The 137,143-nt window shown below is 38.7% G+C and overlaps 17 protein-coding genes across 23 annotated transcripts in view; 13 read left to right on the plus strand and 4 right to left on the minus strand.

The window, feature by feature from the left end:
• The window catches only part of slc47a1 (solute carrier family 47 member 1), a 15,410-nt gene extending 13,432 nt beyond the window's left edge, over window positions 1-1,978 (minus strand). The window contains exons 1-2 of the mRNA XM_008427151.2: window positions 1,718-1,978; window positions 1,309-1,410 (exon numbers count right to left, since the gene is read on the minus strand). Of these exons, the coding sequence (XP_008425373.1) occupies window positions 1,309-1,410; window positions 1,718-1,930 (315 nt within the window). The 5' untranslated portion in view covers window positions 1,931-1,978. The remainder of the gene's footprint in view (window positions 1-1,308; window positions 1,411-1,717) is intronic.
• Window positions 1,979-5,434: 3,456 nt separating this feature from the next.
• On the plus strand, window positions 5,435-10,522 carry tmigd1 (transmembrane and immunoglobulin domain containing 1). The gene is made up of 6 exons (XM_008427148.2): window positions 5,435-6,156; window positions 6,657-6,743; window positions 6,861-7,139; window positions 8,615-8,902; window positions 9,018-9,121; window positions 9,206-10,522. Exons 2-6 carry the CDS (start codon window positions 6,680-6,682, stop codon window positions 9,224-9,226), a joined length of 756 nt encoding a protein of 251 aa, XP_008425370.1. The 5' UTR covers window positions 5,435-6,156; window positions 6,657-6,679; the 3' UTR covers window positions 9,227-10,522.
• Window positions 10,523-12,878: 2,356 nt separating this feature from the next.
• pimreg (PICALM interacting mitotic regulator) lies at window positions 12,879-17,197 on the plus strand. Its single transcript, XM_008427146.2, has 5 exons — window positions 12,879-13,040; window positions 13,999-14,301; window positions 14,377-14,675; window positions 14,798-14,893; window positions 16,279-17,197. Exons 1-5 carry the CDS (start codon window positions 12,930-12,932, stop codon window positions 16,436-16,438), a joined length of 969 nt encoding a protein of 322 aa, XP_008425368.1. The 5' UTR covers window positions 12,879-12,929; the 3' UTR covers window positions 16,439-17,197.
• A 958-nt stretch (window positions 17,198-18,155) lies between these two features.
• cct8 (chaperonin containing TCP1, subunit 8 (theta)) lies at window positions 18,156-25,703 on the plus strand. Of its 3 annotated transcripts, none has more exons than XM_008427143.2 (16): window positions 18,156-18,313; window positions 19,536-19,626; window positions 19,727-19,806; window positions 19,903-20,052; window positions 21,743-21,923; window positions 22,019-22,080; window positions 22,170-22,307; window positions 22,955-23,133; window positions 23,544-23,610; window positions 23,687-23,774; window positions 23,868-23,983; window positions 24,066-24,137; window positions 24,219-24,383; window positions 24,472-24,591; window positions 24,802-24,942; window positions 25,432-25,703. In XM_008427143.2, the coding sequence occupies exons 1-15, from the start codon at window positions 18,254-18,256 to the stop codon at window positions 24,907-24,909; spliced, it is 1,677 nt and encodes a 558-aa protein (XP_008425365.1). In that variant the 5' UTR covers window positions 18,156-18,253; the 3' UTR covers window positions 24,910-24,942; window positions 25,432-25,703. The 3 variants fall into 3 exon arrangements, with proteins under 3 accessions (XP_008425365.1, XP_017164196.1, XP_008425366.1); XM_017308707.1 differs by having other exon boundaries at window positions 24,802-24,938; XM_008427144.2 differs by lacking the exon at window positions 24,802-24,942 and having other exon boundaries at window positions 18,157-18,313.
• Window positions 25,704-25,813: 110 nt separating this feature from the next.
• Window positions 25,814-34,676, plus strand: rskrb (ribosomal protein S6 kinase related b). Its single transcript, XM_008427145.2, has 13 exons — window positions 25,814-26,625; window positions 28,289-28,579; window positions 28,692-28,775; window positions 29,594-29,662; window positions 29,969-30,038; window positions 30,673-30,780; window positions 31,138-31,178; window positions 32,208-32,235; window positions 32,487-32,576; window positions 32,703-32,791; window positions 32,961-33,071; window positions 33,149-33,262; window positions 33,344-34,676. The coding sequence occupies exons 1-13, from the start codon at window positions 26,596-26,598 to the stop codon at window positions 33,617-33,619; spliced, it is 1,401 nt and encodes a 466-aa protein (XP_008425367.1). The 5' UTR covers window positions 25,814-26,595; the 3' UTR covers window positions 33,620-34,676.
• Window positions 34,677-38,550: 3,874 nt separating this feature from the next.
• Window positions 38,551-46,814, plus strand: aldocb (aldolase C, fructose-bisphosphate, b). The gene is made up of 9 exons (XM_008427141.2): window positions 38,551-38,666; window positions 43,737-43,853; window positions 43,948-44,159; window positions 44,435-44,489; window positions 44,580-44,740; window positions 44,859-44,942; window positions 45,030-45,204; window positions 45,368-45,567; window positions 45,664-46,814. The coding sequence occupies exons 2-9, from the start codon at window positions 43,742-43,744 to the stop codon at window positions 45,754-45,756; spliced, it is 1,092 nt and encodes a 363-aa protein (XP_008425363.1). The 5' UTR covers window positions 38,551-38,666; window positions 43,737-43,741; the 3' UTR covers window positions 45,757-46,814.
• Window positions 46,815-47,450: 636 nt separating this feature from the next.
• pigs (phosphatidylinositol glycan anchor biosynthesis, class S) lies at window positions 47,451-55,070 on the plus strand. Its single transcript, XM_008427140.2, has 12 exons — window positions 47,451-47,578; window positions 49,907-50,046; window positions 50,124-50,235; window positions 50,337-50,426; window positions 50,530-50,621; window positions 51,310-51,550; window positions 51,649-51,791; window positions 52,135-52,249; window positions 52,346-52,491; window positions 53,506-53,606; window positions 53,868-54,078; window positions 54,522-55,070. Exons 1-12 carry the CDS (start codon window positions 47,560-47,562, stop codon window positions 54,798-54,800), a joined length of 1,689 nt encoding a protein of 562 aa, XP_008425362.1. The 5' UTR covers window positions 47,451-47,559; the 3' UTR covers window positions 54,801-55,070.
• A 756-nt stretch (window positions 55,071-55,826) lies between these two features.
• srsf1b (serine and arginine rich splicing factor 1b) lies at window positions 55,827-59,793 on the plus strand. Of its 2 annotated transcripts, XR_535334.2 has the most exons (5): window positions 55,827-56,245; window positions 57,450-57,643; window positions 57,730-57,902; window positions 58,292-58,932; window positions 59,250-59,793. XR_535334.2 is itself a non-coding variant. In XM_008427139.2 (4 exons), exons 1-4 carry the CDS (start codon window positions 56,055-56,057, stop codon window positions 58,478-58,480), a joined length of 747 nt encoding a protein of 248 aa, XP_008425361.1. In that variant the 5' UTR covers window positions 55,827-56,054; the 3' UTR covers window positions 58,481-59,793. The 2 variants fall into 2 exon arrangements, 1 of the variants encoding a protein (XP_008425361.1); XM_008427139.2 differs by having other exon boundaries at window positions 58,292-59,793.
• A 1,498-nt stretch (window positions 59,794-61,291) lies between these two features.
• Window positions 61,292-62,720, plus strand: dynll2b (dynein, light chain, LC8-type 2b). The gene is made up of 3 exons (XM_008427138.2): window positions 61,292-61,383; window positions 61,798-61,935; window positions 62,031-62,720. The coding sequence occupies exons 2-3, from the start codon at window positions 61,804-61,806 to the stop codon at window positions 62,166-62,168; spliced, it is 270 nt and encodes an 89-aa protein (XP_008425360.1). The 5' UTR covers window positions 61,292-61,383; window positions 61,798-61,803; the 3' UTR covers window positions 62,169-62,720.
• A 775-nt stretch (window positions 62,721-63,495) lies between these two features.
• On the plus strand, window positions 63,496-72,047 carry heatr6 (HEAT repeat containing 6). The gene is given in 20 exon segments (XM_008427137.2): window positions 63,496-63,882; window positions 63,974-64,081; window positions 64,427-64,567; window positions 64,895-65,010; window positions 65,216-65,330; window positions 65,425-65,526; window positions 65,610-65,774; window positions 65,865-66,109; window positions 66,375-66,549; window positions 66,643-66,849; window positions 67,375-67,474; window positions 67,549-67,946; window positions 68,022-68,144; window positions 68,236-68,322; window positions 68,992-69,126; window positions 69,211-69,333; window positions 69,419-69,543; window positions 70,093-70,189; window positions 70,308-70,512; window positions 71,341-72,047. Coding segments are annotated over 20 exon segments (3,735 nt in total). The 3' UTR covers window positions 71,922-72,047.
• A 1,945-nt stretch (window positions 72,048-73,992) lies between these two features.
• ddx52 (DEAD (Asp-Glu-Ala-Asp) box polypeptide 52) lies at window positions 73,993-80,952 on the plus strand. The gene is made up of 15 exons (XM_008427136.2): window positions 73,993-74,139; window positions 74,324-74,537; window positions 74,934-75,073; window positions 75,199-75,384; window positions 75,494-75,637; window positions 78,022-78,133; window positions 78,218-78,290; window positions 78,365-78,568; window positions 78,639-78,729; window positions 78,804-78,926; window positions 79,585-79,735; window positions 79,911-79,986; window positions 80,127-80,198; window positions 80,327-80,605; window positions 80,807-80,952. Exons 1-15 carry the CDS (start codon window positions 74,053-74,055, stop codon window positions 80,817-80,819), a joined length of 1,965 nt encoding a protein of 654 aa, XP_008425358.1. The 5' UTR covers window positions 73,993-74,052; the 3' UTR covers window positions 80,820-80,952.
• Window positions 80,953-82,145: 1,193 nt separating this feature from the next.
• On the plus strand, window positions 82,146-84,107 carry rpl23a (ribosomal protein L23a). The gene is made up of 5 exons (XM_008427135.1): window positions 82,146-82,246; window positions 83,036-83,216; window positions 83,422-83,598; window positions 83,771-83,840; window positions 84,049-84,107. The coding sequence occupies exons 1-5, from the start codon at window positions 82,222-82,224 to the stop codon at window positions 84,061-84,063; spliced, it is 468 nt and encodes a 155-aa protein (XP_008425357.1). The 5' UTR covers window positions 82,146-82,221; the 3' UTR covers window positions 84,064-84,107.
• A 603-nt stretch (window positions 84,108-84,710) lies between these two features.
• Window positions 84,711-92,663, minus strand: birc2 (baculoviral IAP repeat containing 2). Of its 2 annotated transcripts, none has more exons than XM_008427132.2 (13): window positions 92,569-92,663; window positions 90,265-91,062; window positions 89,878-90,158; window positions 89,466-89,768; window positions 88,631-88,919; window positions 88,065-88,164; window positions 87,893-87,971; window positions 87,757-87,805; window positions 87,434-87,676; window positions 87,255-87,353; window positions 86,888-87,082; window positions 86,115-86,156; window positions 84,711-85,197 (listed from the first exon to the last, which is right to left on the minus strand). In XM_008427132.2, exons 2-13 carry the CDS (start codon window positions 90,356-90,358, stop codon window positions 85,004-85,006), a joined length of 1,968 nt encoding a protein of 655 aa, XP_008425354.1. In that variant the 5' UTR covers window positions 90,359-91,062; window positions 92,569-92,663; the 3' UTR covers window positions 84,711-85,003. The 2 variants fall into 2 exon arrangements, with proteins under 2 accessions (XP_008425354.1, XP_008425355.1); XM_008427133.1 differs by having other exon boundaries at window positions 86,927-87,082; window positions 92,569-92,645.
• A 2,279-nt stretch (window positions 92,664-94,942) lies between these two features.
• Window positions 94,943-108,950, minus strand: LOC103475479 (transcriptional coactivator YAP1-like). Of its 3 annotated transcripts, XM_008427130.2 has the most exons (9): window positions 108,620-108,950; window positions 108,061-108,293; window positions 104,244-104,428; window positions 103,541-103,695; window positions 100,358-100,459; window positions 100,030-100,127; window positions 99,798-99,922; window positions 98,710-98,810; window positions 94,943-97,924 (listed from the first exon to the last, which is right to left on the minus strand). In XM_008427130.2, exons 2-9 carry the CDS (start codon window positions 108,262-108,264, stop codon window positions 97,749-97,751), a joined length of 1,146 nt encoding a protein of 381 aa, XP_008425352.1. In that variant the 5' UTR covers window positions 108,265-108,293; window positions 108,620-108,950; the 3' UTR covers window positions 94,943-97,748. The 3 variants fall into 3 exon arrangements, with proteins under 3 accessions (XP_008425352.1, XP_008425353.1, XP_017164245.1); XM_008427131.2 differs by lacking the exon at window positions 100,358-100,459 and having other exon boundaries at window positions 108,620-108,906; XM_017308756.1 differs by lacking the exon at window positions 108,620-108,950 and having other exon boundaries at window positions 108,061-108,609.
• Window positions 108,951-112,506: 3,556 nt separating this feature from the next.
• angptl5 (angiopoietin-like 5) lies at window positions 112,507-116,448 on the plus strand. The gene is made up of 8 exons (XM_008427128.2): window positions 112,507-112,673; window positions 113,782-113,953; window positions 114,042-114,145; window positions 114,236-114,329; window positions 114,609-114,712; window positions 114,784-114,904; window positions 115,057-115,242; window positions 115,314-116,448. Exons 1-8 carry the CDS (start codon window positions 112,617-112,619, stop codon window positions 115,631-115,633), a joined length of 1,158 nt encoding a protein of 385 aa, XP_008425350.1. The 5' UTR covers window positions 112,507-112,616; the 3' UTR covers window positions 115,634-116,448.
• Window positions 116,449-119,053: 2,605 nt separating this feature from the next.
• Window positions 119,054-131,625, plus strand: LOC103475477 (short transient receptor potential channel 6-like). Its single transcript, XM_008427127.2, has 14 exons — window positions 119,054-119,586; window positions 120,545-120,876; window positions 121,804-121,936; window positions 122,227-122,527; window positions 123,449-123,634; window positions 125,121-125,285; window positions 125,357-125,600; window positions 125,686-125,907; window positions 127,071-127,335; window positions 128,140-128,335; window positions 129,588-129,788; window positions 130,390-130,446; window positions 130,553-130,628; window positions 130,890-131,625. Exons 1-14 carry the CDS (start codon window positions 119,447-119,449, stop codon window positions 131,018-131,020), a joined length of 2,649 nt encoding a protein of 882 aa, XP_008425349.1. The 5' UTR covers window positions 119,054-119,446; the 3' UTR covers window positions 131,021-131,625.
• An 89-nt stretch (window positions 131,626-131,714) lies between these two features.
• The window catches only part of LOC103475473 (rho GTPase-activating protein 42-like), an 18,498-nt gene continuing 13,069 nt past the window's right edge, over window positions 131,715-137,143 (minus strand). Inside the window, exons 17-24 of the mRNA XM_008427117.2 lie at window positions 136,913-137,018; window positions 136,551-136,710; window positions 136,323-136,473; window positions 133,704-134,357; window positions 133,443-133,599; window positions 133,175-133,246; window positions 132,984-133,063; window positions 131,715-132,243 (exon numbers count right to left, since the gene is read on the minus strand). Of these exons, the coding sequence (XP_008425339.1) occupies window positions 132,155-132,243; window positions 132,984-133,063; window positions 133,175-133,246; window positions 133,443-133,599; window positions 133,704-134,357; window positions 136,323-136,473; window positions 136,551-136,710; window positions 136,913-137,018 (1,469 nt within the window). The 3' untranslated portion in view covers window positions 131,715-132,154. The remainder of the gene's footprint in view (window positions 132,244-132,983; window positions 133,064-133,174; window positions 133,247-133,442; window positions 133,600-133,703; window positions 134,358-136,322; window positions 136,474-136,550; window positions 136,711-136,912; window positions 137,019-137,143) is intronic.

Below are 137,143 nucleotides of genomic sequence, written 5' to 3' on the forward strand. Positions count from 1 at the left end.
TAAGAAGAGTTTGATTGCTGTAATGCCAAAAAAAAAAAAAGTTCCACCGATTATTACTGTCTTGTTATCTATGGAGCAACGCCCTTCTCATCTCCAATGAGAAACAAACTTATTAGAGGACTTAAAACATTAAACCTGACCAGCATAGTCTACCTGCCACAAACCACCTGGAGCTTTGCAGTCAAAAACTCATTGGAGAAAATATTTCAGAAAGAATAGTTTAAAAAGAAGTTCAAATTCATTTTTTCAATTGAAGCAAAGTATAAGCTGGTGTCTTTTCGTCAGACTATTTTTATATATTAGAAAGTTTTATGTAATTCCACATGTTAAGAACACATTTGCTTGTTTGTTTTTAAACTACATGTCCTGTTTTAAATACACCAGTCAGGCAAAACATCATGACCACTTTTTGCTGCCAAAGTGGCCTTAACATCTCCAAGAGGTGGACTTCACCAGACCTCTGAAGGTGCACTGTGGTATCTGGCGCTAAGATGTTAACAGTTGATCCTTTAAGTCCTGCAAGTTGCAAAGAGGGGCCTCCACTGATCAGCCTTGTGATCTGTGGAGCCCCTTGATCCATTAGACGGAGTTCTGGTGAATTTGGCGGCCTAAGTCCATACATTAAAGTCTTTGTGCTTCTCAAGCTATTCTTAAACCATTGTTGTTTTGCAGCATTGCTGCTTTGTGTGCGGAAAGAGAACCTTCAGGGAAAATGTTTGGCTTCCAGCATTGATTAGGAATGTCATAAATGCTGAAGTAACACTGATTTAGCGGGTTTGCTTTTTTTCCCATAATGCATTCTGGTGCCCCGTGTTGCCCAGCTGGGTGTTTTTGGACTATAAAACACATTTTTATCGCAAACCTTTGAATGATCACTCTGTGGTGAGGTGGAATATTGATTAAACCTTATTTTTGCAAATAAATTACATAAACTGACTCTTTCTTTGGAGGAACTCGAACAGGAGAGCATTCGCACAAGAACTTTCACAAGTCTGAAAAACATCATTGCTTGCGTTAGAAGCCCTTTTATGTCCTACAATAAAACTGAAATCTTATTTCACAACAAGTCTTGATTAAAACAAAGAAAAAAAGAGAACAAAATGGAACTAAAAAATAAACATAATTTTCTAAGCTTTATTTGATGACATCTAAAAATCCACAGATTGAATCCTGTCAATAAAAAGACGCATTCTGTCAAGAACTGCTAACAATTCAAACACCTGTCATATTTTCTAATCATCTAACACACACACGCATGCACACGCAAACTTTATGGCATTGTTAATCTGCAAAAGAACAATTTCATACCGCTGAGGCAAGGGCATATCCAGCCAACTCTGCATTTCCAATGTGACCGCAAAAAATGGTGATAACAAACGGCAGGAGAAAGTTCAGAATCCGGGACAGCAGCTGCAGAAACACAGTTTGGACTGATTTTAGCTACTGGCACTAACTGCATCCAGGCAACTACAAAATAAAGAAGTTAGACAGCAGTGGTGTGAAATCAGCAGCCATGAGCTAATTATGCCCCTATTCGATAAGCAGAAGGGTTTTTTTTTTGTTTTTTTTTACTTTTAGCATAAAATATTCACAAATGATTACACTATTAAACTTGGTTATGAACAGCACATCACACAGTAAATCAAATCAAGTAAAGTCACTCCGATGGCAGCTTTTTGCAGATTAAAGAGCAACACTTCAGTTTCCGTCTACTCACCAGGGGGCCTGTGAGTCGTAAGACGTGATAAAGTTCCTCTCTGTAGGCCAGAGGCAGCCAACGCTTCACACACGCACACCAAAACAGCTTGGAGCTGGCAAATGTTGCCCCCTCATCCGCAGGAGGCGCTTCCATCTTGGCACCATGAACCCCTGCAACGGGTTCTGTACCCTGCAAGGGGGGTGCAGGTTCCAGAGAGCCCGGCCTCTCCATTCAAGCACAGGGAGAGAAGACAGGACAGGAAAGAAAAGCTGCAGAGCAACGGAGGGAGGGAGGGAGAGAGGGAGAGGGGGAGGGAAAGAGGGCAATGGTAGGGAGAGAGAGGGGGGCAAGAGAGTTGGCCTATGTGTTCAGCACAGGCGCTGTTTGTAAGTTATTGATTGCATCACACTGTTTGAAGGAGGAACAAAAGAGAATGAGTGACAGAAAGAAAGAAAGCAGAGAAATAAAAACAAAAAAAACAGGTGAGTTGATGGGATATTCAGGAGGATTGATTACATATGTCTTGTTTATTTTCCTGACAGGCAAACAAAAAATGGCAACAACAACAAAACAAAGAGTCTGTAAAGTCATGTGAACTCTGTGCCTGCCCTTCAGGTTTACGCCGCTGACGAAGGGGTCACATCAGGGCTGTGGGAGGCGGGTTATTGTTGGGGGGCAATGAGCAGTGGATAAATGTTTGAGTTGGATACACACAGTGAGAAAGCGCCATGCTTTCAAAGCGCCTGTGTGGGTTTGTATGAGTGGTCTCAGCCCTCCACAGTAATCTGATGAGGAATGCTTTTTTGTTGCTCATATGCAAGGAGCTACATTGACCGACTGCAAGCTAAATCATATTTGTGCTTTTACGCTTATCTTTTGCTCTTTTTTCAGCTTTATTTATTTTTTTGGACATGCATTAGACGCTGATCTTATCTCACGCCAAGTGTACTTTGGTCACTACCTGGATGCCTGCGTTCTCCCTCCTCCTGTAATTTCAACTCTAAGAAAACGAGTCACATGAACACGCAAACTTGCTCTTATCCATGTTTGCTGACTCAGCTCTGGAATTTCATAGATACGTGTAAATGTAACTTTACGTGAATCTGATGAACAAGTTCATTCAACCATGGAGCATATAGATTTAGGGGACAGTGGGTGTGGAAACACGCTGCAGCAGGCAGGTTGCAAATCATAACAACAAAAAGTGTGTCCATGTGTATGGTGGAAAAATTACTTTTGACATCTATCTCTCTGAATGAACTGTGCGTAGCAGGTGGAGCGGTACCCGATGAAGTCCTGCGTGTCAGCAGGAGATTATCTGTGTGACCAACTTTCTTCTAACCCTGTTGTCATCATGTGGTTCTGGAACTGCTTACCGTGTTTAGAATTGTTTTCCTGATTTGCATATCCAGTCGGTTCTGATCTAGGAACAAGTTGAACACATGCATGTAGATGTCTCTACATGCATGTGAGATATTCTTCCGGTACATAACCGTATAAAAGAAAGTGTGTAATTTGTGTTTTCTGGAGCTGCATCCTCTCTGTGTGTAAACTGTTCTTTGCTGCAAAGAATAAATTCACAGTTTTCTTTGGTTTCAGAACTCATATAACAAATTTTACAATGTATGAGTAAAGGATTTGTTTATACACTATGTGCACAGGTTGCAAGCATACCAGTTGTGCAATGTAACATGAAGAGAGCATTCCTATCAAGCCATGGATGTGTCAAAATTGCAGCTGATCTTTGACCTCTGATGAAAATAGGTAGAGAGATTTCCTGAAAAGAGAAATGTAGAGCTTGTAATGGCATAAGGAAACACAAAGGTAAGAGACAAAGACATTTAAAATGTAGGAAACTAATAAATTGGGCACACATGCTCAGCTACATCACAATAAGGGGTTTTGGATTTTTATTCAAAGTAATTTAAACTGATAGAAGTTTCATAACTTCTTGTTTTTGATTAGACAGAAAAAAAAAAACACAAAAAAGTTGCCTTTGTATCTATGAATATACTCTAATATATATTTCTCATTTTTTAGTCAAATATCTTTCTGGAAATAGAAGTACAGAAATAATCTCTTCCAGAGTTGGCCAATGCCTCACCCTAGTGGGTAAGCTAGAAAAAGCTCCTGGAAACATTTACAAACAGCACTCATAAAAAAACCATTTCATTTCTGTGGGAAGAGATAATGACAACAGTTTGTATTATTTTACAACTCCATTCAACTGAAAGACAATAAATTCAAGAAAATACTCGTTAGGTTTTTCAATTTGGAACATGTCATTATTTGCAGATTTTAAAAGTAATTTACGTAGAAAAACCTCTTGCTGTCAATGAAGTTGACCAACAACAAGTCAGGTAAGTGATTAAGAAAAAGCCCCTGGATGAGTTTTCAGAAGTTAATAGGGAAACAAGAAAATAGCTTGTACCAATTTGAAGCTTTATCTTGTGAATGTGATTCTTGAATTCACAAATCTCTCCGACTGGTTAATTTGGGATGAATCACAAATCCACAGTTTCTCACTTCCTGCACAGATTTCCCTGCAAATAATCATTACCCAGTCAGCACAGAGTGACGCTGCTGTGAATGTGTTGTTAGCTGCTGATCTTCTAAAGAAGTTTTAGTTTTCCACAATCCGATCAAACAACAGGAAAAGCAGGTATGTTGACTCAACTGTGCAGCTTTTACAGTTCAGATTCATTTCGGTTATGGTTTGCTGATGATGATTGTCTTGGTCTTTCATAATTAGATAAAGGAGAACAAAGAGAAAGCTCTCCTTCATGGACTTCTGTTAGAATGAAGACAAAGTTGAAGTTGAAACTAGAAAAATTGTCTAAGAAATTGAAAGCTACTCTCTTTATACTTGATACTTTCTATGCAAACTTTGGTCTAAGCATCACAGCCTCCCTGGATGTTGCTGCTGACCATTTCCACCCCTTTATGACCACAGTGTATCCATTTTCCTAAAGGAACATTCTGTAGCAAATGCACCATGTTAAAAAGGTCAAATGATCACAAACAGGGTTTCTTGAAATTATGAGTTTGTTCCACCTCAGTAGCTTTCATAGTCACCAGATATCAATACAACAGAGCACATTTAGGATGTGCATTACATTTCAGGTGTGCATCCGACAAATTGGTGTGATGCTACTGTCACGTCAACATGGACCAAAATCTGAGGAATTCTTCTGACATCTTGTTTCAGAATGGTTCTTTTAGATTTTTATGAAATGCAGCTCTTTTCGTGCTGTTTTTCTACATATGACTTTTTCCTCTGGTGAAGAATCCTGAAATGTAAAAGAGTAGGAAATTGTGGCTTTCAAGAGCCTCCACTTGACTTCTTTTGACACCGAGAGGTATTAGAGGATGTACCACATAATTAAATTGTCCAGATACTATCACATGCAGCGCTCTGCAGTGGTATGCAGAAGAAGTTAAGACTGCAGTTCACCAATAGCTGTGTAGGGGACTATTCATGTGTTAAAGTGACCTGGTAGAAAGACTTGAAACTAGCTGAGAATCAGTGAAAAAGTTATGTTTAGACTCACTCTCCATCCAAACTCATTAATTTTTCTTCTAATGTCAGAAAAGAATGGGCAGAAAATTCAGTTTCTATATGCAAAGTTGGTAGAGATATGAATCAAAAAGGGTTACTGAGATCTCCTTATCGCCTATGATCTGTAAGTCCAATGACACCTTGGATTTAGCAAGCTGAGGTTTGCCAGGTTAATGATCGGTTTCGCAACAAGCCCCACACGTGTCTCAAGACTCTCAGGGGTTGCGTAACGCCATGCCAGATCCCCTACACTGATTTATTTATGCTGGACAACTAAAGGAAAACCACGGATCTTTGCTTACACCAAATTATCAGAGTTTAACAAGAAAACACAAAATCAGTCAACAAATAATAATTCCCCAGATGTTACTCCACAAGTCCCTCCATCACAGTTTCTGTGGTTTTGTGTTATTTCCATCAAAGGTTATGAAAAAAGAAAAACATTTTGTTGTCTTTGTGTTTTTATTTTTTATCTTTTCAAAGCTAATCTCTACATGCAGTCATAAGGAAACATCAAAGCCCTAAAAACAGGAATAAAGAGTCTTGTAAAATGTGACGTTTCAGCCCTCCATCCACACCCAACAGGTTTTAGTGCAACTTTAATGGCCATTGCCAATAAAAAGATTCCTTGTGTTTGCACGTTATAACAGCATGACAATAAAACGAGGAATGAAATAAAATCGGGTGGAAGGACCGACAGGGTGTTGCCAGGAACAGGTAAATAAAACCTGAAGAGGAAAAAAAAAAAGTTATTTTGGGGCAGAGAAGTTGTAAAAGTGTCCTGTGGGGTGTTTAAGAGCGGCTGAGGATTCGGACCGCCTTTCATATGCTCACATTCACACACACTGATCACAGCAGGGAAGACTGACAAGATAAAATAATAAACAGAAAGTTAAAGGTGAGTGAATCCTTTTTTAATTTTTTTTACAAAATAGCTTCCACACATATCGGAAGATTTAAAAACTTACTTTATTTACTCTTTGCCACTTAATTTATCAATAAATTCTCATTGTGATGGCAAAACCTTATCTTGCGAGCCATAGTTATGCCAAGGATCAAACATGTTACACAGATATTTAAAAAAATTTGTTTAAAATACTTTACCTTTATTTATGATGACAAAAATTCTTGTTATATCATAGGTTGTCATGCTAACAGTAATTTCCCGTTGCATCTGGAAACACAAGCATTTATTTGTTTTGTAGATTATGTTTCAATTTAAATTGAGCTGGAGCTAAAGTTGATCCAAGCTGTCATAAGGGCATTTAGACTGGAGAAGGAATCATGGATAACAGTCAATAATAAAATAAAATAAAAAACATCAACAAATACAGAAAGAGATTTAAAACTTTAAACATATAGTTTGGATGTTTATATGAATATCGTTTCTTTATTTAGGTTTACCTGAGAAGACCATCGAAATGAAGTTAATGATCAGTATCGTGCTTTTATTTTTGCTGCCCTCCTATGCAAGCCAAACATCGGGTAAGCTTCGCCTCTTTACATACATAAAACATTTGTTCCCTCTGTCTTGGTTTTCAACTTATCATTCTTTCAGTATTTGATGCATCAAACCCGTCACTTGTATTTCTTCTTTCCAAGTCGTCTACATTATGTCCTCTCCCGAACCACTTAATGGTGTAATCCAGACTGAGACTGAAAAGACAGTGTCTCTGGTCTGTTTTCTTAATGGCACCCATGAGGATAAGGAGTTGGTGTGGCTGAGGAATGGCGCTATGATTAAACTGATCGATGGAAACAAGGAGAATAATAGCAGTATATGCATCAATCCTGTCATCCGAAAGGATGAGGGCGCCACGTTCACCTGTCAACTGAAGAGCAATTCCTCCCATTCGGCCTCCGTCACCCTCAGCGTCACATGTGAGTCCCATTAATGGATGTTTATGCTACAAGAATAGTACGAGTCAGGAGGTGAACTTAAAAAATAACAAGAGATTAAAAATTTGAGATTATTTTTTTAAATCTTGGTTCATTCTGGTATTATATGGTTCGGATTCAACTTCACCTTTTTGCTTTTGACATTTGAAGGTCTTTGTGTTAAACATGGTTTCAGTTTGAAAATGTTTTCAGCACCGTTTTTCTTATAAAACTATTAATTTTTGTAATTTTCCTGCTATTTTTATCCATGAAAAACCAGGAAGTCACTTTACATTCAGTGTAGATTTCCATGAAGTGTAACATCCTGCATTGAGTATAGTTATCTAAGAGCTACACTAAAACACATAAAAGAAAAAATGTGTTGCAGATTGAATGAGTGAGGAGGTGGTTTTAAACGATGAGAAAATGAAAGAAAATTACCCCGATATTATCCATCAAAACATCGATAATTGTATCCTGTTGTAGACTGAAAATGTTCTTAGTTTTGATGCATTTAATAAAGCTGAAAAAAAAGGATTTTCAGTATTTGACATGAGATGTTCAAGACAAAATTGCCCATTTTCAATCTCAGGCCAGTTAATTATTTTTAAAAAGCAATCTTATGACTCCTAAAACAAATCACATCTAAAAGGAACAATTTATGACTGATGCATCTACTATTAAACTAATGTTACTTATATTATTAATGCCCTTTTTTATTGACATTTCAAGATCTTTCACTTCTTAGTTTATGTTAATTGTTTCAGGTTGTAAAAATAAGAACCAACATTAAAAATTCAATTCCTTTAAAAAAAAATTACAATTCAATGTTGTTCTTTTAATTTTTGTTTCTGAAAAAGAAAATGATTTAATTTTAGCTTAAAACTAAGTATTAACCTGATTCCCCTTATTAAATAAAATATATAAACACAAATGGATTTTCTCGCTAAGGAAAAAATTGGGACACCCAATCTCCTAATAGCTGGTCTAACCTGCTTTGGTTGAAATTACTTCATCAATTTCCTGTCTTACACATCTTGCATTGACTGTAAAAGTGTGTAGTTTTACTTCAACAGTAGATTGTGTTGTAATCTGAAAAGTATTTTAGGATTTTTGGAGAGTTGTTCTATCATCTATTGGTCTGTGCAACATGTTAGATTTGAGCATTTTATGATGATTCATGAAGTAGGAAAGAACAAAATGGCACTGCGTGGAAGCCACTCCCAAACAGCCTGGACAGCATAAAAGAGTTTTTGTTGTCATTGTTTTTATTTGATATTGCCTTTATGTGTCCCTTTGATTCCAACTCAAAATAAAATCAGAAAAAGCTGTCCTAACCATACCACTGATTGCTGCCTTATAGGATGAACATCACAACCCTATTAAGTCTCAGCTAATTCCTTGCACCAAATGTACAGAAGCATGTTAAACCTGCTCATTTGTTTTAGTGTCAATCATTTTTCTTACATTTTGCTCAGATCACGCAGACCTCTCTGGTTCAGAGGAAGTTACAGTAGAAGAGGAGGAATCACTGGAAATGCAATGTGACATGAGGGCCAACCCTTTGGCAACGTCAGTGACGTGGGAACTAAACGGAACCATGGTGGATCTATCGACATGGGGCTTTATTATAACCAACAACGGCATTAACACCAAGCTATATGTCAAGAAAGTAGACAGAAGCCTGCATGAAGGCAACTACACGTGCACGGTAACCTCTCCCAGCTATGGACCGCTCAACAAGACTTTCCAAGTCACTGTCACAGGTGAGTTCCCCCACTAAGAGCTTTAAATGTTTACAGAAACCTGTACAATCTACATAAATAATACCACACTCAAAGGTGCCAGAGCTAATCTGATTTCATTTGTCTTTGTCCACAGATAAGACCATAAAGTTCCCGCTGATGCCAACGATTGCGGGAGTGGTGGTGGTGGCCCTCACAGCTCTTCTCGCCATAATTTCACGGAGGAGGGTGATTGCACGGGTAACTCACGCAAAACAAACTCAAACGTTACTCATTCGACTCTTGCAGCACAAATTTCTTAAGAATTTTATTCTCCTTCAACAGTGCTTCAAATCAAATAAGTGATCCAAAAGAACCTGGTCCTCTGCACTGTCATCAAGTGAGACCTTCGGCGAAGCCTTCTGCGTGGTGCAAGAGATTTTGATCACCCAGTTATATGGCTTCTTCTTATTTAATTTCTGACATTTTTGTACTTTACCCGGAGCTAGACTCTCTTCCCTACTTAATTAGTAAGCAAATAAATGAAATAGTTGAATTTCCTGGAAGAACTGAACATATAAGTCAGTAAGTTTTAAATGGTGTTAACTTATTTTAGTTTAATTCTAATAGATTCAAACAAGATTTGCTATTCTATTGTGTTTTCATTATTTTTTTTTTTTTAGTTCAGGCTACAATCATCATGTTGTTCCCTTGTTTCTGGGGTAGACAGAAGAGTTGGCTTTCCCACACTAACAGCTCAATAAGCATTTTTCCTGTGCTAAATATTCAAATGTATGTCAAAATGTACAAACTTGTGTATACTGTAAGGGATATAGTAAGCACACTGTAATGACGGATTTCAGAATCATGTAATGAGGCATTAAATGTAGTATAACCTGCTACCACAGAAGAAATAAACCTATTTATCTGTTCCACAAAGAAAAAAACCAAAATGATTCACAAATACAGTTTAAGTTGAACATTTTTAAAAGAAATACAATGTAAATTATAGAGTCAGCAGAGAAAGACAGGATTTAACTTAAGTTAAGATGACTGAGTTTGTGTTTGATGCTTGGTTAGGACAAAAAAACTAAACTAAACTCAAAATAAAGCTATGTTAAATTTTGGTTTGGAATTGAACTGGGTTTTTTCACGCTAGCTTAGGAGACATAAATATTGACATCTTTTGATGCTAGCAATGATTTAATACCAAATTCATATCCTGATCTGTTATTTAGAGTTGATAGTTAAATCAAGAAACCTATTTCCAAAAAATTACAAAACTTTGTATTTAAAAAAAAGTTTTTTAAAAAAACTATTAACTTTTTTATTTTTTAAATGCAGGAAAAGCATTTCTCTTTAAACACTAAGCACTTTTTTGAATTTTTAAATATTTAACATGTTTATCAATGCAAATGTGTATCTTAATGTTGCTTGTCAATTGTTGTCATATGTATGTATAATCGTATAATGTATAAGTAGAAGTAGAAGTACTCACATTTCTTTTTTTGTACAAAGTACAGACAGAAATCAGTGATTCTCAAGAAGCTATGCTATCAGCTAAAGGACAAAAAATCAGTAGCTCTCTGATTCTTCAGATAACTATTTTAAAGCCTCACCTCGTGTAATAGCATCCGAATTTAATTCAACCACCATAATATATTTTGGTGTCTTGTAAAGCGTTATTTTTGAATCTAGTTTCTCTGAGGTCCACATGTCCACTGAACTTTAGCTCCTGACTCAACAATAAAGCCCAGGCTTGTTAAAATCATGTTATACATTTACTCTTAATGTGACAAAAGGACAGGGATTATGAGGTTGTGTGGTTCAAGGTCTGGATCTTTGTTTTCCTGCCCATGAACAAACACTCTGGAGGCTTACATGAAAGAAGGCAACGCCAGCTGTTCTGATGTAAACCACATGTTGATTAAATAAACAAAACTAATATACACATTTGCTGTGTGATATGAAACTTTTTTGTGACAGATGAATATCATATTATTTTAGAAATTAATGAAACACAGAGTTGAAGAAGAAATCTCCTGCGGTGAAGCTTCAAGAGACGTTGCCATGTTTAAAAACAGCAGAAGAGAAATTCTTCATGACGTGTGTGAAGACCCTGAGAAACAGATTTTTGCCCTCTGCCACATGGCTGCCAAATCACTCCGACCCTTGAAAGCATTTCACACATAGGTTTAAAGTGGCGTCTGCCAATCACTTTACCTTCAAACCTGTCTGTGGAAATATGATTCACATTATAGTGTGAACGCGCAAGCACAAACAAATCTAAAAATATAATACAAGCACCATGTGACAAACAAGAAGGGCTACTGCCAACAGGGCCTTTTTGAAAAACATTACACTGCAATAGTAAAAGGTAAATTAGAGGTGTCAAAGTAAACATAGACTTCAAGGTCCCTTAAGGAACATCGACATCTGACTGTATTCTGTAGTTTCTGATGAAGTTACAGTTGAAAATGTCATTTGGTGATAATATCAATTATATCAACACTTGGGTTTCAAAAAACAAAATTCATATTTCCACATAAAACCTTCATTTATTTGTTATTGCTAGCTTATGTTTTTTTTTATTTAAGAAAAAAAGGAATGGCTTCTAAATAAATGGCATTATCTTCTATTATTGAGGCTTACGGGTTTAAATGTAATTTACATTTAAATGTAATTTAAATGTAAATGTAATTTACATTTAAAGCAACATATGAAGTATGTCTCTTTAATTCCAACGTGGCAAATCAACCTCAGACCAACTATGTTGTTATGATGTTCATTTTCTGAAATGTTATTTTTACAAGATGGAAATGCACGCTTTTCTTAAGGTTTTGTCTCGAATACTATTCTCTGATATTCTGAATATAGTCAAGATGTTTCTGGTAAATGTGAAACAGGCTTTAGGTTATTTCAATAATGATTATTTTATCTTGGATTTGTGTACAGAATATTTCTTATTTTTAAATTGTGAACATTGAACTTAACTGATGCAAGTCAGCGGTGTTTAGAGACCTGGTATAATCTTTTTTATATATATAATTACATTTTTTTTATTGATTTTCTGAACATAATGTCACATGAAACATAAACAATAACAAAAAAAAAATTGCTGACAAATTTTAAACTTTTCAAGAAAGAGATTTTTTTTTAACCAAGTAGTTTTCATCAATCAATTCATGATTTAACAAGAGGGTGTTGGTTACAATTTCACTGACGGCCAGATTATTTTTGAAAGCTGTTATCTCCTTAAACAATAAAATGAAAATTTGAAAACTGCTATTTGTATTTTCTTGGGTTCTCTAGTTGTTGTTTTTATTCATCAGTACATTGGAAACAAAAAAAATCAAAAACAAGAAAGAAAAATTTCCTTCACAACAGAATGTTATTCCTCTGTTCTATGTTTACATTTATATCCTCTTCAAATACATTTGCAACCTTTATGTCTTGTAAAGAACTTTATTTTTACCAATACGAAAAGTGAAGATGGCATACACTAATTATTGGACATTTTCAACATTATAATTAAAAAATATATTTTGTGGCAGTACATATTTTGTGATTTTGTATCTCTAGTAAGTATTTGAATTTAAAAAATATCAATCTTAGTACTCAAGAAATTTCCCGAGAATGTTTACAAAAAAATATTACTTCTGTTTTGAAAGTTACTTCCACCCATAACATTAGTTTTCAAACTAATGCTAAATTACTAAAACTGGGATAATTAAAGATAAAACCAAGAATGGTAGAACCGGTTCCCAGTAATATCTTGCACTCTCATTACATTAAAACTCTTCAAAATTACAAAGAAATATTAAAACTATGTTGATTTAAACATCCATAAAAAAAGATAACTGCAAGACAAGCAAAGCATAAAACAATAAAACTATAAAATAATTTTAAAAAAGATAGTAAAACACAATAAAATAGAAAGGGTGAGTCAGAATAAAAGTACTAAAATCTTACAAAACAAATTGGCGCATAAACATTCTCTTTACATCTCTTTAAAAAAACGTGCCCAACGCAACGTGCTACGTCATCGTTCAGCGTGAAGAGCGTGGTGATGTGGTTATACGCTGTGGTCCACCGCCAAATTCAAATTGTAAGGAAAAAAGGGGGAGAAAGGGAGCAGCTGCAGCAGAGGACCGACGATTGTCACAAGTATCTGTTTGGGGTGAGTAATTTACGTTGTGAAAATACTTTTCCCCTCTAACTTTCTTTCTAACTTTTAGAAGCTGCCTCTAGTCGTAGCATGTCGAGTTATTATTATTTTATAAAGGAAAACGGGATTCCTTTACAAAATGAAGATCACGAACAAACCCCTCAATGTTAATATATGTGTGTTATTTTTAAGCTTGACGCGCGGTTGCTAAGGAATGTGAAAAGTTTGTAACTTTTAACGTAAAGAAGAGCGTTGAATCTCAGTTATTCTTTGTTCTGGGGGTGTTTGGAAAGCAGTTACTGTCGACTGGAGTTAAAACAGGGCAGGGCAGTCTGCACGGCAACACACACACACACACACACACATTGTTTCAGAAACATTGTCTGAAACAACAAAAGAAAGTGAGGCTCCACTAACATGATTTTCGTTGCTTGATTGTGAAGGTTGTTACGGGTCATTTTTCACCTTCTGAATATTTTTCACACTTCTTGACAGTTTCTCTTTGAAAATTCCTTTATAAAATTAAACATTTGTCGATAAAATGGTCTAAAAAGAGTTCTGCCTTTTGTTTTTTACTTTTTGTTTACTTGTTAGTGCTGCATTCAAAGTAATGCAGCAATTCAAGTCGCCTGTTTTCCCTCTCCCACTAATTTGGGTTTCTGGAAAATGTTCTTGGTGTGAAAAACGTATCTGAATTGTTTAATCACTGCTACTACTTGTATTTTCTCTATCAATTTGTGTTGTATTATTTAACAGCAGTAAGAACTATTGATGTTTTTACATTTTCTTTGTGTAAATATTGTGAAATGTTTTTTATTTTGTTCAGTTTTATCATACCTGCTCATGACTCTGTATAGTTGTGTCTTGTTTATCCAAGCTATACTTAAGTTACTTTTTTTTTAAAAAAGATTTTAGATTTGGCTAATATATTTCACTGTTTTCATTTTATTTCCGTCTTGTCAATACAGAGTCACACATCATGGATGGGTTTGGAAGAGCTGTGGTTGGAGTCTGGCGGGCGCACACAGTCCTGGATGAATCTGATGGGGCAGAGAGCTCCCCAGAAGTTCCTGATCGTTTCCGTAAGATGCCCTCCTCATCCTCACTCGGCTCCCTGCGGATGTCTTTGCGGAAGCGGCTGCCGCTCCGGTCGGTTCAGGCAAACTCCCTCCAGGAACCGTCAACCACAGAAATCCAGAAGGAGCAGCCCAAACCCAGCACGGCCCGCAAGCTCTCCCGCAGCGCCAAGAACTCCATCAGTGAAATGTGTCAGGTGAGTGTTTGCATCACGACTTGCCTTCTGTGTATGTTATGCATGAAATTAAGTGGCTTTGTTTAATCGCCTCAGAGGTTTCAGAGGACCAGAGAGTTTTCACGTGAGGAGTGCTTGGTGGCCACCCCGGGTCGAGACCCAGAAATTGCAGGTGCATCATCTTGCACTCCGCGGCGCACTCCTCGTCGAGCTGCAACACCCAGACGCACCCCTAGATCTGCTGCCAAACCCGGCCGCATGCCGGGATCTAGAGAACAAAAGACCCCTGAAGCGTCTGTACGTGGGGTGAAAACGGGGAGAGGCAGGAGGCAGCTGGTCCGAATGGCTGCGCTGCGAAGTCCCTATTCTTCCCCAAACACAGAGAACCAGAGAATGTGAGTTACATAGTTGACTTTTTTTTTTTAATGCTTTATTACTTGGTCCTGATTTTTGAACGCCTTATTACTTAGTCCTGATTTAAACCCTTTTTTGGTGTACTTTTGTTGCTTTTATTTAGAAAATTTGACAAAGATTTGGAGTCTGTTTCCAGTGGAATCAGACGACTCAAACATCTGTCCAAGGCTTTTGATGACATAATTCGAAGAGAGGACAGGTAAATTTATGTTTCTCCTAAATGGGTGTTTTTATTTAGTTTTGTTTCTCTTGTTAAGTAGTTTTTTTTTTTTATGATATAGTAAATAATATTTGATAAAGAGAGCACCTTCCTGTATCTGAGGAGTGTCAAAGGACTGTTGAGGCAGGTCAGGATCCAGTGCAGATTGTGGGTCTCCAGGCTTCCTCCCCTTCACCCGCCCTCTCAACATTCTTCCCGCCTCAGTTTCTGGTATTTGAATAAGTGGGGGTGGTGGGCGTGGGAAATTGGAGCCAGATGAAATGACAAAAATGTGGGTGCCTTTTTTTTTTTCCTTTTTTTTTTTTTTGCATCACTTCCTGTGTTGACATTCAAAATCCAAAAGCAGCGCCAGAACCGTAAGCAATGAGACACTGTTAAAGGCGGAGACACATGAACAGTGAGCTTATGTGATATCTGTTCAGGATGCATGCCTCTATGGGTGATCCTCACTATAAAAAAAAATTTGCATATTTAGAAGTTTATTTCTCTACAGGGAGCTCAGACATCCCCTGATTGTGGAGTAGGACCCAAGGTAACTCAACTCCTAGAAAGATGTTTAACCAAACTTGAACACCGTTACTAATTTCAGCATGAAAATGCATGAAGAAGCCCCCCTCATGCCTATCTGGCTTCACAAACCAAGTCTTGAACATCTAACATTCTAACAGTTGGTCATTTAATGAATAACTCACTGTTCAAGCAAGAAATGTTTTTCTTTGGTCACGTTGCACAATTATTCTTACAGGTTTCAAGAGAGCTTGGAGGGACTTGATGATGTATTAAAACTCCTGATGGAAAGCTGTGATATCTGGCATGTCAAGGGTCACAGATATTGTTGCATGCCCAAATAATTTATGATTTCTTTTTTGTTTTTATAACCGTAACAATGTTAGTTTGAAACTGTTTTTTTTTTAATGGCAGGATATTGCTTTTGAAACTTATTTCTGACTGTCCAGTCCCACACGGTTTATATAAATTCATCAAAACCATTTTGGGTTCACCCTTTTCCAGGGTGGAATAATCATCTTCATTCAGTATAATATGTTTTTATAGTAGATTTTCTCCAATCCAAACAGGGTTAACATTTTTTATGCTTTCCTATGTTCATCTATGCCCCCTAATATTTTTCTGTCATTTAGCAAGTTTTGTCTTGACGAGATCTTTTTTTTTTTTTTTTTTACAACTTGAAATAAACTTCTGGCATATTTCAGACTTGATATTTGACCCCTCTTCTTGGCAGAACTGTAGAGCTCATGTAAATCAGTTAAATTCCAACATTCATATTTATAATGTTGTCTGTATTGATTAAACAGAGTATATATACACATTAAATACTGTACGTCCTGTTTTTGTGTTCCATACAGACCTGGTTCAAGCAACCGTCCTGGAGGGGCAATGATGAGAAAGTTGGACCCTAGTGGTAAACTCAGTCGGTCCAACCTCACACGCCGCGCATCAAACCTCTCCAACACACTGGGAGGATGGGCCAACACAGCTGTGAACACTATCCGGAAACCAAACTGAAGCACACAGAGTCTTCAGTAGCCATGTTTAAAGGTGTTATTGTGGTGTCACTGTTACATGTACTGAGAAACTTTCCTATAGCTGCTTGATTTTCGTCTTCTATGTATGTCTAGCATTATTTGAGTCTTGTGTTTACATGTCTCAGGTTAGCTCTGTAGAGTGAACATCCTCATAACTACCAAAGGGATTGTGATGTTGAAACAATATATTTTACATATCCTAACTAGTATAAAGAAATGCTGCACTATACTCAGATTGTAGCTGTAAAACTAACACTAAGTGTTCTGAGAGAGTACAGGTAGTTTGTCTTTACCATATGTATGTAGAAATCTTAATGTTTTTATACTCTTTTTATATTCCTTTTAATAAACCAAAATTTTATATTTTTCCTTTTTATGCATTTGTAACGGGACCTTTTTTATAAATAGCCTGGGTAATATTTAAATGGGCACTTTCTAGCAGAGGTTGTTGCTTGCAATGGTCTGTGAATGATTCATGCTCCAATACAGTACACATAAATCATCAGATAATGTGATGGGGGGGTGGAGTGGAAGAGTTAAAGGCTCATTACCAGATGACGGCAGTGATGATGATGTTATGAAGAAAAATCCAGTGAGTTATTAGCGTAGTGACAGCCTCAAATGAAGCAAAACACTTTTTTTTCCTTCGCTGTGCTTCCTTTTTCTGAATTAATGGGGAAGAAGGGAGAATCTGTGCCTAACCGTGAAAAGGAATTATACAATAAAAACTGCAAGTCAACATAAGTCTCCTTTTTTATAAATGTATATAAATGCATTTGTTTGAAACGACATGTTGGGTAACCTAGAACTGTTCTTGTAAATTATTTGTATGTTACTGGTATCATTAGAGCTAAATCTTGAGTTAATTTGTTTTACTGTTTTCCAAATTAATAGATTCAAACATTTTGGGTTAGAAAAAAGGGGCTTGTTTTGTTCGACAATGAAAGGCTTTCAATTTGGCAGTCATTTATTTTGTCACACCACTAATGCAAATGCTTTCTAGAAATCCTGAGTTGATGCCTTCCTAAAAGCACAGTTTGTCGTAATCACAGCAAGTTTTTCAAGAATGTATCAGCTCTGTACATCCTAAAACTGAAATTTTTCCCCATTCTTTTTAGAATAGTTTCACACCAGTCAGATGAGATGTAAAATGTCTTTTCAGTCAGATTAAGTCTGGAAGGAGATTTTCAGTTGCATGTAGGTTTGAACACATGTATATTTTTGATATAAGCCATTCTGTTTTTCTGAAAGATTAACAATGTCTAAAGCCCTGTTTCTGAGTTTCTTTCAATACAGTACTGTCAGATACTGAGCTATTAGCATGTCATGAGACTGTCTTCTGAGAACAGTCTTCAGTCAGAGGCCTCTTCAGATTTGTTGCTTGACTGACTGCTATCAGAGATCCTTCCTCTCCACAGTATCACTATTAACACCTATTTGAATATACTGGAAATGAGGTACAATTACATTTAATTTCCGTTTGGGATACATACAAATATTTGTTTTAATTGAATTGAATTAAAGATTGTAGAAAATATTACAGCACTACTTTGTAAAATGTATTTTATGAGAAAAGGCACCATCAGTGGTTAAAAATGAGCATTTTTCATAAGACAATACTTCCCCCATGTGGTGTATCCTGGTCATATCTGAAAGAAGAGTCGTTCGGTTTGTCCCTTGTTGGTTCCCGTTAGGTTCAGATTGCACCTCCTCCGTCTCTCCGGCTTTGTACCCAAAGCTGAACACACGCCGCGGATTGCTTCTCCAGGATACCGGGGCTGCATAACGTCGAAGAATGGCTCTCCACGTCCCCAAGCCCCCTGGCTTTGCCCAGATGTTAAAGGATGGCGCAAAGGTCAGAATACATCGGCATGTAGACTTCTTGGAGTACTTTAAAGAGGGCAACATGGAAGTTAGCATGCTAGCTACGGCTAGCCATGAGTTAGCATGCTCATTCACAGTCATGTGGGAGCTTTCTAGAAAGAGGCAGGCCGCTTGAAGCTGGTGGTCCCGCATCCGTAATAAAAGACAAAATTCAGTTTCTTAAACGCCTTTTACATTTCTTTACCAGCGTACAGACAATATCTACGTCTGTTGGTTAAATGATGCTGCAATGATAAATGATTAGGCACACCCAGTTAGCCTTCAGCTAGCTGTCACCACTGAGAGTGATGCTGTGAATGTCTAATACATCCTGTTATGGCTCGTTTCACAAAAGGAGCCATCAAACTCACCTAGATAGAGTTGTCTCTTTCTTTACAAGTTGTTCCACTTTCCACAAAGTAAATTGCTGCGCATCTCAAGAGACTTGTATATCAATTCATATTTATTTATTTATTTTACAAAAGTTACTATAACAGGTTTCCTGCTATTTTTAAAAGTAATGAAATTAGAATTTTTCATTTTCCAACTCTGGCAAAAAATATTTAAAGACCATTTTTAATCATTGTTCATTGTCCCTTTAATTAAAAAAAGAAAACAAATTTTAGCAGAAGTTTTTTTTCTATGTTACATTTATTTATTTGTGGATGCTGTCATTTATCTTACATTTTACGCTGTACAACATAACTTTTTGTGCCGCATATTGATTATTTTGACTTTTAAGTTACAGAATCACTAAAATAATTTGTTTTCTTCTTTTTTTTGACCATCTTAGATTGAGGTTGTAAATTGCACCTGGTTTAGATCCAAACAAAGTTATGTCACACACAGTTGTTAAATATTCAGAAACAAAACGGATATATCTCAGATATAAAATTGTAATTAAAAAAATCAGTATTTTTCACGTTGGATAATTGTTTTGGTGACAAGGTGCCAAAAAATAAGTAAAACAGCTCTTTATCAAATTGCTGGAGTTGGCTTAGAAAGTTTACTTTATTATTTTCTAAATGTACAGATACTAAAACATCAGTAGTCAGATGTTTCAAATATGTTGGAATTGTAATATTTGTTGAAATCCTAATGTAAATTTATAGTAAAAGTAATCACAAATTTTATATTGATATATAGCTGAAAATTTCCCTTTGTTTGTAAAAGGCTCACTGTAACTTAACAAAACGTTTCTTTTGTCAAAACAGCACTTTTCAGGACTTGAAGAGGCAGTCTTTCGTAACATCAGAGCTTGTAAGGAGCTTTCTCAGACCACACGCACTGCATATGGACCCAATGGTAAGCATTTTCCTCCGACAAAAGTATATTTAAAGAGATTAAAAATCTAGTACCAAAATCAGATAGGCAAATAATTAAAAAAAACTGTCAAATGTTCCAGGTATGAATAAAATGGTCATCAACCACCTGGAGAAACTGTTTGTCACCAACGACGCAGCAACGATCCTCAGAGAACTCGAGGTGAAGCCTCTTCTAGCCATCATGTTCTGTCTGCTCAAAATTAACTGAAAAATTTATGTTAATTATTTCTCTCTTTTTACTTTTATTTTTTTCAAGGTGCAACACCCAGCCGCCAAAATGATAGTGATGGCGTCCCACATGCAGGAGCAGGAAGTAGGTGACGGCACCAACTTTGTGCTGGTGTTCGCCGGAGCTCTGCTGGAGCTGGCTGAAGAGCTGCTGAGGATGGGCCTGTCTGTGTCAGAGGTGATCACATGCACCTGCTGAACATTGTTGTCGATAGAAATTTATTTTATACAATTGCAACAGAGACACTTTTTGCATCATGTCAGTCGTGATCAATAGCCTGATGTTACCATCCATCCATCATCCATCCATCCATTTTCTTCCGCTTATCCGGGGTCGGGTCGCGGGGGCAACAGCTTCAGAAGGGAGGCCCAGACTTCCCTCTCCCCAGCCACTTCTTCCCAGGCCAGCCGAGAGACGTAATCCCTCCAGCGTGTCCTGGGTCTTCCCCGAGGCCTCCTCCCGGTGGGACGTGCCCGGAACACCTCACCATGGAGGCGTCCAGGAGGCATCCTGACCAGATGCCCGAGCCACCTCAACTGGCTCCTCTCAACGTGGAGGAGCAGTGGCTCTACTCTGAGTCCCTCCCGGATGACCGAGCTTCTCACCCTATCTCTAAGGGAGAGCCCAGCCACCCTGCGGAGGAAGCCCATTTCGGCCGCTTGTACCCGTGATCTCGTTCTTTCGGTCATGACCCAAAGCTCATGACCATAGATGAGGATGGGAACGTAGATCGACCGGTAAATCGAGAGCTTCGCTTTTTGGCTCAGCTCTCTCTTCACCACGACGGACCGGTACAGCGCCCGCTTCACAGAAGACGCTGCCCCAATCCGCCTGTCGACCTCCCGCTCCCTTCTTCCCTCATTCGTGAACAAGATCCCCAGATACTTAAACTCCTCCACTTGAGGCAGGACGACCCCCCTGACCCGGAGAAGGCACTCTACCCTTTTCCGACTCAAGACCTTGGCCTCGGATTTGGAGGCACTGAGCCTCATCCCGGCCGCTTCACACTTGGCTGCGAACCGCTCCAGTGAGAGCTGCAGATCACGATCTGATGAAGCCAACAGGACCACATCATCCGCAAAAAGCAGAGATGCGATCCTAAGGCCACCAAAACTGATCCCCTCAACACCTCGGCTGCGCCTAGAAATTCTGTCCATAAAAGTAATGAACAGAATCGGTGACAAAGGGCAGCCTTGGCGGAGTCCAACTCTCACCGGAATGCGGACCAGACTCTGACACCAGTCATACAGGGACCTGACTGGTGTCAGAAGGGCCCGGCACCCCATACTCCCGGAGTACCCCCCACAGGGCCTCCCGAGGGACACGGTCGAACGCCTTCTCCAAGTCCATAAAACACATGTAGACTGGTTGGGCGAACTCCCATGCACCCTCCAGGACCCTGCTGAGGGTGTAGAGCTGGTCCAGTGTTCCACGACCAGGACGAAAACCACACTGCCTGATGTTACTGCTGGCAGAAAAGACAAAGAAGACAACAGGAAGAAGGATAATGATGTTTTTTAATGACTTTATTGCGTTTCTTATTTGATGGAAACACTGCTGTTGTGAAATTGTGTTTAGACATAAGTGGAATATCAACAAAGTTTGGTGCACATTTATAATAAAAACAGTAAAGTTGGAAACTAGTAATTAATGGAGCTATATTTGCTCCTGCATATAGATATATTACTGCCAAGTCATATTCCATTTTTAGAGACTACTTTAAAGCGTTTGGTCACATATACTTGGTTTTTTTTTTACGTTCTTGCCTATAATGCCAGTGAATGTAGCCATAGCTGTGTGTTTAACAGCAGAAAGCACATGCAGCTCTTCCCCACTCCATCACCATAATGTTTTCCTCTGACCTCAGGTCATTGATGGTTATGAGAAAGCGTGTAAAAAGACTCTGGAGATCCTTCCAGACTGCATATGCTCCTCTGCCAAAAACCTCCGTGACATCACCGAGGCCACGGCTCTCATCCGTACAGCGGTCATGAGTAAACAGTACGGTAACGAAGACTTCCTTGCCAACCTCATCGCACAGGCCTGTGGTGAGTTGGCAACTTAGACGACCTCAATCAGCTCATCTGTAAAAACGTGTTGACAGCAGTGTCTGACTCTGTTCTTTGTTTGGTTTGTTTTTCAGTATCCATTTACTCAGAGTCCGGCAGTTTCAATGTTGACAATGTCAGAGTTTGCAAAATTTTGGTGAGTGGCTGTTTTTGTTTAATATTTGGGGGGGTTTCTTAAGTTTGAGGCTGTTTTCTTATAAGTATTTGAATTCGTTTTGTGTTTAGGGTTGTGGAGTGACGGCATCCACCGTGCTGCATGGGATGGTTTTTAAGAAGGAGGCAGAGGGAGACGTCACATCTGTTAAAGACGCCAAGATTGCCGTGTTCTCCTGTCCCTTCGACTGCATGGTGACAGAGACCAAGGTAACAGACTTTAAAAAAAACAACTCTTTTTTTGTTGTTATAATTCTTTCATTCTGCTGTATTTGTGATCGTTGATGTTTCCTTGACTCGTTAAATTCGTCACGGCCCGTTCAGTTTTATTGCCAAACCAGATACAGACTCAAAAACGGTCATTTGCTAAAAGAAAAACATACTCAGAACATTAATTAAACCAAAATTGTGGAAAAAAACTTATATAAAGGCATCATATTTGTTTTCCAATTTTAAAAAGAAGTCAAATTATTTGTTTATTTGCATCTTTTAATGCATTTCTAATAGTGTATAGAAAAGCTTAAGTGGTTAACTAAAAAAGCTACAGGAGGTGTCAATTTTTATCTGAATAATCATCGATTACTAATATAATCATTGTTGCTGCTCTACTAATTAATGCTCATGGAAACTATATCCTCTTGCATTACTTGAATGACAAAATTAACAGTCCATGTGTCTTTGTGTTTGCTCATAGAGCTTTGAATAATTAAAACATTTTATAGCAAATCATTTTCATCTTTTATAAGTCCCATGTTTGAACTTCTGTTAAAGTAGACGGCAGCATTTAATGTGTCAAGGCTTAAATTCTGCTGAAGTTTCTTGGTTGGTTCCTAACAGCAGCGCTGCTTGCTCCACAGGGCACAGTGCTGATAAATAATGCGCAGGAGCTGATGAACTTCAGCAAAGGGGAGGAGGACATGATGGAGGCGCAGGTGAAGGCCATCAAGGAGGCTGGAGCCAACGTGGTGGTAACTGGAGGCAAAGTGGCTGACATGGCTCTGCATTATGCCAACAAGTACAAGCTCATGGTGGTGAGGTAGGAACACAGAGGCTCAGGTGATAAGATTTAAAATGAAAGCAAAAAAGGAGCAATTTTAAAACAATTGGACATCCTGAATTTTATACTGAGAAGGTTGGTTACAAGTGGAAAATATTTAAGACTGTTACTAACTTTCTCTGTTAAGTGTTAAAGTGCAGGACACTAAAATTAGGGGAAAAAACATTAGAGATAAAACCAATAAATTAGCAGAACTTTGGTTTGGAAAATTACTGAACCAGTTACCAAATTCATGGACAATGTCCTGTAGACAGACTGAAACAAAGTAGATATGTTTACCATAATGCATGGTGCCATCACACATCCTTGAATTAACCTTGAATTGAAAACATATTTTCCTTTTTATTATAGCTTTATTCTCAAGTTTTGGTTCTAAATCTTTCCTGCAGACTGAACTCCAAATGGGATCTCAGAAGGTTATGCAAGACCGTGGGAGCTGTAGCTCTGCCCAAAATGGTTAGTTTACTCATGTTTTACCGTCTTCAGATATGGGAACTGTAACCAAACTAACTTTAACGTCATCCACTCTTAGACGGCTCCGACTCCGGATGAGATGGGTCACTGCGACAACGTCTACCTCACAGAGGTGGGAGACACTCAGGTGGTGGTCTTCAAACATGGCAAGTCTCTTTTTGTTAAATTCACAAATTCAGACCAGATTTATCCTTTAGGACTTTTATGCATGACTTATTGTTTGCTGCATTCTTTAACAGAGAAAGAAGATGGCGCCATCTCGACGGTGGTCATCAGAGGCTCCACTGACAACCTGATGGACGACATTGAGAGGGCTGTGGATGACGGTGTTAATACCTTCAAGGTTCTGGTCAAGGTAAGTAACTTGTAGAATAAGACTGTCAGCTTAGCAGCCGTGAGACAGGGGCTACAGTTTCCCTCTTTTTCTCCCTCTGCAGGACAAACGACTGGTACCCGGAGCAGGAGCCACAGAGATCGAGCTGGCCAAGCAGATCACCTCATTTGGAGAGGTAACAGAGAGTTGAGTTCTGCTGTTTTATCATTTGATGTCCACGTCATCCCAACCTTGCATATATAACTTGTCTCTATAGTCCTGCCCTGGGCTGGAGCAGTACGCCATCAAAAAGTTTGCTGAAGCCTTCGAGGTGTTGCCGCGGGCGTTGGCCGAGAACTCGGGGGTGAAGGGGAACGAACTCATCTCTAAGCTGTATTCTGCTCATCACGAGGGAAACAAAAACATCGGTTTTGACATCGAGGTGAGGAGATGGAAATGAGCTATAATTTCAAGTCATTTTAATTAAAAACCTACTATTTGAAGCAACTGATGGTGTGGCTGCCCTGTAGGGAGAAGGTCCGGCTGTGAAGGACATGCTTGAGGCCGGCATTCTGGACCCCTACCTGGTGAAACACTGGGGCATCAGACTAGCCACCAACGCTGCCATAACAGTGCTGAGAGTGGATCAGGTCTGTATAAACACATGGAAAAATATAAAAGTTACTCCAGCTGATATTGAAAGGAGTTGCTTTCTATAGTCGCTTAATTAAAAAAGGTTGATTAGGTTTTTCCTTTCATAAGGATCTTCTTCCTGTCGACATGGTAATAACTTACCTTTCCGCAGCAGTCTAATGAGGAAAGTCCGGATAGATGATTTAGTATGTATGTATATGATCCAGATCATCATGGCTAAGGCTGCAGGGGGACCCAAGACTCCCAAGCAGAGAGGCCACTGGGACAAAGACGGTTGGGATGAGGAGCCTGATCATTTTGAAACCCACCATTAGAGGGCGTACTTGTACACATAAAGTGCTCTGTCAGTAGGTCTCCGAACAGAAAAGTTGCTCGCTCACAGAACACTGTAGTGTTTGGACTCTCACTACTAATGTTGAATTTCACCCCAAAACGTTTTTAAGAGATTTAACTTTTTCCAAGTGTGTCTCTAACAAGTGTGTCTCTAGGGTTGCAGCTGTGTGAAACTGCACAAAATAGTGAATGGTGTGACGGCATGCTGCATGTACGACTGAAAACAGCGCAGGATTATAATGAGAGTGGAGTGGAGAATTTTGACATGCTCAGTTGACTTAGAGATTTTTGATGTATAAATATTAGCACTTGGACTGGAATGAGAAATTGCTAAACCTGACCTTTTAGTAACATGTGGCCACATTATAACTTGTCTTGTGACATAATCCTACAAGGAAATTCACTTTCTTAAACTTTCCTTGTGGTATTCCAGCAGCTGCGTTTAACTCAATGCTCTAATTTACATTTACAAAATATATTAAATATTTTTTTTTCTTTTCCAGATTATCATGGCCAAACCAGCAGGTGGACCCAAACCTCCCCAAGGCAACAAGGACTTTGATGATGATGACTGAACCTAAAGCTTCCCATCTTAAGTTCCTGCTGCATTCACAAACCTTTTCTACTTGTTTATTTAAAGCTCAACTGTTTGGTTTATTTTGTAGACCACCTCTGGTTGCATGGATCAACATCATATGTGGAAGAAGAAAGTACAGATGGCTTTGTTTGCTTTTTATGTTCCTAGGTCCCAAATAAAAGGCACTTGTGCTGTCAACTACTGGCTTGGATTTTCCTCATTTTGTGGTTTAGATATTATGCCGAGTATGTTTTTAGAAAAAAACCATTTAACCTTTTTGATTTTTTTCATTCCAAAACCATGGAATAGAAAAAAAATGCATGTTTGTGTTGTGTATTTGCTGAATAAAATATACAACTTCTTTTTCATTAATGTTCTCTTAATAAATATCTTCAGATTTATTAGATGGGACTTGTTAAAGATATTTTAATTTGTTGTACTGCTTTAACACAAGGCAGTAATTTTATAGAGATTATTGAAAAAATAACTTTAATAAGGCTATATTCTGATTTTTACATACATTTAAGATGTACTGTTAGCTTAATTTTGTGTAAATTGTGAATTTTCTTTAATGCTACTCTGAAGGTTTGTCATTTGCAGGCTGAAACCATAGACAGTTCTGCAACCAGTGGCTTAATTTCAGTAATTAATCTCGCAATATTTCACTGAACGCTTTGTTTACAGTGATAATGGATTTCTTAAAATCACAACTGAATCTAAGCTATTTTGAGGAATTCAGATGTTTTAATTACACCGACCAGCAGATGGCGCTGAAGTCTCTGGACGGCCGAGATGTAGGCGGATTTGCTCTGACGTTGCCCACATTTGGGATTAACTTGTTTTTTTATATATATCGCCATATCCCTCGTATTTTTGCAAACGAAGCCAGATGAGCTGAGGATATTGAAAAATATAAATTTGCTTCAGTAGGCCCTTCGTTTCAGCCATCTCTCTGCGTTGGGTTTTGGAAATGGGACGGGGATGTCCTGCGGCGCATATTGAGAGGCTGACTGAGGAGCAGCAAACGTCGCACTGACTGAGCCTACTGCGCCGATGTCCCCTTACGCTGATAATAATAATTATAATAATAATGGGGGCAGACGGAAGTAAAAACAGGAAGGTGAGTTGAATGGAACTCCTGGTTGCTAAGGTGTGGCGCTCTCTGTTTCTATGGCGATGGTTTGGTGTCCAGGATGCAAAGTCGGTTTCTGTACAACTAGAACACACGGCTCCGTTTCACCTTGTTTTAAATCAGCATGCGAAACTAAAGTATTACATTTTTGTTAAGGATTTACCTCCATAATCAATAAAATATTTCCACAAGAATCCCGCTCTTATAGCATCAAGCTTTTACTTTGAATGTCTAAAAAAAAACAATCTTCCTATACATAATTTATTTCCAGATAAAAATATTGATACAAAAGGCCTACTGCATCCTGTGTCTGTGGAGGCAGTATTGGATTTATATGTGTTTTTTATCTTAGGTCATTAACTTTTCCTGTCTGAGAGATTGGTGCTGCTGTGTGTAATGAATTATGGTTTTGATAAAAACAGTAGTACTGCATGCAATTAAAACTTATACTGGTAGCTACTTTAAATTCATTACAATAGTGACTTTAAAACTGTAAACAAAAATACAGTAACAATACTGGCAATAGTGCATTAAATGAATTGTGGTTATTTTGTAACTTTACCATGCAGTGACACTATAAACCCTATTCCTGGCATCCAGATGTTGCAGTAGAAATAAACAACAAAATTGCAACTCATCATCTTGGCGTTTCTATGATTGTCACGACCTATTTTTTTTACTGTTTGAATCAGAAACATTTTTAGATGTTAAGTCAGTTATGCAACAAGGGGGAATATATCTTTCCTCAGATTCTATGCAAATCTGACCTGCCAAACAGAGATATAAGAAGCTTGTGAAAAAATATTGATTAAATTAAATTGGTAAAAAAAAGAAAAAAAAATTAAAATTGTCCTGGTTAGAACCAGAAGTTGAGGAAAAGCAATCTAAAAACAAAGATGGAGGATTACAGGATCTACTACCCCAATACAAACCTTTTACAAATCTTTTTTTAAACCAAAAACTACCCTGTGGAACATTTTCATGTAAGGAAATGACAAAGTGTTCCAAAAGAAGAAATTCCTGTGGAATTCCTGTGCATCAGGAATGAATCATCTTCTGCCTAAAATCATTCAGAAATTATTAAGAATGAACATTTATTTCTCATATGGTAATTTTTCTAACTCAGCTTTAGCACTCAACAATAGCATCTTATGTACTGTACTGTTCAAGTCTTTTTCCTCATTGTCTACTAACTTTTTCAAGGTGAAACCTTAAAGAAATAAATGTTTTTAGGTATTGAATGCCTTCCTGTATGAGGGCTGACTGTGAGTCGGGTAAAACGGAAAGAACTAACACTGTTTGTCTTTTTAAAAAATAGGTTTGACTAAAAAAAACATGCATCTCTAGTAGGTTCTCTAATATCCAGTATTGCTGTGTTCTCTTATTGTTCGCTTATATCAATCAAGTTTATTTGTATAGCACATTTCAGCAAAAAGGCAGTTCAAAGTGCTTGACATCATAAAAACACACTCAAAAAAATACAAAGTTAGAGCCATCGTTACACATCAAAATTTTGATTAATGTTTTATTTATAATGATTCAACAACAGCTCTAAACAGGTGAGTTTTTAGTCGAGATATTTGATGAAGTACCTTTTAAATGTTGTGTCTGTCTTCATTAAATTACTGGTCCTGTCCCGTTGCCCTACCAGAGGGCCTCAGGAGGGGCTGAAGACGAGCCCATCCCATCTGGATGGCGGGGTCTCCTCTCCAGCATGGGCCTGTCCATCCCAGAAGGTCTCTGCCGCCTGGCCCCACCCGCCCTCCGTCTGGGCCAGCGTCGGATGCTCCAAGGAAAAACCCCTGAGGTGCCAGAGCACGTCCTCAGGTTGGCGGGAGTCGGACCAGGCAGGCTGAGAGGAGAATGGAGCCTTCCAGGCTTCGTTACCATGTTTCTGCCTGAATTCCCCCACAGAGCTGTGCCAGGGCACGAACACTTTCAGGTAAAAAAAAACCACAAACTGCTTCATTAGACCCACTTCAGCTCTATTGTATTGTCTATCTTCTATGTTTTCAAGCTTTCTCATTTGATTTTTACCCTTTCTTTCTAACAAGGTGCTGGGATACATTGCCAAAGGTTCATTTGGACCCATTCTGAAAGTGAGGGACAAGTCCAAACAGAAAACATATGCTGTTAAAGTGAGTGTGCTACCTGATTATTATACGCCAATGTGTTTATTTAGCCTATTTAGTCCATGATGTGATAGTTTTCTATCTTAGTTTTTCTATCTTGTGGGTTATTCTTGATTGAATACTATTTGATGCTGCAAATGTAACGTAAATGTGCCATGTTAATTCACAAAAAATGTTCTACATTCTTGCTTGTTAGAATTTGTCTGCTGGTACAGATTTGCATGCATTCATAAATTCTGCTGGTACAGATTTGCATGCATTCATAAATTCTCTTCATATATTCTGTCTGAGCTGTTTTTTTTACACTTTAGTCTTTTTAGTGGGTTTCACCTGGCAAAATTATTCATAATTGAACATTTTTACCTTTTGATACATTTCAACCACAAATTTTGACACATTTTATTATTATTCTATGCATTTTACTTATATATATATTTTTTTGCGAACAATAATCCAGATGTGCATTTGTATTTTAACCCTTTTTAGTCTTATTTCCCAAAAGAAAATTTTGGTCAACCAGTGTTTTTTAAGGTGCTCTATTTCTAACTTGGACCCAGCTGTGTGTTATTTTATCACAGTGTAAATTAAGCTGTTCTGTGAAGGCCTCAATAGAACAAAAGTGAACAAACATCATTGTGAAGCTCAAAGGACACAACAGAGGTCAGGGACTAAGTTGTGGAGAAGTTCCAGTCAGTTAGGCTTAAAAACCCCAAAACAATCTTTGAGGATATCAATCCATCAAATGAAAATTAACTGCCAAAGAGATGGCCACCCACCTGAAATGTAAACAGTTTGTTCATTATTATTTTTGCTTCCACCAACAGGTTATACCTAAAGCAGAGATTTTAAGGCTGGCGGTTTTGGAGCAGTCAAAAGAGGAAGTTATAGTTCAGGTGAGCGCTGCCTTCGAAGGTCTTTAAAATGATTATTGATATTTTTGCTTTGTTGCAAATATGTTTCTATAGACGTATAATTATTCATTTCATGTCACAGTAGACTTCAAAATTCATACACTTGAAATTAAATTTATTACAAGTTCCGTGTTTGATTTTGAAAGTTTCAGTGTATCCAATACTTAGTACAGTTCTGAGACAGAAAAAAGCAATGCAGAAAAAAGCAAAGAGAAAAGAAATGAAGGAATAAAACCCATATAAATTAGCTTTTTAAGGAATTTAATTTTTGACCTTTGCCCCCTGCAGCGTCAGGTTTGCCACCCATTTGTCCTCGACCTCCAGGACTGCTGGCAGACTCAGCGCCACCTTTACATTAGTGAGTCAGGCAGTTAGCAGTATCCCACTCGTTCCCAAATCTGCAACCCAAGAATCCCTCACTTCCCCTTCTGTCCCCTCTGCTTCGGTAGAGTTATCTCCCCACAGTCCCAAACCTAACACCTAGAACATGATAAGAGAAATGCTTCGGTTCAAGTGTTTAAATTCTGGATTTCACCTAAGCCTCCAACCTCTCCAACTCCCACCATGCCAGTTCTTCAGCCGTGTTGCCCTTTTTCCCTTCCCTCCAGAGCATTTATCCCTTTTTCCAAAATTACTCACTGACTCAGAAAGTGTGACCCACTTAGTCTGCCTCCCAACCCCCTGTTAAAAGAACTCCACAGTTCAACAGAAACACATGCCACAGTTAAAAGGGCCTGCTGCATGCTTTTATCTAGAATCCTCTTGTAGCCATGCTGCTGGAGTTTCTTCTATATATTAGCAACAACAGACTGAAAACCAGAAGAGCCTTTCCCTGATTTCTTTAAAGATATGTAGGTGTTCCTCACTTTAGCACAAGTTTCCCTGGTTTAGGTTTTTCACCAGTGTTTTTTCTATCCTCTGCCGCCCATCACTGCTCCTCATATGTCCCACTGCGTCAGAGGCTCATGTTAAATCGTATTCTGCTCCAACAGTGTGCGACTACTGCAGCACAGGGGACCTCTACACCTACTGGCAGATGATTGGTCAGTTCTCAGAGGAAACCATGCGAATATTTGCAGCAGAGCTGGGATGTGCACTCGGTTTGTATGCTATATTTTAATATAAGTATGTTTTTTAATGTCAGGGAGGTGATAAGAATAAAGCTACAGAGTCAAGTTCTGCAGTGATTTGCAAGTCAATTTAACTTCATGTTGGCGAAAATGGATTACAGCAAAAAGCCTTTAAAATACATTATGTTTTAACTTTTTACTCTAGAAGTATTTAATCCTTTTAGAGTAAAAAAAACCCCCATAAAATTTCTATTTTAATAACAAACCTTTTTTTAGGGGGTCTTGTTTTGTTTTTTTCTTTTTACATACACATTTTTTTTAGCTTTCTCTTAAATGTTCTACATAGTCATTTCATAGGTTGATAATTACTCATTGTTCATTTTACAGGGTTTTTGCATGACTTTGGGATCATCCACAGGGATGTAAAGGTAAGACAAGCAAAGATGTCCCTTCTTACTTTTTTAACACATACAGCAGTACTGCAAAAACAATAGGCATATTACTTTTGAAATCTACATAAGTTATTTTATGTAGCATGACTAATTATAGGAAAACACAATATGTGAATTTAGAAAGAAAAGCAATTTTTTATACCTGTAGTTTGTCCTCAGGTGTAAAGGAGTTTTTTGGGGTTTTTTTAGAAATTGATGTCCCACTTTTAAGGTGTTAGGTGTGAACTAGTTCCATTTGCTTTGTTCCATTCATCATCCTAGTGTTTTGCAGTTCAGAGCTTACTGAGCAGTACTTTGTGTTGTTCTGACTGGACCATGCAGACCTAAATGTAGCACTATTAGCTTTATTGAATTAATGACCCAACATGTATTTCAGCCAAAATTAAATAAATAAATAAATGAGTAAAAATTATGTTCTTATCATCAAACAGCCCTAAAATAAAACATGAAAGCCATATCTTATACAATGCTCCTTAATAGGTAAATGTTAAATATGAGCAAAGTATACATTTATGAAATTATTAGTTTTTCATTAGAATATGAGTTTTAAATACCTTTAAATAATAATAGCACAGTTTTGTTTGTAATTTTTTTTGTTTGCCAATCAAAAGGAATTTCCTGAGAATTTTTTTAAAAAATAACACAATAAATTAAATCATTTATTTAATGAGTAAATTTTTAAATAAATGATTGTTTCGTTTATTTAAAACCAACACTAAATCACAGTACACAAAACTCAAACTTGACTTCTGAAATTTGTATTAATTTAATATAAAGACAGAACATTCATACATGGCTGGATGTATAAAAATTAAAACTTCTTTATTTTCTTTTTGGATATTATCTGTGTTATGTGTGAATTCCTTTTCATAATTTGTGGTTTATTCTTTTTGCTTAATTTAAGAAGAATAAATTGACTTTGGGGCTTATAATTTGGCCAGTCTTGTAAGTATTCCTTTATGAATACAAGTAGACTCATTCAGATTTTTCCTTCCTGACTTTCAGATGGAAAACATCTTATTGACAGACAACGGTGAGTGAAACAGTCACCAGAGGAGGGCAGCATACCTCTGAACAGGCAGCACAGAAGCTTCCAGAGAGCCTCTTTACTGTAAAGCTCTCAGCTTGTATTTTATACTATTAGCAACGAGGTCATGAGTTATTAGAAGAAGATGTTTGTATTTTTATGAGTTTAAGCTCATAAAAATGAGTTCCTAGCATGGTGGATGTGTGGAGAATTGTGATAAATTCTTGTAGTGATGCAAAGAAAATGATCCTTTGTAGGCCACCTCCGCTTGGCTGATTTTGGTTTGTCCCGCCGCCTGGAGAGAGGAGGCCGAGCCTTCACAATCTGTGGAACCATCCAATACATGGGTGATGAAAACCTGCCAAATCCAACAGTTTGAGGATTGTTTCTATATCTTTTCCTTTCCAAAGTAAAGAGCTGAATGTTAAAAATAAAACTTCTGATTTTTTTTTCTCTCTTTTACCCCTCTTCAGCTCCAGAGGTACTCAGTGGTGGACCTTACAACCACGCAGCTGATTGGTGGTCACTGGGAATCCTGCTATTCTCCTTGGCCATTGGGAAGGTGAGCTTTTGTTTCCAATGTGTCCAGCAGGCCTCATCTACAAGCAGACATAGCTGAGCCTAAACTGGGTTGGAAAAACAGAGCTGTACTCTTCTGGGCAGCATGTAAGATCTTTGTACTGATGAACAAAGTTATAATTTGAAATCTGCCTCTTTGTTTGCCTCTACAGTTCCCTGTTCCTCCAGAACCAGATCATTGCAGCATGCTGAGGAAAGTGAGGAGTTTTCCCTATGAAATGCCCCTGAGCCTGAGCTCACCGCTCTCCATGTTAATAACAGAGGTACTTTTTTTCAGTGCGTGTAAATATAGTTTTGTCATAGTTACGCTAATTTGTAGCATCGTGATACTTTTTTCCAGCTTTTGTGCAAAAATCCACTACGACGCCTGAGGACCTTGGAACGTTTCAAGCGCCAAACGTTCTTCTTTGGGACATCTTTTGACCTCCACCTCCTTCAGCGTCGACCTGTGCAGGTAGCCAACAAATGCCTGGTTGTAGAAAGCTCAGGGTTTTTTTCTATCTGATTATCTGAATGAACTTTTCTTCTCCATCAGGTGATCTTGGAGCTGAGAGAGAGACCAGACCGTGCTGCCAAAGCTCGACGGGGCCTCACTTTGTCCCTGCTGCCTCTGAAGGGCTTTGACTTTGATTCCCTGCTCAGCCCTGCCGCCACGCCGGACACACAGCTGGACGGAGACACACACACACGCACAGCTGTACCTCTGCCTGGCCCCTCACTGCAGGGGCCAGGCAGCGGGGGGCCTGCTGCAACCAGGCCCCTCAACTTTTCCACTCAGGAAAAAGTTGCACGCAGGGAAGTGTTTGTGTGAGTGATTATAAGTCTGGCTGCAGCGTGGAAGGGAAAGGCCTTCATCAAATGGTTTTGATTTTGTGCAAATTTTCCTCATTTTTTACCCTCCTTAAAATTTAGGAGAGTAAAAGTGAAGGATTTAAATACATAATCCCCCATATTTACATGGCCTTTCAAAAGTATCCATTATTGTGACATTGTAGCCACAAACCTCAATGTGTTTTTTAGGGAATTTATGAGATAGACCAACTTTTAAGTAATGCATAATTGTAACGTGGAAGCACAAATATGCATGGTACTTTAAAAACTGAAGCAGGAAATCCTTTTGGGGTATTTCTCTACTGGCTTTGTATGTTGAAACTTTACTGTGTGCACACTATTATTGCAGAACAGCTGAAGCTGAACCAGACTGGATGAAGCCACTGAACATTCAGATTATGTCGCTTAAATGTTCAACAAACATCTGAAGACAACGTTCAGCAAACATTGGCTGATCATACAGCCATACAACATCTACAGACAACACTGTCTGCTATGGGAAAAGTTTGGTCTGAATAAAAATATGCAATTACAAAGAAACAAATCACACCAAATAAAACACGTTTCCAGATATTGTTTTTATATGAAACCACTGACAATATTTTACTGTATCTTTGTCACCTTCAAATGTCTTAGCAGCTTCAACAGATACAAACTAATATCAGAACAATTGAATCCTCATTTTAACATAAATTGTATCCATGTGTATACCGGTGTATACTACAGAAAAAATGAATAATTGTCCTTCTACTTTGCAGTTAAGCTTTACTTTGCGTTGCTTTGTCTCAATTCTACTCATAAATTAATATTTGTGGTTATAACATGATGTAATGTGACTAATTCAAGTCTGAAGAGTATTTTTTGCAAGGCACGGAAATAACATTGTACTTTTTAATGTAATTTTATTTTATTTTACATGTTCACCTTTTAACGTTTACTGTCTCTTTAGTAGCAGTTGTTCAGTGGTTTTGTGCCATTACCCATTTAGTAAAACGTCCAGAGTCTCTTCATGGTTCGGCTGGCAAAACATTGTGTACCGAAGATACATTAATCCTAAATTGAAAAGTTAGGCTAATAGCCCTAACTATATTGTATTTATTTAACCATCTATCCATCCATCCATCCATCCATTTTCTGGATGGATGGATGGACCACTAAGGGGTCCAGGGTGACCCCTTAGTGGGGTTGGGAGGGTTGCTGGTGCCTATCTCCAGCTAACTTTCCAGCAGAGAGGCGGGGTCACCCTGGACAGGTCGCCAGTCTGTCACAGAGCATCGTAATTTGTTTAACCGTTTAACCACATTTGAAGTGGAACCCAACCAAAACCCTTAAGAAAGGAGAGAGGATGTTCAAACCTTTGCCTTCATGCATCATGTTGTGTCATCATGAAACCATTTTTTAACAGAAGTGGACAAAAGAAACTCTGTCATTCGTTCCCACTCCTTACCTTTGTTGTCCTGCCTGTAGAATTGGTTGCAGCAGGAACTTCTCCCCTGATTTCAGAGTGAAGCAAGCAACACAGCCTTAGAGTCTGATGAGCACGCTCGCAACTCTGCGTTTATTTCCTACAACCGGTGACTCAGGGGCGCACTTGCTGGTTTTACTACTTAGCTTCATTTTTCACATAAAGTCAGATTTTAAACAGTGATTTAAGTATGCTCTAAACTTCTCTTTGAACTTTATAATATTTTTATAAATATGAAGGCTATTTTCTATTGTTTTTTTCCTCACTAAACAGATATTTAGATATATTATGATTTTCTAAATGATGCATGATATTTACCCAGATTTGCTTCACACGCACAACTCTGAGCTTACCTTCTTGATCACAAAACGCTTGTGTACATATTTATAAATATATAAGCATATTCCTCTTTATAAAGTTTATATAAACATTTTTGAAGAGTATTTCCTCATGTGTCATGATGTCTTTTTGCAGTTACCTTGTAGCATGAACAGAATATTAAAAGAGTTCTGCTGATTTTTCTTTTGTCTTTTTGTTGTGATGAAATGATTTTGGGTGCACTGACCTCTGTTGCCTAACTCACCCCAACATTGTGTCAGATTATTGCAGAATATCCTTGCTCAGTTAAGAAATCACACTGTGCATTTACTTAGTTGGGTTACTCAACACACCTTACTCACAGATTGACATTTGAAACCCTAAAGTAAGCAGATGGCGATCTACACTTGGAGAAAAAGATTTCTTTAGATTAAATTTAATATTTCAAATTCACTCATTAAAGATAAAAAAATATTTTGCTGCTCCTATTACTGTCAATTAAATTTGATTCTGTATTTATTTAACATACTTTTAAAAAATATATATATATGTATTTAATGTTTCAATGCGTATAAAAGCCAAACCAGTGTTTTGGCTACATAACAGCTTGTCTTGAAACAAAACACTCCATAAATAGGAGATCCTTGCTGACAGCCAAAATAAAGACACAATACTGGTGTGTCACAGTTCAGCCAAACCAATAACATGTATATTATTGGGCTTTTGTGTGGAAACTGACACCATGTGGCATCATGATGTGGAAGAAAAAAGACCCCTGATTTTTAAATTGAAAAATACAATTCTGAAAAGTGAGGTGGGCTTTTGTCTTCAGCACCTTTGAGGATGCACATTTGGACTTTATTTTTTATCTCATTCTTTTCAAAGTACACTCTTTGGTAACCATCATTTTTAAAGTACTTTTACAGATTCTCAATTGGATGTAAGACAGGACTTTGATGTGGCAACTAATGTCTGATTAAACTTTTGATCTAGACCCCTCCATTGTTGTCTGGCTTCCACCAGGTCTACAAGAATCATGCAACCAGTTTTAAGTCTTGTGCAGCCAACTACAAGTTTTCCTCAATGATCACCTTGTATTTTGCAACTTTTTTCTTTCCATCATCCAGCTGTGCAAGCATCCCTGTCCCTGAAGAAAAGCATCCCCAAGGCAGGAAGCTGTCGCCTCTTTTCGCAGTAATTATGGTGAGTTCAAGGTGATGTGCGGTGTCAGTTTTCCACCTCACTCTTTTCTACACAGTTGATAATAAAATAATGAATTATTATCTGTTTGTTGATTACATAAAATCTCAATAAACACTGAAGTCTGTGACAGAATGTGATAATGTAATAATGTAAGGTCGATGTAGGTGGGCCTTCCTCTGTGGGAATTATGTTCCAATTAAAGAGGTTTCTTCAGTCATTCACAGTTCAGAAGAAGAACAAGATTCTTCATAATTAATTTCTCATCCCATTTCCAGTTGGTTTTCATTCACCTGTGCTTACAAAAAGTGAATGGTAAAGATTCATGAAAGGGAAGAGATGTCAAAAAGCTGCATACAGAAAGTGTCATTCATGATAAAGATGGACGATAGAGCTTCAACTTGCTACATTGCTGTAATGACCCTTGTAATGACAAGCCTTGTAATGGCTTGTGGAGCCATTGTTTACTGTCCTCTATATATGCAGGCCCACACCAAAAATAACTTTACCTATTGGCAATAACACCACCTAAGAGGCTTTAAAGACAAGATGCCAACAGCAGCAGCTTGAAGTTCACAGATTCCCTGCTGAAACTGGAGAACCCAATTGTGAGTTAAATAAGTCACCCAGTAGATGTAGAGTGTATGTCTGATCTGTAAATGGAGAAACTAGAGAGTGAATTGAGCCTAGGCCCCAGCTGCAAAAACAGGCATGTATCAACCGTGTGTGCCAGAATTTGTATGCAAGAGGCCTATAGGAACAAACTGAGAGCAGCGACAGTTTTCACTGAGTGCATCAACAAGAGGGGATACAACTCTCTTGTAAACAAGTGCTATTGCCAACCTGTATTTATTAAATTTGCTGTTGGTCTCAAATGAAAATAAAGGAAAAAAAAAACAAATTCAATTTGTTTTGTGTCCTCCTGGAATGTGAACTTCAGCCCCATTTCAAGGTTTTTGAAGTCAATATTTTGTTTCCCAGTATTGATGTCTAGTTTCCATGTCTCTGCTCTGGATAATCAGTGCCACCTTATGCCGCTACCACCACCATGTATCACTCTGTTCAGGCGTGCTGTCAGTTCTCCACACATAGTTTTTTGCATTTAGGATAAAAATGTTTTTATTACAGTCTGATCCACAGGTGTCAACAGTTCTCATGGGCCAGTGTCCTGTAAATTTTAGATTTGTTTCTGTTCCAGCAGACCTTAATTAAGATTATTTGAAAGACTCTGGAGAACCTCAACTGCATACTGAAGAGGCAATTCAGACATTTGATTCAGGTGCGTTGGACCAGGGACACATCACAGCACAAAACGGTCCATGACGACAAAAGTTTGACACCTCTTGGAGAACTTAATTAATATGTTCCTCTGTCCCCTGCATAAATGGCAGTTTTGGTAAACTGTACTCTGGACTTCATCATATTCTTTCAACAATGACTTTCTTCTGGCTACTTTCCTATAAAGCCCAGGTTTGTAGATTTCACAAGTATTATCTGCCTTCCTAACTAGGTGTTAAGTGAGCTCATAAAATCCCAACAAAACATGGAAATTCATGACTGTAAATGTGATAAAATATGAAACAGTTCGGGAAATATTTGCAAGACGTTGTAAATTACTTGAGATTGTCCCTTGGCTTCATTACTTTTTATAGCGCTGTTACTTAGAATTCAGCATTCTGTAGTAATCTGGGAATATTTGGACATATTTTCTGCTTATAATTAAACTACTTTCTTAAGGTGACGTGTGTTTTATTAGAAGTCCGTATGCTTGTTGGTTTCAGATGAAAATTAAGCAGCAAGTCTGGAAAAGATGCAGAATCATTCTGCGTTCGCGTTGCTCTCTTTTTAGATGGAGGATGTTCTACGGCGCATGCGCGATAGACGCAGTTTCACTCCATCATATGACGCAGGGGTGTTGGCTCCTCCCTCGGCTCGAGAGGCTTTGTAAAGGGTCACGTTGCGCTGCAGCAGTTAAACAGGAGACAGCTCCGCATCTCTCACCTACAGCTCACCTGCTCTATCAACTGAAGACATCAACAAACAGGTAATAATCAAATCTGAACTGCCATTTGTGACTGCTGTATATTGTAGCATTTTCATATCGGACCGCTTTAACTTTGACGGCCGAGTTGATGCTGATGGGAATGTGATGCTGCGCTACTCAACCTCAAGCTAACTTTGTCCTCCTAGCTTGTTAGCCACAAATTGTTCCTGTTGTTATTATGACGTATGTCTCTTATTTCGCGTGTTGGCTTCTAAAAACAGCGTAGAGCTTTTGAGCTTATTTGACCATATATGAAAGCTGCGCATTTTAAGGATCAACGAACCACACAACAGGAAGGGCGTACAAACTTTGACCTTCAAGGATGGAAGTGAAGGTGACGGATCTGGTTTTTCTGTTAGTTAAGTTAACGTACCATGGGTCTGCAGTTTGGAACGTGTTCAGGTCGATGACACATTTTGAATTAAAACGTGGTTAGCAGCAGTGGAGGGTGATGGGGGAGGGTGATGATGAAGTCGTTTCCTGTCGGAGTGTATCTGTTCAAGCGCACGTAGACCTCTGATGTGACGATGGCGGGGCGGGCATTGGAGACACGCCACAATAACCGCATATACATACATGTGGATGGGATGTTTTAATAGAAGGCAAACAAGAAAAATCAAGTATCTTTTAGTCGACTTTGAAGTCCTTTTTTAAAATAGTATATTTTATTTTTACACTTTTTTTTTTTTTTTACAATTTTACACTGCCCCTTTGGTTGCTAAGCAACACCCAGCTCTACTACTTGTTGGTTCTTTCCTACGTTAGTCCCAATCCCTGAAATAATCCGGTTCCTTGTTTCTAAAAATCATATAACATCATATGCAGTCAGTTTGCCATTTTGAACGAGAGAAGATATACAGCAGCCTTATGTCTCCTGTGTTTAACATGAAAATGATGCTTTTGTGTAACCTGTACATTTTCACCACTGTCAACCTCTCTTTGAACCGCACCATGCATCACAGCCGTCGCATCTGCTGTAGGCTCCTGTATCAGTGGGCAATGGGCAGTGCTCCAGCTAGTGCTGCTGGATCAAAGTCTGAAGATAGAAACAGCCCAAATACAGGAACGTGCATCAGCTCCAAGGCCAGCAGCCTGTCTGGTAAAAACGCAAGCAAGCAGGCAGTTAAAAAAAATGTTTGCAATCTGACTAGTGCTGCTGTGCAGGAGTCATTTTCAGCTCTATAGCTTGCAACCTGGAGACATCAACTAGCTGGGTAAATCTCCAGGGGGGCGGTAATGATGCAGACAGTGCAGCAAAACATAGATCCCGTTTCCCTTTAACTGTGCCATCCTCTCCCGGCTTGTTTATAATGACAATAATTCAAATGTTAATATGTGCAGTTCCAGCCTGATTCGGTTGATACCAGCCTGTTAAAACCCTGCTTACAGCCTTTATAAATGCTGGGCTTCATAGTTTGCAGGCCTGAAGTGTTTTGTAGTTAAAAGCTTGCAGTAATACTTCACAACAGACCAGCTGTGGCTTGTTTACTGTATCTATTGGCTATGATGTTTAAGTATTTGTGATTTTTGGCTACATTCTGCTCTGTGCTTAGCAGGGTGAAAATGGTTGCATCAGACACGTCATGACTCAGAGTCAGGAAGTAATAAATACTAGTGGGTCCTACTGTAGTTAAGTTTTAATCGTGCCCAATAGATTTATTTTGAACTTGTTAACTCTGAATAGTACGACAGAGATTCTGGGTCAATAATTTGAGTTATCTAAATCATGCGGGGATCTTTGTTATAATTCACACATTATATATAACTGCCATAGTATTCTGTGATCAAACTGGCATTTCCTGTTAATTTCTGAAGGGATTCCATGTGACGCAGCAGGGAGTTGGCCACGTATCTTGATGTCGCAATGCAGACATGGTGTTTGCCTGGTAGAGGAAAACCACTGTGCAACAGGCAGAAGTGAAAATCCGAGGCGTGACTGAGAGAAAGTCAAGCTCCTGACAAAATTATCTCAGCTTTTCTCTCTCAAAAGATACCATCTGCAAATTGTTTCAAAATCCCCCCCCCCCTTTTTTTGTGTTTTAATTAAGAAATCATTTTATTATAAAGCACATCTCAGAACAGTTAAACAACAACTTTGATGAATATTTCTCTTCCTTTGACACTTCCTCACTTCCTCAAACCGTACTTGCAGGAACCACGACCATGTTTGAAGCTTGCGTAATCAAAATGTCAAGTCAGGTTACAGGTTGCTGTCATGTAATATGCGCTTTGAAGACTACGTTTAAAAGATTTGATGTCTCCCAGGGACCTTGTTGCATCTTTGACTGCTGGCTTCACCAAAACCAGTTCCATTTTAGGAGATGTTTTGTTGCCTGAACACCATCGCTGGGCTCAGCAGCCAGCTCAGGTGATTGTGACACTTTAGTTCACCAAATCTGTAGTCTAAGTTTCACTGCACACAGCAAGTACCTGTGGAACAAAGATAATCTTTATATTTTCCTCTCATATTCCCCAAATGCATTGAGTGTTCCCTAGAGGCAATATAGGAGCAGAAAACATCAGTGTCTCCTGCAGCCTTACCTACATTGGTATTACAGCATTCAAACTAGTGGTGTTTTATTGAGTTGCACTTATTTTTGTCATCATTATCCAGAAATAAATGGGAACATATTTCTAACGAAAGGAGGAAACCATATAAAATATATTTTTAGATGCCTTGTGGCGACTTATAGCAGGATAAACCAGGAGAGGATTGATGTGATCCATAAATGGCTGTAAAATAATCACTGGAGTCCATCCAGATTTTCAATCTGTTAATCAATAGTAATAGCATCTACAACCAATAGGAGCTAAAAGAAACGGCTCTTTACTCTTAAGCATTATTATATGGCCAATTTAGTGTTAATTAGTAGCAAGGTTACCAAAAGAATTAGCCAAGATGGGGTCAAATCTGTTACATTTTTATGTTTTAATTTAATATTGACCCAAGATATGATCCCAAGGAGGAGCTTGAAGTCTGAACTATATTTGGAAAATCGTTGCATAAAAATTGTACCGTTTCCAGCTGATCTGCTCATGCTTCTCTGAGCATGGTCACTTATGGTCACTTGTGTCATCACTGACAGTTTTTTTCTGTGAGTGACTGAAATATTACTTTCTTTTCTGAATTATATCTACCAGAGGTGAGAAGTGTATTTTAAAGAGCGACTGGACAATGGATCTAGTGGAGGCCTTCTGTTTGCAGTCCACATATAGACATGTTTAGAAATCTGAAAAAGCAACCCGGATGAATAATAGAATAGGCATCAATAACATTTCCCATTAGTTCCCATTGCTGCACTTGGCTGATCATGTTTGGCCTCCAAGGTGTGCTGTTTCTGACACATGATCCCCTCCAGGTTTTCTTTTCCTCTCGAAATAAATGTCACCTGCAACCATATCGATGTGAACAAGCTTCACTCTCAACTTGCACAATAAATTTTTTTTTTTAACAAATACTCTTTTTCTTTTTTTGTTTTTTTACTATTGGCCTAAAAATGTAGATTGCACAGAGCACCCATCATTTTTGCAATGTTTGGTGACTGGAAACTTGAATACACTGGAGCTGGTAAAAATGCATTGTTGAAGCACGTAGGCATCTTCCTAAAGATAAGCCAGAGTCTGCCGGGCATGACTCCTTGTCTGGCTAAGAAAACACCTAAAATACACACACTGTGTCTTGTGATTTCAATGAATTATCAATTTCATTCAGTGCACTGGAGATTGTGCACTCACTTCAGACTGGTGAACTAACAGTTCCCTTACAGTGTCAAATTACAGCACTCTGTCCTGACCTGTTTGGGTTCACCTCCCTGCAGAATTTTTCAAACAGTAGTGAACTGTTCCTGCAGCAGAGCCACCCTGCAGAGAGGCCTGTCTGTGTTCTCCCAAGGCCCTTATCCCATAGCTTAAAGCTGAGGATTAACGGAGGATATGACCCTCGGTGTCCTACAGCAGCAACCCAGCCTTAGTTACACTGCAAAAATACAACATTTCACCAAGTATATTTGGTCTAGTTTCTAATGCAAATAACTTGGTTTTGTCTTGATTCAATTATACTAAATTAAAAGTAACTTTTTCGCTCTTTATGACAGAAATATTTCGGCCCTGCTCTTTCTAAGCAAACATCATTCCAGCAGCTCACTGCAGCTAAACTCCTGGTCCTCTATCAGGCCATTTAATCCATCCCTGATCCATTGTGGCAACACATAGCATTTCACTTGTGCAGCTGTGAACAAACCAATAATCAGTGAAGCCTTCACAGTTGGTGCAGTCAGCCAGACTGTGTCCTCAGGCGTATTCTGGATGTGTGGAAATTTACAAGTATTGCGTGGATTTTCTTCACATTACCTGTGCAGAAGGGAATTGTAGTTGCATACTGGCAACAATAGACCGACAAGAGGCTAAAATGGTGGCAGCACACAACATTCTTTTAAAAGAAATATCAGTAAATCAACTACAAAGATGTAAAGAATGAAAATGCTGTAATGGTGTTAACTGGGAAAAACAGGAAGAGTGTTGCTAGGGTAGAGTCGTGCTGCATCCAGACCTGCAGCTGAAATCAAGCCCGGCAGCTGAGTCTGTTGAAGCGTTTGTTTTATAACCCCTCATCCCTCCCCAGTCTGTGATTCAGATGCACGTGGTGGGGGTAGGAGTTGCGTAACCACTTACTTCTGCCGACTGAAGAAGGGCGTGATCTAGAAACCTTTGTATGATGGCTGCCACCAAATGGTTTCACTTTGACCAGACCCACACTAGAAGCATGGTCTGTTAGGAAGTGTGACAAAATTCACATTTTTAAGTGTAGAAGATGTAGCATTTCCTTTCCTGCAGGAAGCAGCTTGCTGCCTTTGGGTTTATCACATCTCCCACACATTCTGCATCACTGGATTGTGAGAAATTCAGTATTTTTCCGATGCATCTTGCTAGAGTTTTGTCATTCTTCAGCCAGTCCTTCTGCTCACTGCTGTGGCAAGTCAGCTGTTTCCCAAACAATAAAAGGGCATGAGAAAGAGGCCAGAGCTGGGTGGTCAGATGGTGATAAAATGTCGTCCTCTCCTTCTCTTTCAGCCACCATGACTCACCAGTACCCCGCACTGACTGCTGAGCAGAAGAAGGAGCTGCAGGAGATCGCTCAGAGTATAGTGGCTCCAGGAAAAGGCATCCTAGCTGCCGATGAGTCCACTGGTATGTTCAGTCAGACTAAGAACATTGCAGAAGGAGTTTGTGTGCAGGTATATGAGGTAAAGCTAAGTAACTTTTCACTGTGTGTCAATTTCAGGCAGCATGGCGAAACGCCTGAACCCCATCGGGGTTGAGAACACGGAGGAGAACAGGCGTCGCTACCGCCAGCTGCTCTTCACCGCTGACGAGCGCATCGACAACTGCATCGGAGGGGTCATCTTCTTCCATGAGACCCTCTACCAGAAAAGCGACGATGGCGTTTGTTTTTCTAAGCTCATCAAAGACCGCGGCATTGTTGTTGGCATCAAGGTATCCCAGAAATGAACTGTTAGATTCAAACACAGTACTTTTGAACTTTAACTTCATCTGCCTCCAAACAGTCTCATAGTTTGGTAGGTAAAACTGGAAATGTATCAATCAATCAATGTATGTAAAAATGAACACATGTTTACAGAAAAACCTGAAAGATCAGTTTCAGTTGTGAGGATAAACTGCCCTAAAAGAGCTTTTATGTTGTATATTCAGGAACGGTAGAAATTCAGCAGCTTTTTGTTTAATAGATATTCCTTTCCATCCGTTTTTAGGTTGACAAAGGTGTCGTACCACTTGCTGGAACAAATGGAGAGACCACCACCCAGGGTGAGCCAAAGCAGAGGGAATATTCTAACAAACTTTAGAAAAAAGTCAAAGTGTAGCAGGAACTCTAGATTCTTGTGTGTTGATGCGCAGGTTTGGACGGGCTCAGTGAGCGCTGTGCTCAGTACAAGAAGGACGGTGCAGACTTTGCCAAGTGGCGTTGTGTGCTGAAGATCAGCGAGACCACGCCATCTCAGCTGGCCATCCTGGAGAATGCGAATGTACTGGCACGATATGCAAGCATCTGCCAGCAGGTTGGGTTCTTTTTTTTTTTACGTCTGGTTAGACACCAGCATTTTTTAATACACTTAAAATGTGCCTTTTTGAGCCATAGCCTAAAGCCACTAATAACTTTACGTTCATACTTTTTAGAATGGCATCGTCCCAATTGTGGAGCCAGAGATCCTGCCTGATGGGGATCATGACCTGAAGCGTTGCCAATATGTCACAGAGAAGGTGAAGCATCTGGAAGGTCACGATCTGCTTTGCATACATATCAACATATTTCTAATCTAATTTCTAACTCCTTGTGTCTGCTCTTAGGTCCTTGCAGCGGTGTACAAAGCTCTGTCTGACCACCATGTGTACCTGGAGGGAACATTGCTGAAACCCAACATGGTCACCCCTGGACACTCCTGTCCTACCAAGTTCTCCAGCGAGGAAATCGCCATGGCTACCGTCACTGCCCTGCGCCGCACTGTACCTCCAGCCGTTACAGGTGAGTCATAGAAATAAGAGAATGTATTTATGAAACTGTAAAGTGTAAGTATTTTTCAAACTTTTTGTTTATTGTGACAAGTCAGGATACTGTTTAATGAAATGCATATTAGATTTTTTTCTTATGAAAAATATTACATTTCTGCATACTTTTTCCCACACAGGAGTGACTTTCCTTTCGGGTGGTCAGTCTGAAGAGGAGGCTAGCGTGAACCTCAATTCCATCAACACCTGCCCCCTCAACAAGCCCTGGGCGCTGACTTTCTCCTACGGCCGAGCCCTGCAGGCCTCCGCCCTGAACGCATGGAAAGGAGACCTGAATAAGGAGAAAGCTGGCACCGAGGCTTTCATCAAGCGGGCCCAGGTCAGTCAAATCAAAGACCCCTCAGAAGGACCAACATGCGAAATCCTTTTGGGTTTATATTAAGACGTCTCTTTGTTTCCCTTCTGTCTCCCCCAGGCTAACGGGCTGGCTGCCCTTGGAAAGTACAAGTCCTCTGGAAGTGCTGGTGCTGCTGGTCAATCCCTCTACGTGGCTAACCATGCCTATTAAACTTTAACGACCACATTCAGCTGTGGCCTAGTGCTAGTCTTAATATCTGCTCTGCTATTCCCTTCTCACTCCTCCATCAGACACAGGCCTGCGCTGTCTACTGTACTTTGTTAATAGTTATTAACATTACATTATTAGATGTCTATTTAAAATCTATGTAAGAATGCAATACTAAAGGGAACAGGTTTTCATTTTTATTTCAACAAATAAATCCAGACAGGTTTGAGACAATTAATGACTGAAGTGTTGAATTTCATGTCTAGCTCTGGTTAGACTCTGAGATTAATGCAGAATGTAATCCAGAGAATCTGTCAGTATTCCTTTCTTGCCTCTTCATAAGTGCTCCTCTCTCTCCACGTTTGGTTCCTTCTCCGTCATTGGTCCTCTCACATCGGCTCCCCAGCAGTTCAGATCAGCAAGTGCGCATCGGTGTTTCGCTTCAGTCAGAACCCAGCGTTGGCCCTTCGTTTAACTACTGTACTAACATTCACACTAACTGTGGGACCAACCAACCAATAGTGGCATCAGTGCATCCGTTTTAAGGGTAAAACGAGGAGCTGAGCAGAGCGAAGTCGAAATGTTGAACTTGGAAGTTGATCTTGTGTAGTTCATCGGTGGGTCCAGCAGAGGTCACTAGACACGGTGTACTGTAATAAACGTTGCACACCAGTAATCGTTTTTTTTTTTTGTTTTTTTTTTTTTCCCCCTTGTGCTCCTTATTACCATTATCAACAAAAACGACCATCACGTGTGTCTTCTCAGTATAACATTAGCTTTGAATTACACTTGGTAAATATCGTATTTAGTTGTGTGACGGTGTCTATGTGATTTCTGTGTGCCACCCGCCCCCTGCCTGACCATCCTGTTTCCCCCCTGCCTGCCCCACGGAAAGATTGGAAGAATTTCTATCGATGCAGACATGGACCAACACATGGGGGTCAGCAGCGCAGAAACGGTCACTGCTTTGTTGGATTAATGTGTTTGTGATGTTATTGTTCTTGAAACAATCGGTGTGTCAAATAGTGGAGAAATAAACTAAAATACACATTAAAACTAAACGCGTCTTTTTGTGTGTGTACAAAAAAGTTAATGTGTAAAGTCTGCTTTATTCCCTTTTTTTCCATTTTTCTTTTTTAATTTGGACACTTTCTGGTTGCATTCAGAAAAAAAATTAGTGTTGAGGCTTCTTGTAGTGGGTTGAGTCGGCAGTAGCCGAGCATTCTGGAGTTTATGGCACATTGATGGGGTGGGGGTTCAGCAAGGCTATGAATTAAACTCCCAACAGTGAAATGGTAAAATAACCTTTGAAAAACTGCGGCTTTTATGGTAATATACTCTCATTAAAAATTTGGCTTTATTAGCAGAATATACAACCTAGTAGATGACTGCAATAAAATTATAATTTAAATACCTATTTTAACAATTCGATTTCCTACGTATGTTTCCCACATAAATGTTACTTTTGCTGCTCAATTGGGGAAAATATACTGGTCAAGCCACACGACTATTTCTGCATTTGCCAACCAGTAGGGGGTTCTGTTACATGTCCCACGTTGTCTACATGCGTTTAATATTCTCACCGTGGTTGCCCGGAGACAGCGCTGCTCCTTGTATCTGTTTTCTCTCTCTCTGTCTCTTTTCTCTCTTTTGAGAAAAGATTTGCTTCCGTTTTGAAAATGCAGCACTAAACACAGTTAACGGCTCAGTCTTAAAGTGACGCGCCCGATTTAATTCCAACCTTTGTCATGTGACTTGAGGCTGCTTGTGTGTGTATGAACAAACGCACCCAAGTCATTGACAGAAATGGCCACCGCGGAAGTGGGTGAGTTGATTCAGTAGCAAATTTTGTGAAGATTCTTTTCTTGCTTTAAAATGCGTTTCTTTATCTTACTATCGAGTGTTTTAGACTGTATATTACATCTTCTACAGCATATCTAGAACTGTCTCTTTGCACTTATGTCGTTCATTGAACAATGTTAATAATATTATGAACCTGGAAGCTAACAGCTAGCTTTCCCCAACTACCTCAAGATGCTGTCTGAAACACCTGCAGGTTTATTGTACCTTTTTATGTGTGTTTCACTAAAGCTTATAAAGTCACCATTAACTCACAAACAAAATATTTTAATATACGTTGCGTGCATATTTTTCCCATGACTGAAAGGATTTTGAAAAAATTCTGGACTGTTGTGTTGAATGTATTTACATCTCCATCATTTAATCAGTGATTCTTGAAAATGGGAACAAAACAGGTCCTATGGATAAAGCACAAAATTTCAATAAAATATACACAAAATATAATTTTTTTCAAATATCTGACTAAACTAACCTGGGTCATATGAGTACAACAATGTATATTTTCCTGGTTGCTGAATATTTTTTTATTTTAAACATTGTAGTCGGTGGATGATGCCTGTAAAGTCCCTTGTCCAAAAGCAGAACTCAATACATTATAATAGTTTTAAACAATTAAAGAAATACTAAAATTATATATTATGACAGGTCATCTAAATAATTATAAAAGTATCAATAAATTGAATTAAAAATAATTTTTATATATTTTCCAACTCCATTGAAATGTGTCCCTAGATTTTATCAACACCGTCAGAAATGAAAAGAATGTAAAAAAAAAAATCAGGCATTATTGGGGGCACCAGAACTTCTGAGGACCCCATGGCCACTTCCTTTCTCTTCCTTTGCTAAGAGGGCTAGTTAGCTCTGGTTAGCTTATGTTATTCTTAATTTTTTCTTCTTTTTATTCCTAAGTTTTTTGTCACAACCATGATGTGTCAACACCATAACTGACAATTTACTAAACTTTTATGAAATTTTGTGAAATAAAGCTTAATTTTGGTATAATGTAAAGATTTCATGGAACTGATGAACTACAACATGGCCTCCTTCAGAATTACATCATATAAATTGACATAGTTTGGCTTTTTGTCAACTCCGTCAGATGTCAACTCCACCAGAGTTTTTGTGAATCTTTCAGTGGAATTGTTGTCAAATCTCGCTTAAATGTGCAATTAATTAATTTTAATGTATTTTACATAAATTGCATTACTTCACATGTATCAAGTTTTTCTTTTTACTCACTAGTTTGTCACCACCTTCAGTTCTGTGTCAACTCCGTCATGCATTGTCAACTCTGTCAGATGAACTTTTAGTTTTTTGTTTAAATAATATTTATGTTGTTTCTTGAGAAGCATTTGTCTGCAAAATGAGTAAAAATATCACTAATAGGGTCATTAAAAATTATTTTGTATTTATTTTTGTCAGATGGTGATGACAGCATTCTAGGTCAGGTCGATTAAAAATGTAATTTAAAAAAAAAAATGTTGCAACTGGGAGCCTGTACCTTAGCATCTTTATATTTCCAAAACATTATTTGTCATATTTGCATACATCAGGTTGAGAAATAACAAAAAAAAATCATGGGAAATTAAAACCCATTTTGTCCCTATTCTCAAGAATCACTGTAATATTAAACGAGAATAAAATATCACATTAACTAGTGTCAGAAACATTGTTAAAATTCAAAATAATTAGAGATTTAGGTCACTCCAAAGTTTGGAGTTTCATAAAGTAATTTAGGGCACGTTGTAGGTTACTAATTAGGCCCGAGCAGCTAAGCGCTGCGAAGGCCTATTGTAATCGTGCTGTAAATTATTATTATTCTTCTTATTCTTCCGTAAAATAAATTGGCTTTTTGGGGGCTTTATTATATTTTTCTATTACTTTCTTATGCAGTCAAACTTTATAATTAGTTTTTAATATAGGTTTAACGATATTTTTCTCATTTGTAAGACTTATGTTTCTCCCAGGTACTTTTTGCAGAATTATTTTATTTTTATTAAGGTTTTAAGCCTTGACTTTATTTAGTCCTCTTTTATGCTTTTTTTTTTAAAGCACACACTGTAAAATGTGCAGTGATGCAGTCAGGCACTATTTAATTCATTTGAATTCAAGTCAGTTTATGAGCTTGGGGACTTTACAGGACATACAGGCTAATTAATAAACAAAAATATTACTTAACCAGAAACTCAGTGCAACCACTTGACAGAGTATGAATAAAGCTAAATTCAAAATAAAATTATACTAACATATTCACTTTTAAAAGGTCTTTTACCAGCTCTTGTGTTTCTCTCAGAGCGCAGACGAGGTCAGCTTGCTGCTTTGTCCATAGCAGCAGTGGTCATCATTGTGGGAGTCCCTCTGTGGTGGAAAACCACTGAAACCTACCGGGCCTGGTTACCTGTCAGTCAGATCAGAGAACTGGCTAAGCTGCAGGTTTGTTTGTGGATACATCAATACCTCTTGTATTGATCCATCTATTTTTCACATGGCTTACTCTGTTTGTTTCTCAGCTCCAGCTGAGTGCAGATGTGGAGGTTGTATTTGCCCGTGGAACAGTGACACCAGAGCAGCAGAAGAAGGTGCCTCTGACACAAACCCAGGAGGAGCATCATGCTGTAGATGGTGACTTTCTTTAAAACATAGATGCTTATAATCTTTAATTTCATTCCTGGAATCTTGCATACTTTTCTTGTTCTTCTCATCATTAATGCTATTTTTTTCAGAGGATACAGCTTTGAAATATAGGTATGAGACAAAATATCGCACAGCCACCATCATGGAGGAGGATGCCCTGAACAAACCTACTGCAGCGGGTGAGTTTCCTGTAGAATCTAGCTGTTTATCTCATCTATCCATTTTAGTTCCTCCCTCAAAGCACAGTGGTCACATGCTGCTTGTGTTTTTTGTCTTTTATAGAGGCAGATCTTTCTCTGCATGTGCTGAGTGAGAGTCCATGTGGGTCTTTGGTCATATATGTGATCCCTGAGTCGTCCTCATTACTGCCTGAGGTTAAAACTGCTCACACTTTAACATTTACTCCTTGTTTATTCAAATACTATAATGTTGGATTGCTATGTACACTTGAAATAACTATTATGTTTCTATTCTAAATTTTTATTAAATTCCGGACTAATTGAATTGAATTAAATGCCTTTGACACTGCAGATCATGGGTTGTTGATGAAAAAGCTTAAGAGATATGATATTAGGGACAGCACATTATTGGATGTAATGGTACTCTAATAAAGGATACGAATATGTAATTCATACGCTGGTTTACCAAAGTTTATTTGTGGTGTACCACAAGACTGTGTGCTTGGTCTTAGACCTTTGAATGAATTAATAATAATAATATATAGTATAGTAATTTATCAAATAGTCTGTAAAACTATAATAAAATGTTATTTTGATATAAAGAAATGACAAATAAAGTTCAAAGAAAATGTTTTGTTTAAAAAAAAAAGGAAAGGTCAAGACATGAAAACACTTTTATTGACAATGTACATCCTAATAAAATGGAACATAACCAGGTGGTAAACAAATATAAAATATATTTTATATTCAAGTTAGTTATTGTAAAAAAGATAGAGAACAATAATTTCTGTGTTTGCCATTTAACCTAATATATGCTTGATTACGTTTCTTCTGTAAGTGCTAATGCTGACTGAATTGATTGCATCTATAATTATTCTCACAGGATGTTAAAGTGTACATTGGTCAGCGACGGACTGCGCTGCTCCGTGTTGTTCCCCAGATGAGAACAGCTAAGATGCTTGAGCAGCTGCTGCATCACCTGCAGCCACACATCAAACAGGTACTGAGAGTGATGTCATTCAGCCGTGCTGACATCACTGCTGCCCTCAGCGACAGAGTCCGTTTCCACCCAGGCAACAAAGAGAGCATTGCAGACAGTATGAGAGCCTTCAAATCCAGTCCAGGTTGGTTATTTTTGTCAGAAGTTGCCTTAGTGTAATTTATCCTATGGGTTGTGTGTGTGTGTTAACGCTTCCCTTCTGTTCTCTGTTTATTCTTTTAGGCTATGAGATAACATTCAGCTTGTTAAACCCCGACCCGAAGTCTCACCGGCTGCACTGGGACATTGAGGGTGCTGCGCAGACCTACATACAGCCTTTACTTACCAAAATGTCCCCGGTGGCTAATTTTAGCATTGACTCTCAGGTACTTGTGTTTGCAGTGCACTGTGTCCTTTCTCACATTGTAAGCAAAAACCCTAACCTACTTTATTGTGGCACATGAGCAGGGAATAGCGCATAACTGTGAACTGGAAAAATGAATGCATGGTCTTGAACATTTTTACAAATCTGAAATGTTTGACGTGCTTCTGTCACAGCCCACATTAACCCAATGCCCCTAAAAACATCCAGTGCAAACAAATGCCTTAATGGAACTAAAATTGACATGTTCAAATATATGAAAACTGTCTCTTGGTACCCCTAGTCTCATCAAAGTGCAAGACAAAACTTATGCAAATGCTCAGGTTTTTGTACCCTCAATTTTACAGACCTTGCATTATGCCATGCTGGGTGTCAACCCACGCTTTGATAACACCCGCAATGCCTACATGCTCAACGCCGACAGCCTCGCGCATGTTATCAACCCAGTGGAGGCCAGACTTGGTAAAAAAAAAAAAAAAAAAATTACAAAAGATAAAACACAAAATTAATATATTGTGATTTTTCTTATTATGTATTTGTGTATACATTTTTTTTCAGGCTCTAATGCAGCATCTTCCAACCCAGTGTTGAATTTTCTTCTATATGTTCCTGATGCCTACCATTCACCTCTTTACATCCAAGATCAAAACAAGCAGGAAGTGCCCTCCAATGCGTTTCACTCGCCACGCTGGGGTGGGATTATGGTAAGATCACAGGATTATACCTGATGATTTAAAAAATGTGTAATGAATATTAAGTATTACATATGGGCACTTTCATATTTAAAATTTTGACAGTACTTGGTCATCCTGTGATTATCACAAAAGAATCAAAAAAGCTACATTGCTGTTGATCAGCATAGGGTTAGTTACATAATGTAACCGTGGCACATAGGCCATATTGACGGAATAGTTAAGGTAAATTAATACTGATTTGTGTTTTTTTGTGTGTGTGTGTTATTTACTAGTTGTGTCGCAGTTTGACATGGTTGCGGATGGGGTCAGTATCGCTCCGCTGTTGCTAGGAGATGACGGTTGTGGAAAGGATGTTTTCTCTTTGTCTAACTGCTGTGTAGCAATACTGCTAAAGGAGTTACTTTGTAACAGTTATTGGATTAAAATGTTGCAGACTTAATCTCACTTGATTGTTTGCCACCGTTACATAACAATATAATAAAATAGTCTGTCTTGTAATGTATATGTTTTCTTTTAGAAAAATATATTGTCAAAAACACCTTGAAATCAATAAATGCAAGCAAATATTGTGCTAAAATCCATTTTACCCAACTTGTATTGGTTTTCATTTGTACACAGAGTTAGCATTGATGTTCCCTTCTTTTTTTGTAAGCACATCTTTCATAATCAAAGTATCTTTTGAGACAAGTAGGAGGGTTTTCTAGCATGAACATTCTGCAACTGAATGTTACAGAATGTCATAATTCAACATCTCAATTCGACTGAAGTCCAGACTTTGGCAAAGCCACTCCAAATCTTTTATTTTTCCTTTTTCAGAGGTGAACTTGGTGTGTTTTGGGTTTTGCTACATAGCCCAAGTTTGCTTGATCTTAAGGTCACAACCTGATGGTTGGACTTTTCTCTTATAAAATTTCACTATAATGTTCACATCAGGCCCGGATCCTTGTGTTAATTCAAATGTTAGCTTTCTGACCTGTAAATGTGTTTTGAACTGTCTCGATGAAAATGTTTCCTTGTTTTCAGGTGTTTAATGTAGACAGTTACTATGGGCCAGAGGCAGAGTTCCCTGTTGACATAAACATCAACATGGCTAAAGTCATGGGCGTCTTCCTCGCACAGCTTCGGTAAGTCTCAACCTACATCATCTGAGATTATTTTTTATGAACAAATTCTTCAGGCTTTTGCTTTTTTCTTACACTTAAATACATGTGAAAATTAGATAAAAATGACCTGAGTAAATATAAAATTTAGTTTTTAAATTATGATTTCATACTTTATGTGAACAAAGCTTTCCAACCCAATCTGGCATTATATGGAAAAATAAATGTTCACTGCACAGCACTGTTTATACCAGGTCATTTTTCAGAGTTTTTTTCCTCTGTCAGACTGTTGCTGGGTGTGCAGTCGTCACCCCCACCCCCTGGCTTCCTGGTGGCACCCTGTGGCAGAACCGGACTAGCTGACTGGGAGCTGGACCGTCTCATGTGGAGCCGCTCAGTGGAAAACATTGCAACAGCGACCACAACAATCACCTCACTTGCACAGCTGCTAGACCAGATAGGCAACATTGTTATTAATGACAACATTGCTGAACAGGTAAAGTATACATGAAATCATTAATACTTAATAAGACTGATGATGATATTTCCTTAAAACAAAAGCTATGAATATTTGTAATTAAAATGAGATGATGTATATAGAGTTTTGATGGAATAAGGCCGTGACATGGAAAAAATGTGGAGAGTGCTACTTTCCAGGTCTACTGCATGCAACTTCTGGATGATAAAATAAAATCATTTGCACTCGATTTTATTTAAGTTATCAGAGTAAAGGAGTACAAAGTGGTGAAAACCATGTATCATTTTCCTTCTACTTCATAATTTGATCATTATTAAATCCTAATTAAGATATGTTGAGATTTGAGGTTGTGACGTAACAAGAGGGAAAATGTTGTGGGGATTTAAATACTTTAGCATTACAAGTCATCTTTCTTTTAATTGCACGTTTCCTAATCCATTATTCCTGTCGCTGTCTGCCAGGTGTCCAGCGCTGTGACGTCTCTGCAGCTGGCTGTTGCAGAGCTGGAGGCTGGAAACCTCAAATTCGCCCTGCAGTTTAGTAAAGAAGCCATCCTGGCTTCAGAGAAAGCCTTCTTTGACCCCTCACTGCTCCATCTCCTCTACTTTCCTGATGACCAGAAGTTTGCTATCTACATACCTCTCTTCCTGCCGATGTGTGTGCCTATTCTGCTGTCTCTGATCAAAATAGCTTCTGAGGCTAGACAGAAACGTAGGGAAAAGCAAGCTAAGAAGGACTGACGTGAAGATGTTATGGATAAACTGTTTTGTTGGTGGCTTTGACATTTAGTGGCAATGGGGGCATAAAGAAAGGTTTTTATACAGTGTTGTTTGGGGATATTGTTCTGTTTGAAATTAGGATGGGCATGTGTTGAAAGTTTTTATTAAATGACTACTGGAACTGTAGCTGTACGGTTGAAAGCTTAAATTTGTGTAAATGTGTAAAAACTTATATATATATGAACTTTCTTTTGTAAATTATTAAGAATTAAAGACTAAAGATCTAATTCACATTTTAGACATTTTTTATCTGCACTTTTGCACACAACTTTTTCAATTAAGCTTTTTATCAAACATTTTGTTTTCAGTAGCTGTAAGCAAAAAAAAGAGAGAAATATGACAATTTATGAAAACACTAAAGTTGCAGTAACCTAAATAAAATACAAATATTTTGTTTGCCCAAATCAAAAAACTTATTGTACTCAAGTCTCAGCAATTATTTAATAGTGCCTTCAGCTTGCCTTGGTTGTAGGGTATGATTTTGCTCATCCCTGCCAAACTTTGTGCTTTGCATTTCTGTCAAGGCTGTAGTTGTTCTTTTTACCTGTACACTTTTATATTGTGGAACATTAACATTTTCAGAGAAACAATTTGGATTTTATTTGGAGGTAAGCCACACAACCATAAAAATGAACAGAAATAAAGGTTAAAATGCATTAGTTTTGTGTTTGCATATTTAGCTTAACTTGAATCACTTAAAGTTTGTGATGCTGCTATCAACTATTAGCACTACAGTAAATTTAGTCAGCTGTATTTTTAGAGAACATAATTTGTAACTAATGGATTAACATAAAATCTTTGTTTTTAGCATAACTATATGTTAAAGAAAACAAAGCTGCATCTAGTTTCTACAAAACCAAATGACTGAATTAAAAACAAAGAAGCACTGCTTCAAAAAGTATTTAGTTTTTTTGATAAAGACAAAGCTCAAAAAACCCCATTGTACTACAGTAGTAATACGGAAGTATAGTAGGCGAGCCGTTGCCTCTTAACCAATGCTAAAGGTGATTACGTGAACTAGCGTCACTACATGGCGCTAAGTTCGCCATTAAAGTTAGAGCGGATTTAGCAGCCGACAACAGAACAGTGTCGCAGCATTTCCCTGTTCGTTTTCACCCGAAGTTTCCCGCCTCTGTTATGAGATAGCTCTGCCGTAGCCTTTTGTTCACTAGCTCTTAGTCCGTTTGCGGTACGGTTAGCTTATTTTGCGCTAAAATGTCCGGAGGATTCGCTCGAGGACCCTCGGGAAGCAACGATTGTCGGATATATGTGGGGAATCTTCCCCCAGACATCCGCTCCAAAGACGTCGAAGACTTATTTTATAAATACGGATCTGTGCGTGATATTGACCTGAAGAACCGCAGAGGAGGACCACCGTTTGCTTTCGTTCAGTTCGAGGATCCGAGGTAAGCATCTACATCCTGGTTAGCATTATCGCCACTGTTAGCCAGATGCTACACCCAAAGTTGTTTTAATCTTCCCTGACACAAATGTTAATTTACCGCCAGCTGCTAGTTTTAGCCATAAGTCTAAGCTATGTTTTTGACCCACTTTTACATTCGTCTCATTGTTATATTTTCATCCTGTTGTGAGCGTGGTGTTCGTTTGCCTACATGTGGTAGGAGTGAGGCCTACTTCACAAAACATGCTCTCTAAAGGGCACCTAAATACAAGTTGTCATGGTTACAAATAAACCTTCCTTGTGCTTCACTTCTTTTTAGTATGTGCAAATAATCGAAGTTTTTTTTTCCAGTATTTATTTTATATGAACTTAAATAGTTGCTTTTTCGATATATCTGCAAAGTGGCCCTAGCTTTTTAAAGGCGAGACCTTTTAACATAACAATCACGTGAAAAAAATATATACAACAAGCTATGTGTGTTTTTTTTCTTCTTCTTCTTCTTCCTCTTCTTCCCTTTTTACATTTTCGGGGAGATTAACATTTTTAATACGAGGTTTAGACATGGTCTCCTTCCTAAACAGAAAAAAATTATTTTTTTAAATGTTCTGTTAAGTGGCTTTTTTGTGTGAGAAATAAATTATGACCTCACCTCATCTATAAAGTGAACAACCAGGATGGAGATTAAATTTTCTTTAATCTCTAAAGAACATTTCCAACAATATCAACTATTCCACTGAACAGAAAGATGGAGGTCATTAAACTTCCAACATGAACAAGTTTGGATATCTCAGCAACACCCCTTAATAGCGGGCAGCAATATGCTAAAATAAGTCTCCAAAATTTATATAATGTCATGACAGGACTTACAGCAGGCTTCTGCTGCTGTTGATGTAAAAGTCCATATGTGCACAATCAGAAAAAGCCTCCACATGCATAACTTTACTTGGATTTGTTGAAAGAATAACCTTTTATTTTCTTAAAAAATACTACTTTATGGTGTTGCATATTTCAAATCTCTTCATTGTTGTCTACAGATCAGTGTCGACAGCTACCTCTGCTTTAAATGGATGTAAACTTTTGCTTTTTAAAATTTAATGAGTACGTAACCTTACTTTAACAGTGGCGCTTTCACAGTAATTCAGATCTGTTGATGTCAAGATCCTCCAGTTGTACTTTTTTGTAGTTGCTGATTATAAAAAAAATTGCAGGGACGCTGAGGATGCTGTGTACGGGCGAGATGGGTATGATTACGATGGCTATCGACTTCGTGTGGAGTTTCCAAGAAGTGGAAGGGGTGGCGGCGGAGGAGGAGGAGGAGGTGGTGGAGGCGGAGGCATGGGGCCGTCAAGGAACCGGTATGGCCCTCCATCCCGACGCTCTGAAAACAGAGTGGTTGTGTCAGGTGAGTAATGCCTTCCTCTTTTTTGTGTCTTTGTCTTAAGAAAATCATATTTTGTACATCATCTTTTTCTTTCCGTTTTCTCTCAGGTCTTCCCCAAAGCGGGAGCTGGCAGGACCTGAAGGATCACATGCGGGAGGCAGGTGATGTATGTTACGCTGATGTCTTCCGCGATGGCACAGGTGTGGTGGAGTTTGTGCGCAAAGAAGACATGACCTACGCTGTGCGTAAATTGGATAACACCAAGTTTCGTTCTCATGAGGTACGTAATGAGTCAGAGCAGAAAGCTTTGTTACTGAGGAGGTGCTCTTGCGCTGCAGTTTGAAGTTTGCTCATTTAGATGAAGAAGCGGGATTGAGGGGGATGGATACCCAACTGTAAGTAAAGCCAAATCTCAAAGTGTCCCTGGGAAAAAAAGATCATGAATTTTATTTTCATATATGTTCATGATTAAGTAGGTTGAAATGCTTGATCGATCAACATTGTTTTTTTGCTTTTTTTTTTTTTTTTTTTTTTTTTTTTACAACAACATTAAGAGAATTACTAGCCTTTTTTAGGTTGCTGAAACCAATGTGGACTCTTCCTGGTGTCTGCTTGTACCTGATTGTTCTCTTCATAGATGCTAACACATCTCTTTTCCTTTGTGTTTAGGGAGAGACGGCCTACATTCGTGTGAAGATGGATGGCAATCGCAGCCCCAGCTACGGCCCCTCTCGCTCTCGTAGCCGCAGCAGAAGCCGCAGCAAGAGCCGATCCCGCAGCTACTCCCCACGCCGCAGCAGGGGATCCCCCCAGTACTCGCCCCGGCGTTCCCGTTCACGCTCCCGTTCCCGTACTTAGATCTGCCTAAACTGAAGCAGCGGTGTACCTCAGAGCCAGAGAGGAGGCGGTCACGTTTAAAATCCAGTGGTTACTCCCAGGATCATCTCTCACTTGTGTACAATGTTGTTTTGTGTGTTTCACCCACCCCTCCTTCTCCATTTTGTTTTCCCTACTTTTTTTGCAGACCTGATTTTCTCTCCCGCTTGGCTTCCTCTGTCTTTTCCCCTTCTGTTTCTGCTATCCACCTTTTTCTCGTCCCAGCATATTTTTTTTTTCTCTTCTCGTTGAATGCTTTTGTTTTTTCTTTTTAGCCATCGTCTTTGACTTCTCCATAGCATATACAACTGTCCTTTGACCTTCTTGTGTGTTTCTCTGTAGAATTCAGAGGAACAGGATAGGATGGGAAGAGAGGAAACAGTTCATTTTAGGATAAACAGGAGGAGGAGGAGGAGTCAAATATGGCACCAATGGTATGATGGCTGTGCCTTGTCGACTGTGAAATCTTCACTTAAGGCTTTTGTGAATCTCTTTTCCTTTAAATACTCAGTTTACACTTGAGTACTGCTGTTGAATGTTACAGTAAAGTGTGCTGTAAACTGTTTTTGGGGACCCTAAAATGTATTTGTTTGTTTTTTTTTTTGTTTTTTTGTTTGCTTCTCATCTTTTTGTAGTCAAAGTATTGTTTTGGATTTGATTGGTAGTTGAATTATTAATATTTTTAAAATGTTTTCCAAAGGTGTGATTCTAACTCACCTCCTTCTCTTTGGTTCTGCTGGTTATTCTAAAGGTTTGGACTGGGCTCATTGGCTCACCTTTCCGGATCCGGATCAGGATTCAGGATCAGTTTAGGATTAGGCTTCAGGATGGATACATGGAGCACGACCCCGGCCCTGTCCACCTTACCCCGGCTAACCGGAAACCTCTCAGTAAACGAGATAAATCAAACTGATTTGGCTTTCGAAATTATCAAAATTATTCCTTCATTTTTGGTCTGGGACACCAGAGACGCAGAGTTACTGGCTGCAGAGTGGGGAAACCATTTCTCAATTTTTTTATTTTTTATTTTTTTAATTGTAAAAAGAAGAGCAAAGCTTGGATAGGATCCAGTAGGAGGGCATGGAGGTGCAGGATGGATCCCACGCGTAAGGAGAGCGGTAAATTGTGGGGAACATTTGTCAGGGGATGAGGGAGGTGTGGTTGGTAAAATGAAAGGATGCTCAAAATGGTATGACTTTTCTTAGTTCAGTCATTTCCAAAGATGGATAATTTGTGATTTTCAGTATTTCACTGCTTATTTCTCTTTTAATAAAACATTCAGTAACAATAAGTGAGTGCTGTTTTTGTTGTATTTTTTTAAATCTGTCATAAAGGTTTGGTACAATGTTACACATCACTTGCACAAAGTATTTCTGAGTAAGCTGAGGTGATAGGAGCAAGTTTTCCCTTCATTTAGATAGTTTCTTCCTATTTTTGTAAAAGTAGAATTATTCTAGTCGTATATTCCCAGATTTTTCAAAGCATTTTATTAAATAAAATGACTTAATATCAGGTCAGAGAATCTTAATGTATTCCATACCATTTAATCATATTCAATTCAATATGATTAAATACTGAGCACAATTAAATTGCATTTCTAAGGATTTGTTAAGTTTGAAGAATTACACAAGTTTTCAGTCAGCTTTCATAGTCAGATTGCAGAAAGTAAAAAGTTTTTGCTCTTGAAGGAGAATATATGCTCAATTATTGGAAAACTAAACGGGGGGAGGGAGGACAATCTCACTTTCAGCTTTAAAAAAAAAAGTAAACAGTTGTGTAATTTAGCAAAAGGGGAGGTGTATCAGTTGCCCATATGACTATTTTCTTATATAATTATCACAAGCCTTCCATTCAAGGTGTCAGTCTCTCAAATCAGCTTATGATCAGTATTTTTGTGCAGTAATGACCGCTGGTCTCCTTAAGCTAGTAAACCTAAGGCCAGAGTAACACAGTAAGCCTTTTTTCTCAGAATTAGCCCTCTTTTGTCAGTAATTAAATGATTTAACCGTCACAAAATAAAAGTGCATGTGTGTTTTCCTTCATGATAAATATCCTGCTTTAGATGGGAAGACACATTAGTGTTGATGGGGCAAAAAAAGTTTTCTTGAAAGATTCAGACTTTTCTCTTTACCACTGCTTAGAGAACGTTGGTAATGGAGTTGATATAGAGTCCATCTACAACCAGAAAATGTCCGACTTATCTTGGGTTCTGTTAGGTTCCCCTTTGATTCATTTCAAACCTTAGGCAGCTAAATTGTGACTCCCTCTCTGAAAGACCTTACAATTTTACATTTTAAAGTCTGATTTCTATTTTTATTTTTTGTGAGAATTAAAAGCTCTTTAGTGATTACACACCATGCTGAAAAGGATATTTTTGAATGTTATTTGTGAGAAAAACACTATGAAGTCATAAGCCTAGGACTATTATAGTTCTCTGTTATTTAAGTATTGTTAGACAAATACCATTATTTTGATAATCCTATTTATTTCATGTAAGAAAAAAAAGTTTTATTTACTTAAATAAAGCAGTGTTGAGTCTGACTCCTTGATAAAAGAAATAATAGTTTATGAAAATGTTCCAGACAAAAGCTTGCCACACGAAATATGGCGAACAGGCTGACGTACTGTTTCTAAGTACGTCAAAATGACATCTACGGTGAGGCAGGAGGTGAGAGCGGTGCAATCTGGGTGGAAATAAAATGCAGGCCCTTCTCCGCGAGTAGAAAATGAGCGTCAGCTGGGCGAAGGCTTGTCCTGAGCCAATCAGCGGGAGGAGGAGATGCAGGGGGCGGGGCGGGAGCACCACGCGTCCTTCAATAAATGAAAGAAAAGCTGTGTAGCCCCCCGAAGCGTGCATCTCTGAACACTGAAACTACACAGGAACGGTAAGAGTTCTTTAAATATTACACAATGTGCGTTGCTATGACCGAGTATGCACAAGCTGCTGCGCAGGAGAAACCGAGTGCTTTGCATCTTTCCTGTGCCGTTTGAGCAATAAAAGCGCATGAGCCACTGTGGAAACCTGACTACAAAGGGTAATGGTGGCTGAAGCAAACATCCTCTCGCACAGAAGCACCAAGTTGGTATAGATGTGTTGCACTCCCAATACGAGATATCTTTGTAGCAGCACTGCATGAAACGCAAAATGCCTCCCGCTGTAAAATGCCGGGCTCACGTGGTTTGCAAACTGAAGCAAAAACCTCGGTCGAAAGAAGTGCTGACAGTGGATTCTATGCACCAAACAGCGTCTTGTCTGCATCCTTTTATGTACAATGTATCAAACTTTTGTTGTCTTGCAGGGCATCATGTCTGACAAGAAGGCAGTGATCAAGAATGCAGACATGTCTGATGAAATGCAGCAGGATGCTGTAGACTGTGCCATGCAGGCAATGGAGAAGTACAACATAGAGAAGGACATCGCTGCCTATGTTAAAAAGGTATGGCGCTCTCGTTTTTAAGTTGGATAAATATGACCTTTTTGAAGAACTTTTACATCAGCATTGACCTTCATCTTTCTCATCTTTCCCCGCAGGAGTTTGACAAGAAATACAATCCGACATGGCACTGCATCGTTGGCAGGAACTTTGGCAGCTATGTGACGCACGAAACTAAACATTTCATTTACTTCTACTTGGGTCAGGTGGCTATCCTGCTGTTCAAGTCCGGCTAAGGCATACACACCCTTGTCACAATGTGCATGCTGCCACCTTTCTGCAGACATGCCTACCTCCTGGTCTGCTGCTTTCAACAATTACTTTGTGCCAACTGCAACACAAACCATTGATGATCAGTGCTTTAATCATGTCTGCACAGATGATTCATAGGAAGTCCAAGAATTAGGAGCAGTCTGATGGTGGCCCTCGGTCAGCGTTTGTACATCCGTCTGTGTTTTTGCTTTTGTGCCGACCTGCCCATTATTTCAAAGGAGTTTGTTGTAAAATAACTTATTTTTAGTGCATTAAATGAGCAACAGAGTTTTTGTTCAAATGTCTTTAATTTCCAGGACTAGAAATGTCAGGACTGTTGCTTGAACCTAATAAAAGCTGTGACATGTGGAGGTTTGTACGTGCTTTAACATTCCTGGTTATGCCTGTGAAGACTTGCAGCGATCCTGTTCTGTATATCTGTAAACTCATTTGGTTGCCTGGTATTGTGACGGTTTTTTGTCGACAAATCAAATGTTGAGCACAAACCAATTTTGACAATTAAATGGTTCAAATGATGTCTGTGGATGCATTTTAATTTGGTTGTATTGCATGACTTTAAATGGCGTTATGCCTCACATCTGACATAGTCATAACACCCTACTTGGTGGTAAGGCTATGACAAGGTGTGGGGAATTGTATGTAAAAGAATTTAAAACTTGCAGTTGGAACTAAAAATGCATTAGAGGTGTTACTTTTATTGTACCAGTTTACTATCAAAGAAAAAATGGCATTTCAGCATACATAAGGAAAAGGCTCACATTAGTGGTCCAGTGAGTTGGTGAAATGATTTAAGAGCAATTTGTTCAGATTCTAATTCATTAATACATTTGCACAGCCACTCACAAAGCAGACTATATGTCTTCATAGAAATCTAGTTAATTCTATATGATGGGCCTAATTTGAGTATTTTTTGGTGTGAAAGGACGTCATTGAAAACGGATTTTACTAGCGTTAGTTTAAAAAAAATGTAGCAAAAATGGGAGGACATTGGTAATATAAAACCGAAATGAGAAGCAGAGGAATCATCACAGATTTCGGGATTCCAGACTAAACAGCACTCCTAATTTTAGGAAAACATTAGTGCATGTGTGAATATTCTGTAGCGTTACTCTAGAACGTTACGTTATTTTATTTGTTATGAAGAAAGACAACAGCTGATCCAAAACTTAAAAACTAGACTTAGTTTATTTATTCATTTAGCAATAACTCAAAGTTATCAGAAAATATTTAGTTATCTGAAATGAACAAAGTTGAATAACATAAATTGGGTGACATTCTGGTCTACACTCCATGCCAGATGGTGGCGGTTATTTTTGGTTACGTACCAACCGCCACAACTAGACGAAGAAGAAAAACGAACAAAAGTTCTTCCGGGTGATAAACATGTCGGCTCCTGTCGGGGTGTCGGCACCGGTTTTCGGCCGTCCTGCCGCCCCTGCCTTCCCGTCCATGGCTCTGTCGGCCGAAGCCGCTCCGTTCAGTCCCGGAGAGTCGGGCTGCTCGCCGCTCGACTCTCTGTCGGACGCGGAGAAGCAGTTTTCCCGCTGCTCCGCAAAGCTTCGAGCCCTGAGACCAGACTGCAGCCAGCTGAGAGAGGAGCTCAATCAGCTGTTTGACCAGCTGCTTTCAGAGAACTACAACAGGAGCTGTGAGCTTCCCATCACCATCCGACCAGAGGTAACACAATCTACCGACCAGCAGCCGCTCCTCTTCGGTCATTTTTAAGGGTTTGTTGGTTGTTATAAAGCGTCTTGCTTCCCTTTTCCAGGATGTGTGTGTTCTGCTAAAGCACACCAGTGGTCTCGTACCTCTGAATCAAGAACATTTAGTTGTTAAATTCTGTCAACTTGTTCATCACCTCCTCAATCAGCTGAAGGTAAAAATCTACTTTACCATCTAGGACTTTGTAAACGTGTTTCCCTACATTTGTTTTTAACTTCAAAATCAATTTAAATGGATGTATTTGAATTTCTGGCTGTAGCCTCAGGCACCTTTTTACTCTTGTCTTATGTTGTTCATTTGTTTTTGTTTTTTTGTTGTTCCTTGGATGGGCTGAACTGAAACAAATTTCGTCAAGCTTCTGTACAATGACAATAAAGGCTGATTCTGATATTCATTCATACCCCTTTAACATTTTGAATATCTGGTGTAGGTTGAAGTTAGTTTTTCTGCAGTGTGCTAGAATATTAACTTGTTTTTATTCTGCTTGGATTTCCTCCAGGTTATAATGGATGAACAGACACTGGATGTGCTGGTAAACTATACTGTCGATGCCCTGAAACAGTGTAGTACATGGACCCACTCAGATGTTCTCTTGGCACTTTCCACAGTCGTGTATGGTAATGGATCTCAGTGCCACCAGGTAGATTATCATTGTTCACTGCTTTTTAAACTGTATTTGGTATTTCCATGGCTTTAATTAAATATTTGAATCTCAACAGTGAATCAAGGAGTTTCTAAATTCTTATCTTTTCAATAATGTCCCTAACCTTTGTATAATCTTTAATAAACTCCAAAAAATATCCCTTAAACAAGTTGACATTTAAACTCAGAGTCTTCATATTTTTGAAGAGTGAAAAATTTTAAGTCAAATTTGTCAATAATTGTTCTACCAGAACCAATCATAGAAATGTTTTCCTGTTTCAGTCATGTCTGTTCTTATTTGCATTGAGATTTTGTTCGTTCACAGCTTGTCAGTGACCTGCTGCATGAAGATGGAGTCATTCTGCAGTACAGTTCTCCTTCCCAGCCAAATATCGAATTGAGGCACGTTGGGCTCACCTTCATGGCCAACATCTGCCTCAGGTAGACTTCATGACGGCAAAAATGTTCACATTTCTTCACGTTATAGACATAACCTTCTATTTATCTCATTTTAGATTTCATGTAGTATATCAACACAGAATGGTGCTTAATTGTTTTCTAAATGTCTTTATATGTTCATATTTGAAATGTTACTTATGCTTCTTTTGTGTCATTTTGCCGGATGGCTGCGTGTTTTCCTCTGCAGGATTCCCGGTCAGCCACTTTTAGACGATCAGTACCGAAGTGTTTGTTTCAGACTTTTTCTGAAGACACTGCAGTCACCCAAACCTCCCAACACCGATGATCTCTTCTACTGCATGGTAGCTACGTCTGGCCTGCTACAGTAAGAAAATAGTTGAAGAATGCATGTGTAGTGATGGCTAACACTTGTTTGCTATGTTTTGTTTCTTGCAGGTCATCCAGGCTGCTCTGAAGGGACTTCAGTTCTGTCTGTCAGGTGGGAAGTGGAAATTTGGAGGAGGAGAGGAGCTTGGATCTGTTCTGGCTGCACTGAAGGTGGAAAATCGAACCATATTTACTTCTGCATCAGTCTGCCTGGTGAAGTCTGTTAATTTGAGACCTCCTGATTCTTTTCATAGAGGCTCATGTTCCAGGGAGCCCCTGGTTTGAGTGTCGACTGGCCAGAGGTAATTTACCCAGCGCCTCTTTCGCAGTATGAAAGTCTCTCTCCACCAAAGCCTGCTGAACCACCAAAAACTTTAGAATCACCAAAGGAGGCTGATAAGACTGGAAAAGCTTCAGGAGTAAGAGGAACCTTAGTTCTTACTGACTTTAGTACCTACAGAGGATTTTTCTGCATTTATTGCAAGGTGTTCACTTTTATCTTGTTTAAGAAAAAAAAGAGGAAATCGAAAGGAAAAGGAAAGAAGACAAAAACTGAAGAAATCAAAGTGGATGACAGAGAGGAGGAAGACAAAGAAGCGGTGCCTGAAGTCTGCGGAGGCGGAGGGGACGGCAGCAGAAATGATGTGGAGAGCTTAGCCAAACCGCCCGCCCCGTTTCTCTACCCGTTCTGGAAGCTGAACAGTTCTGAATCGGAGTTTTCGGACATCGAGGGGAACGCACAAAGCAAGTTAAGGTACACAGAGAGCTTTTTACATATTTGTTCATTTGATCACAGGGTTCCTCCACTGTTTTGAAAGGAATGCTTTTCCAGATATGTAGTATTTCTTGTCCTCCATCCATTCATCTCTCATTTTTTTGTTTTCTGCCACAAATTCGTCAACTTTTGTTTTTATACTATAAAAATGATCAGGACAGGACAGAGAACATTGTGTTGGAACCCTGTTTTAATGCCAGTATTTTTATTCCCATCAACAAACCTTTCCATTTTGCCATTTCAGAGTTTACCAGTGCCGTGTTCGTCAGTTAGCGCTGCACTGCATGCTAGCAGTAGTGAAAGCTGTGGAGAAGAGAACTCTCTATGGTTACTGGTCCTCCTTCATCCCAGACTCTCATGCTGGTGGACCCCCATCTCTAACTCTCCTTACAATTATACTAAAGGACCCCTCACCAAAGGTACAGCCAGTCACAAACATTTGCTCTGGTTTTCAACAGGACGTGTGAAACATTACACTTCGTGTTTAATTCATGTATGCTTTCTTATTCTAGGTGCGACTGTGTGCGCTTCAGGTACTGTCGGCCATCTTGGATGGCTCCCGGCAGTTTCTGGCTGCGGCTGAAGACACGGCATCACCTCGAACGTCTTACACGCCGTTCTCCTTCATGCTAGCTGCTGCTGTCAGAGAGCTGCACCGCAGCCTCAGTCTGGCTCTCCTGGCTGAAACGTCCTCTCAAACACTCACACAGGTCATAAAGGTGAGCAAGCTGATTTATCATTTAATGTTTAGGCAGCTGGTCCTAGACCACAAGCTGAGTGCATGATGATAACCTCAGAGTGCTAATCACAAATTCGCTGCCTACAATCCTAGACTGCTGCTCTGCAGAGGGAGAAATAACACACAACAAGAATTTATTTAAATGTATTACAGCATATATATAGTAGCACAAAGTCTCTCACTTTCCCAAATGGGGGATTGAATTACATTCATACCACACAGCTTCACATGGGCGAGTCGCATTGTATTGACTAACATCAAAGAGATTGGGTTTACCACCTGTGGACTGGAAGACAATGGCCGTCTGCAGCATTGTTCTGTTGGCTGTGGGGGTGAAGCAGTGAAGACAACCAAACTCTTAAATACTTCATTTATGATGAAAATGACCATAACTCAACCTTTGAATAATAAAATTGAGCAAAATAACGTTAGTTTGTGCTGAAGGAAAACATGTGTGACAGACACAGTGCTGCAGTCACGGAGTATCTCCTCTTCTGTCTGTTAGTGCCTGGCGTTCCTGGTGGCCAACGCCCCCTATCATCGCCTCAGACCTGGCCTGCTGAGCCAGCTCTGGAAACAGATTCGTCCTTATGTGCGCCACAGAGGTCTGCACCTCGTCTCAATGACCTCTCTAACTACTTAAAGTTTCTCTCTGACTGTATGAATGCTCTGTCTACAGATGTGACCGTACGCGGGTCTGTGCTGAGACTGTACGGGGCGATAGTAACGGCTCAGGCCCCGCTCCCTGAGGTACAGCTTCTCCTCCAGCAGCCAGAAAACCTCGGCGGTGGCAGCATCTCCGGCTCCGTAACGCCGCAGGACTCTGCTCTCAGCTGGAGACACAGGAACGGAGCGGCCTCGCCTGCTCGGACACCAGCAGCTTTCTCCCAACAAAACTCAAGCACACATTCCCCCCAGCTCCCTCACACACCGAGAGAGGAGGAGAAGTCGTCACCGTGGCTGTTGAAGCTCTGTGTTTCTCTGGTGACTCAGCCCAGGGAGGAGCAGTCAGACAGTGAGGGAGCTGGAGGCAGTGCTGCTTTAGAGCCCTCTCCTGTTCGACTAGAAGCTCTGCAGGTAAAGATTATGGAAACAACTTGTAAACGCTCTAAAGAAGCATTCCTCAAGATATGTTTTTTTTTTTTTTTTCAGGTTTTGTCCCATCTGGTACGCGGTTATTTCCCTCTTGCTCAATCAAGCCTGTATGAGATCGGGCAGCTGAGCGCTCGGTGCCTCGAGGAGACCGACCCCTCCATACAGCTACACAGTGCAAAGGTAAATCTGTCTACCTCAGCTGCAAGCATTACACATGGTCACAAAACTACAATAAGCAAAGGACCTTTGTGTTTCTGTGGTATTTTTTTAGCTACTAGAGGAGTTTGGTGCAGGAATAATCCAACAGTACAGAGCTGAGAACAGTGTTCCTGACAGCTCTAAGGTTCCTGTGAACCAGGTAAGATCCTTTGCTACGGTCTCGGGATGCAACTATTATCTTATTAATCGATTATTAACATATTTTTCATCAAGGCACTTGAGCCTTTTTTATGTAATACTAGAGATACATTCAAATGCAAATAAGCAATTCAGATCCTTTTTTAAGTAATAAAATGAAAATTTAAAAATTGCATAAAATGCAATACCATAGGATTCCTTTAGTGAATTTGAACTGGGTGAAGCTAAAACTTTGCCACTTGAAGAGTTTTGAGAAAAACATATTTATAAACCTGTTTTTTTTTTTTTTTTGATCTTGAATGCAAAATGTGCATATTTTATACAATTTTGGCTTAATTACTGCTCTGAATACAATGTTTTTTCAGCAAATTGTCTTTTTTAAGTCTGTATACTCCAGTTTATTATTAATCACTTACTAAATTAGTATTCCCTAGTTAAGGTAGATTTAAGTGTTTGTTGTGAAAACTGAAGGCTCAGCTTTTCAGAAGATTAAACATTATGTCATGATGGGTTACATGACACTTCCAAAATCACACAAGTTTAAAATGGATAAAAATAAATTACATCTTAGCTGCCTGAATGTTGGACCTTATGTCCAACATTCAGCTGGGATTGTGCTCATGTCATGTTAGCCAACCTGTGGTCCTAAAGCAGTGTTTCCCGCTTGTAGGTGGTGGAGTTTTGGTTAGAAGTGTTGAGTGGGCCACTAAATGCAGCACTACAAAACGAACAACATCCCACGCTACAGGCAAGCGCCTGCGACACCCTCGCCTCCATCCTGCCACAGGCCTTTGCCCAGCTGCCTGTGAGTTTCTTCTTTGATCACCTTCTAATTTTCTGAAGATAAAATTGAAATTCCTCCAGCTATATTTGTAATCTTGGTTTTCAGGATAAAACTCAGCTGATGTGCATCACCGTGCTGCTTGGCCTGACCTACATTGAGAACTATCTGGTGAAGACTGCAGCTGTCAGGGCTTTGGGAGTTTACATACTGTTCCCTTGTTTGAGAGAGGCAAGTAATCAGTAAAGATCAGCATCTGTGCTCTTCAGTCATCTGAATGTTTTTCAGATATTCTCTTATTATATTCTCCTCTCAGGATGTGATGTTTGTGGCTGATACTGCGAACATTATCCTCGCTGCCCTTGATGACCGATCTACAAACGTCCGTGCAAAAGCTGCGTGGTCTTTGGGAAACCTCACAGACACACTAATCATTAATATGTAAGACTGCTTGGGTTCGAAAAGCAGAGAGAATAGGGTGAAAAGTCTGGAACTTCCTCTTAAATCAGCAGCAACATACTTAAAGGTGGACATTACTGGATATTTCAACTGAACACTCAATAAAACAGATTTTAGAATCAATTGGTTTGGAACTACAACTGTACTAAGCATTTTATTTATGATTTAAATTTTGATCAGTGCCAAAAAATCAACCAAATTGATTGGTTGATTTGTACTCTGTACTCTGTCCCTGGTAGAGTGGTCAAACAACCAGCCAAAAATGTACAAGGAATTTGTTGAGGGCTGCAGTTGCAATGGGGCATTTAAGCCAATAATATATAATCTGCATGTGAAACTTTGACCCAATACAGAAAATCTACCCAAAAAAAATTGAACTTCTGCATCAAATTCTTGTTGTTTTGTTGTATCATAATTCCATCCTGACTAAAAACACTTTAAATTCATCATTAAAAACTGACATTAAAATACCTTCATGGCCATAATGATTGTAAACTTCTGGACCTGATCTGTATCTTTCTCTATCTTCAGGCAGAATGTAGGTGTGGATTTCCAGGAAGAATTGTCCGACATGCTTCTGCTGAAGATGCTGCAGGCAGCAACTCGAGCAGCTGCAGACAGAGACAAGGTGAAAAGGAAAAAAAACAACACATTCACTCAGATTTACGGTAGTAACCCCAGATCTCCCAAGGGCAACGTGTTCAAGCTAATATGTTACCTTGTTTTCTTCTCCTCTAACCTTCCAGGTGAAGTGCAATGCAGTGCGAGCACTTGGAAATCTCCTTCATTTTCTGCGTCACAGTCAGATGACTCGGCCTGTTTTCCAACGCCCTCTGGAAGACGCGGTTCGTGCTCTGGTCAAAACCGTCCAATCGGAAGCAGCTATGAAAGTCAGGTGGAATGCCTGTTATGCACTGGGAAATGCGTTCAGAAATTCCTCTCTGCCACTTGGTAACTATTTTTTTATTTTTTTTCTCTTATGAGTCTAGAGATTCAAGTGAATATTATGCAAAATTCACTTTCTGCCCGTTTTTATACTTTCAGTTGGGCCTCAGCTGCTTTTAAAAACTGTCCAGGCATTTAAAAAGAAACATTCAAATGTATTTTGGCAATAGGTTGATATTTTTTAGTGTCTGGAAAACAAACCGTTTCAAAAACCTTCTTTGTAGAGTCATTACTGCCTCGTTACCTAGCAACCCCAGTGTGTTGCCACAAGGTTAAGTTCTCTGATGTAGTCGTGTGTTTAAAGAGGAAAAAATAAAAATTTCCGCAGCGCTCCGAAGTAAAGATATAAATAAAAATTTCTTCCACAGTTTTTTGAGTAATTCTTTTACAAGAGCAATAAAGTTCTTCGCTAACCTCCACAAACTACGGTTGAAAAACCGTGTGGCTCTGTTGCTCCTTTTGCAGCGTTTTCCCTTCTATCTGCCATCTACCTCGTTTTCACATGGCCCACCTCATTTGCATAAAATTGCCAGGTGGCCAATTAAGCTATAAAACATACTTATAGTAACACTTATTCACAGTAAAACATTATGAAATTAGTTGCATGCAATATAATAATTCTACCAAAAAATTCAACAAATACACTTATTAAATTTCTAATTAAACAAATAAGTTTTAACAGTAACTGGATACTTTCTACATTAACTTGGCCTCCACACCCAGCGAGCCCAGTTTGCCACCTAGCAACCCAAGCATTAACTTTCCGTCTTTTAGTTGTTGGATTTTGCTGATGTCAAACATTACAGCTGCCTGTTGTTTCTTTCTTCATGACAGAGACGGCTCCATGGTCTCAGGATGCCTTCTCCGCCCTCTGCCATGTGGTCACCTCCTGCAAAAACTTCAAAGTCCGCATCAAGTCGGCCGCCGCCCTCTCGGTGCCAGCCCAACGCAGCTGCTACGGCGACACAAAGCGCTTCAGCTGTGTGTGGCGCTCTCTGGCCACAGCCCTGGAAAATAGCGAAGATGCGGTCGACTTTCTGGAGTACCGCTACAGCGCCAGCCTGCGACACACACTCTCTGAGGCTCTGCTGCACCTGCTCAGCCTCGGCACGCTGCAGGACATGCCTGAACTCAGCACGTTGTTGGCCGGGGAGGAGGGCAGGGTCATCAGAGAGCATTTAATCAAGTATCTTAAAGCGGAGGAAGGAGAAGGAAAAACAGGAGGAGAAGATGAAGCAGGAGAGGAGAGTAACTGTGGGGAGGAGAGTGGACAACTGCAGCAAAGACTGGGCCGACTCCAGGAGACACTTGTCAGACTTAAGAGCCTGAAGGCTGAAGAGGAGGGAGGGGATCAGGAGAAGGACGTGGTGGTTCATTTCCTCGAGGATCTGTTGAAGATATGTGAGGAGTTTTAGAAATTTACTTTAACCTGAGTTTATGGTAAATCAGGCAGGAGCAAAAAGTTAAGAGAAGAGCAAATCAGTGCTGATACATTTGAACAACATGTTTTCAGAAGAATTAAAATCTGCTTTGAAGATGAATTTGTCCTTCAGATTTCAAATGCTCACAGCATATATAGACACCAATTTACACAAATTATTAAAATGGTATTAAAACAGTTTACCTCCTAGGTGCTGTGGTGGCACAAAGGCAAAGCATCACCCATGTATTGAGGCCTTAGTCCTCATGCCGGTGGTCATAGGTTCAATTCCCAGCCTGGCGACATTTGCTGCATGTCTTCCCCCTCTTTCCTGTCAAACTACTTTCAAATAAAGGCCACTAGAGCAGGGGTGGGAAATCCAGGTCCTCGAGGGCTGGTGTCCTGCAGCTCTTAGATGTCACCCTGGTCCAACACACTTGAATCCAACAGCTGAATCACCTCCTAAGTGCAGTCAAGTTCCCCAGAGTCCTGATAGAGATTCATCTAAAAGTTGCAGGAGACCAGCCTTCAAGGCCTGGAGTAGCCCACCCCTGCACTAGAGCCAACAAAACCTTAAAAAAAAAAACAGTTTGCCCCTGAGAAAACTGAGCTGAAATAAAAAGCTGAGGGGGGAGAAGATCCCCAAACCTGACCCCCCACTCAGAGAAAGGGTCTCTGGCAGGTGAAAAAAGCCTCTCTGGAACTCAAAAATATGCTCATGTAAAGATGTAAACCTGAAATATAAAACATGGTTGAAAATAATCCCTTTGTGTCAACATTTGAAGTAAAACTAGAGTTACTATTTCGGTTATTTTATGTTTTGTCATCCCTTTTATTTCTATACTGCTACATTGATTTCTATTGTATTTAGTTAATAAAAAACACTTGTATTTGCCTAAAATCTTTGACCTGTCATAGTCATAATCGACTAACTGAAGTCAAGTCACCAAATTATTCAATGGCACTTTTGTGGAAACATTAGTATTGGTATCACAATACTAGCTTTGTATTTACTTGATTGTAGATCAGTACCAGAGTTCCCAGGATTGCACACCCCTATATGAACCACACTACACCATCTTTGGCTAGATATATGGCTGAGTGTACAGACATATTTTACATTTCTTGTATTATTAAATAATTTCTGCTGTCTGAAAATAGATTGATACCTTTGTTGTTGTTTTTCTGATTCTTCCAAATTTTTCTTCTGTCATAAAACCTACAGTGCCTTGCAAAAGTATTCAAACCCCTTGAACTTTTTGCCACTTGTGTATGTGTATTTTAAAATATATTGTGAGGTGGAAGGTGAAGTGTAGTTTGTTTTCAATTTTATTTTTTACAAATAAAATTTTTAAAGCTATGGCGTATGTGTATTCTGGCACCCCCTAACCGATGTGAATAAGATCCAAACATTGACTAAACTTTGTTTTTTGATGTGGTGCCTTTAATGGTGAAAAGTACAATGTACATCACTAAATTTCTCCTGGATATTTTGGGGTAAGTTGCTCTCAGAGGATACTTTGATCACGGCAGGGTTTTTTTCAGGGAAAATAGTCTTTTCTCAGATTTACAAACAGCTGGGGAAAAAAATATGTTTAACCCAGTTCTATGCTGTCAAATTATACTTTCTGCAGAATGTCAAATTTTTCAATACATTTTGCCATCAGGATGCAACCAAAAAGTGTTTGCCCCACAATGTGGTAACACACAAACTAAAAGTTTTTGATGCCAGTCAGTAGCATGTATTTGTTGCCTGTAGCTTGGCAGTTCTATTAACTATATTTTTTGTGTCTATGTGTTGTATTTGATGCTGCCTCAGGCCTTGAAAAATAGGTTTTTAATCTCAATGGGTTTTTATTGTGATTTTTGTAAAGGTTAAATAAAAAAATAAATAAACATGTGTATTAATCGTTGCTTTTCATCTGATCAGTCTTCGCAGGAATCAATAATTAATACAAAGTGCCACCATAAAAGATCCAAAGCAGAAATGTTTGACGTAAAACGTATAAACCACGTGTGTAGTACCAGCAGTGGCCACTAGGGGGAAGAAGAGGCTTGAATGTGCATGAACCGGATGTTGATTGTCTTTGCGTGGATATTTCACAGACCACGCTGCTGCCACAGCAATGGACACATTCGAGCTGTTTAGGAAACTCGGAGCCGGTGCTAAATTTGACTTAAAGAGATTTGGTCAAGATGCTGCTCGGTTTAAGGTACTCTTGATAACAATTCTCGGCGGAAGTAGTAGCTAACACTAATAGCCGCTGCTCATGTTGGCTAGCAGTGATATCTGTTGCTTCTCTAGTTTCTCTTCCCTTTTGATGATTAGCTGTGGTATTATTATACGAGGCACTATGGTCACAGCATAACCTGCATATGTTCTGACCCATTGTGTAGGTGGCCAGGTCTCAGGGCAGAGAAGCGTCGCTGGATTCCCTGTCTGCGATCAACTACTTCGGCACAGGAGCAGCTAATGGAGCCCAGAGCGTGGATGAGGAGGGCATCGAAAGTGGAGACTCTGAAGTAGGAGGCAAAAGAAAACGCAAAGAGCGACCGGGAGAAGTGGGACACAAAAGCAAGAGGACGGAAAGCAGAAGGGTGGAGGAGGACGGTAAAGGACACAGAATCCATGCTTGTTTCTTAGGTTTTTTATTTTAATTTTATTTTTTTACTGTTTTATATTTTAAGAGTGGCAATATTCGATAAATAAGAAATAGTTTTAAATTGTGAATTAGGGCATTTATACACACAGCCCTAGAAATTAAGTTTTGTCCATTCTTCTTTGTAAATGAGCTCAACATCTGTCATATTGGATGAAGAGCATCTGTGAAGGACAGATACAGTTCTGTCTGTATCAAAAGTGTCCATCACTTTGACCGAGAGATGTGATTTTAAATGATAAATGTGGAGTGAGGCTTGGAGCAGCTTACCTTACTGTAGGTGCAAATTGTATCAGGCAAAGTTCATTTTTCAGAGTATAAGCTCGCTTCTCTGTTTTTATCTCCAGGTGGTGGTGAACCACTGACTGAGACCCAGGGAGGTGGCATCACCTGGACCTCCTCCTTGGACAGAAAGATCCAAGACGAACAGAAGGATGGGACGGAGAAATTCTCGCTCAAGAGGCTGAAGCATCTTCATCAGGAGAAGGTCTCCTCTCACTGAAACCCCCAGAAAGACATTTTTGTCTGCTTTTCTATAACTTGGACGTTCATGAAAAGAACTCTACACTCCTTAAGGGTTTTGTCTTTTTTCTTTCTGGGTTTGGCTTCAAGGTTAATCGCATTCGCGCGCAGCACCGTATAAATGTCCATGGCTGCGATGTGCCCGACCCGGTTTGCTCGTTTGAGGAGCTTCAGTCCGAGTATCGTCTCAACCCACGCGTTCTTCAGAACCTCAAGGACGCAGGACTGAACACGCCAACGGCGATACAGATGCAGGCCATACCGCTCATGATGCATGTGAGTTAAAATACTTTGCGATTGGCCAATCATCAGAGCACAGAGCTCAGTTTTTTTTTTTTTTTTTTTTAATTTGAGATTATTTCTGCTGGTCTGGTTTCTCTTTTAGGCTCGGGAGCTGTTGGCGTGCGCTCCGACCGGATCTGGAAAGACTTTGGCCTTCTCTCTTCCGCTGCTCGCCCACCTGCAGCAGCCTACAAACCTGGGCTTCAGGGCTCTGGTCATCTCCCCGACCAGAGAACTGGCCAGCCAGGTACACAGATTGTTTCTACCCCAGTCAGGATAACAAAATTTACTGGATGATAAATTGTCTCTGAAATTATTGCGGTAAACGATAATATTGTTGTTTTGAGACAATTTACTTTTGTACAGAACACTCCACACTGAAACTGGAAGATAGTTTTCATATCCAAAATAACACAGAAACATAAACAATAAAATGAAATAAAAACTACAACTGAAACCATGTGCAAAATGGATTATGAGCTCTGTAAATGAAATTCATGGAAAAATCAAAATAGAAATTATTGAATTCATTTTAATTCATCATGAGATTAATGAATCAATTGCTTATCGCAACAGGCTTGTTTCAGACCTTATTTTTGTGTAATTCACCTCTTACTAGTGTCGACTGGATTTATCAAATACCTATTATAATGTCGATCAAGTATTGGTTGAAAACTTTAATTAAAGCTGTAGAAAAAACAGCTGGTGCTCACAATACTTTAGATATTTCACTGGTTGTTGCAGAGGAAGAAGATGCTGAAATTTAAGTTTACTTGTTTAATAGTTTATTTGATTTTGTTGAATGTTAAACAAAAAGTAGCTTATTAAACCTGAAGCAGAGCTTTAACTTCATCTTACATCTAAGATTTCATTTTTAGGTTAAGATACAGTGGATCTTCTTGTGACCGATACATCAATCAATCAATCAATCAAATTTTATTTGTATAACACATTTCAGCAGCAAGGTATTTCAAAGTGATTTACATAATTAAAATAAAAACAGAATAAACGGTGAGAAAGATAGATTTAAAAAAAAAAAAGATAACATTAAAACCCGCGCCCCCCTTAAAGGACTTCAGTTAAACGTCGTTTAACTGGGACTCTAACCCTCTGGGACTTTAGTCAAAAACATCGTTTGACAAGGACTCCAACCTCTAGGTTTTTAGTTGAACGCCATGAACTGGGACTCTAAACCCCGTAGGACTTTAGTTAAACGTTTTCCGGGGGGCTTTACATTATTAAAACGGAAACTGTGAGAAAGAGAAATAAAAAGAAATTAAAAAGTAAAGATAAAAACATTAAAGAGATTTTTACAAGATTAAAAAGGTAAACACATAAAAACATCAAAGACATCAAAACCGGCACTCTAACCCTAATTTAGCCATAAGCAACTCTAAACAGGTGGGTTTTAAGTTGAGATTTAAAGGCACCCAGTGTTTCAGCTGTTTTACAGTTTTCTGGAAGTTTGTTCCAAATCTGTGGTACATAGCAGCTGAATGCTGCTTCTCCTCGTTTGGTTCTGGTTCTGGGGATGCAGAGCAGACCAGAACCAGAAGATCTGAGGGGTCTAGACTGTTGGTACAACAATAACAGATCTTTAATGTATTGTGGTGCTAAACAGTTCAGTGATTTATAAACTAACAACAGAATTTTAAAGTCTATTATTTGAGCTACAGGGAGCCAGTGTAGGGACTTTAAAACTAGTGTTATGTCCTCTATGTTCCTGGTTTTAGTGAGACCCCGAGCAGCAGCATTCTGGATCAGCTGCAGCTGTTTGATTGATTTATTAGTCAGACCTGTGAAGACGCTGTTGCAGTAATCAATGCGGCTAAAGATAAACGCATGGATGAGTTTCTCTAGATCGCGCTGAGACATAAGTCCTCTAATCCTTGAGATGTTCTTCAGGTGATAGAAGGCCGACTTTGTGACTGTCTTAATGTGGCTCTGAAGGTTCAGGTCAGAGTCCATCACTACTCCCAGGTTTCGGGCCTGATCGCTGGTTTTTAGTTGTAATAACTGAAGCTGTGCATTGATTCTARTTCGCTCCTCTTTAGGTCCAAAGATAATAACTTCCATTTTGTTTTTGTTCAGCTGGAGAAAGTTTTGGCACATCCACACATTGATCTGTTCTAAGCATCTATTCAGTGATTGGATGGGTTCAGAGTCACCTGGTGACATCATGATGTAGAGCTGTGTGTAATCCGCATAATTGTGGTAGCTAATCCTATTTCCTATTATAACCTGAGCCAATGGGGGCATATAAATATTGAAGAGAAGGGGTCCTAGGATTGAACCTTGGGGTACCCCACATGTGACCTTTGACCTCTCTGATGAGAAGTTTCCGATTGAAACAAAGAAATTAGTTTCATTTGATCCTTTCTAGACTCTTTTCAAAACTATGGCTTTAACTGAAGGATATGAATACTGAGAAAATTCCTACGTGGGGCTCAAGAAGACTCGATGCTTAAGTTGAACCAAAAGTAGCTTTAATAAAGTTTTAGTATGAGGTTTAAACACCTGTTGGACATGTTGCCTGGTTATTTCATCCTTTACCGTGGTATTGTTACAGATGTGTTCTTTTCGTAGGCACTCTCTCCATGTTAGCACTCAGCTTTGTTGTGTTGTGTCCAGACCTACAGAGAGCTGCTGCGCCTGTCAGACGGAGTCGGCTTTAGAGTTCACATCATCGATAAAGCTTCCCTGGCAGCTAAGAAGTACGGTCCACAGTCAAATAAAAAATATGGTGAGTGGTCACAAATGTTGTCTGAGGTCTTTCATTTTTGTTTCTTATTAAATCCTGTGGATTTTTTTTTTTTTTTTTGTGCAGACATACTCGTCAGCACTCCCAACAGACTGATCTACCTTCTCAATCAGGATCCTCCAGGAATCAACCTGAGCAGGTATAATTTATCACACTTCTCATTTTGTTAATTTAACATCTGTCTTCACTCCTGACACGCCTCTTGTTTCTCAGTGTGGAGTGGCTGGTTGTGGACGAGTCCGATAAGCTGTTTGAGGACGGGAAGACGGGCTTCAGGGAGCAGCTGGCGACCATTTTTCTGGCATGTTCCAACGCCAAGGTGCGCAGGGCTTTCTTCAGCGCCACCTGCACGCCGGAGGTGGAAAAGTGGTGCCGCCTGAACCTCGACAACTTGGTTTCTGTCAACATCGGACACAGGTAGCGCTCTGCCAGTAGAACTGAATACCTCTTTGTGTTTTAACATAATAATGCTGTAGAAAATGTTCAGAAATACAGCGGTGGAGACGGTGGAACAGGAGCTGCTGTTTGTCGGGGAGGAGAACGGAAAACTTGTGGCCATGAGGAACATCATCAAAAAAGTAAGGAGCGCTTTTTTGTGTTTTTGAATGTTTTTGTTGGTGGAGTGAAGCATGTTTTCCTCTTTGTGCTCCAGGGTTTCCTGCCTCCCATGCTGGTGTTCGTTCAGTCCATAGAGCGAGCGCGGGAGCTTTTCCACGAGTTGGTGTACGAAGGGATCAATGTTGACGTGATCCACGCAGAACGAACACAGCAGCAGGTAGAAAGAAACACACACCACACACACATTCACAGTCTAGCCATCTGTTATTCGATCCTTTCATTCTCAATTCGCTGTCCATCCATTCATCCATGAATTTATCTATCTTTCCACCTTTCTCCTTAAATATTTGTTTTATTATTTTTATTATTACTTTTTATGACTATAAATAGAAATTCTTCTCCTGGAAAGAACTTGGCTTTTATTAAACGGGCTGCTGCAGGACTCCAGCAACATAAAGTAGTGTTACTAGTGAAAAATAGTAAAAGTAACAATTCAAGAATATTTTTGAGTTTTTCAGGCTGGTAAACTTCATCATGAAGAATTTTTTAGTGTCATGTTAAAGAAAAATACTATAAATACAATTGAAAAAAGCAATGGGATAGTTGATGGTACGATAATAGTGCATCCTTTCTGTATATCCATCTGTTTGTTAGTCATTGTACAGAACAGCAACAAAATTCTTTTCAGCCTGCATGTCTGTCCATGCATTTATCCATCTGTCCTTTCATCTGTCCATCTGTCCACCACTATCCGTCCATCATAGTGAGCGTTTGCATTTAGACATTGAGTCTGGAAATGTTTAGAGTCTAACCAAGTAAACAGTGCAGGAAGCCCAGCATGGCTCATGGCGTCCTGACTGGCTGCTGCGTTTCAGAGGGACAACGTGGTGAACAGCTTTCGCTCCGGGAAGATTTGGGTGCTGATCTGCACGGCTCTGCTCGCCAGAGGAATCGACTTCAAAGGAGTGAACCTGGTGCTGAATTACGACTTCCCCACCAGCGCCGTGGAGTACATTCACAGAATCGGTGGGTTTATTGGAGGACTGCTGTTCAGCAATGTTTATTTATTTGACTTTGAGAGTGGCTAAAGTTACAACATTAGTCGAGTATTTTGTAGAAGTGTAAATTATATAGAATGTGTTAAATGCTTTTTCATTCGTGTGTTTTTTTTTATTTTCATGAATCTCTGTCTATCCCTCAGGCCGAACGGGCAGAGCTGGACATCAAGGGAAGGCCATCACCTTCTTTACAGAAAATGACAAACCGCTGTTGCGCAGGTTCAAAATAAACCGATTATGTTCGAACCAGTGAACATTCTGTAACCCAAGCTGTTATGGAGGATTGGGAAGATGATGGCTGGTTTCCTTTTTTATACATTTTCTTTTCTGACATGTCTATGTTTTTCTCATCTGAACAGCATTGCTAATGTTATAAAACAAGCTGGGTGCCCTGTGCCGGACTACATGATTGGCTTCAAAAAGATCCACAGGTAAGTGAGATGTGTGATTATAACCAAGTCAAGCTGTGTATCAATTACACAAAGTACTGCCTGCACGGAACCCCTTACCGTTTTTAAGTTTTGATCATCGTATTTTGGATATTTTGTTTTTCTTTCAGCAAAGTAAAGCGAAGACTTGAGAAGAAACCTCCCAGTAGGAGCACCATTTGCACAACCCCTCGCTTCCTCATGAAGAAGAAAGTCAAAGCTGAGAAAAAAGAACATAAGGAAGCGTCAAAGAGCAAACAGAAAGGAGAGAACGGGGCTCAGACAGCGGAACAGCAGAACAAGAAGAAGAAGACAAAAGGAAAAGTTCAAAAAGCAGGACAGAAAAAAGGAAAACCTAAAGCAGCAGTTCAGAAAGGAGGATCAAAATTAGGAGGAGCCAAGTTAAAAAAGTAAGCACGGGCTTCACCGGCTGCTTGTTGAAGAGTGATTCATGAACACCTTAGAGTTCAAATAAATTAATCACTTTCACCAAAAATGCTTATAGGAAAACATTAAATGACTTGTAATATAATGAATAATATCAAAACTTCAGGACTAACTACATGAGAGCTACATGTAATAATAATGTTCTTTGTCTTTTCTTAAATCAGGAAAAACAGATGAAAAATGTACAAAAGGACAAGAGGACGGTGGTTCGGTGTTACAGTGGACTTTGTTTTCATGAACATTCGGTTTAATGGTTTCACAGTTCTGGATTTTATAATCAGAATAAAGAAAAACCTTTTATACATTGTCATTTTGAAGCCTTTTGTTTATCTATTTTGTCAATAAAAACGCACTATTTGGTGTTTGTGTTTACAGATTTGTCTCAGTAAATCAGAATATTATTGAAAATTTCAGTAACTGAATTCAAAAAGTGAAATCTATAGATTCATTAGAAACAGAGTAACATGCTTACAGCTTTTCTATGACTTTAGATTATTATAGTTTGCAGATAAAACTTAATAAAGTTACAAGTGCTGTTGCTAAAAAGCTTATTGTTGCCAAGAAGATTTAGTGGATAAAGTGTTTAAGAAAAATTTGCTAAAGCAAAAATAAAAAAAAAACATGGGAAGGTTATGAAGCAAAGCCCACAGTAAATCTTTTTGAGTTTCATGTTTGAATTAAATTTGTGAAGTAAATAAAAGATTACATTTATGTTAAATGAGGAGGGTTGAAATTAGGGTTGGAAGGAGGACTGAAAGGGTGATGGCAATTAGAGTTTGTAGTAAGGTTGGAATGAAATATGAAATTAATGTTGGAAGGAGGATTAGAGGAAGGATTGAATGGAAAATTAAAAGATGGGTTGAAAGGGAGGTTCCCTCCAATCCTCCTCCTAACCCTCCTTCCAAATTTCATTCCAACTCTCCCTCTTGGTTTCTGGAGGTCATTTAATCCTGTTTTGGATTTTGCCTGTTGTTTTTCCTCAGCCATTTCATGCCCAGTTCTTAGTATAACAGCACAGTGTGCAACATCTGTGTGTGCTTAAGAAAATGAGAACAATTTAAATCCAAGGAAGAAGTCTTAGGTTTGTATCAATTTAACTAAAGAAATGTGAAAAATGTGACAGGCTGCTTTGACAAAGTGCATGGCTGATTGTTTCACAAACTGATCATCTCCATGACAGGCCGCTGTTTCACAAACTGATCATCTCCATGACAGGCCGCAATGATGCTGTGATTAGTGTAGAAGGAGCCCCGATCATGTATTAAGAGCTTATACTGGACATGTGAACAGGTCTCATTTTTAAAAATCTTTTTTTTTTATTCATAGTATATATTCATAAGTTTGAGAAAGTAAATCTTTGAGTTTCTATTTGCTGTAAGCCATAATAAAGTTTTAGTAATTCAATTTAATTACAGAAATAAATGTACTTCTCTAAATTCTAACTTATTTATGGAGACGGGCAGCTACATGTGGTAAAAGAGGGCGCTACCATTAACTCACTGTGATATCGCGACAATGCTCTGAGATCTCGCCCTTGCATTATACTGAAGGAAACCCCAACTGCTCTTCCTTTCTCAACATGGCACCGAAGGCGAAGAAGGAAGGTCTGTGAATCCTAAAATTATGAATGAATAAATCGCACATTTTGTGATTATAATGCCTCGAACAGTAAACACAGATGACTCGTTTGAAAGTATATATCAGTGGCGACATACAAAGTCTAATTTCACAGTTGCCAACTGGTTAAATATGGTTGTAATCTACATTGCGAATGTGGTAGAGAGGTTAGCTAAGCTAACGTGAGCGCTGATGTTACCGACAAAACGTGGTCTACTTGGTCATTAATTTAACTTCATTAGCCTACTCTGATGCATTTGGTATGGAAAAACGGTTTCAAATAATATATCGCTAACCGTTTGTTTAAACATCAGTCAAGTTTTGCTGTTAGCATGAGTTTTAACAACATGAGCGTCTTCAGTGTGGCTACGCTAAACTGTGCCGGATGACCATCAACATTTACTTCAAGGGATGAAACTACCCAGTGTAGTTTGGGGGTTTAGTTGAATTTTGGGAGAATTAATCATTTGAACGCAATTGAGAAATCTAGCATCCATGTTGATGTGCACATTTTTGTAGCTGTATGACTTAAAATGAAGACTGGAAATTATACCTTTTGTGATTCAGAGGCATTTGAAGGCTAACTTGGTTGATTCTGATGTTTTTGACACTTTGATCCTGAGGAGAAAAGTTTTGATCAAACAAATTCTGTAGCCTAAATCTTATACAACTGTAAATATATTAAGGAACAAGACTTTTCTCAATGTCAAAGTTCTGGCCGGCACTGTTCGACATCCAGGGTTTTTACTAAATTAATTTATTTTATTTTTTTTTAGCTGTCCCTGCCAAAACAGAGGCCAAGTCAAAGGCTCTGAAGGCAAAGAAGGCTGTGCTTAAAGGCGTACACAGCCAGAGGAAGAAGAAAATCAGGACTTCTCCCACCTTCCGTCGCCCTAAAACCCTCCGTCTCCGCAGACAACCCAAGTACCCTCGCAAGAGTGCTCCTCGCAGGAACAAGTAAGTTTTTAGACCTTCAGCAATGAAAAGGCCAAAAACACGGTGCACATGATGGTAAATGCGATCAAAGTATGAAAAATCATGAGTCCAATTTTATTAACTGCTGATGCACCTCAGTTAATGTACTGTTTTAGTTTAGTCTGTTTTGTTTTGAAGCTTTTTCTACTTGAAATAATCTGTTAAATTTATTTTTTTAATCTTTCAGGCTGGATCACTATGCCATCATCAAGTTCCCCTTGACAACAGAGTCTGCGATGAAAAAGATTGAGGATAACAACACTCTTGTATTCATTGTGGACGTCAAGGCAAACAAACATCAGATCAAACACGCTGTTAAGAAGCTGTACGACATTGATGTCGCCAAAGTCAACACACTCATCAGGTAAGACGTCTTGGTCCAGGCTGTGCATTTGGTTTCCATGATGAAATATTGCATAAATATGCACTTTGCTCTTTAATATAGAACCCAACATGAGCTATATATGATTTCAAATAACTGTAAAATGACTTTCATGGAATACTTTTGCTCATGTTTACTCGCATTATTTGTTCAGGCCTGATGGTGAGAAGAAGGCCTACGTTCGGCTTGCGCCAGATTACGATGCATTGGATGTTGCAAACAAGGTGAGTTTTATTTCAGCAGGCCGATGCTGTAATGTTTAATTTTATGGACCTCTGTATTTTGCAACTCTGTGCATGTGATGTAAACATTATTTTGATCTGAATGTCTGTGATGCATTCAAAGGAACCACTGATGCCAGATGCTTCAGATTTAGATTAACTACTTTTAATGAGCTTTATTTAATTCATGCATTTTTCTCTTTTTTTGTAGATTGGCATCATCTAAACTGGCTGAATATGTGTGGAAGAATAAATATTTGTAAAAACTAATTTTTGTGTCTTTGTATGTTTTAAGAGATGTCACCAAACCTTTTGTATGTATGTATATTATACACTTGCTGTCATTGACTGATAGGAAACTAAAGTTTTATGTTCTGGGATTTAAACCTATGGATTAGCAAATTGTGAAACTTTTGACAACCTTTATAATGAAATTTTAATGCCATTATGTTTTTTGCACTTGTTTATGTAGGCATAGGTAATATGTTGGAAGATGAGAACCTGATGAAAACCTCTTTAAGCAGAGATCATGGCATCTAAGTAGATTCATAAAATAACTTCTGCAGCAAGAGTTTAATTGTAATTTTAGACAAAACTTTCTAGTTATGTTGAACTTAATTTGAAGTTACTTCAGCAGTTTTCATAAGCCTATAGTGATTTTAAATAAACTCCCAATAACCCTTAAGCTAAATCAGTGATAATTGTAATACATTCTATAAATCTCCGAACATGCCACACAAATGTTTAGAGATTTGTGGCATGTAAACGGTTTCCAATATGTAGTGGAAACAGTTTATAGATTTTCAAAAACCAATAAAAAATGTGATGGATTTACGTTGTGTATCCTTGGACAAATGACACATCCACATCACCTTGAGTTTTACTGGTTTAATATAATAAAAGCACTGTTGCAGTTATACAGTGGATTCTGAAAGATTAGTTAATTATACATATATTATTGCACTGATTGAAGATTGGATATTGCACACCCTGATGCAAGAAAAAAAGGACTACTTTCAGACTGAAGAGTTATTCACATCTTGATGAGTAAACCTTTTTTGCTCGTTTCAGTTTACATGAAATAGCCACAAAATGGCTTAAAGTAATTCCTTTATTCTTACATTTTTACAACACATTTTGCTTTAAATTCTTGGCACCATGTTGCTTCATGACAGAAAAGTTCGAACTGTGCCTTTAACAAGGCCTCTGCAGATTGGGCACTTCCGCAGGGATGGTGCGCACTCCTTGCACACTACCAGGTGACCACACGGGATGAAGACGATGTTGACCTCTTTGTCCATACAAACTTTGCAGGTACGCTCCTCCTGCAGGCGCCGCAGCTGCTCCTCCATTGGTAGGTCTGTGGAGTCAGAAAGTTTCAGTCAAGTATGACCATAAGAACCTGAACCTAAATCACAAATACAATTGCACCACCTAGTGTTAACATTGCGTAGTGACAGTACATTTGTGTATAAAGGAATCAAACTTATTTTACTGGTAGTTGGAGTTCTTCGCAATTTAAATAAAATGTAAGAGGTTTTAAACAATTTTTCTGTGAAATTCAATACAAAAACTGACATCACAAGTGTTGAAAAAACCCTCAATACTCAATCTTTACAGTGTTAACCGCACATCAACCTTATCAATGAAATGCAATTTAAAATGTTGATTCTCAATAATCCAGAACATGACACTTAGTATTCAAGAAGCTTAGTATTCAAGAAGGAAACTGGATGACTTCTCGTTTCTAGATGTTTTTGCGTACAACCCTAAAGCCTTTTAAATAAGACGAAGCATTTTTAGGAACCAAGTTGTTGTGTTGCCTTCTATTCAAACACTTGGAACTAAAAATAAAATATTCAAGCACCAAATATCATTTTATGCAGATGTCACACAGGACAGTGACTATCTTCACACTGAACATAAAATAGTGTGAAGGTGATGTTAGATTTGTTGTTCAATGTAAATTAATTAGTCAAACTTCAACTTTAGAGAAAACTAGCTATAAAAAAAAAACCCAGTCATTCACAGCAGGTGACCATTTCCACTTCCATTTTGGAAATTATGACATGACCTCACAAACCCAAATAGTTTCACATGACTGTAGGTTGGGTAGATGTCATTTGTTATAACATCTTGCTTACTCAAGAAAATTCCAGAGATTGTATGTTGCACTTCTCATTGAGTTCTTAAAACAACCTGCTATATTTATATTGGATAATTTTGCTTGTAGAAATGTCATAAGATTAGGTTGAATCAGAGGAAGAAATCTATTACCTGAAAGATCTTGGCTTGGTGAAGAAGCTTCATTCGACTGAGCTAAAAGAGGGAAAAAATGTGTCAAAATCAGGCTTTGATAAAAAAAAAAAAAAAACAAATGTGCTTTCAGAGCGAAATCCTGACTTTGAGTTTCATCTTACTAGAATCCATTTCAGATTTTTCTAGCAAGTCTTACAACTGAAGTTGACCTCTGAATCCTTTTAATAATCTTCTGTGGGAATAAATGTTCCCCAAATTTGTCTTCACCAGAAACTGCATTTCTGTTACATTTTCCAGAAAAGTTCAGATTTTAAATTTTTTATAAATATTTATACCAATTTAATGTTTTAGTATTTTTATAATTATATATTTATATTTGAAAAAAACAAACAAAAAAACAAATGATTTTGTAGGTTGTCCAAATATTTTACGACTAGATATCTCTAATGACATTTATTTGAAGCACAGTTTGTGATTTATTAATTAAACGCAATGTTGTGTTCAGCATTTAAACCAGTTTGGAATCCAGTGGATAATTTAAAACTTTCTATCTAAACACTGAAGCTGTGAAATGACCCTTTTCTGAATCAATACAGCATTTATATGTGTTGTTCCTTAAATTAACTCAAAACCTAAAGCAATGGCTTTGTGCCATCAAAACATAATAATCATCAAATAAAGGCAAAAAATAAATAAAAATGCAGAAACTCTTTACCGCTACAGAAAAATCAACATTTCTATAAAAAAAAAACATGTTCAAAGTTTAAAAACGATGCAGCTAACTTTCATACTTCTCAGGTCTGTGTTGGTGTCCTGTGGTGAAGTCATACCCATGAGGTCTCTGAGCAGGTGGACGTCGTTTTTCTGGATCCAGTTGCGGAACACCTCGGCGGCAGCGTTTCCTTTGTTGAGGACGAGCTCGATCAGCTTGGCAGTTTGCTGCTGGGCTGAGGTCTGGGCCAGGAGGCTGCTGTAATCCTCAGCAGCTGCAGGTGAGCAGAGACCAGTCAAAAAAACTAAAATTTACAGGAAACCAGCAGGAGGTTCAGCTAAATTCACAAAATCTTTCCCATACGATAGCTGCTCAATGTGGATCAACAATCTCAAAGATCTGGTAGCCTATATTAAATTAGATTTTTAAAAAAAAGGTTAACGTACATAACACATTTTGCTCTCTTAAATGCTCCAACACCGGCTCGACACTCTTCAGACGCTGAGCCAATGCCGCCTGATGCCTCTTCACAAACGTAAAACCATCTAAAACGACAAAAAATTAAAAAACATAAAATTTTCATTCAACAGCACAGAAGCAGCACATTTCTCAGTTATTTCCTCACCTGACGCCATCGCCTCTGCTAGCATCTCCCGCTCCTCCTCCCTCTTTTGGTCTTCAGCGCTGAGCAGATCTGAGACCAGCTCCTGGACGGTCCGGTAGTTCTCGCCGCTCGTCAGGATCTTGCTCTGCACCGTTTGCTTGACGAGGCTGCGGTCGAAGCCCATCTCTAGAGCAGATTTGATCACAGGCGTGTTCATCATGACGGCATCTTCTGACCGCTCCTCTCCTGGACCCAGATGTACCACTGATGGGGAAAAAAATGTCATGAACACTTTAAACCACTGTTATGGTAAAATTTTTAACTTCATATGGGTTTAAACTCACCTGGTGGATCCACAAACTCTCTGGAGCTGGTGTCTCCTGTTGTTAGAAGCTTTTGGAGATAAAAATTGAGCATTTTAAATCACCTGGAGCAGCTTTTTATCAGCAAGTAAAATCCAAAATGATGCTCTGAGCTAACCTGCTCAAACAGGCGAGGGAATCGAGCCTGAATCTGGTGGACGAAGTCTTGTCCCTTCTCCTGAAGCAGATATTCACACCTGCAAAAGAACAATCAGGAAATTATGCTCAACAATCAGAGCAGTTTTATAAATAATAATAATAAAAAAGAGGTAGGAAAAGCGAAAATTTACCGAGGAAACCATTTTGCATGTTCAACCCATGGATCATCCCCAGATTCCCAGCACCGCAGGCCTCCATCACAACAGAAACACTTGACGTCATCGTTTCTCCCTGAAGGGACACACAGATAAATACGCTCGGTGTGTCATGTGGTTTTAGGGGAATTTCAGGGGCTTGGGGAAGGTCAACAGATGATAACATCTCAAAACGTGCCAATCATCTTTCTCTTTCTCTCTCTGGGGGAAATTTAAATGATCTAGAAAGACTAGTTTGAGTTCTGGTACAATCATACCATAAGTAGTGTCCATAAAAATTTGGTCTATATGGAATTTCCAAGTTAAATAAAATGAAACTCTGCATTCAAAGCTGTTGTATAAAATCCCCTGCTCCCTCTTTCGAGGTAATTTTCTTGACATAAATTTTTTTTTTCACCTTTACGAAATTAATAAACACAAACGAGATTATTAGCAAAACTGCAGTTCCTAATTCCTGTTTACTTAAAGTTTAGCCACTGCATGAGGAAACAATCACAAGACGAGCCATCCAATAATAAATAGTAATCGTTTGCCGTCCTTACCCACATAGTAGAAGCCGGCCTTGGCCAGCTGTTCGGGTCGGACTGGAATACGAGACGGCCAGTTGACGAAAGTGAGAAGCCGCTCATCGCTCTGCTGCATGGAGGGGTTGGACACACTGGTGAGGGCTGGGGCTCCAGCTGGCACCTGGGATGTCGTTGCTAAAGATACGGTTCCCGCGACGCCGGACAGCGACACGTTATCGGCTCGGTCCCCCCGGACGAAGCGACAGTTTGGATAATGGCGCTGATGCTCAGATACAGCCCGGTCACCCGGTTCCCAGTTGTTCAGCTGCAAACCAAGACAAACTCTGGTCAAAGGTCACTGACACTTCACAAGAGACTTGTGGAAGAGAAAAAAACAACACGTCTTTTAGGAAATATCATAAAGAGAAAGGCGTGAATCTCTTAAAAATTAATTCTGATTATTTTGATTTATAAAGTGATGATTATAATAATTTGCAGAAATTTAACATAAACAACTTTAAAAATGTAAATGCTAAATTTTACTTCTCAAATTTGGCACATAGTTTTGCTAAAATAAGTTTAACTTTTTTATAAATGCTTTAATTGTGTCACTGAAACTGTAAACCCACAAGTACTTTTGTTGTTTGTACCTAATTTAATATTTCCAATTATATGAAGAAAAAATTAATAAACCAAGACAGATAAATCTCTGAATTTAATCTGGCAAGATCTGAAATCCTGAAATAGGAAACGCAACGCTAATTTTAGCTCCAAAGGTTTACATAGCATCTGTCTGCATGGTGTTTACAGTTGCAGAGAGAATAAACATGGCATTAAAAAGGTCAATTCAATAACTCCTTTAGATGCCCACCTGTCCGCCGCAGCTGAAGCAGGCCACCCTGTCACCTTGGCCCAGGTAGTAGAAGCCTGCCTTGGCCAGTTCTGTGGGGGTGATGATGGAAAGTGTCCAGGAGTGGAAGGAGTCCAGGCGGTCCTGCTCTCTACGCATGCTTGGGTTGTGGCACGTGGGTCTCTGATGGGACATGTCCTCTACACCCCGAGAGCTCAGGGGACTGGAGGGCGGCAGAGCAGAGAAGGCCGTGTTCAAGAAACCAACCGGATCCTCGACTTGGCTTACTGACGGGTTGGGAGCAGCCGAGCCGGGACCAGGAAGCTGGAGGAGAAGGAGAACGATGGGAGTTTAAAACATTCTCAGCTTTCTCAGACGACTCTTCTCTCGTATGAATCATGTAGTCTTTTGAGTAGACAATCTTTGATCTTACTGGTAGAGCCGGGGCGATACGAAGTGGGGAGAAAGCAGAGTGGGAGGAAGAGAGAAGGTTGGTGGTGGATGGGAGGCTCTGAATGAAGGAGCAGGAAGGCGAGAGCTGTCTGTGTTTCTCTGTCGGACAGTCCCCAGCCTGCCAGCCCTCGGCGGTCACGTTACACCTGAAGCACTGCACCCGGTCGCCCACGCCGGTGTAGAACCAGCCCGCCCTGGCCAGGCTTCGCTCTGTGACGGGGGAAGCTGGGAAGCGGGCGAAAGTAGATATGCGATAGAGCTCTGGGAGAAATAAACAACAGCACAGTGTCACTTTAGATGGAGGGCAGCGGGAAACGAATGAAGATAAATTTGAGTTAATGCGTAAAAGGAAAGGTCTAAAAAATACCTGAAGAGTTGTCGTATTGTAGGTCAGGTGGCGGCCCATTACGACACAGTCCCATCAAAAACTGGTTGTTTTTTAGCTGAACAAGAGTTTCCATTTTTGGATTTTTTTATATTAATAATAAGGGGAAAAAAAAAGAGATGTCCCTTCGAGGGAGAGGGGTTTGAAAAAAACCCAAGGTCTTTCTTTCACTCAAACATATTCACACTCAAGTCTCACACACACAGACACACACAGAAACTGAGAACGCTAATACAGCTAAATAAACCAAAGACATGACGGGACGCTTAAGAGTGAAAATGAAGGCAAGCCACGCATAAAACTTAAGAGCTTGTATTCTCTGCTTATTTTTTACCAGTAGCTAACAGGAAGCACGAAAGCCAAAGTGCAAAACCTGTCAGAAACAGTGTAAGTAAATATGCGATTAAACAAAGCACTGCAGTGAATCAAACCCAGCCTGAATATTATCATTATGAGTCTGATCCCGAGACAGATCAACCAGGATCAGTATACACCCTACTGTTCACCTTTACCACAGACATATCTAACCCTTGAAACTTATGTGTAAGCTTAAGGATAAACATTAAAATAAATTAAAACAACAACAAAACAAAAAAAAACTCAAGCATGCACACATACAGACCTGGGAATATGTGCTTTCAAACCCCTCTCCCCGTGTGGGGCATCCCTTTTCTGGGTGTCTAAGCTTCCATAATTGAAGGCTAAAAATCTAATTAAAAAATATTTTTAATCTTTTAGAGGATAATGAAATTCCCCCTTTGAGTTGTTTTCTGGTGGAACCTGCAGAGACACAAGACGAGAGATAAATAAAAACATACTTGAAATACCCAATTATGTTGAATTATCACGTTGTAATAATTGGTCTTAGTTGAACACGTCACATGACGCAGATTTCTGACACTTTGTAGAACCATCTATGTTTGGTAAATAGACGTACCAACAAGTTTTAAAAAGTTCACCTTCAAATCTACAAAGTTTTCAATGTGACAGACTGGAATTTCCTCAAGCAGTTTGGAGTGGTTTACAGTTTTCCTACACATCTTTTTTTGTATTTGTTTTTAGTTTGAAGTGATCATTTGATACATTGTCTTTGTCCTAATTATTCATTCACTCTGTGTCGTTATATCCTATCATACCATACCAACTTTATTTATAAAGCACTTTAAAACAACCACAGCTGATACAAAGTGCTGTACATTAAAACACAACAAAAAAATAAAAACTTACAGTTTAAAACCTAAACAAACATACAATTTAAAACTAGATCCCGCTGGAGTTGAAAGCCAAGTAAAATAGATGGGTTTTAAGACGAGCTTTAAAAGTGGACATATCCTGCTGAAATGCATTTTTTAGTGAGAATTTTATCCCCACCAACAAAATCAACTGTACATTATTAACTGGGCTTTATGATTTACCATCTCAACAAGTTAGTTATGCAGCAGTATAAGCAGCGCAGAACTATTTATACATCTCTTTCCATGACCAGTTCAATATAATTTGTTTTTCCTAGAAATGAATCATACTGTGTATGTGCAACTTATCCTAATCAAACGACTTTTTAAATTAATTGTATGTTAGTTACCCTAACATATAATGTTAGTGAGACGAGGTCATACATTTTAATTGAAGATTTTTAGTTATACAAGATGGTAGGTTAGAATTGTGTTGTACAAGAATCAAAGAAGTGTAAAATATATATTAAAATCTAGTTTATTATCTGAAAATAATTCGTTTTTTAATGATTCCACAAAAGTAAATACAGCTAGGTGGAAAGTCCCAAAGGAACGGTGTTTCCCTCCCATACCATACCAAACCTACATTTTGATTAACAACACCTGTTTAACCTTTACATAATGCAAGGGGGAAATAACCACTTTGCAAGCAAAAAGGAGTCCCCATTTCCTCTAAAGCCTTCTCGTTTGAATATTGTTCCGGGTACATTAGCTTTGCTGTGTTGCATTTTTACCAAACGTTTGCCAGCGTTACGGCGTTTCCTTTCTAGCACAGCAGATGAATAAATGCCAACTGAATGTTTTGAGTCAACATCTAATCCGAAAATAATGACGCAGCAAAAAACACTCAAACGTTCTTTTTGTAGCTCTACAGCCGTTAGCTCGCTAAAGCTAGCCTCCGCTAATGCTAATAAAAACAAGGATTTTGTCCGCTCCACAACTCATTGTTCCGTGTCTCAGTGGACAATTAACTCAAACGGTCAACTGTAAAGGCTCCATTACGAAAACAAAACCACAGCAACAGCTGCCCTTTGCAATTTTATACAACACTCACCAGCTCAGCTCGCAGACGGACAAAAGCTCGGAAAGTCCCCAACGTTCCGAAGAATTGACGTCACCTTCCGGTTATGGCTTAAAGGGCAAAAATTAAAACAGTCATTAAAGGAATGAATGAATGAATGAACTGCTCCTGGCAACCCCTTGGAAATCACACGGGTTAAAAAAAATTGCGTGACTAGAATTTAAATACATCAGAATCAGATTTTTGGTCAAATCTCTAGTTTGCTTTTACTAAACCATGTTGCTAAAAAAAAAAAAAAAAAAAAAAACCGTTGATATATAAATACAACCATTTATCTGGATTTTTTTTAGTCACCAAAAAATCCAGATAAATGTGTCCAACAAAGAAGCACCAATTAACTTGTATTCACAGACTTTGTCTAGGATAAATCAAATAAAAATAAAATGGACAAGACAATATTTAATAGCAACCAATATAAGCAATATTTTTTAATTCAGCTGGGTTAAACTTAATTAAATTTTGAAATCCCAAAAGAATTTTAGATAATTTATCTATAGATCAATTAATGACATCACTGACCAGTCCAATTTTTAAAGTAATTGCAGTCAAACTAACAAATATTCCACAAAGACAAGGTTACTTACATCTGCTCGGTGCTCGCTGTACTTCGGTACAGAAGTAGATTTGAATTTTCACGTGTCTTTTTACCCTAGATCGCCACGCCCCGTCAAAAAAGGAAAGCGAAACACGTATCTGAAGAAACGCTCATAGTCTTAGCCAGTGGCGCAACTACACATTATTCAGGTGGATGCGAAAACATAGATCGCCCCCCCGAAGCGACGATACATGAAGGGTAAAACTCCCTACATTTACCTCGTTATGTGCGCGAGGTGAAGCAAATTAAAGCTGAAGTCAGGATTTTAAAAGAAAATAACCATAAGGAGCAAAGCTGGAGTAATGTGAGCTCAATCATCCCAAATAGAAATTTTCTTAATTCAAAAATATTTAATAAAATGTGAATACCCACCCTGGATGATGAGCTGTTTTGAATGATTTCCAAGAGTCATTGAAAAATACGTGTTTTTTAACAGCAATTAGGTGCTATTAACAACCGCACCTAAATTCACCTAAATTCCTCCAGTCTGAACTTGTTGCAAAAAATGTCACAAAACCGGTTCAGAGCGACCAGGCTGTCCAGGGAAGAAACCACCTGACCCTTCATCAACTCAAAGTCCAAACTAATTCTTTAATTAGTTTGTAATTTATTTTTTTGAGAAATTACGTTATTTAGACAGTTTGAATAACTTTGAGTCCAGATAACAGAGATGAGAAACTCTATGAAGAACAGAAGTGGGCCCAAAACAGAGCCTTGAAGAACCATGCATTTCTGATAAGTAGAAACTGACAGGATGTGGTTGATATAAACACAGGAGTCATCCTAAAACATTGTGACGCCTCAGAAACCCTTTGTTACTCATAAACACATGATACCAAGAAGGGAGTTCAATAAGCTTCACCTGATTGATCATGAGGCGCAATTTCTGTTCTGATGAAACAGTCAGAGAACATTTCACAATGATGTGTAAAACCACACAGTATCAATCAATCAATCAATAAAATTTTATTTGTGTAGCACATTTCAGCAGCAGGGCATTTCAAAGTGTTTTACATAATTAAAATAAAAACAGCATGTGACATTGAATAAACAGTACAAATTAGGTCATCAATAGGTTATCTGCAGTTTGCCATGATGGTAGGATCATGACGTGGGAAGTTCAAAATCCAACGCCTGCTACAGAAGTGCTAGGAGTCAGATAAGATAAAAACCAGATACACAGTTGAGCTAATAAATATAGAAGAGTGTTGAGAATGACAACAATAATTACATAAATCCAGGCGAGAAAGAAACGAAAACTCCAGGGACCAAACCCGCAGCCGGATTTGATGAGCTGGGTATTTTTGTGGGTGGGTGGGGAGTTTAGTTCAAATCCAGCCCGGCTGAACTTAAAAATTTATGCTAAGATGAGCTGGAAAATTGAAAGAGGGAAAATTCCAATGTATGTGAGCAGAAAAAAATAAAAATAAATTTTTTTTTATTTAAACAAAATTTTCCCTTAGTCTTTTTATTGCCCAAAGACAAGGGAAATAAAAACAAAATACTATGGAAAGCAGAGATCGTCACATTGAGATTTTTTAATTTGCGTCATTTAAATGTTCAAATCTAAATAAAATCTTCTTTAATGTGCGTCAACTTGCGTTTTGATGCAATAATTCAAGATAAAGTTTTAGTGCTCTGAATTTTCAGGAATAAAATATAATCCTACCAATTCAGCTAAGCCATTACAGGTAGACATATACACCTGTGTGCTGTTTGGTCGTAGAAATGAACAGAACAGGAAGCAAAATATCCAGGTGTAATTTCAAAGTTTATTAAACAGAAACTTCTTTAATTTGATTATAATTATATTAATCATGCATAAACAAGTAAAAAAAAAAACAACAAAAAAAACAAACCTCAAATCAAAACTCTTTGTAAATAGTACAATAAATGTTATTATATGCAACATACAGAACATAGCAAGTGTCATGCATGCCAAGATAAATAATAGACTTGGTAGTGTGTTTGATGATGTGCAATAAATCACTTGTTAAGCTGTTCGGCACTTTAAATGAGAGCTACTAAAACAAGACCGGCTGCTTATGTGGGATTTTCAGAATGAAGTCTTCAGTTATAGCACTGCATAAACATTAAACAAGGAAGTCAGTAAAGAACCAATGATCTTATCTGGTCATTGATAGCTTAATACTCAGATCAACTCTAAACACACTGCAGAAACAACCAAGCAGATAAAAACAGATATAATTTCCACATGGCTTGACTTGACAAGGGAAATAGTAAAAAAAAAAACTTCCTCATTTACCGATGCTTGGACCTGATGTTTGCAGTTTGAATAAAATATTCTAAAAATGCAGCATTTCAAATTGTATGTCACCTTTACCAGGAATCCCAACTTCTTTAAGGTGTTTATTAATAATAATAATAATAATAATAATAATAATAAATAATAATAATAATAATAATAATAATAATAATAATAATAATAATAATAATAATAATAATAATAATAATAAAAAACTATGTTTAGCAATCTTAGTTACATCTGGGAAGCTAAGTGTTTTGTATTGATATTGGCTGAGTAGTAAAAACATACAGTATGGAGGGACATCAAAATTGATTTCATGTCTAGAATAAAGAAAAAAGGAAAAAAATTCATAAAATTAACCACTGCAGTCACCTGGAAGATCGAACAAACTGTTTGATCTTAATGGCATAATTTTATCTCCACTATAAGCTTATATGACTATTTTAAACCTCGAAACCAATCATGGGATAAAGCATTCTTTAAAAATGAAAATCTGATGGTATTACAAAAATGTATGGCATCAACTTAATGTTTAAAAAAACACTTCAAAAGGGTCCTTTAATTCTAAATGTATTTACATGAATAAGAATCACACAAACAATCGATGCAATATTTAGAAAGCTAAATCTAAAAACAAAACAAAAACAAAGCTAAGAAGGTTTGGGATTTGAAGTTAGACATTTCTTTCCACAAAACACTTGAATCTCACTTTCTGATGCTTTGACACCAACAACATTCACTGCTTTGACTTTTGAGTGAAAAGCAGAATCAAAAAGAAATACTGGATCAAGAAATAGTATATGGAACAGATTTTCAGAAATAAATGAAAAAGTAGCATCTAAAATGTTGGAAGTCAAGGAGAAAGTGAGAATTTTATACACTTTAAAGCTGATGAGATGAAAAAAAGAGGCTGTCTCTATTTGAGTGTGTTTCATATTGACCCGTTGAATGGATGCAGCTTAAACTAACAATGGGGAATACTAGGAATGTTTCAATCCAGCATTGCAATAAAAGTGTTACTGAATAATAATCATTGCAAAAATCTTAGGCTGCAAATATTATTCCTCGTACATTTCCCAGGTCAGATGGCAACTAGAGAGGACTTTTTCCAAAACAAGAGTTTGTCAGAGTGAAAATGAAACAACTATCAGCACAGTGGAGTTAATTAGAATCCAAAATAAATACTGAACCTGTGAAGCTCATGTTCAGTGCTGGCATGGAATAGAAGTCTGCTATAAAAATATTTGAATAAACAAACAAACAAACAAACAAAAAAAATACTAAAAGTGTTTTAAAATTACCCAAATATTGGTGGCCAATATCGATATGATTTGAAAAAGTTTTTTTTAAAAGGTTTTTTTAATCATTATTGAGAAAAGAAAAGCTAAGAATCAAAAACAAACACAAAACAAGAAACTGATGAATGAAATCCTGCATTATGTTGGACTTCACCCTGATCACGTGCTCATTTGCTTATATATTGAAGTCTCAAAGTTTTAAAAATACATATTTAATGTTCAAAACTAATATATTGGCAATATTCTTTAGAATCGGCTGGATTTGTTCATTCAGGCAGACAAATCCTAAGAATCTTGTACTTATTTTTAAACTTGCTCAACTGATGCAAGTTTTGGGAGGAAATATTGCTATTTTCTGACTCACCACAAGAGGGCGCCATTCCCTCCGTTTTAATAAGAGATGCCCTGAGATTTCGAAACTACCGTAGTTTTTACCTAAAAAATCCTTTGATTCTTTGCTCACTTGTTAAAATGCAATTCTGAGTACATGTAATAAAATCACAAATTGCTCAGACGTAGTAGCATGAGATGCTGCTTTTAACTTTCACAAGTCACTTGGCTAATTTAAACCTTTAAACCTTTTTTTTTTAATGTTTATTATTTTTTTATTAAATAAAATCTTTATGTTACATTAATGCTAGTTTACCAGGTTTTTGTGTTCAAACCACTGAATCAAGAACACTTGACTCTTACTTAAGGCAATCCCAAGTGTGACTTTGGATGGAGGACCAGGATGAAAAGAAGAGGAGCATTTTGCAAAAACCAGACTCAAAAAGAGAAAACCTCCAGATTTTGTGAGAGTCATTTGTTTTTTCACACGGCAGGAAGTGAATTCTGTAAGTAGATATCCAACACATATGTCTGTAGCATATTCTCTCTGAGTAGCTGTTCTGTACCACTTTTAAATCCGAATCAAATTTCCCAGAATTCTCAGTCATGCTACAAAAGCTCGATTTCAAACCACACTCAAATGGACGGCGGCTGCTTGCGTCTATAGCCAGGTGAGTAGGCTGTCCCTGTCCATGTGCGGCCCGGAGAGAACTGTGTCCATTTCCATCAACATGTCTGAAGTCAAACTGTCGGGGATGCCGGACATCAGCTCCTCATTTATCGGCAGCACGGGCATCGACTCTTGCAGGCCCATTGAGGGAGGCTCACTTGAGTCACCTGAACAAATCACAGGCACAGAATGAGATTTACAATAACCTGAACAACTTACATGCATTTATTGCACCAATGTACAAATATTTAAAAAATATCAAATATAGATATATATATACCAACAGGAATGCAGATTATTTAAGCTACTTTATACATCTTTTTAAGGTGAAATAATTAATTTGGGTACAGAAGATTAACAAACTAAGTCTATCTATGTAGAAAAAAAAACCGGTAATGTCTTAAAGCTGCGATATTTAACTTTTATGAAAAATATTTTTCTTACATATTTGTTGAAACTGTTGTTAGACAGACGAGGGTCTTAGCGCTGTCAATCGCAATCTTGTGTGATTTGTGTTATCTGCTATGTTGCAGCTAGCTGAGCCTGTTGTGAATGCTAAGACTAGTTAGCAAGGCCAACGATGTCGGTGGTAAACGGTTTTTCGGTAACAGTAAGTTGTTTCTTGACCGTTAGCACATTTAGCAGCGAGTAAATGAGAATGATTGACAGCGTTAAGACCCTCCTCCTGGCTCTCATTGTTTTGTTTTTTTTAGCATTTCAGCAATAGCAGCTCAACGAGGAGGTGGAGTAGATCAGTCTTTTCACAGATTACTTGTCACGTAACATACTACCATGACATGGTGACAGGCTCAACAAAGATGTAAAAAAATATTCTTTATAAAAGAAATACATGCAGGAGCTTTAAGAAAAGAACAAATAAGAACAAAAATACATAGAAAAATGTAATGAGTCTGGATTGATATTTAATAAAGACAGCTATAAGGAACAATACCAATGTCCATGTGATCCACAGAGCTCAACATGTGGTCCGACGTGCGTGATAAGCTGCTGACGCTCAGACCACTGTCAGTGCTTTCGTTGCGAGAGTGAGCCCTGAGTAAGAAACAAATAATTATCTGCAGTTCTAAGATAATCTTTTTCCTTCAGGTCTGGCCACCTTCTGCACTCAGAGAATAATTATTTCGGTCAGCATAATTCAGCAAATGTACGAAAGAGTATATTTCGTACAGTTACTGAAATACAGAAAATGTACAAAGCTTACAACTGCAGTAAGCCAGTATGAAAGAGGTGTTTAGTTTCTCTAAAGTTACTCTGATGCTGTGTCACGTTTACCAGAAGTCTCAACCTGGATCAGGGAATCATGTTACAGCCAACAATACAACATTCCAGCTGTAAGGTGGGAAACTCCGTGGGTTTTACTAATTGTTTTTCTGAGTGACAGACTAAAAGCTACTGTGGGGGGAAAAAAAGCCAAAACAAACCAATTCTCAGCATTTTATGCATTCAAACACCAAAGGAAGATGTTCCCAAATACTTCCTGTCAGAAGTGAGGTTATTCATTTTCATTTGGGAACTTCATATACTCTCTGAAGCACGGCTGCCATATTGGATTCTGCACTCTCAGTTTCCTTCTTGGGATTTCAATTTTTGACACTTCACATAGTTTCAAAATTCAGGCACTGTGAGTCACAGTGACACCTGACTGAATGCTGCATGCAGCGTTCTTTGAATTAATCCATTTTTTGACCTCAGGTCCTGGACTTTTACTTCTACCAATCTATTATGTACTGTCTGACAAAAGATTGGACAAGCCTGATTAGTTCAGAAAGAGTTTTGGGAACCTTTCTGAGCAACGCAGTATCCAACAGATTCTACATAAACACTATAAAACATCTTCAAGCTATCTGCTAACTTTTATTCCTTTGTTAGCCCAGTAAATGCAACTTAGGGTCAGGAATATAGATACATTTACAAATCTACTGGCACTATTTTTTCCCCTGAGTATTCTGTGTATGAACAACACAACTGTAAATTGCGTACTTTTCACTAACTTGTAGTATTGTGTTAGTAAAGACGTACCCGTTAAGGTTAGATTCTTGGTTTAGGGTCCTGATCCTGATATCCACCGAAGGGACAAGCATCTGTGCGCTTCTGTCATGGTCCATCCCGCCGGGCATCTGGTTGCTCCCTCCCGCCTCCTGCACCTGAATACGTGTATGCTTAATTTCATTTGACTTTAAAGAAAGCAGAAGTTTAGGATAACATTGAATATTTATGGAACGACTCGCTCCAGCTTGGTACTCTCTCTGACCTGTGGGGCAAATTGTGGAAGGACGGCGTGCTTCAGTCTGAGCTTTTCTAGTCTTTGCTGGATTGCCAAAGGGAGGACGGCCGGGTTCACCTTCGGGGCTACAACACAAAAAGACATTAAAAATATACGCATGAACTTCTTCAAAATGAAACATAAATCATACAGTGAAACAATTCATGAAATATAGAGTGTCCAACACTTTGAGATCCTTCTTTTTTGCTGTCTTGCTGCCAAACATTGAGCTATTCTAATAGCGCACATTGGAACACAATGTTTCTCATTGACAACTGTCAACTCAGGAGGCACAAAATCTGTTATAGTGTGCTACCTAGACGCGGGTCGTCCCATGTGGTTTCCTGTTTTATGTGATCAATGTAGTACACCTCTCCTTCTGCAGTCACAGCCTGCTCCCAGCCTTTAGGCAGTGGACCTGAACAGCAGTAAAAGTACAGAGTGAGAAGGCAAATGGTTGCTGGAGCCAAATGGAGTGTTGAGAGGAAAGTTTGTAGTTTGCAGATTTTAGGAAGAGAAATGAATAACTGCTTTATTTTATTTACAATTAGAAAAATGAAACAACTGTAAGTGCATTTTGCCTAGCCTCGGTGTGTGTGTGTGTGTGTGTGTGTGTGTGTGTGTGTGTGTGTGTGTGTGTGTGTGTGTGTGTGTGTGTGTAAATGAACGTCCATCCTTAAAGGGTCATGCTCACCCAAATCACACTATAAAAATTTTAAAATACCTCTCAGAAGAAACAGTGTCTCCAATGCTGGGAACATTTACAAAATAAGCTAACAAATCTGATAGCGGCTTTGCCGTAGTTGAGGGTCTGGGTGATGTCCTGTAGTCTGTTGTACATTCAGTTTGTTTTATACCAAATACTGAAAGCAATATTTGACTCATTAGACGGTAAAGAGTCAGCCGGGCCAAGGTAACGTTTAAAAACTAGGGGTTACGTTGGTAAAAAGAGTAAACCTTCTCATTCAACTCTGTGAACTTTGATTAACAATGTTACAATCCAAAGAATTTTTTTCTTATGCTCCAACTTAAAAAAATAAAATAAAAATCCACAAAACCTACTTTTTTTTTTTTTTGCTTAATGCTTAAAATAAAGAACCATATTTCTTTTTATATTTTAGAAGAAAAACAAATGCACAAAGAAAATGTATAAACAATTTTAAGTGGGAAGTTGCATATCTATTCAAAACAAAGTAGATCGTCACCTAATAAAGACAAATATTCCTTGAATTGACATGCTCAGACAAACAAATATGATTACAACATTTGCAAGGATGATCTCGTGGTTAGCACAGTAAGTCTTCTCTGAGTGTCACAGTACAGGACAGAGTCTCATCCCCACAATCAATAACTTTAATCTGGTTTGAGATTAACATCTTTGTGGATGAAGACATCCACAGGTTTTCATCGCTACTTTTTAACAGAAACATCCAGATGAGGCACTTGTTACAAAAGGAGAAGATGATGGATTTCTTTATTTTTTCACAGAAAACCTGTGGCAAATAAAACCCCGACTTTGCCTCGACTTTTTTCCAACACTCAATCAAATAGTAACTAAGTGAGTCATTAACATTTAAAAAATTTACATGACTGAAACTTTCTTAATTTATGTTGATATTTTAAAAATCACTGCTTTTTATCATGTGAGTGGTTTGTAAAGCTGTTTGGCAGGCTTTTCCCATTTCGCTGTTGATCAAACAAATCTGGGTGTGGACGACCTAATGTTCACACAGCAGACAAAAGTGGCGCAAATCCAACTTCTCTACCAATATATTACTGGTATCTGATTTCTTTTAAAGACAGTGTGAGCACAAATCAATTTTTCTTCTCGATTTCACACCCAGGTCGCTTACATACACACTCCCAAACTGGATTCTTATCTGATGTTGGTGCAACCAACTTGAACGGTCATGTCACATTTCATCCAACTTTTAAGTCATCGAGGTGTGACAAACATCGCAATTTTGTTGGGAGGAGTCGGCAAGTACCAAGGTCAGATGTAAACAATGGACTTAACAAGTATTGCAGAAAATGTTGATGGAACTTGTCATGACTGCACAACAAACTCAGAATGAATGGAAATAATAAAAAACAACAACTAAAGATTGGTGTCTGCCAAACATCTGAATTAAGACTTTAAAATGCACAGTGCCACTTTTTAAGCATTTTTCACCATTTAAAACTACACTGACTGTAAAGGAGAGACAATACTGGCTGCCTTGGCTTCCTGTCTGTCAGTATCATATGACCTGCTCTGCAAACTGCAAAATATGAGGTGCAAAAACAATAGTTAAAAAGGCGAGAGATTAAAGTTTTGCATAGGTTACAAGTGGATTTATCAACAACAAGTCCTATCAAAGCATGCAGTAAACATGCTAGATTTAGCCTAGAACTTCAATTCCACTATTGATGAAAAATGGTGGAAAGTGTTGAGTCTGATGGGAATTTGGAAATCAAGCCCATCTTAACTGAGTAAAGTTGGTCTCAGAGAAACATGAAATATAAAGGATGTTCAGCTGAAACTCAGTCTGAGAATAAATATATGTTATTATCAAGAAAACTAGATTCTGCAACATCCTGAACATCATTGGTGAGCGAGTTAATAAGTGGAACACAGACATGATAGTAATGAATATGGACACCAAATCATCTTTAACCTTGCTTCCCTGTTATGACTTATTTCAGCAAAAACGAATGTATTACTCTCTCAATTTTAAAAATAGGGACACAGTTGCTGCACTACTCTACATTTTAGGTATCTAAGCTAACATGGGGGTAATATCGATGAAACGTGATGTGGCATTGTACTGTAATTTGAAACTACTGAGTTTTCAAGCAAGTAGATGTATTGATTTTAATGTCGCATCGGCCTGGCACTTAGCATTGGTAAATAATTCGCCTTAATTGAATAATCCGTTTCAGGGGCAATGAATTCTGATCTGGACATACAAATTATTTCCAGCACAATGTGATATTTTGATGGGTGAAGCTCAACAAAGCTTTCAAGCAGCTTGTCCAAGCAGTTTTTCCTCAGTGAGAAGGTTTGTCAGTAACACTTAAAACCATTATGAGTCTAATAATGCCTAATAAGCAGGTGGATGACAACTGAAAGCAAAAGTCAGTTAGAAAGAGTTTTTTATGAGAGCCTGATTGCTGTTTAAAAAAAAAGATCTTATAGGTTGTACTTGAAGTCAGTGATCACGTGTTGCATCATCACATCCTGTGGTTGATTCTCTCATTTAAAGAAATACAATTTGGGTAAACTGACCCTTTAGACATTTACATCAAGCTAATAATGGAAAAAAGACTTATACAACCTGCATGATTCTTTTTAAATTGCACCCTGATGTAGATTTACATATTAAGTCTGATCATTTTTCAAAGCAGAGGCATTAGTGTAAGCAACCCAAAGAGAATCCCAAAGGAACAACACCCAACACGCTCCAGGTCAGATGGAGACAGATGGCGACAAAAAGGGCACAGCGCTGCAGTGTGATACCTGTCTCAGGAATAATATTTTTTGGTTGCGTAGTGGGGGCTGGGTTGCTGAAGGAGTGGGCGTGGCTCGGGGTGCAGGCGATCTGATGCTGGGCTGCAGCCGACTGAAGCTGGGACAGGCGGGGGTCCTGCCATGTGGTCGACCTCTGCGCGTGGCTGAAGAATAAAGAAACCACACACACACACACAGCAAGCGATGCATCTATTAAACCGCAGTAACCTGAAGGGCGAGGAGCGTTCTCCCTCAGACTCGCTTTACCTGTACGACCAGATGTGCTTGCACATCTATGCTCCTCGAGACAATCTCAGGCTTTTCACAGAGCAGGAAACGTGCTCTCATGAAGGTGAAACCCAACAGGCCACAGAACTGGTTCAACTGTTTCCTGTTTGCATGAGTTTTAATCCTGTGTACAGCTCTGCTACTTTACTTTTAGAAAAATGAGAACACCTTGTGTGGCAAAAGAATTACTTGTAGAAAACAAAAAACAATATTTTGAATCATATCAGAGCTGGAATGGTCCTTTCGGACATCTATCAGGCTAAAATATTCAGGTTGCCACTTTCCAGTTCCAAAATCTGCTGATTCAGAATCTGTCTTGCACAACCTGCTTTGGGAAACTGTCATCCGGCACAGAAGCCCTTTTTAAAGAAAACCTGCAGAGCCAGAGATGCAACACAGCGTAAAAACTGGAGGAAGCCCTTACTTGATGAAGTACCGTTGGCCAGTGGGCGTCTTGGCCATCTCCCAATCCTCGGGGAGTGGCACATCGTCGGGTATGATTGGTGTGGCCACTGCATTGACTGAGTTGATTGGGAGGGAGGCCGGGGAGGAATGAGCACGGACGTGATGAGGGGCGAGGGAGCTGCACACGCCTCCGTCTGAACTGGCCTGACGAGAAAGGAGCAGGGTTAGCAAGTCTGCAGCGGAGTGACAAATGGCAATTCGAAGCATAAACTCAGAGCAAAAACAAAACGAGTTCAAATGGGTAATGAAAGCTAGACTGTACAAGAGTTGCTTCACACACTGCACAGTCTCGCAGCCAAGTGGTTTTATTGCAAAGAAATGTACACTGGAAAATGGCAGGATTTTGCGATGCATCATTTCAAAACCTTTTTCCTCCTTTAACGTGGCATTTATCCTCCATAACTCAACTAAAAAACAAACAAGCTTGTATTGACCTGTTTGCATAAGTGTATACATACACTTAACCCAAAACCTAAGTAGCTTTTGATCAAGTTCAACATTTAGTTTTCCTTGGCAAGAGTCCATCAGCATCCCTCAGCTTCAGTTTTCAATATTTACCTCTTCTGCCTGGCAAAGGTTTCCAAATCATTTAGATTGTGAGGACATATCTTGTGTAGTTGATGAACTAAACAAAAGAAAACCAATTCAAATTTTTATTTACAAAACATGAAGTAATCCCAGAGCATGACTCTGCCACTACCATGTTTATGCTTCGCTGTTGTTTTCTTTGGAATTGTGGATCAAAATTCAAGTTTGGTTTCATCAGACCACAAGTGGCTCAACCTTTGGAAGACTTCAGTAAAGTTTGAAAGACTTCTTTGGAAGGAAAGACTTCTGTCTTACAAATGTATCTTTCATCTGACACTTTTCCAATAATCGAGCAGAAACTCCTGCAGCTCCTTCAACTGTTGCCGTCCGGCTCTTGGCATTGTCTCTGAAAGGTTTTTGTTTTGTCTTTCCATCAGTTGTGATTTCACTCTTTTCTCATATTTTCTTTAAGCACGTTGTTACTGTGCCGTGGTGTGAATTTATAATGGGGGATTATGTTTCTGACTGACACATTTGTGCAACAAGATCTTTTGATCCGTTGTTCCCTCTCTGCAGACTTTAGTTTTGCAGGATGCAAATGCTATCAAAATCGTTCTGCAGTTGCAGAAATGTGCTTCTGCTTAAGCAAGTTCACTTTAAATGGTAGCAGGTATGTACTGAAAGGACAAAATATTGTAAGTAAATCAAAAAGTAAATGAAACTTTGTTTATGGGAGGTTGCTCACAGGTGTGCATCCACATGCCGCCTAAGAGCTTTTTTTTATTTTAAAAATGTTCTCCCTTCCTGATTGGCTTGATTTTCTATTAAAGTGTGCAGGATTTTTTGTCACAACAAAATCATAAAAATATTTAAAATGATTTATGATTTTTTTTTACACAAAAATGATTTTAATTTTAAAAGGGGTTAATGCAGGTTAAACATCCCCTCTGTAGTGACTTCAACTTTTTTTTAAGAGTGACAAAACAGTAGCCGGCACATCCTGCAGTCTGATATTAAGGGTTTAGATTTCCTAAAACGAATCTCTTGCATGTGTTAAATGCTGCAAAACAATTCAAGTAACTATTGCACTCATTCACAGCTGGTGAAGTTGTGTTTGTTACTTTCTGCAACTTTTTGTGTTCATTCGAGATTTTCCCACAGCTGGACCGAAAATGACAAGGGGTCAAAATCAGCTACAAAGATGCAACATGAAGAGGTCTGATAATGGCAAAACTGAGTGACCTTTCGTGGTTGTAGTCGCTGGAGCTCTGAGTGCAACAGCCTGTATCAAACTAAGAAAATGCAACTTGAAATGAATTCAGCAGAGACTAAGAGACGTAAAACTGAATGAGATTTCTTGTGGCCCTGAATGGATGCACAATGTCCAGTTTGAGTATTATAGCGTCTGTGTATTCTTTGTCACCTTAGATAGTTTGTGCCTTGCTTTTAGTGAATTGCGATCAATTTTACAGCAGTAAAATGTATGTATAACGTTCTGATGTTTTAAACTGTCTGCGCAGCTGCACAGGCCAGAGAAAAATAATTATGAAGCTCTGGATCTAAAAGGAGAAATATTTACTGCTATGTTAAGATGTGAGGACTCTGGACTCCCAAAACACTGGTACAAAAACTAGCGGATTACATTGTTTTTGTTGTTAAAATTCCTATTTCCAAAGTATTTAATGAACACTCTGGTTTTAAATTGGGGTCACAACCTCCTGACATCTTCTGAAATGAAACTATAAGAGTAAATTGATTACGGCAAAAGCATTTTAATGCTTTAACAGATAAAAACAGTATTTATGAACAAATAATAATAACCTGGTTTTTATGTCATTTTACCAGTTTCATTTGGATACTATCAATCCTTCCATACCCAACCAAAGGCCAGTCAAAACATTTTTCTCTATTTTTGTCCATGAAAATCAAAGTGAGCAGCTAACAAAATGAAATGTATGAACATAAACCTATAATCCTGAATCCTTTTGTATGTTTAACCCATGGATTCATTTCATATGTTTGGAATTAATGTAAGAAACAATGGTCAATGTTGAGAGGTGGAATTATTAAAAATTTAATCTAAATGTGAATCTTAGTAAATTAATTATAACTCAAAGTTAGTGAGAATTAGTCTTGTTTGATTCCATGCTCACTGCCATACATGGCAACAAACTGATATAAAATCAATAAAAAATGAAAATGAATAAAATTAGAAGGCACCAAGTTGGCATAAGTGAACTGTGACCAAAAGATTTTAGTTTTAAAAGGTCAAAAACTATAATTATTAAGTCCATTATTCTCCTGTTGCAGCAGAAGTACCACTGGTGGTTACCTGAGCTGCTTTTAGTGGGATTCATTCCCATATTTGCTAATTAAGTCCAAGGTATTTATGAATATATCACAAACAGTAAACAGATTATTTAGGTTTGATCTTTGCTTCCTCAGAAAAATCTGTGAATAAATTCTCTAGACCTCCCTGTAAAAACTGAAGAACAGTGAATCTGAAAGTTTTTCCTCTGTCTATATCCACCCATATATTTATATCTGTATTTGTATTTATGTATTTATATCCATCCATATATATAAGAAACCCACTCTTGGAAATTTTAACCTTTCAGCAAATTTGCTATTTATTAGCAGTTCTGCTTATTTATATCTCATCAAAACAGAGATACACAAGGCACTGTAAAAAACAAAATCTACCTGTGAACATCTAGGTGCTTTTTGTATGAATAATAATAATAATAATAATGATGATGATGATGATGATGATAAATAAAGAACATTTACTCGGGCTAACTCCTATGCAGGTGATATCTGCTAGAGCAGATAGCCTGACTACTACAGAAAATACTATTGGGTTCTCTAAAAATCCCAATAGCAACAAATGAATAGTTTCTGCCCAGTATGGGTGCAAAACCACAACTCAGTTAAGTGGGTGTTAATGCTGCAATGGATAAACAAATGAAACAATTAAATGTTCCAAGAAACAAATAGTGAGGATGTTTTTTTGTTTTTGTTTTAAATAATGACAAAAAGAAAAAAAAATCAGATTACGTCTTAGTTTTTTGTGCAAATAACGTCAAACCGCGGTACTTCGCTCGATGTTATATCGTGATTATCTCCTCAGAAGCCTACACGCAAATGTGTGTTTTCCTGCTCAATTTCTAAATCCATTCACTAAATATTGGTGAACTTCATGCAACAATAACCATCCTGCAGAGCGAAGCAATTTGCAGTAACATTACTTGTCTGGAGTGGCCCCTGGGCTCCGGCGGCTTGAAGAAAGAGTCCGGAAACTTCCTCATCCTCATGGGCACGGACTGAGTCTGCCTGGCCGCCTTGCCGGGGTTCATCACGGCGTTGAAGAGGGCCTCCAGCTCCGTGTTGGAGTCCCCGCGGACGTGCACGACCTGTTGCCCGGCCGGAGGCGCGCCGCGGTGCGCGTCCATGTCGCCCAAAGTTTGGAATCGAAACGTAGCTGTAGAAAAAGTTCGCTCATGTAAAACAAACGAAGAGTAAAACGCAGATTGCCAAGAAAAACGGGGTTGGATGCGCCTGTGTGCAACAGTTATGATCAGATGTGTTTACACTTTCAGACCCCCCCCTCCCTCCTCTTTTAAACCCCCACCCCATTTGAACTTTTTGTGTCGATGCCTCGGCGTTTGAAGCTCGAACTTCTCCAAGTTATTTAGCAACAGGAAAAACATCAAGCGTCAGGTAAACGTGGTCAAAATGGTGTTATTTAAGCCATAAGATCGCGGACAAAAATCAATCTCGGCAGAGCACAACATGCCTCCCACATACCTCAAGCAGCCAGAGCGTCCCCACTCCTCCTCCTCCTCCTCCTTCTCCTCCCCTGTGTATTACTGCAGGGAGAAAAAGAAGTCCCAGTCTGGAAAACACTCAAGCCGACTCCGTTTCCCCCGACACGGACGGTGGAGTAAAAACCCTTTAAAAGGCGAGGCAGGGCGCACACAGCAACAAGCTGGCCGGGGAAGAGCGATTTCACCGAGACCTCTAAACTTTTCCCATCCAGCGTTCAGTCCAGATTCATGTGATAGTGCGCAGGGGCGGGGTTGTTGGGTTTAAAGCTGCCGCAGTCGCAGGGCAAATATTTCACACTCAAGACAGATATGTAAACCATCGCTGGTGAAAACTTCTAGAAAACCAGGAGTTTATTTACAGCTCCGAACTAGAGCTGGTCAGCTGGGAAACGAAATAATCACATTTATTCTGTATTTAGTTTATTTTTAAAATCCATCTTGCGCATTTTCCAGTCGTTTTTTTTTTAATAGTAAAGGCAAGAGGTAGAGAGTGAAATAGTGCAACAGCCTCAGATAATCTAATAGAAGGGCCGCATTAAGTTCTTCATTTTCCCCGACTCTGGGTCTGGAGGGTCTTGTGTATTTTTTGGGGGGTTGGGTAGGGGAAATTGGGAAGTTGCGCCGAGAAAACATCCGCCCCATGATGAGGCCAACCCAGTCCGAGCCTGTTTGTCCCGTGCAGGCTCAAGCCGCAGTGTAGCGCCCCCTGGCGGAAAACACGCACCAGCGAGCCCACAATTCGGCTGCTGCTGGTAACTACTGACTGCCAAAAAGTGTTATTATTCAGGGATATATTTTCAGAGTTGTGTAGTGACAAGTTACATTTACTCAGTTACATTTAATTGAGTGACGTTTTTGATATAATGTACTTTTAGGAGTATTTTTTATTATGCTGTACTTTACTTTTGCTTGAGTAATTTTATTATAAAGTATTTCTACTTTTACTTGAGCAAAAAGTCTGGATTTTCTGCCCACTGAATAAAAAACAAACATATTTTAACCAAAAATGGACCAGATTCAGACCTGCAATTTTTTGTTAAAGTTTCATAAGTTTTTTTATTGAAATAAACTGATTTGGGAAAATTTCTCTTGCCTGATTTTGTTATTTTTTGCTACTTAAATGAATTATTGACATTTTTGTACCTTAAAACACCAACATTCCGCTTAAGTTTATAATTTGGTCCATCTGATTGTGTAATTTTTAAATATTAAATTTGATTTGATCAACTACTCTGTACTTTTTACCAAATACATTTTTACTCTTACTTGAGTAATTTCTTGGATGACTACTTGAGTAAAAATGTGTTGAAGTAGCGCTACTCTCTCTTAAGTACAATTTTTGGGTACTATTATGTCTTTAGAAAATTAATTTCTGCTTAATTTCAAAATATTTACATTGACATTTGAATATTTATTCAGTAATTTTAATGAAGCTGATTTTCTGTGTTGAAATTATTAAGCGGTCGAGAGGTTTTTGTTTCTCTGGTATCTGTTTAAGTTCTGAAAACAACTAAAACTAGTGTAAACAACTAGTGTAAAACACTGGCCAATTGGCCTCTCTTTGTTCCCTCTTTAAAAAGAGGAGAATAAAACATTGTGTCATAAAGCCATCAGAGTCTGACTGATCGGTACCGTGTGATTACTCCCTTCCTTGTTTCAAGAAGGAGCTACAAACATTGAAGGTGTAGAAAAGGTCGACAGAAACTTTCCTGGCAAGTTGCTCATTGTCAGGAAAACAAGATGCTCTGCTCTGCACAGTATCAAACCTCACATATGTACCATATTTTCTGTTTGTAGACTTTCTTTTTTGTTTCTTTGTTTTTTAATGTGGAACAAAGATATTATTTTGTCAAGATACAGTCAGTGTCAAACACATTTAAACAGTTAAACATGCTTTTTGTAGGCTGTTTGAGTTACAAGTCAGGGGTTTTGAGTCAGTGTTCATATTCATTCCTAAACTCGGTGTAAAGTGATTGTATCTTTGCAATCCCATTTTATAAACTGATGTCACATGCATCGTGAAATAAAATGAGCTGGTGTGCCAATAATTTCAGTAACCTAAATTTTATCATTTTGTCACAGAATTTAGTTTTAAATAAGTTGCATTTTGGTTGAGTTACTTTAAAATTGTGATAATTTTAGCTATAGATTAAATCCAGAACAGAAATTTAGCAACACATTGATAAGAAACATTATTGTGAAACTCTCCTGTGGACAACAGGTGGCAGTGTCTCCTTTTTTACATTAATTTCTTCTTTTATTTTTATTGAGTCCATTACTCACTATGAGAAGATGAGAGCTACATCCTGTGTAAATATTACTTTTGTATTCTCTCTTTGTGTTGTTCTTTCCTAACAAAAACTTGCCCACTGAATAAAAGTTGAAAGTAAACCAAGACGAATGTTTTATGAGCGAATTGTACTCACAGATAATCACATTTCTCTAGTTCTTTATTTCTATTTTTTCTTGATTTATTCTTCCTTCTTGGTTTTTAAGCTGCTTTTTCAAACAGCAGCAATATTGGTGTGAGTTGTCTCCTCACACCAAGTAAAGATAGCAATGTAGAAGCAAATTGTTGAACATTAATTTGAGAGAATTGTCATACATGGCAAAGATTTGACTCAGTTAATAATCAGTTAATGATCTGTACAATCAGTTGATTGTTCAGACCATTCAACCTATCAAATTTGAGGAAATCATCAGAATGATTTCCTCATCCAAATAAAATACTTGCCATAGCCTTTATATTATTGGCAGCAATTAACCGGGAGTGTTACTTACATACATTTTTATTAATTTTTTAAATTTTGCACCCCTACCCGTTCAGGTTTACAGTTGTCCTGGGCAACTGCTCAAAGCAAATATGGCCACCTACATTTTTAAACTCTACTGCACTTCCATAAAGGGTCAATCAACAACAGTGACTTTTTAAAAAATTTCTACAGCTTTTTATACATTTGCTGATCTACACTTTGTCATGCAGAGGCACTGTGTTGTTTTAAAAATATATATATTTGTTTAGCTGTTCTAAACATTAAACCACAAAAAAATGTAACAAGCTGTAACAATAAGCATGGTTCCTGAAATAGCTCAAATCCTCCTTACTAGGCCTTTATTCATTCCCTTGATCTTCATGAGTTCACCCGTTATTGACATGCACACACTGTTTTTGAGCAGCATGTAAAATTGCACAGATGTGGGGTCCCTGAGGCAACAGCGCCAGGCTTTTTCCACATTCCTCCTTCTGGTCATGGCTGCAGACTCACAGAGGCCTGGAACAGCAGTGATCCTTTCCACTGGCACTCTCAGAAACTTTTTCCAAGGAAGCGACAGACTCCAGCTGGACCCTTCGTGGCATTTTCAGCTGTTCTTTTGCTTTTGTATTTTCTTCACTGCTTAAATGCCCACTTTAGTGGAATAATTGGTTTCACTCTGCAGGGGACTTTTGACTCAGTGCTTAGGGTCGGAGGAAACATAAGTAACAAACACCCTGCCTTTCTGCACCCTACCTTCAGCTGCAGCTCCCACGCAGCGACACCAGCCGAGTCTGGGGGTTCAATAAAACAAGCTGCACTTTTTTTTTTTCTCCCCACATCTGTTTCTCATGCTGGCGGCAGGATGTAACCTTTAAAACAACAATGCCTGGTTGAGAGACACACCACATAGGAAAGTAATAACTCCAACACGAAACTAAAAATCTGCACATTCAGCTCCTTCTGGGGAACATAATCAGATTTTCATTAACACCCTTCTTTAACTCGTCTGACGTAATGGGAGTTTACAAGAAAGTGGGAGTAGCATCACCCAGTCACTCCCACTGTCACGTGTGAGAGGAACTGAGGAGAAAGTGAAAAGGGGTTTGGACTACAAACAGTAGATGTGGACAGTTTGTGGAAAAAAATAGGTATAAATGAAGAAGCTGGTGGGAAGAGCTCCGCCCCCTCGCTTTGTGAGGAAGTAATCACAGTTGGACTGGGATGATGTGGGCAACGACTGTCCTCCTGCTGCTCCTGCCTCAGCTGGTTTCCTCCACAGTATGTATATGCATGTTGAAAGTTGTTAATCTTTTTTTGCATTTCTGTATTGGGAAACATTTATTAGGATTTATGGAAGGCCGAGTAATGAAGAAAGCTGTCAGCGAGAGGCCCAAACAAGCTGCTTTATTCTGTTTGTCATTGTTTGAAGAAAACATTTATATCCTATAAGAAAATAGAAAGTTAGAGAGCCCATTTTATATTTTATTGAGATAAACACGGTTTTATATATGAAGGATGTTTTGTCAAAACTTTATCCCTTTAGAAAAACTCAATATTTTAATCTAGGATATTTAAATTAAGGTCTAAGGAAATTGTGCTTTTGACATTCTCAGACATTATAATGTCTAATGCTATTTTTACCTTATAATTAAACAAATTTGTATCCCAGCTACTATTTATCCCAGTGAGCTCCAGATTCGTTTGCTTCTTAGTCATTTTATGCCCCCATGCTTTGCTATTTATTCTCAATCTTATTCACTTTTATGTCTGTAAACCAACCATTTTATTCCAGTAAACTTAACTAAAGCATAATAATGTATGTCTCATCAGTAAATAGCTTTTTTGAATTTTATAGATTAAAAAAGACAAAAAACTCAAATCTCTTGTTGCATTTCAGTAGGATTTAATGTTACAGAGCATTACCAATGACTGACCCTATCAGTCACTTTCATAAGACTACTGATTAGTATTTGAAGCTACTCCAAACCACTTCTTAAATATCCCAAAGATACAAATTTACACCTGGTTGTACCCTGAAAATGATCTTTCTGGGTACAACATAGGTAAAACTGCCGATGTAGCAAAAAGCAAAGAGGTGAAATGACAAAGATGTCTTTTATTTGCTTATTATACTTTGACAGTGTAATATTGCTAGCAACTCTGTAAATTAGAGGCTCAAACTTTGAAAAAGCAGAATAAATATTATCCAGCAGATGCCTGGTTTCCAGTATAATGAGGAGTTTTTCAAAAAAGTTATAAAATAAATAGAAATATCTTGTAACATTTAACCTAACATAAAAATGAGGGTAAAACGTTCCAGTGCTTTTCTGACCGCAGGCAGTCTGTGTGCTATCTGATCAAACTGCATTCTTCTGTTTACCTGTAGACTGAAGGTACAGCTGGCCATTTAAACCAATCAGAGCCTGTAAGTGAGGAACTCTCTGACTCGCCTGTCAAAGACCAAAGAGCTTTCAGGCAGACCAAAGGTCACGATGCGTGCTCCATCCCATGTGACATCACCGTCAAACTCCTCCGGGATGAAAAACACTCAATTTGTGGTGAAGTTTCTATTTTGTCCTTGTAGTACTGATAGCTCTCTCATCAATATTGGCTGCTCACTAAGCATGTCTGTTTGCATGTGTGCAGGCCAGCTGCAGCAGTCCCTGCTGGCATTTGGACGTAGCACCCGAAAGCTAATCAGGGATGTGATCGAGGAGCAGCAGAGAGGCCTAGATGTCCTGAGCGGACAGGTAAAACCTGGTCAGAATTTTCTGGTTTGACGCAGAGACTTTAAAGGAATTAGCTGGCCAGTAGTGAGCGCTGCTGTGTCACATTTCCAGGTTTCGGAACTGATGAGCAAAGTGCAGATGCTCAGCTCCGAGGTCCAGAGAAGCAACGCTGAGATGTACTCGATAAAACCTGTTCAGTCCCACGGTAACACACAGGCTCCCTTATACAACATGCAGACCGAAGGGTTATTTTCTATCTTCGATAAAATCCAAATAAATTCGTTTAAATTTGTGGATATAATGGGACAAAATGTGAAAAAGTGTAAGGCATCATATCTAAATCAGGTAAAGAAGGAATTAAAAGTCATATGTAAATAAGAAATGTTAATGTGCAAAGTGAGATTTTCATCAAAGAACCCCTTTAGTTGTTAACAACAATGGCTCAAATATTTTCTTGAATTTGATCGCTTATGATTTTGATCAGGACGAGACTGCAGCGACATCAAGGAGAGCCTGATGTCAGTCGTCCCAAAGATCCCCAGTGGTATTTACATAATCCATCCAGAAGAAACAGACTCTTCTTTTGAGGTACAAAATTAACTTAGGCATTCCCCGTTTGGCTAATTTCCATCATTAAAACCTAAACAAATGTTGTTAAGGTGTTCTGTGAGATGGACTACATGGAAGGCGGCTGGACAGTGATGCAGAGGAGGACTGATGGATTGAATGACTTCAAACGATCCTGGGCTGATTACCTTGATGGATTTGGAAACCTTGCAGGTTGCGCATACATGCATTCATTATCATTAAAGAATCAGGTTTACCTTAAAGCCTTTTCATTCAACTCTTTCTCCTATTTATCAAGCCGCGAGAAGCCTAAAGCTGCAGCGGAGTTTGATCCTCATCAAATTTCTCCTTCTTTGGTTCTATAGGAGAACACTGGTTGGGTCTGAAGAAGGTTTTTCACATCGTCAACCAGAAAGATGCTCGCTTCCAACTTCACATCGCTTTAGTGTCCAACAACGATGTCACGTCTTATGCTTCCTATGATGACTTCCGCCTTGACAATGAAACCCAGTTCTTCAGAATCCACCTGGGCAGATATGCAGGCAGTGCTGGTATGACAAAACAAGGAAGACATCTACATTTCTTTTCAAACCGTTTGATATGTGGCATTATTTTTGCTCAGGTGATGCTTTCCGTGGCTATGAGCAGGAGCAGAACCAGGACACAGCTCCATTTAGCGCCTCGGATGTGGACAACGACGGCTGCAACCCGTCATGCAGCTTTGCCAACAGGACGGTGGAGAGTTGCAGCATCCTGCACAACCACACAGGGTGGTGGTTCAACCAGTGCGGACTGGCGAACCTCAACGGCTCCCCCGAAGATGGGGAACAGAACCAAGGGAAGAGGACACGCATCCTTTGGGACACCTGGAGGCAGAGTGGAGTCCCTTACGCCATCAAATCCGTTACAATGAAGATCAGAAGGCTTGCAACCAACAACTGACACCTAAAGAAGAAGGATGAAGCATTGATGGGCCTCCGACAATTTTACTAACACAGCAAATATTCGGTAGTGCAAAATATTACAACTTATACTTGAACTTAGATAATACTTTCAAAGACCCTTTCTAAAACTTAGCAGATACTTTCAGGAACTTAACAAGCACTTTCTGAAACTTTCATGAATCTTGGCAGATACTTTTAAGAGCTTTTTTTTAATCACGCTTTCTTGAAACTCCTGAGATACTTTCTGGAACTTTTCTGAAATCTACCAAGTACTTTTCAAACATTTTTTGGTGCTTTTTCTTTATTTCCATTCAAATTCCATGGACGTAGCTGATGAGTTTTGGAAAAGTCTCTTTGAAGTTCTGCAAAAGTTATGGAAGATTACCTCAAAGTTCAGCAAAATTATTGTTATTTAGTGCTAAAGAATGTGTACTATAATTATGATATTAAACTATTACTACAGCTAATTTTGTTTTGTCTGAAGAGGACAAATTTATGCCACAAATGCCATTTGACCACTGTTACAAGTAGAAATCCCTGATGTGCACATAAATTCTGTGATTTTTGTTAAACTGTGCTAGTTCTTTTTAATTGCCATAAATGTTTCTATGTAACCTGTCTTTATTTGTTATATTTGAATGTAAATGTTAGTTAAGGAAAACTGCAATAACATACATGAATCCCGTCACCATTTACTTATTCATCTAGAGGAAATGAAAACAGTCAAGCCAAAGCTTTTTATAGTTGGTTTTTATTAATATGATTTTAAGATTTTACATATTACAAGTGGACAATAAAGTCATTCTGCATGTATATGTCGTAGATTAAGTTTTGTTGAAAGTTTGATGGTAAGGAAGTCATAAATAATTTCTAAAAATTCACTGTCTATACCTGACATGAAGGGTGAACCTTCCACTATTTTAGAACCTAATTAAAAGTCTAAACACTTAAATAATATTAAATTAAATATATTTGATCAAATCAGAGCAAAAATATACGGAATTAGCTGTGTCAAAATTACCCAACCAGAACAGCAAAGTGATACTATCAGTTCTTACTAACTTTAGTGCAGTTATTATAAAATAAAAGTAACACTGTCGTTATTTACAACTCAGAGTAAATGTCTTAAACTGTGTTTAACATAAAAGTTGTTTAGTGTACTTACTGCGGTTGTAATTTGAGAGAAGCAGCAACAGGTGAAACAGATTTTGATAAAAAAAAAGAACCAATTCAGTCCAGCAGGTGGTGCTAATGACCCCAATCTAAACATTTTAACTGTCCATCCATCCATCCATCCATCCATCCATCCATCCATCCATCCATCCATCCATCCATCCATCCATTTTCTTTACTCCCTTGTCCCTTAGTGGGGTCGGGAGGGTTCATTTTAACTGCACAAACAAAAAAAGCAACAAACAAACAATCAAGAATCAGAATTGAGTTGTTTTAAGAAATGTTCAGTAATAGTGGTTAAAATTTGTGTTTAAAGCTTTTTATGTTTGTACTGAGATCCTCAGCTGATAACATACAAAATGACCCACATGCATATAAACACGACTCTTTATCGCACAGTCTACACCAAGCAGGTTCTTATTGTTATTGAAACAAAAAAAAACAGAAAGAAGACATATTTATTATTTACAGTTAATCCATTTAAGTCCTAGTTTACAAAAACTTTTCCATTAAAGCGTCTGTTATGTAAGAGGTGTGACATCAGAGGGCTAAAGGACCATAAAGTTTTATTTGAAATCTTACAGAGCTCAATGTTAGCACAACTTTTACCACCGCACATCCGGAAGGCTCAACATCTGGTTTTCCAATGTAAATAGAAAACACCTTTTTTTAGATATGAAAAAAAACCTCCATAAATGATTGAGATCCTAAAAAAAAAATTAATATCAGACAGAGATAATCTGAGTAAATACAAAGCACAGTTCAGGTACATATCCAAGCTGATCTGGTCTTGTCTGAAAAAAGAAACCTTACACCTTTAATAAAACATGAATGAACAGTGATTAACCACATCACTGGTAAGCTGTCGTCATTTAAGTATCTGTAGGATCAGAAAATCCCTTAAAAAGAGTCAACATAAAATAGGACAAAATATTTCTGTAGCTACACGTCATGCCCTGATATAAAGACATTTAAGAACAGATTGATATCCATCAGTCTGAAAAGGTTACAACCAGATTTCTGAAGCATTGAGTGCACCTTTCGACTAGCAGATGTTTTGATAAAATTCGAATGTATTCACTTCAGTTCCCATTTTAAGGAACACTGGATTTTGTGCAGATCTGGATATAAAACTTTTTTAACACAGTCGGTAAGATTTGCCTTTTTCCCTTCGTAACTGAACAATGTTCCTGTATTAACAGAGGTTATATTAGCCTGGCGTTAATAGTTGTTTGGTGATCTGAAAACGTTGAACATGACAAAAAAGGAAGAATAGAAAAATGCGACAAGGTTTCAGCTGCTTTTTTACAGCCTTATTTATCTTTTACTGCTTGGTGTGTATACTCAACCTAAAAGAAGAGCTGTTGCGTGGAAGCACATGAGTTACTTTAGCTTTGAAACAAAGACCAGAGTGCTCGTTTGAGGAGTCTGCATTCTTCTCAGTACTATCCCACCTCTGTCTTCCTGTTTGGTTCTGCACGCAGGAACACGTAATTTACTTTCTGTTTGTGTCCGTTTGCATGATAAAGGTTTATTAACGCAGCTGATAACACTGTAGGAACTCTGGCTCTTTGTGTGGTCTGGTATGTATGTGCATATATTGGCAGCATCCATCAATACACAGGCAGACACAGATAGAGAACGAAGCTCATCCAGGTGCTTTGCACTCTGTGTTCCCCCCAATCAGATTGTGTATGTTTGGGTTGACAGTGTTTACGTCCAGATCTCGGCTCTGTTCTGCTCTGTGGAGGAAGTCTCAACAAAAACTCTTACTGGTGACATTCGTCAGTGTTTAGACCTCTTCCTTGAAACCGCCTAACGCTCTCATAGCATGAAATGTCCAAAGTGACTAATCTTCAGCAATCAGCGCCTTAAAAGGCAGTTTTCTCTCTGACTATCAGACATCAGAGGCTCAGTTTAATCAGATTCTTTTCAGCTTTTAAGGTTTTTTTTTTAATGCGTCGCAACTTTTAATGAGAACGAGCTCCAGTCAAGAGACGAGGCAACGATTTTCTAAAATAGAGAAAATTTACTGAAAACGGCACGCGCAAATTTCATTTACATGTCTCAGGAATATATGTTTAAGTGTGTGTGTTTTTTTTCCCACACTTGACAGAGATCAGTGGAAAGTAGGAGCGGACAGGAAGCAAAGCCTACTGGGAATTTAAACCCGAAGGAATCTCATCTGCAGTTCATCAGCCATCAGTCACTCCTGCATGCATGCATGCACTCGAACACGCACACAAAAATTTATTTATTGTATAAAAACTTAAGAGGAAGGAATATCCATCGTTTTTTCTTCTGAAATTGAACTTTATTAATCCGTCCACAGGTAAGGAAGAGTCAAAGGTCAAGCTAAGAGAGAGATAGAAAGCGAGAGAAAGGAGTCCAGGGATGGCTGAAATGAAAGAAAACAAGTCAATCAGAAATTGACCCTCCAGGATCCTTCCACATCTGTGAGGTTCAACGTGTCATGTAAATAAAAGTATAGTGGGACCCAGAAGGACACATTCTTTCTCAAGGATGGAGAATAAACAAAGGGGGAGGGCGGCAGAGCGAGCGAGGCAGGAACATGCCACAGGCACTTGACTGCTTGTTCACATGAAGCGGGAGCCTGTGCTGCTGGTCATCCTCCAGGATGAACCACAGACCGCCGTCGGCCGACCGCATCAGCCGGGCTGCCGGCGACACGGACAGATCCAGAGCCAGGAGCCGCGACAACCTGCTCCTTTATGATGACTTTGGAGAGGAATACTGCTGTGCTGGGCAATGCCTTGGGTAAGGCTCTGACTTACATCCACTACTCAGATAAACAAACAGTAAACATCTGTATGGAGAAGAAGGTATTGCTGCACTGAGGTCTGGTCTGACTGGAACCTTTTTCATGTTTTTTGTTGTTTAGGGAGATCGAGTTGTAGATTTTGTGCTTGGTCTTTTTTTTTTGGATAGTTGTGTTGAATATAAAATACTGTGGTAGACCAATAAGTTCATGGTTGACTCTCAATGGCTGTAAAATAAATTTAAGTCACCGCCTCACTTCCACCACAGTGTTTGACAGTTTGTATGAGGTGTTTGTGTTGACATGCCTTTGGTGTTTCAAACATGGTGCTGTATGTAATGAACAAGCATCTCTATTTTGGTCCCGACACTCCAGAAGAAAAAACTGTTTTTCTTTTAGATGCAGTTTTAGAAATCTGAGCCACGCGCTCACACTCTTTTATTAGCATCCCTTTTAAGTCAATCTTTCTTTTTTTTCTTTATCTACCATTAACTTTGATGTGTAGCGTATAAGACGGTTGTTTTGCATAGTTTTTCCAACCTTTTGGGAGAAATTGCTAGGATTTTCACTTTTGCTGAAATAATCTGTTGCCCTAAATGTTTTCCACCATTGAACAATTTCTCTAAATGCAGAATGATGGACTTCAGCTTCAGTTTGATGGTCTTATAACCCTCTAAAAGTTATTGTTGATGTTTTCCAACCCTGACATTGTGTGAACATACACCTGTGTGCACTAGACGAGTGTGCACTAGAGTCCCACTGACTGACAATAATCTATTCAACAATTAATATATGTATTTTTAAGCTTTTTACTCCCAGCTTTTCCACTTTGACAGTGTGGGCTTTGATTGGTCTCTCTCTCTCTCAGAGTTAGATTTAAGTAGCGTTAAAACTTGGTAGAGAGCTGATCCATTTTATTACATCCTGACATGAACCGTATGCCTCCCCGATTCCCAGCAGGCACAGCTGCGCTGACAGGTCGCTCACAGCTCGCCTCAGCGCTGCTAAACGCCGCCAGGCTATGCGAGGTCCTGCCTACATGTTCTCAGCTCCTTCCTTCAGCCTGTCAGAGGTCGAGCAGCGTTTCCTGGAGGCAGCCGAGTACGGCAACATCCCAGAGGTGCGCCGCATGCTGCTCCATATCCCCAACCTGAACGTCAATGCGGTGGACTACATGGGACAGAATGCGCTGCAGCTTGCTGTGGCCAACGAACATCTGGAGGTGACGGAGCTGCTGCTGGGGAGGGCAGATCTGGCCAGAGTGGGAGATGCTCTCCTACTAGCCATCAGTAAGAAATTTGCACTTCTGCATGCATAGACAAAAATTTGCTTGGAAATTTAATGTCTGAAGCAAATAATGAAAACAAAGGGGTCAGCAGTGTCTTCTACTACGACTTTTAAGGTTCTTAAAGTTAATTGTTAGGATTTGGGATTTTTGAGTTTTTTGTTAGTTTCTATTTTCACTTCAGTTCCTTCTTAGTGATTCTAGTTAGTTTTTATTTATTGTGTCTTTCTTAGTTACTCTAGTTTATTTGTTCCTTTGTCTTAGATTAATTTCCTAGTTCCCAGTGTTCTCTACCTCTTTTACTCACTCATCACTGGTTCTTCTGTTACTCCTCGTGTTTCCTTGCTGGTATTTCCCCTGGATTTCTGTTTTTGTTCTGCTCTGGCTCCCTGCGTTCCCTGTGAGTTTTGTAAGTTTTCAGTGTTGTCATTAAAAACATTCAACATGATCAATGCTTCCAGCTCCTGTCTGCATTTTGGGTCCATCAACAAACATACCATTAATGATTTTTTAAAATAATACCTTTACTACAAAATCCTACAAACTGTGCCACTGCAGTGGAGGTTAATAATAGAACAACAATCCTAACACACATCTAAATCTAATCTAAGAGGAAGAATTCACAGAAATGTAATTCTCTAGATGTCTGGAGATGTTAGTTAAGGATAGACCCAAAACACTTGCAACTTGTGGATTTGGTAAACATTCTTAAGTAATAAAATGACTTAAAAAGTTTGATTTAAAATGATTTAAAAAGTTTTATAACATTTACCCTAATAGATTTTTCCACCACAAGTTGTAGCAAAAGGTGAACCAGACATGCAAGCTTTGCTTTTTTTTTTACTTTCAAATTTGCATTTTACTTGCATATAAACTAAATTTTACCTTTGTTTCACAATGTTTTAACAGCTTTATTCTACGTTTTCTCTAGGTAAAGGTTATGTCCGTATCACAGAGGCTCTGCTCAGTCACCCTTCGTTTAGAGACGCTCACCGTCTGACAGCAAGTCCGGCACAAGTAGACATGCTGGATGACTTCTACGCTTATGACGAAGATGGGACAAGGTACGACTGGTAAAGAAGCACCATAATGAGGTCAACCACTGACAAAAAAGCAAAAACCCTTTAAATTTGTGAGGGGGTAAAAAGACTACATCAATTTGAGTTATTCTTTTAATCAGATCATCAGTGCAAATGAAAGAAATTGGTCTGAAAACAAAATATGTCCACCGTTTTTGAGTCTGCGGATAAATACAGCTGTTTTATGTTATTTAAATAAATTTTTACCAAGGTGGCCTAGTTAAGGCTGACTTCTTGGTGGACTGAAAACATTGTTACCATGTTTATCCTCTTAGGTTTTCTCATGATGTGACTCCAGTGATACTTGCAGCCCACTGCCAGGAATATGAGATAGTCCACACGCTCCTGAGCAAAGGCGCCCGTATCGACCCTCCTCACGACTACTTCTGTGGCTGCGACTCGTGCAATTATCAGCAGCAGTACGATTCCTTCAGCCACTCACGCTCCAGGATCAATGCCTACAGAGGCCTGGCCAGTCCTGCATACCTCTCCCTGTCCAGTGAGGACCCGGTGCTGGCTGCCCTGGAGCTCAGCAATGAGCTGGCCATGCTGGCTGATATTGAGAAAGAGTTTAAGGTCAGTGGAAAAACATCCTGCCAGCGCAACTGTACTGGTCAAGTCAGGGTTGCATTAATGGCATTGGTTCTGTTTGAAATTGTTCTTGCTGTCTGCTCTCTAAATTTTCTAAAGTGCTGTATGTGAAAATTTTGTTTTCAATTTTAATTATTTTGAACGCCATAATTTTCAGTACCTGAATTTACTTAAGGACATACAGCAGGAACAGAAAGAAAGCAGAACAGCTTAAGATTATTTACACTTATAAAAGTGTTTGATAATAAGGATCACATTGTTACTTTAAACATGACAGGTTTATATGAGAAGGAAAAGAAGTTTTGCTCATAAGTGTTTGATCATAATCCGTTTATGCAGGTTAATAATGAAGAAGTTAAAGGTGGAGTCCCACAAGGTTTAGTGTTGGGAGCAAAGAGTTTTAATATACATATTAGCGACACTACAGCATAGTTTCTTTTGTTTCTTTTTTAACCAACAAGAAAAAAAAATTGATGATTAAATTACTATTGTAAAACTTACAATAGAAACTGAATTTACATAAATACATAAACTGAATTTTTGGGATGCTTTGCATTCTTGACATCCAATTTTGCTTTGGACTTTCACTTATTCCTCCATATTTTAGTTACTTCATTGAGGTGTGGGGAAACACTTTGTGGCTAAAACTAAACTTGTTCTTTTTACAAAAACAAAAAAGAGTAACATAGTTCACTATGTAAAGTGAACACTAACTACATAAAATGAGTGAAACAGAACTGAGATAAAATGTTTGAAATCTTGGTTGTGATTTTTTTTTTGTCCAAAAAATGTATGTGATTTAATGAGCAGAGTACGTGTAAAAGTATAAATCACAATTGTGTTCCTACCACACTTTGTTACTGCTGCTTTAAAATGACTTCAGCTTATGTTCTTATTTTTCTGCAGAATGATTACAGTCGCCTGTCGAACCAGTGTAAGGACTATGTGGTGGGTCTTCTGGATCTTTGCCGCAGCACAGAGGAAGTGGAGGCCATCTTGAACGGAGAAACAGTTTCTGACGACAGCTTCGACATGCCAGGTCGTCCCTCCCTCACACGCCTCAAATTAGCCATCAAATACGAACTCAAAAAGGTAACCAGGCATTCAAGCAAACAACAAAAATCATAAATAGAGCTAATTTATTTCAGTGGTGTTATCAGAATCTGTTATGTCAGGAGAATTTACAAAGCAGTGCAAAAATGTTTAACAAATGTTTTGCTCCCAGGATTTGGTGGATTGCACAAAAACTGCAACAATGCTCTCCTAACATGGATGGTGTTAAGCACCAATAAGCTTGGTAGTTTCCCTCATCTGTAGCTTGAAATGTGATTTCTGAAAATCATTTCATATTTTGAATCGTTAGTGGAAACTATCCTATTCTGGATCTGTCTATTTGAAAGAAAATAACTTTTGAGTCTTTTTTTTCAAAGCAGTACTTTGACATTTGTCAATTCAAGAATGAAATATTCAATTCCTTACTCTGTATTTTTCATGCACAGATTCTCTCGAGAAGAGAACCATTTTGATTCAAGCAAACAGAAAATAAAATACATTGGCAAAAAAAAAAAAAAGTAAATTATATTTAATTTCAGTTCAAATCCATCCAGACCACAGAAAATACTAATTGCTGACCAACAAAATGACATCCTTATGTTCTTCCGGCTCTGGTTGGGGAGTTCTTGCAACTCGTTCCTAACACTTCTTCCTGGCAGAACTTTCTTCTTCTGTGGTGTCCCAGAAATATTGTGCGGTCAGAACTTTGAAGTGGATCTGAGTACTAGAACGATGGATGTGGTCATGGGAGGGACCTGTAATGACTTCCTAGTAGTTCTGCACTTCATTTCTTCGTAATGAGAAAGGTCAAGAATTTTCTTCTTTTTCCTGCCACCTCGAGTAATAAAAAAAGGTCTTTGTTATTGTGGATTATGTGCAGACTGTTTTCTCTGCAGGACATTTATTTGGGGTCAGCGTCAATGTAAAGACCCTGGTTTTATCTTTGACCAGGAGATGACCTTTAAATCATATTTTAGGCAGATTTCAAGGACATCACCATCATGTTGTCAAAAATAGAAATTTCCCAGCCCAGAGAGACAGAAAAAAAATAGTCCATGCATCTGTTACTTTACTGCTGAACTAATGTAACTTTGCAGAAACAGGAAGTCTCCCAAAAATAAAAAAAAAATCCAGAACTGGAGTTTTTCTCTTTAGTTTTATTGTCTCTTTATTTGCTATCTGTTAAAACCTACAAAATAAATACCCTTTAAACATCTAAGACTCTGAACTTTTCATCAATTCCTGTTACACGATCCTCATAAATTGACTGTAGTGCAACATACTGTATTTTCCAGAATATAAGGCACATTGTTTGCACAGTTTGGCGTCTAGAAGACACTTTAGTTTTCACTGTTTGTGACTAAATTGCTTTGGAAAGAACTGGATTGATTCTGAATTAGATTCCATCTAACGTTAAATGAACAGGATTTGTTTGTCTCGTAAAATGATTTAACATCACATTTACTGTGAATTGGTTGGATTTAGCTGCCTGACAATGTTTTAACCCAGCTCTGTTTTCCTCCAGTTCGTTGCTCATCCAAACTGCCAGCAGCAGCTGCTGAGTATCTGGTACGAGAACCTGCCCGGCCTGAGACAACAAACCACCGCTGTGAAGCTGCTGGTGGTGCTGGCTGTGGCTATTGGACTCCCTGGACTGGCTGTGGCTTACTTGGTCACTCCGTGCAGCAGAGTAAACAACATTCAGGCGTAGATTTTACCCACAAGCCACCGGATCACTCATGCTCTCTACTCTGTCCTCAGGTAGGAAAAGTTATGCGCAGCCCCTTCATGAAGTTTGTCGCCCACGCCTCGTCCTTCACCATCTTCCTGGGCCTGCTCATCCTGAATGCAGCGGACCGCTTTGCAGGCACCACGCTGTTGCCTAACATGACCCACCATCAGCAACCTGGAAGTCCACAATTCAAGTTGGACCCCCTGCTGCTTCACCGCAAGACCACCACCCCCTTAACCTGGATGGAGATCCTAATCATTTCATGGGTCATGGGTGAGCGGAAGACGACGATAAATGGAAACAACAACTAAAGCAAATGTTAAAATAAGGATGTGACCTTTAAACTGTGCTGCTGCAGGCATGATTTGGGCCGAAGTGAAGGAGATCTGGAGTCAGGGACCCGGAGAGTACCTGGTGGAACCGTGGAACTTCCTGGACTTTGGGATGCTGGCCATTTTTCTGGCCTCGTTCAGCTGCCGCTTCTCTGCTATGAAGCAAGCTGATTTGGCTCAGGCCTACGTGTACAAACACTGCAAAACTCTGGTCCAACTTCCCCCAGAGATACACTACTTCACTCTGGGTAAGCACACACACGCACACACACACACACACGCGCACGCACGCACGCACGCACGCACGCACGCACGCACATCTAGTATTACCAGTTAAAAATTCCTGCTAAATTCAGGGGACGAGTTTGAAGCTGCAAAAGGTTTAAGATGTGATGGAGGTAAATTAGCAACAGGACAGTAACCCTAAACATTAAGCTAGAGTTACAATAGCGTAGTCAGATGTTAGAATGACCAAGTCAAAGTCAAGAACTAAATCCAGTTGAGAACACTTCAAAGTTAAACTGGACCATTTTTCAGAGAGGAATGAATGAAAAGTCTCTAGAGTTTTAAAGCTGGTGGAGACCAAACTAGTTGCAATTGCAATTTTATTGAACAAAAAATTGACTCAGCAGGATTTCTGCAGGTTTCACCAATTCACATTTAAGACATTTTAAATACCATTATGAAGAATTTAAGACCTTTATCACAACAAAAATTTACAAAAAAAAATAGTAAATAAGTAAATTTGGGTTGGCAACTGAAGACAGACAATAAATTTGCACTTACCCATAATGCTAGATAGCTTAACCTTTTCTGGCTAGCTTGCTAGCAAAGAGTATATTAGCAGCTAGTTATTAGCAGCTAACTGCGCCGTGAGTCACAGAATGCAGAGAACCCAGACTCAAAGTTTTGGGTAACTGTAAAGTCCTGCAAGACAAAAGTTAGCTAGAGTAAATGAGATGAAATAGTCCAGCCACGACAAAGTTTAAGTCATAAAACTAATGTATTTAAGGCTAAATTATAGTGTTTCAATGAATTTAAGACATTTTAAACATACTCTGGTGGGCTAAAAAGTAAATACATACCACACTTTTCAGACTTCTTTTTGCAAGAAATGTTAATCATCTTAATTTTCTTTTCCAGTCACAACTGTGCAAAATGTTGTGTTGGTTCATCCCGTAAAATCTCCATTCAAACCATTAACGTTTATTCATTGTAACATGAAGTAGAGCTGCTGCTCATCAAAAGAAGTTACCGTCGTTATGGCTTTCGAAGTCCTTCTGCTTTAATTACTAAAACTAAAATTAATTTTAATCATGGCTGCAGTCACATTTCCACTTTAAAACAAATCAGGTTTTCATTCGCAGCAGATATCCTGATGCTTTCCAGCTGATTTATGCCCGTTTTGCAGCTCGTATCCACTGGACTCCGTCAGATCCGCAGCTCGTGTCGGAGGGCCTTTATGCGATCGCAGTCGTGCTGAGCTTCTCTAGGATTGCTTACATCCTGCCAGCCAACGAGAGCTTCGGGCCGCTCCAGATCTCTTTAGGAAGAACCGTCAAAGACATCTTCAAGTTCATGGTCATCTTCCTGCTCGTCTTTCTGGCGTTCATGATTGGCATGTTCAACCTGTACTCTTACTACCTGGGAGCGAAGCAGAATGACGCCTTCACCACGTGAGACTTTCATGCACACATAATTCTCACTGGAAGTGATGCTTTTATTGAAGAAAGAGGCTAAAACAGGATTATTTCTGAACTAAACTGGTTAATGTTTTGTGAACAAAGCTTAAACTATGTTGTCCTCATTAGTTTCTCGATAAGTGTTGCAGTGATCTGTTGTTTTTTTAACAAATTTGATTTGACCAGATACTATTTTCTAAAATACACCTGTTTTCATCAGGTTTTTGAGTTTAGGTTTGACTTTGTGTTTGACTTTATTGAACGCAGTGTAATTAAAAAAATAAACAAAGTTATCCATCCATCCATCCATTTTCTATACACCCTTGTCCCTCAGTGGGGTCGGGAGGTGCTGGTGCCTATCTCCAGCTAACGTTCCGGGCGAGAGGCGGGGTCACCCTGGACAGGTCGCTAGTCTGTCGCTAAACAAAGTTATATTCAAACAAAATACATTTAAAACAAAAGCAAAAAAAAAAAGAACAGTAATAAAGTATATTTAAGCAAACATCACTTTTAACATGTTAAAAAATTGTTTCTAAATTAATATACCACAATGCAGCAATATGTCAACTTCAATAAATACAACAACCTTGGTAATAGCAGAAGAAAATTACAAAGAATGTTAGTCTTTCCTTCTCATTCTTATTCTTTTAGGAATTATTGCTTTGCTTCTACTTTTTCTAGATGTATTTATATATTAGAGAATATATTGGAAACAGGTTTCCAACTGTTGGATTATTTTTTTTTCGTGTTCAGCAGATTGCTTAAATTAAAAACGTTCCCCTCTGTATGTTCATGTAGCCTGGAGGAGAGCTTCAAGACGCTGTTCTGGGCTATATTTGGACTCTCTGAGGTCAAGTCTGTAGTCATCAACAATGGACACAAGTTCATTGAGAACATTGGCTACGTACTGTATGGGGTTTACAACGTTACCATGGTGATAGTGCTGCTCAACATGCTCATCGCCATGATTAACAGCTCCTTCCAGGAGATAGAGGTACGTCACTGAATTACATTACCATGTGGTCCAGGTATGAGCCTATAAATATGAAGTCATGTGTTTGGGGTTTTTTTTTTTTTTGCACTCTCTTGTAGAATGAACTTGCTTTGTGTTCATAAAAATGAATTTAGATGCTTTACTGTACACAACTCTGTCTGAACATAAATATATTTAACAGATAAAACACATGTATTCAGTCTCAGACAGCCTAAAAAAAAATTTTTAAGTTTTGTTGGAAGTATGAGATCCAGCAAGTTTGTGGAAGATGAAAACAAAATGGAAACCTTTTGACAGACAAAATTATTTATATGGCAAAAACCAAACTGAATGCAAGGTAGAGGGAGCGTAATGCTGTGGAGATATTGTGATTAAAGGATCACAGCATGTTGATGTGTGAGAATGGCCCAGTCAAAGTCCAAACGTTTCTGTCTCTGGATGTGAAACGATGGTCGAGCTAAACAGAAAAGACTCGCAGCTATTTTAACTCTCCACTTTTTTCTTAGTTTTATGTGTAAAAATAATTTAAGCCATATTTAATTTATCTTCCATTTCACAAATAAGAACTACTTCATGTGTTCTATCATGAAATCTCAATAAAATATGTTGAAAGAATTGCTCAAGCTGTTTGAACAAATTTGCAAGGTGGTGTAAAAAACAAAACCAAGGAACAGAAGCAGGTTTCGACAGTCTGGCCTTCCAGAAACTCCATGTCTAGACATAGCTGGGATTTGTTGTCCAGATGATCTCATAAATTGCTTTTGTTAACGTTGGACAAACAAACCAGAAGTTTTCAGCCTTTAAGTGATGCCGATGTGTGTTTTTTCCCCCCCCAAAAAAGTCAACCAATCTGACTGCTATCAGTGTTTTAATCCAGCTTTCAATGAATTGCAAAGGTTGTTTTATTTTTCTTGTAGTCCTTCAGTGCATAACTTGATCTTCAGTATGTTGTAAAGTTTCTGGGTTTTGCTTCTGCCCATCTCTCTTTTCTCCCCGAACCAAACCTTTCCACTGTTTTGGCAGATCTAAATATAGATGTAAAATGTTCACAATGACACCAAATTACTTAATACAACAGATGTTTTGATTTCTGCCTTTGTTACATGTCATTTGATTATGACATCTTTATTTCTAGGAAGGCCATTCCTGATTAATTTTCTAAATCTGATTATGAATTAATTTATTCCCAAAAGACATTTTATTTGACTAACCCTGTTTTTTTTATTCCATTTTCCATTTTGTTACTCTTCAGGACGATGCCGATGTCGAGTGGAAGTTTGCTCGGGCGAAACTTTGGTTTTCTTACTTTGAGGAGGGAAGGACACTCCCTGTCCCATTCAATCTGGTCCCCAGTCCAAAATCTGTGCTGGGACTGGCCACAGCCATAAAGTCCATGCTCTTGCATGTGGCTCACAGACACAGCGAGAAGAAAACCGAGACACAACTTAATCAGGTATACATGTTCGTAATGACTTAAAACATATGTTAAAGTATTAATGTTCCTTAAAGTTTCTCAGATTTGGTCTTAAAGTTGTTTTCTTGCCACTCTTCCAGAAAGCACAGATTTGCAGAGTGAACAACTAATAGTCATCCTATCTATAGATACTCTCTGTTATTTTAACTGAAGCTGAAAGGAATATCTTAGCTGCGTCCTCCATGAGCAGGTTTTAAATTTTTGAATATTGATTATACCTGAACCTCGAGCAGCTTGGAGTATTCATTGATCTCCTTTACGCTGTTTGTTCAGTGATGCGCTTTTTTTTTTTTACATAAAACATTTAAAAGCCCACATATCACTTATTTAATTATTATAACTAATTAATAATTGTATCCATCACAATAAATCTAAATGAACTACATTAAAGTTGTGGTTGTAAACATATTTGAACTTATCCTCTTTTCGCTTCAGCGGCTGAAAAGTAAATGAAATCATCATTGGCGCCCTCTAGTGGTATTAAGCATTCCTTCCGGATCAAACTCACCTGAGAGCAAAGTTAAATTAATTACTGTTTAGCTAAATCAAATTACATAACATATATGAGTTATTTCCGCAGCTTGGGGAGAGCAAAAGTCCAGGATATGGCAGCTCAAATGGTCCAACAAGATATGAGGTGTGTGTTTTATTATATATTGTATGAAATTAACCTCAATAAATTTACACTTTATTTTCTTATATAATGATGCTATATTCCCCATCTTTTCCTTCACTGGCTGCAGAAGATCATGAAGCGACTAATCAAGCGTTATATAATCAAAGCTCAAGCAGACAGAGAGAGCGACGAGATCACAGAAGGTAACATAAACTAAGCTGTGTGCTTGTCATTATTCTAACTTTGTGACAATAAATGCTACTTATTTTTCTATTAAAAACACTGAGGCATAAATTTTTTAGTGCAATCATTGCAACACTGCCCAGCCATAAGTGTCTGCAATTATCCATTCCTGAGTAATTTGTTTTGATCTGCTCTTATTTTCCATTTTATGTATCCATACCCGCGTCATACTGTAACCTCAAACCTCTGAGTTATTCTTGGTTGCATCTGTTCTGGTCCAGGTGAGCTGAAAGAGATCAAGCAGGACATCTCGAGCCTGAGATACGAGCTGCTGGAGGAGAAATCCCAGAACATGGAGACGCTTGATGGACTGTTGAGGAGGCTGGGAGAGTTCAGCACGCCGTCATCGTAGTGCTCAACCTCTAAATGCTCAAAGCTTGCTAAGTGCCTTTTAAATGTACCTTAATGTACCTGCATTTGGGCAGAGGCATTACCAGGTTATACAGTAGAGTGTTGTGGATACAAAGATACAAGTTCATTATGATTGGAAACATTCTGGAACTTTAATTTTTACACAAATAAATGTGCAAATGAGAGTAAAATCTTCTAAGTTTGCCCTAAAAATGTCAAACGTAACATGTGCTTCTGTCTCAAGTTTTGGTGGGAAAATGATTCCTAAAAGCTCAGGAGCTAAGCTGCAGGTTAGCTCTCATTAGTTTCTGCAGCCCTTTAAAAATGACAGGTTTCTGAGAGGCAAAACAATAGATTGTGGTAAATTAACTAATTTTGTTCCTCCTTTTTTAAAAAAAAAACAAACTCTTAAACACACTCTTAAACCTCGTTTCATTTTCAGGATTCAGTCTTCAAAGTTTCATGTTTTCATCACAAAATCCTGGTATTTTCAGAGATGTGAATACTTTTGAGAACAGCTTACTTCTGTTTCTTCAGTTTTTAAAATGTTTTCCTACAACGTGTCATAGTTTGTGTTGGTTATAATTCTAAGAGTTCCTTTTTGTTTTAAGTAAAAACAAATAAACGCTTAAAAATAAATATACCACATATCAGGCATAAATTAATAAAAATAAGCAGAATCCACACATACATTGTGCTATTTGAAGGTTTTGTTTTTATTTAGACAGCAGTAAAGCTGGCAGAGAGGATATAAAAAAAATCATACAGTTCAAGGCACTGAGGTGTTGTGAACATTGAATTTCTAGACTGACTAATGAAACATTAAAACATAAATTATCAAGATTAATAGAAAAATACTGCTTCTATGTACCTTTTACACATGTTTACTGAATTCATAACTTTCAGAATTACTGAACAGAAAATACAAAAAAGGCGATACTGAGAAGCTAAGCCGTATACGTCAAGTAAAAACATCTACTGCCCCGCTTGCAGGAGGCCGATTACTCATGCTGCAGCACAGCAGTCAGTGATAATAGTCACAGTTACAGTATCATGGTTTTGATTCTTTATAAACCTTTAAAATCTGAGCCAGGTCTTTGTGATTCTTTCATGCGCCGACAGTTCGTCGGCCTTGTCAGATATATTTGATGTAATTTTCAGGGATCAGGCCAGTTCTGCCTTTATATGTCGCCTGAAGCCAACCCGGTTCCACAGACGGACCCACTGTGAAAGCAACAAAACAGAAATCACTCGAAAACTCAGACAACACAGACGCAGTCTTTTATAGCCCTTCTACAAACAGATTAGAGATGCTCAGAGAAATTGTGTGGAGACTGGAATTAGACAACTTTCTGCTTGATCAAATCTTTTTCCAATCGGTGAACACATCGAAGTACTTAGCAAGAACACATTGTCCCGACAATAACACTCTAAGTTTGGAAGTTGTTATTGTGTGGAAAAGACTCGTAAGAAGCGATTTTAAACAGTATTTTCTACACCATGATGTTTGCTTTTTGTTCAGCGTTCAAGGAAGCGAGAAAGAGCAAGACTTAAAGATAACAGAAAGGCTCAATGGAACAGAAAGGTTCAATGGAGAACAGCAAAGCTGATCTGATCCTTTTCTGCCTATTCTAGACTGATGTGAATGGAGCAAATTGTTATATTATACGTATCTACGAGAACAGTCATTTAGTCAATCACGAATTAGCTTAATATCTAATTTAATAAGCCAAAATGCACTTCGAAAATAGCGTAAGACATTTATGCATTATGTTAAAAACAAATCTACATTTGGATAAAGAAAGTGGTCACAAATAATCATGAGACGTGCATGAAAAAGAGGAAAAAAATCAAAACGCAACAGAACAGCATCACTTTTCTCTCCAGATCAAAATATGTCAGTGTAAGACAATGAAATATTCACATTTAAAATCTCAGAAACTCTCAGAAACATGAACTCTCACCATTTGTGAACAGTGCCCCTTGTGGAAAACTGAGCTCATGGCTGTGCTCTGCTTCACAGGAGTACAGAGCTCTAGCATCCCTGCAGGAGAGAGTTAAAAAGGCGCTCACTAATTCCGTTAACGAGGGATTCAGTCATGAAGATGTGCTGCTCAGGAGGCGACAGCTTCGAATATCATCCATGTTGCCTTACCTTCCAGAGGGACAGATGTCTAACGCTGAGGAGAACACTGAACTCTCACGCTGAGGCTGCCTGACTGATAATCTGCAGCACAAACACAACATAAAAAACAATAAAAAATTCTGACATAAATATTAATCACAATCAAGTAATATATTTAGTTTTCATGTAATTTGTGATGAAAATCAGTTTGCTTTTCGGTCCTCCTGAGCTTCTTTTCTCAGATCCTTAAAACACAGAAATGCTAAACTGAAGCAGAACATCTTTAAGTGACGCTCACAGTGAGACGGGCCTTGAGTAGCCGTTGCTGGATGTCGCTGCGGAGAGCTTCGGGGTCAGATCGGAGCCACAGCGGTGGTGACCTTTCCGTGCTTTCGCTCTCTCCTGTTGTTCCAGCGACATGAGGCTCTGCACCGACCCATGACAGCTTTTGTAATCTTCAACCAAACACAAGAGATCAGAATTACGGTTGCACAGTGGTAAATGTTTCGGCTTTTATTTATTTTAGAGGCAAATAAAAATAAAGGAGTCTTTCACACACCTTCTGAAATGTGCAAGGAGGTGAGAGAGGATGATGTGGAAAGCCGGTAGGGAAACAGAGAAGAGGAGGAGGAAGAAGAGGAGGAGGCAGTGCTGTGCTGTGGAGGAGAGGTAGAGTCTGTTCCTCTGACTTTTGTGGCCGCAGCACAGGATGCGTTTCTTCGCTCCTCTGACTGAGAGCTCTTCAGGGAGGAGACGGAGGCTGCTTTCTCCCTGACAGGAGAGGAACGACTCCCTGACGCGGGCTGGACCGACGCTGTGGAAGCACATCTCGAGTCTTTCGCAGAAGACAAAGACACGGTTGAATTTCTGTTGAAAGACCTCTCCACTGCAGAGAGTAAGGAGGATGTGGAGGAGGACACAGAGGAAGTCTGCTCGGCAGAGGAAAGAGGAGCGGAGATCCAGGAAGAGGAAGGCGTGAGCCGGGGGGAGGGAGCGTTGTCTGTAGATGCTTTCTGATCTTTCCCATTGCGTGGCGGCGAGTCGGAGGAAGTCAGAGGAGGAGAAAACTGCGCTGTGGGGGGCGAGCCGGGCTCAGCGGCGGGAGAGGATGGAGGGGAGGTCTGAGACAATCCGTTTTTTTCAGAGGAGTGTGACGACAACGACTCCTGGCTGCCCATCGGAGTCGTATCAGGGCTGCTGCTGAACGTGTCGCCTGAAAAACAAGAGGAAACGCCACATCACACACCGAGGACCCAGACTGTTGATCTATGTCTGGCGGTCCTGGTGATATGTGATACAACTCCAAGCAATTAATACAGTTACAATGAAAACATTGAGGAAAAAATAAAAACAGTTACAGGAAGATCTGACTCGGCACAAATGGCTATAAAAGTCTTCAGTAAAGGAACAGTTGGGAATGGAAATCCCGATCGATGAATTATAATTTGTATTGACTCACGGAGCATGAAATCAGCCAAGAAAATCATTTAGACTTTACTTATTTTATTCACTTTCAGCGCTGAAAGGAGACGCTTTTACCATTACATTCGAGAAGAGTTTCTAAAAAAGTATGTGCAGCGTCTGAGGAGGAGGAGGGTAGCTGATTATATGGACTGAAGACACTCCCTGAAATCACACCATGTCTCTGTGGCCTGATAAGTTTCTGTTTCTCTGAGGAATGAGTGTCTTAACAAAATCAAACATGTAACTCTTTACTAAGGCCCTTTGTCTAACAGCGTGTGACTCTTTCTCGACCTTGGTAAAGCGTCTCAACATTCCCGCTGTTGGGCTCTAAAAGAGCCCAAAAAGGGGAAGACAAACCCTAGAGTAGACACTGTCCCTTACGGAAAACATCCCCTGAGGCTTTTGCAGATGTTGGCGTACAAAGAATCATTTCAAGTATTGATGTTGTCTTTCATTCATTTCATTTCATTTCATTTTTGGGGGTAAAAACGGACAAGGCACCCCTACGCCTCTTAGGCGGTGGATCGAAATCACAATGTCCCCCTTACAATCTTATGAAGAACACGTAAAGAAAGAAAATTGTTAAAGGATGTTAGAGTGTTAAATTTGGAGGAACATAGGTCAACCCACCATGGCATGACTGCGTTTTTGTTGTTTTTATTTTTTTGTGGTGGAAGAAAATATTTTTTTGCATTTTTGTCAGAGCTTCGTCATCTGTAATTACACATCAATCATACAGTCGGACCATGACAGTTTCTGGATCCAAATATAATTATTAACTTTATGTTTCTTGTTATTTATTTATCATTTCTTTTTTGTTTGTTACCTCAGGTCAACGCCATGCCATAGAAGGTTAAAGTACTGTAAAAAAGCAAAATCTGAAAATGTTTTCTGCTTTTTCTTTAGTAATAAAAGTTAAGAGATAAATGTTACATTTAATGACACATGAAATGGTTAAATGTTATATTGAGGGAATTCTTAGAATGTACTGAAATGCAAATTGAATGAAGGGTCAGGATATTATTTCAAAACTTAATAAAATGCCAAAATAAATAAAGTGTTGGGTTAATATTTTCAAATGAATAAAATGTAAATGAGTAAGAGTTACTAAAATGCAAAATCAATAAAGTGTTAGGCAAAAAGTCAACAAAATGTTAGATTAATATATGTTTTAAAAGTTAAGAACTAAAACAGGAACCAAATTTAATAAAAGGTCAAATGAATAAAAGGTAGATATTACTGAAATGTTAATAAAATGTCAAATTAGAAATGTTAAGATACTATCAACGAAGCAATAAGGAATAATGCGTAAAACAATCTATTAGTACATTAATAAACCAAACTTATTTGAAATTTTAAGGTAATATTTAAAAGTTAATGAACCACAGAAAGGATGTAATGTGACTCTTTCTCGACTTTGGTAAAGCGTCTCAACAGAACGTTAGCACAGCGAGATGCTAGCTGAGGCCCTAGGCTAACGCCAACCAGCTTCCTCTGTTTTGATATGACTAGAAAATTCTGATAATAATATTTTCTTCGAAGCTCCAATTAACTGCAAGGACAAAGATTTAAAATGAAAATTTCCCCAATTTCTGCTTTGAATATGACTCTATTTTAAAAAATGTATTTAAGTGCAAAAAAAGAGACTTACCTACCTGGAAGCCTAATATACATGGTAAGATGTGTCATTTACAAGATAAATTAAAAGACTCACTGTCATTGTCTGCCAGGCAGAGAGCAGGAGTGTACAGACGGGCCTTTCTCTTTCCAGATGACAGACAGATGGCCTTGCTCCTCCGTGGAGTGGAGCGAGACGACGGCGCCTGAGGCAGCGGCACCGACAGGTCCGGAGCCTCACCGAAGATCTGACGCAAACACAAACAGTTGGCATCAATGTGAGTGGGCTCTGTGCTTACATGTGTGTGACAGCTTTTAAACTCACTTTGTCGTGGTTTTCAATGATGATCTCCACCACAATGTTCTGAAACTTGATGTTCATCATGGCGGCCACCGTCTCCTCCTGCGACCTCATCAACGTGGGGCCGAAGATCATCCCAAGGTTAGACACGGTCATCATGTTCTGATCGCTGTGAGAGGACACCCTACACACCAAAACAGAAACAGAGAGGCTCAGCTATATGGCTAAATACACAGAGGAATCTGGCAAATGCAAACGAATGAGCTACAATTTAAAAGACAAAACAGATTAAAATTTTACTTCATAAATCATTTTTAGACACTTCTTTAAAACAGAAATGCTAGTGAAAGCTAAACAATAAAAGCACAATTAAATCATGTACATACTTGTGAAGATGATTAGTTAAGACGTCCAACATCGTTTTGTTTTTTTCTGGGAGTTTGTATACAAGAGCATGAATTGCTCTCACTCTGTACGTCTGGTCATCATATTCTGTGAGAGAAGCAAAAAGCGATGATGGAGGAGCCTGGTGTGCTTTAACATAACCCTAAATAAACTTTACAAAGTAACAAATTCAAACTAGCAGCAACTTCAATAAAATACCTTGCAAAAGTTGA

Source organism: Poecilia reticulata, linkage group LG14 (genome assembly GCF_000633615.1).
Source record: "Poecilia reticulata strain Guanapo linkage group LG14, Guppy_female_1.0+MT, whole genome shotgun sequence".
Lineage (NCBI taxonomy): Eukaryota > Metazoa > Chordata > Actinopteri > Cyprinodontiformes > Poeciliidae > Poecilia > Poecilia reticulata.

Excerpts from the sequence above, each read along its gene's own strand:
- tmigd1 (XM_008427148.2), top strand. The coding sequence starts at position 6,680 with ATGAAGTTAATGATCAGTATCGTGCTTTTATTTTTGCTGCCCTCCTAT. Across the intron at positions 7,140-8,614 it reads CGTCACCCTCAGCGTCACAT|ATCACGCAGACCTCTCTGGT; the intron begins GTGAGTCCCATT and ends CATTTTGCTCAG. Across the intron at positions 9,122-9,205 it reads GGAGGAGGGTGATTGCACGG|TGCTTCAAATCAAATAAGTG; the intron begins GTAACTCACGCA and ends CTCCTTCAACAG.
- pimreg (XM_008427146.2), top strand. The coding sequence starts at position 12,930 with ATGTGGTTATACGCTGTGGTCCACCGCCAAATTCAAATTGTAAGGAAA. Across the intron at positions 14,302-14,376 it reads CCATCAGTGAAATGTGTCAG|AGGTTTCAGAGGACCAGAGA; the intron begins GTGAGTGTTTGC and ends TAATCGCCTCAG. Across the intron at positions 14,894-16,278 it reads ATAATTCGAAGAGAGGACAG|ACCTGGTTCAAGCAACCGTC; the intron begins GTAAATTTATGT and ends TGTTCCATACAG.
- cct8 (XM_008427143.2), top strand. The coding sequence starts at position 18,254 with ATGGCTCTCCACGTCCCCAAGCCCCCTGGCTTTGCCCAGATGTTAAAG. Across the intron at positions 22,081-22,169 it reads TCAGAGTTTGCAAAATTTTG|GGTTGTGGAGTGACGGCATC; the intron begins GTGAGTGGCTGT and ends TTTTGTGTTTAG. Across the intron at positions 24,138-24,218 it reads AGATCACCTCATTTGGAGAG|TCCTGCCCTGGGCTGGAGCA; the intron begins GTAACAGAGAGT and ends TTGTCTCTATAG.
- rskrb (XM_008427145.2), top strand. The coding sequence starts at position 26,596 with ATGGGGGCAGACGGAAGTAAAAACAGGAAG. Across the intron at positions 30,781-31,137 it reads AGAGCTGGGATGTGCACTCG|GGTTTTTGCATGACTTTGGG; the intron begins GTTTGTATGCTA and ends TTCATTTTACAG. Across the intron at positions 31,179-32,207 it reads TCATCCACAGGGATGTAAAG|ATGGAAAACATCTTATTGAC; the intron begins GTAAGACAAGCA and ends CCTGACTTTCAG.
- aldocb (XM_008427141.2), top strand. The coding sequence starts at position 43,742 with ATGACTCACCAGTACCCCGCACTGACTGCTGAGCAGAAGAAGGAGCTG. Across the intron at positions 43,854-43,947 it reads AGCTGCCGATGAGTCCACTG|GCAGCATGGCGAAACGCCTG; the intron begins GTATGTTCAGTC and ends TGTCAATTTCAG. Across the intron at positions 44,943-45,029 it reads GCCAATATGTCACAGAGAAG|GTCCTTGCAGCGGTGTACAA; the intron begins GTGAAGCATCTG and ends GTCTGCTCTTAG.
- pigs (XM_008427140.2), top strand. Across the intron at positions 52,250-52,345 it reads CCCAGTGGAGGCCAGACTTG|GCTCTAATGCAGCATCTTCC; the intron begins GTAAAAAAAAAA and ends ATTTTTTTTCAG. Across the intron at positions 54,079-54,521 it reads ATGACAACATTGCTGAACAG|GTGTCCAGCGCTGTGACGTC; the intron begins GTAAAGTATACA and ends GCTGTCTGCCAG.
- srsf1b (XM_008427139.2), top strand. The coding sequence starts at position 56,055 with ATGTCCGGAGGATTCGCTCGAGGACCCTCGGGAAGCAACGATTGTCGG. Across the intron at positions 56,246-57,449 it reads GTTCAGTTCGAGGATCCGAG|GGACGCTGAGGATGCTGTGT; the intron begins GTAAGCATCTAC and ends AAAAAATTGCAG. Across the intron at positions 57,903-58,291 it reads CCAAGTTTCGTTCTCATGAG|GGAGAGACGGCCTACATTCG; the intron begins GTACGTAATGAG and ends CTTTGTGTTTAG.
- dynll2b (XM_008427138.2), top strand. The coding sequence starts at position 61,804 with ATGTCTGACAAGAAGGCAGTGATCAAGAATGCAGACATGTCTGATGAA. Across the intron at positions 61,936-62,030 it reads TCGCTGCCTATGTTAAAAAG|GAGTTTGACAAGAAATACAA; the intron begins GTATGGCGCTCT and ends CTTTCCCCGCAG.
- ddx52 (XM_008427136.2), top strand. The coding sequence starts at position 74,053 with ATGGACACATTCGAGCTGTTTAGGAAACTCGGAGCCGGTGCTAAATTT. Across the intron at positions 78,291-78,364 it reads CCAGGAATCAACCTGAGCAG|TGTGGAGTGGCTGGTTGTGG; the intron begins GTATAATTTATC and ends CTTGTTTCTCAG. Across the intron at positions 78,927-79,584 it reads CAGAACGAACACAGCAGCAG|AGGGACAACGTGGTGAACAG; the intron begins GTAGAAAGAAAC and ends GCTGCGTTTCAG.
- rpl23a (XM_008427135.1), top strand. The coding sequence starts at position 82,222 with ATGGCACCGAAGGCGAAGAAGGAAG. Across the intron at positions 83,217-83,421 it reads AGTGCTCCTCGCAGGAACAA|GCTGGATCACTATGCCATCA; the intron begins GTAAGTTTTTAG and ends TTAATCTTTCAG. Across the intron at positions 83,599-83,770 it reads AAAGTCAACACACTCATCAG|GCCTGATGGTGAGAAGAAGG; the intron begins GTAAGACGTCTT and ends TTATTTGTTCAG.
- birc2 (XM_008427132.2), bottom strand. The coding sequence starts at position 90,358 with ATGGAAACTCTTGTTCAGCTAAAAAACAACCAGTTTTTGATGGGACTG. Across the intron at positions 88,165-88,630 it reads GGCCGGCTTCTACTATGTGG|GGAGAAACGATGACGTCAAG; the intron begins GTAAGGACGGCA and ends GTGTCCCTTCAG. Across the intron at positions 86,157-86,887 it reads CACCAACACAGACCTGAGAA|CTCAGTCGAATGAAGCTTCT; the intron begins GTATGAAAGTTA and ends TCCCTCTTTTAG.
- LOC103475479 (XM_008427130.2), bottom strand. The coding sequence starts at position 108,264 with ATGGACGCGCACCGCGGCGCGCCTCCGGCCGGGCAACAGGTCGTGCAC. Across the intron at positions 104,429-108,060 it reads CCAGGGGCCACTCCAGACAA|GCCAGTTCAGACGGAGGCGT; the intron begins GTAATGTTACTG and ends CTTTCTCGTCAG. Across the intron at positions 97,925-98,709 it reads TGTGGATCACATGGACATTG|GTGACTCAAGTGAGCCTCCC; the intron begins GTATTGTTCCTT and ends TGATTTGTTCAG.
- angptl5 (XM_008427128.2), top strand. The coding sequence starts at position 112,617 with ATGATGTGGGCAACGACTGTCCTCCTGCTGCTCCTGCCTCAGCTGGTT. Across the intron at positions 114,330-114,608 it reads AAAACCTGTTCAGTCCCACG|GACGAGACTGCAGCGACATC; the intron begins GTAACACACAGG and ends GATTTTGATCAG. Across the intron at positions 115,243-115,313 it reads CAGATATGCAGGCAGTGCTG|GTGATGCTTTCCGTGGCTAT; the intron begins GTATGACAAAAC and ends ATTTTTGCTCAG.
- LOC103475477 (XM_008427127.2), top strand. The coding sequence starts at position 119,447 with ATGAACCACAGACCGCCGTCGGCCGACCGCATCAGCCGGGCTGCCGGC. Across the intron at positions 125,286-125,356 it reads TGGTCACTCCGTGCAGCAGA|GTAGGAAAAGTTATGCGCAG; the intron begins GTAAACAACATT and ends CTCTGTCCTCAG. Across the intron at positions 127,336-128,139 it reads CAGAATGACGCCTTCACCAC|CCTGGAGGAGAGCTTCAAGA; the intron begins GTGAGACTTTCA and ends ATGTTCATGTAG.